At 37.4% G+C, this 144,179-nt stretch overlaps 1 protein-coding gene across 1 annotated transcript; it reads left to right on the top strand.

The window, feature by feature from the left end:
- Positions 1-2,621: 2,621 nt before the first annotated feature.
- Positions 2,622-51,865, top strand: LOC130679351 (GLIPR1-like protein 2). The gene is given in 8 exon segments (XM_057487953.1): positions 2,622-2,756; positions 2,801-3,106; positions 5,058-5,096; positions 5,098-5,304; positions 13,094-13,197; positions 41,837-41,922; positions 51,413-51,439; positions 51,522-51,865. Coding segments are annotated over 8 exon segments (1,248 nt in total).
- The last annotated feature ends 92,314 nt before the right edge of the window (positions 51,866-144,179 follow it).

Genomic DNA, 144,179 nt, shown 5'->3' on the forward strand with positions numbered 1-144,179 from the left:
TTTTTCATTAGATCCTCAGATGTTATTTATCTTATATATGAAAAGTTTTTACTACATTATCAACCTTTTACTATTTCTCTGATCCTCCACCCTCTGGCAACCACTTTTCTACATTGTTTCTATGAATCAAACTTTTTATTATTATTGTCTTCCTCTGACTTATTTCACTTAACATAATGCTCTAAAATTCTAACCAAGTTGTGGTAAATGGCACGATTTCCTTCTTTCTCATGGCTTATTAAAATTTCATTATATATACACCCCTCATATCTTCTTTATTGATTCATCCATTGATGGACACTAGATTGTTTCTATACCTAGGTTATAATGCTGCAGTGAACTTAGGAGTTAAGTATCTCTTTGGTATACTGTTTTCACTTCCTTTGGATATATACCCAGAAGTGGGCTTGCTGGATCATATGATGTCCTACTTTCAATTTTTTGTGGAGCCTCTATACTATTTTTCATAGTGGCTGCACCAGTTTACATTGCATTACAATAAGAATGTGCTTCATGCCATAGAAATGCACATTTAAAGATGGTTAAAATGGTAAAGCTTATGCTATGCAAATTTTACAACAATTAAAAATAATTTATTTGAGCTTTAAAACAAGATGGAACACAAATACTTGATAACAACAGTATGGACATGGGCAGGAGACATTTAGAATTTGTACTGTAAGATCTTTTTAATATTTGGAGGGAGGTAATAGATACTGATTAACTTTGGACTTTTATAAAGTATATGTATTAAAATATTAAGAATAACCAATAAAAAATAAAAATAAAATATGTAACTGCCAAACCTGTCAAGGAAAAGTTCTAAGTAAACTATACTATTGATAGATTATACGATTTAGTTTCTATTTTTGACCCAGTAAAATCCATGGGTAAAATGTCCACCAACTTTTAGAAAGAAAAGAAGAGTAACAGTTTAGGGTGGGGCTTTAAACTGTACCCAAAACATGATTCCTTTAAAAAATGTTCATATATTAAGATATATATTGTAATCATAAGCCTGGTCACACACCCATGTTCGCGAGTAGAGATGGGAAAGGGCACAAGAGACTGAAGAAAAGACCCGGAGATACCATGAGACATGAGGGTTTATTGGGACTTACGTACATGGAAGCCAGGAGCAGCCAGCTGGACAATGTTGTGCATGGCTGTCATGGACAAGGAGGGAACTGCTTACATGAGGTGAGGGACAAAGGCTATGCGCTTTGCTAGGAGGGATCATTCTTCTGTGACGGGTCCTCCAGGGAACAAAACTTTGGTCAGACAGGGGGGTCTACCTGCCAATAAGGTCTTCCCATTGATAAGGCTGCCTTGGATTTGGCCAGCCCCAGGCCATCATATACCTAGCACACCAGCCAACAGAAGGGGCCATGTGGACAGGTGGTTATTCTGGCTCAAAAGGTTACAAGCAGGCAAGCTTGTCCCCACACAAGTGTCTGCTATATTATTCTCTATACTTTCCTTTATGTTTGAAATACAATTTTTAGATATTAGAAGTACACAACTTATAAAGACTTACATTGTAAAGTATTGTGTGTTTATTATAATGAGAAAAACTAATCTTCAAATTTGGAAGAAACAGAATTAATTACAAAGGATGGAAAAATACATAGATAAAACTCTCAAATATCCTCAAATTCTGTGATTAAATTTAAAAGATAAAAATTGACCTGGAGAAAAGCTATCTTGAATAAATAGTACTAAGTGCTAACATATTTCTATAGGAAACTAAGGAGAGGATTTCTGACAATACAAAAAGCAAAGGAAAATGAATGAGAGAAAATATGTCCAAACAATAACATTAAATTAATATTAAAATGAAGTAAAATCATAATGTATTAGTTTAGTAAGTGAAAATTCCCAAGCCAGTGTCCATTGCAGTTAAAAATAGACATTTACACACTGCTACTATTTGATTAATTTGGCACAGACTTTTAGAATAGCAATTGCTATGCATCACATAAATAAGCGTATCCCTAATTTATTTATTTCACTTCTGGAATTTGTCCCATTAATCCACAAGGAAGAAAAGACTTTTGTCTAGGGAGACAGTCCTTGCAATATTATTTATAATGTAAAGTGGAAGCTCCTAGTTGCCTGATAAAAGGGCAGTTATTTACTCAATAAATCTTGCAGTCATTTTTAATGACAATCACAGAGACTCCCTAGCAACAAGGGAACAGTTGATGAAGTAAGCAAATATTGAAGAAAGCAATGGGAAAGAAGCAAGAACACATTGTAAGCAAAATTAATGTGACAACATTCAAGATGAAATTTAAAAATTTTGCAAAAACACACCTGACCTTTCACTTGCACCATCCTGGGACTGCCTCACTTGCCTCCCAAATCAAGCCCAAGGATCCTGTATTTGTTTAAATTGATATTCTTAATGATTTTTTGCATTGATATTTATATTTTAAGAGATGTGCATTAAAACCATCATTTTCTCGAACTGAAGCCCCCTTAAATTTTGCACCTCGGAGTGTCTCCACTCACCTGTCCCAACCCTGCGCGAAGTCTTGGAGGTATCTGTGTTTAAGAATGACAAGTGTTGTTACTTCTTGGGTGTACAAACTTTATGGGTATTTTTCAACCCTAACTAAATGTGTGGTTCCGCGCGATCCTTGCGCCTCAGTGCAGTGGCCCAGCCTTCTGAGGCGGAGCGGAGCGTCGTGACAACGGTTGTCGGAGTTCCCTCGGGGGATGACGTTGCCCCGCAGCTCATTGTGGAGGTTCACGTACTCGTTGATAAAGCTTATGTCCTCTTCGTGTGGCAAAAAAGTCGCGTTCAAACCGGAAACCAGTCGTAGCAGCCAGAGTTCACATTGCCACAGCTTCATATTGCCGTTTCGCGTCAGGGAGAACATTTGCGCGACCCTCTCCCGGGCGCGGCGCCTTGGTGCCTCCATGGTCCACCGCCCACAGACAGGCCAGTGCGCACGCGCTGGCCCGCCCAGGAGTCCTGCCAATCCACGCGGCGCAGCGCGCCCGCCGGGCCCCGCCTCCCCGGGAGCCTAGTGGGAAGCCTGAGTCGACAGCCGCGACCCGCGGAGCCGCTCTGCACAGGTGTCTAACCGAACATGCTGACGTTTAAAGAAACTTCTAAAATTTTCACCCAACTAATATAGCTAAGTATTTCCAAAGTTGATTTCGGATACCAAACGATGTGGCATCGCTTATTAATGAGGTATCTGTACAGTAAATGCCAAGTGCTGAATAATTAACGTGTCTGAGGAGCCTTTGCTTACTCAAGGGGAAATGATCGTTCTGTGATACTGATGAATATTGTTTTTTTCACCCTTACCTGTGGAGTTGGGAATGTAATGCAGGACGTGCCTTTTATTTTCCTCACAGACAAAAGAATAGACTCTCAGGTGAATTTCCTCCTGGTATACATTAACACAAAATTTACCATTCTAACCATTTTTTAGTGTAAAATTCAGTGACAGTGCATTTACAATGTTGGATAATCATCACCACCACCATTTTCAGAACTGGTACTATTTTAAATTCCTGGAAAACGTCAACTCATGTAAACCATAAAATCCTTAAGCAGATACTATCTCCATTTTACAGAAAACTGAGAAAAGAGAAGTCAAGTAAATTGTCTAAAGTTACTCATTCAGTAAGTGGGAGAGCTATTTTTAAAACCCAGGTGACTGACTGTGGAAGAACAGAAGGACACATGAAGGCATCTAGACTGGTTTGTGTAGAAAGAGGCTGAATTTGCTGAGAATGTTCTACAAATATTCAACCCTTTCGACCTGTGAATGAATCGGCCCACATCATATAATATACAAGAAATATTTTAAACGCATTGCATTCTAAATTACATCTTTTCACAAATTTTAAAGAGGCATGTATTACTTGAGGGTTATTTAATCATTGTTTAACATTTTGTAATATGTCAACTGTACTTCAGTACCAAAAGATGTGTTAGTTTTTTCAATAAGTTTTTATAGCTTGTGATTTTTTTGGGAACTTTAAAATCTTATATTCAGCTATACCTCACAGAAGTTTTAACTTTCTTAATTTTGAAAGTGATAAGTAATTTATCACTTGGTTTCTTGAAGGCATTTGAATTGTTAGAGGATATTGACAACCTTTCTTTACAGGCAGTGTGGAAAATAAAATGTCACTAAGTTATTTCACTAAATTTCTCCTGATGTACTTTTTGAATACTCATTTACTTCTCTATTGTGTCTAACAGAAATACTGCTTTTACTTCAAAAATAAGGGCAATTTTAGAAATAAACTTTAAGCCTCTTGCTTATCTCAGATTATTTTGGACTTCCATAAATTTTCAGTTTCTGTACACTGTGCTTGAAATTTTAAGGAAACAATACTCTGAATTTAATGAAAGCTAGGAAATTTTAAAATGTTTTTTATTTATATTCAAGGAGAATGATCATGGAATAAGGCTAAGATACTCATATGTGTCATTTTTGTCTTCTTTATAGTTTTGGGGAGATTATTGATTTTACTTTGTTAACTCTTTTCCCTTTTCTATCAGTTCTTGATCATTTTTATAATTCTTAGATTCAAATTATGATGAAGGTACATGAGAAGTGTTATAAGAGAAAACCAAAATGATTCTGCAACTATAATCCACATTCAAAAGTGGAACAATGGACTTTACTTCTTTAAAATGTAAATTGAACACAGCTGAGAAAGATGTTTGCTGGATAAATGTCAAAGGATTAAAATCACTGATGTGTCATTAAGGCATATTTAAGAATCGTTTAAAATTCCTAAGAAACAGCACCATTAGAGAAATGAATGAAGGAAATGAACAGGAAATTGACCAAAAAACAAAAACAAAAAGTCAAAAATAGTGTAGTGGAAATATTCATATTTTATCTATTATGTTCACATTTAGATAAAAATTTCCCTCACAGAAATTCCACAAACAAGACCCATACGCACAAAGTTAGAATTGTTTTCCTTACATCTAACTATGCGAACTTAAGGAAAATAATTTAGAGCACAAAAGAAACCTCATATTATTTTGTTTTCTTTGCTTTTTGCATTTTTTTCAGACTTGGGATGTAGCTTTGTCATGGACTGCTAGAGCATGGGGGTAAAAAATGTGTGTTTCAGCATAATATTCATTTAGAAGAACTAAAAATGGTCCATCCTAAATTTAATGGTATTGGTGAAAATATATGGGTCGGCCCAGAAAATGAATTTACTGCAAGTAGTGCTAACAGAAGTTGGTATGCAGAGAAGACAAAGTACCGTTTTGAAAATGTCAGTTGCTCTGATGACTGTTCTAATTATATATAGGTATTTAATTTTTATATTATTCAGTATACTCATTAATTGCTTTACTACTAAGTTTTTATTGATTATGTTCAATTATTTTAATTAACTAATTTATTTATTTTTGAAGAACATTATGTTTACTAGGCTATCCCCTACCCCAAGTCCCCCCCACAAACCCCATTACAGTCACTGTCCATCAGCATAGTAAGATGTTGTAGAATCACTACTTGTCTTCTCTGTGTTGCAAAGCCCTCCCTTTTCCCCCACCCCCCATATTATACATGCTAATCATAATACCTCCTTTCTTCTTCCCCACCATTATCCCTCCCTACCCTCCCATTCTCCCTGGTCTCTTTCCCTTTGGTAACTGTTAGTCCATTCTTGGGTTCTGTGATTCTGCTGCTGTTTTGTTCCTTCAGTTTTTCATTTGTTCTCATACTCCACAGATGAGTGAAATCATTTGGTATTTGTTTTTCTCTGCTTGGTTTATTTCATTGAGCATAATACCCTCTAGCTCCATCCATGTTGTTGCAAATGGTAGGTTGTGTTTTCTTCTTCTGGCTGAATAATATTCCATTGTATATATGTACCACATCTTCCTTATCCATTCATCTACTGATGGACACTTAGGTTGCTTCCATTTCTTGGCTATTGTAAATAGTGCTGTGATAAACATGGGGGTAAATCTGTCTTTTTCAAACTGGAGTGCTGCATCCTTAGGGTAAATTGCTAGAAGTGGAATTCCTGGGTCAAATGGTAAGTCTATTTTGAGCATTTTGAGGAACCTCCATATTGCTTTCCACAATGGTTGAACTAACTTACATTCCCACCAGCAGTGTAGGAGGTTTCGCCTTTCTCCACAACCTTGCCAACATTTGTTGTTGTTTGTCTTTTGAATGGTGGCCATCCTAACTGGTGTGAGGTGATATCTCATCGTGGTTTTAATTTGCATTTCTCTGATAACTAGTGATGTGGAGCATCTTTTCATGTGTCTGTTGGCCATCTGAATTTCTTCTTTGCAGAACTGTCTGTTCAGCTCCTCTGCCCATTTCTTAATTGTATTGTTTGATTTTTGTTTGTTGAGGCGTGTGAGCTCCTTATATATTTTGGACATCAAGCCTTTATCGGATCTGTCATTTACGAAAATATTCTCCCATGCTGTAGGGTATCTTTTTGTTCTATTGTTGGGGTCCTTTGCTGTACAGAAGCTTTTCAGCTTGATATAGTCCCACTTATTCATTTTTGCTTTTGTTTTCCTTGCCCTGGGAGATATATTCATGAAGTCACTAATGTTCACATCCAAGAGATTTTTGCCTATGTGTTTTTCTAAGAATTTTATGGTTTCATGACTTAAATTCAAGTCTTTGATCCATTTTGAATTTACTTTTGTGTATGGGGTTAGACAGTGATCCAGTTTCATTCTCTTACATGTAGCTGTCCAGTTCTGCCAGCAACATCTGTTGAAGAGACTGTCATTTCCCCATTGTATGTCCATGGCTAATTTATCAAATATTAATTGACCATATATGTTTGGGTTAATGTCTGGATTCTCTAATCTGTTCCACTGGTCTGTGGCTCTGTTCTTGTGCCAGTACCAAATTGTCTTGATTACTATGGCTTTGTAGTAGAGCTTGAAGTTGGGGAGTGAGATCCCCCCTACTTTATTCTTCTTTCTCAGGATTGCTTAGGCTATTCGGGGTCTTAGGTGTTTCCATATGAATTTTTGAACTATTTGTTCCAGTTCATTGAAGAATGTTGTTGGTAATTTGGTAGGGATTGCATGAAATCTGTATATTGCTTTGGGCAGGATGGCCATTTTGATGACAATAATTCTTCCTAGCCACGAGCATGGGATAAGTTTCCGTTTGTTAGTGTCCTCTTTAACTTCTCTTAAGAGTGTCTTATAGTTTTCAGGGTATAGGTCTTTCACTTCTTTGGTTAGATTTATTCCTAGGTATTTTATTCTTTTTGATGCAATTGTGAACGGAATTGTTTTCCTGATTTCTCTATTGGCTCATTGTTAGTGTATAGGAAAGAAACAGTTTTCTGTGTGTTAATTTTGTATCCTGCATCTTTGCTGTATTCCGATATCAGTTCTAGTAGTTTTGGAGTGGAGTCTTTAGGGTTTTTTATGTACAATATCATGTCCTCTGCAAATAGTGACAGTTTGACTTCTTCTTTACCAATCTGGACTCCATGTATTTCTTTGTTTTGTCTAATTGCCATGGCTAGGACCTCCAGTACTATGTTAAATAACAGTGGGGAGAGTGGGCATCCCTGTCTTGTTCCCGATCCCAGAGGAAAAGCTTTCAGCTTCCCCTGTTCAGTATGATGTTGGCTGTGGGTTTATTGTATATGGCCTTTATTATGTTGAGGTACTTGCTCTCTATACCCATTTTGCTGAGAGTTTTTATCATGAATGGATGTTGAATTTTGTCGAATGCTTTTTCAGCATCTATGGAGATGATCATGTGGTTTTTGTCTTTCTTTTTGTTGACGTGATGGATGATGTTGATGGATTTTTGAATGTTGTACCATCCTTGCATCCCTGGGATGAATCCCACTTGGTTGTGGTGCATGATCCTTTTGATACATTTTTGAATTCGGTTTGCTAATATTTTATCGAGTATTTTTGCATCTACGTTCATCAGGGATATTCGTCTGTAGTTTTCTTTTTTGGTGGTGTCTTTGCCTGGTTTTGGTATTAGGGTGATGTTGGCTTCATAGAATGAGTTTGGGAGTATTCCCTCCTCTTCTATTTTTTGGAAAACTTTAAGGAGAATGGGTATTATATCTTCTCTGTATGTCTGATAAAATTTCGAGGTAAATCTATCTGGCCCAGGGGTTTTTTTCTTGGGTTGTTTTTTTATTACTGCTTCAATTTCTTTGCTGGTAATTGGTTTGTTTAGATTTTGTGTTTCTTCCTTGGTCAGTCTTGGGAGGTTTTATTTTTCTAGGAAGTTGTCCATTTCTTCTAGGTTTTTCAGCTTCTTAGCATATAGGTTTTCATAGTATTCTCTAATAATTCTTTGTATTTCTGTTGGATCCGTCGTGATGTTTCCTTTCTCAGTTCTGATTCTGTTGATGTGTGTTGATTCTCTTTTTGTCTTAATAAGTCTAGCTAGAGGCTTATTTATTTTGTTTATTTTCTCAAAGAACCTGCTCTTGGTTTCATTGATTTTTTCTATTTTTTTATTCTTCTCAATTATGTTTATTTCTTCTCTGATCTTTATTATGTCCCTCCTTCTGCTGACTTTAGGCCTCATTTGTTCATTTTTTTCCAATTTTGCTAACTGTGATGTTAGACTGTTCATTTGGGTTTGTTCTTCCTTCTTTAAATATGCCTGGATTGCTATATACTTTCCTCTTAAGACTGCTTTCGCTGTGTCCCACAGAAGTTGGGGCTTTGTATTGTTGTTGTCATTTGTTTCCATATATTGCTGGATCTCCTTTTTAATTTTGTTATTGATCCATTGACTATTTAGGAGTATGTTGTTAAGCCTCCATGTGTTTGTGAGCCTTTTTGCTTTCTTGGTACAATTTATTTCTAGTTTTATACCTTTGTGATCTGAAAAGTTGGTTGGTAGGATTTCAGTCTTTTGGAATTTACTGAGGCTCTTTTTGTGGCCTAGTATGTGGTCTATTCTGGAGAATGTTCCATGTGCACTTGAGAAGAATGTGTATCCTGTTGCTTTTGGGTGTAGAGTTCTGTAGATGTCTATTAGGTCCATCTGTTCTAGTGTGTTGTTCAGTGCCTGTGTGTCCTTACTTATTTTCTGTCTGGTGAATCTGTCCTTTGGAGTGAATGGTGTGTTGAAGTCTCCTAAAATGAATGCGTTGAAGTCTATTTCCTCCTTTAGTTCTGTTAGTATTTTTTTCACATATGCTGGTGCTCCTGTATTGGGTGCATATATATTTATAATGGTTATATCCTCTTGTTGGACTGAGCCCTTTGTCATGTAATGTCCTTCTTTATGTCTTGTTACTTTCTTTGTTTTGAAGTCTTTTTTGTCTGATACTAGTACTGCAACTCCTGCTTTTTTCTCCATATTGTTTGCATGAAATATCTTTTTCCATCCCTTGACTTTTAGTCTGCGCATGTCTTTGGGTTTGAGGTGAATCTCTTGTAAGCAGCATATAGATGGGTCTTGTTTTTTTATCAATTCAGTGACTCTAAGTCTTTTGATTGGTGCATTCAGTCCATTTACATTTAGGGTGATTATCAATTGGTATGTACTTATTGCCATTTCAGGCTTTAGATTCGTGGTTACCAAAGGTTCCAGGTTACTTTCCTTACTATCTAAGAGTCTAACTTAACTCACTTAGTATGCTGTTACAAACACAATGTAAAGGTTCTTTTCTATTTCTCCTCCTTTTTCTTCCTCCTCCTTTCTTTGTATATTAGGTATCAGATTCTATACTTTTTTTTCTATCCCTTGATTGGCTTTGAGGATAGTCAATTTCATTTTGCATTTGCCATGCAATCAGCTGCTCCACCCTCCCTACCATGATTTTACTACCTCTGGTAACAGCTATCCAACCCTAGGAACACTTCCATCTATAGAAGTCCCTCCAAAATAGACTGCAGAGATGGTTTGTGGGAGGTAAACTCTCAGCTTTTGCTTATCTGAAAATTGTTTAACCCCCCCTTCAAATTTAAATGATAATCTCGCCGGATAAATTAATCTTGTTTCCAGGCCCTTCTACTTCATGGCATTAAATACATCATGCCACTCCCTTCTTGCCTGTAAGGTTTCTGCTGAGAAGTCTGTTGTTAGTCTGATGGGCTTTCCTTTTTATGTGATCTTATATATGCCTTTGGCTGCTTTTAGCAGTCTGTCCTTATCCTTGATCTTTCCCATTTTAATTACTATGTGTCTTGGTGTTGTCTTCCTTGGGTCCCTTTTGTAGGGGGATCTGTGGTTCTCCATGGCCTGAGAGACTATCTCCTTCCCCAGATTGGAGAAGTTTTCAGCAACTATGTCCTCAAAGACACTTTCTATCCCTTTTTCTCTCTCTTCTTCTTCTGGTATCCCAATAATGTGAATATTGTTCCACTTGGATTGGTCACACAGTTCTCTCAATATTCTTTCATTTTTAGAGATTCTTTTTTCTCTCTGTGCCTCAGCTTCTTTGTATTCCTCTTCTCTAATTTCTATTTCATTTATTGTCTCCTCCACCGTATCCAACCTGCTTTTAATACCCTCCATCGTGTTCTTTAACGATTGGATCTCTGACCTGAATTCATTCCTGAATTCTTGGATGTCTTTCTGTACCTCCATTAGAATGTTGATTATTTTTATTTTGAACTCCCTTTCAGGAAGTGTCATGAGGTCCATATCATTTAAATCTTTCTTGGGAGTTGTATGAACAATTTTACTCTAGACAAGTTTCCTTTGGCATTTCATGTTTGTATATGGCGCCCTCTAGTGTCCAGAAGCTGTAGTCTCTGGAGCTGCTGAGCCCCTGAAGCAATGTCAGGGGTTGCAGGGGTTGCAGGGGAGCGGTACTTGGGGTAGGAAAGAGCTGTTCCCCACCTCCTGGCTCCTGTGCCTGTCTCTACTGCCTGAGCCAGTGGGCCAGTTACACAGGTATAAGTTTTTGTCCCCAGAGCAGCCAGATATGGATCCCTGCTTTCCACAAGCATCCGGAATCCCAGTGTCCCCAGAACTCTGCCTGTATTAACTTTCCAACCCGGTAGTCACGCAAGTCTCATGAAAGCACCGTGAAATGTAGGTTTGTGCTCCCAGCGCAGATCTCTGGAGCTAGGTGTTCAGCAGTCCCAAGCCTTCCACTCCCTCCCTACTCCGTTTCTCTCCCTACCACTGGTGAGCTGGGGTTGGGGAGGGGCTCGGGTCCCGTGGAGCCTCAGCTCTGGTACGTTACCCCGTTCACTGAGGTCTGCTCTTTTCTCCAGGTGTGTGCAGTCTGACGCGTCCTCTTTCCTATTGCTCTCTCAGGATTAGTTGTGCCAATTAAATTTTCTAATTGTATCCAGTTTTAAGAGGAAGCCTCTGACTCTTCTCTCATGCCGCCATCTTTAATCCTGATTATGTTCAATTTTATAAATAAACTCAAGTGGTAAAATTATTTCTAATAGAATCAAAATTCAACTCAGTCCTAAATTTTCAAAATATCTATAATTCCATCTACTATGTAAACAGTACAATTATAACATTCCTTTAAATATAGTAAATCTAATCTCTGTACCCAAAGATGCTTTATTAAAAAAAGAAAGAAAGGTGCTTTATTAAAAACAATGCACACTGTAAAAGAAAGAAAATAGAACATGAAAGTTACTTTTAAGTTATTGACCATAAGCATAAATAAAGGACTTGATTATTTTTCACACAGATCAGTATATATACTACTATATAACTGACTAAAACATTTTAAATGGAATTAATAGTATTATTTCCCTCCTCCATGCCTAACAATCCACCCTTACACTTTATATTCCAAGAATACTGAACCTTGTGATTTCCTGTATATACATTTATTATTTCACATATCACATTGTTTTCTAATCTGTTTGCATATAATATTACACTGAGTGCAGGAAACTTGTCTTTCATCCATATATTCTCAACACGTGACATTATTTAAGTCTTCAATACATATTTGCATCAGAAATCAAGGAATTATTGAGTGAACTTCCAAGCTTTTAAAAAAGATTTTAATTTTTCAATCAGTAGGCCCTGATGCTATGTTTTATGTAAAATCTTGGAATTTTTTCTTGTTGAACTCATATATTTGTGTTCCATCAAATGAATCATGTTTCAATTTTTTTCATCAGTTCTTTCATCTTCCTGGAAGTTCTAGTGGTTTTCCATTGTCTACTCATATCAAAACCAGCAATACTCTCAGTAAACTAATTAAGTAGACTCCCTGACCTAGTCCTCTATTTTTTTAATCCTTAAACCTGGTATTCTAGATATTTGTGCTTCCTGTATTTGATCTGCTTAACTTCACTTCAACTGTCGCAGACATTCTTTTCTCTATTCTTTTAAAGCATCACTTGATTTCTTTAAGAGTCATACTTTTAAAACCACAAAGACTTGGGATAAAGAAAATAGGAAAACAAAAATGATTTTTCTCTCTTCCACAGAGGTTAATAAAACAAGTTTTTTTTTTTTGTCACTTGCAGGTATGAGAAATACTACAGCCATACTGTGAATTTCTGGAAGATAATTTTTCTCATATTTTCACTCCAATTCAAGATCTGTTTTTCCTTTTATTGAAACCTGCTCTTTAATTCATTTTTAAAACAAAAGGCCCTCACTCTTTCTTATTTATAATGGAATTTCCTTAACAATAAAAAATTACTGTAGCTTTCAGTTACTCTGTCCTCTTGTATCACCTTTCCTTCCCTTCTGTAATCTTACTGTCTTTCTTCTTCTCCATTCTACTCACAACTTCCATTCTTACAAAACCTTTTCTCTTCTTTTTTCCCTGTTTCTCTCTGCTGATAACCTAGAACTCTCAGATTCAACAAGAGGTTGAAAATTGATTCCAGCACGTGTGTCCTCTCTTGGCCTTAAAGCAATATTCTGAACCAGTGTTTCTCAAGCTCTTTCTCTGAAGAATACAGTATTGGTAGAACCTAATAAAGTGTTTCTCTAAATACAGTTTTAGAAATGCTTCCTTAAATCAATAATGATTCTCTACCTGTATCCAAATGAAGAATAGTTCATATTCCTTGAATTGTTTGGTTAAAAGTTCTATGCGAATATAACATATTATGGTTTATAAATGGCAGAGTAAATGTTTAGAATTAAATTTTATAATTTCTTTGAAAATTTTATTTTAGCTTGTTTAGGACAAATCTTACAAAATTCGTTGTGCTGTTACACCATGTCCAATAATTGGACATATTAAACATGCAGCAATTTTCATATGCAACTATACACCAGGATAAGTTACTTTAAATTTTAAAAAGGTATAATAATAAATTGGAAATTTTTCAAGGTTAACTTTTCCTAATTTTCAATATATTCTTCTAAATGTCTTGGTGAACTATAAAAGATGAATGTAAGGTATTAATTGAAGACTTTATTTTAAAATACTTTCAATTCCAAAATGAAATGTTATAATTTGGAATACTGATTTTATGTATAGACTAGCCAAGTATTAACTTCCCAAAGGAATTTTAGCTTTAGCGTTTTTTTCATAATATTTAGCCTAACTAGTATAGGATTTAAATTATTCAAAATGGTTTGTCCCATATTTTCAGCAAATGTCAAAAGAATATAGATGTGTGGAAATACATGTTGTAAGAACTGTTTCAAGAGTACATCAGTTTTGGAACCAGAAGGGCATTTTTAATGTACTATCCTTTGGAGGTTGCATTTTTAATTGGAGCTAAACTTGTACATATAAGGAACATTAATAACTTGGAGATGGAAGATGACTTAAGAAGTCTTCTAGTCAAGCTATCTATATGAAACTTGAATTCTGTCCACTTACCATGTGATCATTTACCCAGTACCTGAACACCTTCTTATGATGGGAAATAACAATCTTTCAAAATAGCCTCCATCTGTGGAGAGCTGTTGAAGTCTCAACTTTTCTTACAGATTAATATGATACTATAAGTAATATTACTAAAATATCCAACTAAGTGAGAAAATATTCTAATCAATATGTCGAGTAAACAGTAAAAACTGACTACATGCCAAGTTTGAGAAAGAATTTCTCCAAGAAAAATGCTTCTGGGACTAAACCAAAAAGAAAAAAGAGAAAAACCCCGCACTGATTACTGACTGTATTCCTTTAGGTAGGGAAGACAATAGAACTATAATATTCAAATTAGGCTCAGAAAGCCCATTCTTGATGGAAGCCTTACTGACTTTGAATATAAGCATGCAAACAGGTTTGGCATGTAGAGCAATTGCACAAGATTTTAGGCTTCCTTTAATTTTAGACTAGAAGCCTTGGGATGATACCTATTATATGGAGAAACTTTTGAAAGTTAACTACTGATTGGTATTGAAAATTCAAGCAGAAAAATGGGCACTGGCATGTGTGAAGGGGGAAGAGGTTCTTCTGGGGCACTTGTTTTCATTTATGATGCTTAGTATCTATGTATAAGTATCTATCTACTAATGGGACCAAAAAGAGGCTGACCATATTTATTTTACAATCTTAGAAAGGAGATAAACAATAAAGTTAAATAAATAATTTTAATAAGATAATGGACTATGCCATTAATAACAAGATAAGCCCATAGGGTATAACTAGTATGTAATATACAGAGGGTAGTTGCAAAAGGAGGTGGCATTTAAACTGAAAGCCAAACGATAAGAGGATGGCTAAAGGCTATTTCAGGTAGAAATAAGAGCATGTATAACAGCTCTGATCTGAGAATGAGTTTTAGCATGTTTGAGAAATGAATAACTGTGGTTAGAGGCTGTTAGCAGAATTCAGTTCAATATAATTAGAAGACTTAAGTACCCATTTTCTTGCTGGCTCTCGGCCAGGGTTGCTCTCAGCATCTAGAGGCTGCCCACTTTCCTTGACACGAGGCTTCTACCAACTTCAGGTCAGCAAAGGCTCATCTGATCCTTCTCACGCTTCAAATCTCTGACTTGTGCGACCAGGCAGAGAAAACTCTCTCTGCTTTTAATGTGTCCAACTGATTGCATCAGGTTCCCCTGGATAATTTCCCTATTTTAAACTGGTCTGTGCCACATATTATAACTTAATCATTGAAGTAAAGCCTGTCATACTCATTGTCCTGGAAATTATGCAAAGCATATACACCGGGGATGGGAGCTCCTGTGGTCCATCTTAGAATTCTGCTTTCCATAGCGTGGAAACTGTGAGGAAATGTCCAAGTCCGGATATATTATGAAGGTAGAGCTAATAATGCCAGTTGATGGATTTGACTCTTTAGGGGTAAGTGGAATATAATAATCTAGGACAAACCTGTATTTTTAATATGAACAACTGGCTGAATAATAATACCGTTAACTCAGATAGGGAAGAGTAGGAGATATGTTTTATATTTGGACATACTAGGTAGAAATATAAAAGTGGGAATTGTAAATGAATCATGAGAAAGAACAAGCTATTTGAAGGTCTGTGATAGGTTTCTAACTAGAGGGAACTGCTGGCATACAAGCCCTGAGGTAAAGATGAGTTACAGTCCTGAGTAAGATCACTTAATGAGGGAGTGGTTGAGGAGACTTAATTTAAGTACTAAGTCCTAGAGTACCACAGTGTTTGACTTTAGGCAAAGGGAGTAGCAAAGAAGAATGAAAAGAGGCAAAGGAAGGAAACCAAACAATGCTGGTAAGATTACTTGCAAATCAAGTGAAGAACATGAATCAAGATGCCCAGAATAGTTAACTGTACAGTGCTCCTGAGAAAAGGTAGGAAGGAGAGATGACAGTCCCATTTGAAAGGATGAGGGTATTTGATGACCTTAGTAACAGTAGTGAATGCAGGGGTATCCCGTGACTATAATGATAAGGTGAAGCTACTGGTTGTTAGGATTATTCTTCTTTTCCCTAACCTGTCCCTTAGGCTTCTTTGTCTTGAAATTTCTATCAACTGTTGTTTTCTATCAACTCTTTCAATGAAACATTGACAAGTCTACTTGTGAAGAATCTAGGTTGGAACATACATTAGTCAACTGAATCTAAGTTTTATTTGATATGTACTTGATATAGGCAGTGTTAGCTATCTTTCTTTAGTGTAGTTGGTAGAAAAATCAATCCACCACAGTATTATGAAATACAGAGTAGAAATGAAAATAGGAGAGTTAAACTGAAAATTAGAAAGAGTGCTGGGCTAAATGGTGGCCCCAAAAAGATATACCAAGGTCCTAATTTGCAGAACCTGTGAATATTAACTTACATGGCAAGAGTGAATATTAATATTGCCTTATATGGCAAAATACATGGTTAAGATAAGGATCTTGAGAGGAGGAGCTTACCCTGGATTACTCAGGTGGGCCCTAAATGCAGTCACATATATCCTCATAACAGAGAGGGAGAGGGAGATTCAGCACTAGGCACACAAAAAAATAGGAGGCAATGTGACCATGGAGGAAGACGTTGGAGTGATATATCCGCAAACCAAGGAACCTCTGGAGCCCACAGAAGCTGGGAAAGCCAAGGAGTTCGCCCTCTGAGCCTTCGGAGAGAGCACAGCGCTGTCAAGATCCTGATCTGGGACAACAGGCCTCCAGAACTGAGAGAATAAACTTCTGTTGTTTTAAACCACCCATTTTATGGTAATCTGTTGAAGTAGCCACAGGAAACTAACATGGGATTGAAAGATAATACATATTTGGCTATGAAGAAAATATGAAAAATGACAACCTTGAAAAATTTTCTTGGAACAGAAATCAAAATATGTAAGAAAAAAAAGGAAATTTTTGGAGCAGATACATCTACAAATAGATGTGCCTGAAACACAGAAGAATAAATGGAACAAAAGTAATCAAAGAAAAGAAAAAGTGTTCCTAATCTGTAGAGATACTCATATTAAGAATGACAGTTTATAATGTAATAGAAAAAGTGAACTGAAACAATATTTATATATACCATTTTCTTGTCATTATTTTTGAATTTCAAAGATAAGTACTCATACATTTCTAAGGAAAATAAAACAAAATAAAATAAAACATTAGTTTTGGATTTAGGTGTTGAAAAGGATATAATCAAACAGAATTTAAGCTTAAATGGTAGATAATTTTATTAACTGAGTTAGGAAAAGATGTACAGTGGAGGACAAACGATTTGCCTAGTTTGGACATGTTGCATCTGTAGGTGACTGCAGGACCTTTTACTTAATTAAATGCGTGTTTGTAATAGTTGCACCAGACACTGACTACATAATAGAATTCCACATTTTTTATATAACACCTACCCTGAACACACTTGTAGTCTGCTGGAAAAGAAGTATGTCAAAAAAAAGGCAACATTAACCAAATACACACACATATCTTTATTTTAAATAAAAAGAGTTGTGGTAAAAGCTGGTATGAAATCATAGAAGCAATTAGTCTGGATATACATTCAGAGGATATCAGTTTTGATGTATAAAAACTGTATATTAAAGAGGAAAAATAGGCCAATGTGGAAAGTAAGAGATCTAGGACTGAGGAAAATGAAAATGAATTGAATCTAAGACTGGAAGCTTAAAAGAGGTAAATGATAATGTCAAGAAGTATTTAGTAAGGAAAATTTTCTTTATTTAATAGCTAAGGAAATACTGAGTGACAGGTGGTACCATTTTCTTGAACAGACAGCTAGAATACATTTCCCAACATCCCTACAAGTTTGGTAGGGCCTGTGACTAAGCTTTGGCCAGTGGAACAGAAGCCACTTCCAGGCATGGTCTTTAAAAACTTTCTGTGTGGTCCTTCACACTCTTGGTCTTCCCTCATCTGCTGGCTGCAATACAGAGGATCTGATGGAGGATTCAGATGTCCTGGAGAGTGGAAGAGCTGCAAGAGGAAATGAGCCAGTGCTGCAGAATAACTGCATGGAGGAAAGCTCTTTTATCACTGCCAACACCCATACTGGACCATGGAATGGATTCTACTTATCATAGCATGGAAACTGGGAGGAAAGGTCAGTTCAGAATATAGTTTGAAGACGAAGCTAACAATACCTGCTTATAGATTTAGCTTTATGAGTGAATGGAATGAAATATACCTATGCTTTTAGTCTGAACAGCTCAATAAATGGTGATAGCATTCAATCAAATAAGGAAGACTTGCAGAGGAGCAGAGCTTGAGGGAAGATCAAGTGCTCTGTTTCAGTTACATTGGGTAGAGAAATAAATGTGGGAAATGTAAATGAATCATGAGAAGGAGCTAGTCAGATGAAGGTCTAGGATACGTTTCTAAGGAGTGGAACCTGCACGTATAAAAACCCTGGTGCAGAAATGAATCACAATTTTGAATAAGATGACCTTGTGAGAAAATAAGTATGGAAAAGGGAACAGAAGAGATTTAAGGACTAGGCACTACATCACTGCAATGTTTCAGCTTCAGGCAAAGGATCTAGCAAAGGAGTAAGAAGAGGGGCTAGTGAGGTAAGAGGGAAACCAGAACTGTGGTAGCAGATTTTTAAAATAACATTTTGACTTACTGTCTCATCAGTCTCTTTTTATTATATATGAAGTTGCTTTTTACATGTTTTTATGCATACTAATGTTTATGATTCAATGATATATTGTTATCATTTTAGACATTTTGAATAGTTTAAATACATAAAATGTAAACAATGCAAATAACTCATTTGAAGTGATGACAATAGAAGAACTATGACAAATTCACAAATGTGTGGTGACAACCATATGCATTCATTGCCTGGCCAACTGTGATTTTAAGATACCATGAGTGTTAAGACATATCTTGATTTCATAGATATTAAAATATGAAAAGATGTTTATCGGGCGGAGCCAACGTGGCGGCGTGAGTAGGACAGTGGGAATCTCCTCCCAAAAACATATATACTTTTGAAAATACAACAAACACAACTAGCCCTAAAAGAGAGACCAGAAGATGCAGGACAGTGGCCAGACTGCAGCTACACCAGCGAGAACCCAGCGACTGGTGAAAGGGGTAAGATACAAGCCCCGGCCCGGCGGGACCCGAGCGCCCCTCCCCCCAGCTCCCGGCGGGAGAACAATAGGCAGAGCGGGAGGGAGACGGAGCCCAGGACTGCCGAACACCCAGCCCCAGCCATCCGGGCCAGAGCGCAGACACAGTACATGCCCAGGGGGCCCTGGATACTGGGGAAACAGGGAGTAAGACCTCTGAGCGGGTGCTGAAGCTGATGCCCCTGTGACAAAGAAAAGCAGGGGCTTTTTGAAAGTCTTAAAGGGACAGGGACTTAACAGCTTGACGGAAACAACCCAGGTCACAGTACAGCAGCTGGAAATTACAGGGAAAACCGGGTGCACTAACCCCCTGGGCAACAGCTCTGAGACCCCTCACGGAGGCAAACAGTCAAGCAGCCCCCCGATCCATCACCCCACCGGGCGCTGCGAAAGCAGAGAAGCAGCCTGAGACAAATTCCGCCCACAGAAAGGGAAATTTCTCCCTTCCGGCCAGGCAAGACACAAAGACCCAGTCTACACGCAATTACCCAACAAAAGCCACTAGGGGTCGCAGTTGCCCCAGTTAAGAAAGGCCAGTAGTAAGTGAAAATTTTGGCCCTCCCAGCTGACAGTCAATAGCACCTGTCAACATGAAAAGGCAAAAAAATATGATCCAGACAAGACTAACCCAGACAGCTTCAGCATCTGCTACATCCTCCCCTGAGAAGGAATCTGGGGAGATAGATTTAGCCAGTCTACCTGAAAAAGAATTCAAAACAAAAGTCATAACCATGCTGATGGACTTGCAGAGAAATATGCAAGAACTAAGGAAGGAGAATTCAGAAATAAAACAAGCTCTGGAAGGACTTCAAAACAGAATGGACGAGATGCAAGAGACCATTAATGGACTAGAAAACAGAGAACAGGAACGCAGAGAAGCTGATGCAGAGAGAGATAAAAGGATCTCCAGGAATGAAAGAATTTTAAGAGAGCTGAGTGATCAATATAAAAGGAATAATATAAGAATCATAGGCATTCCAGAAGAAGTAGAGAGAGAAAAGGGGATAGAAAATGTCTTTGAAGAAATAATTGCTGAAAATTTCCCCAAACTAGGGGAAGAAATGGCCTCCCAGACCACAGAGGTACACAGAACTCCCATGACAAGGGATCCAAGGAGGGCAACACCAAGACACATAATAATTAAAATGGCAAAGATCAAAGACAAGGACAAAGTATTAAAGGCAGCCAGACAGAAAAAAAAGGTTACCTACAAAGGAAAACCCATCAGGCTATCATCAGACTTCTCAACAGAAACCCTACAGCCAGAAGAGAATGGCATGATATACTTAATGCAATGAAACAGAAGGGCCTCGAACCAAGACTACTGTATCCAGCACGAATATCATTTAAATACGAAGGAGGGATTAAACAATTCCCAGACAAGCAAAAGTTGAGGGAATTTGCCTCCCACAAACCACCTATACAGGGCATCCTACAGGGACTGCTCTAGATGGGAGCACTCCTAAAAAGAGCACACAACAAAACACCAAACATATGAAGAAGGGAGGAGGAGGAATAAGAAGGGAGAGAAATAAAGAATCATCAGATTGTGGTTATAATAGCTCAACAAGCGAGTTAAGTTAGACAGTAAGACAGTAAAGAAGCTAACCCTAAACCTTTGGTAACCACAAACTTAAAGCCTGCAATGGCAATAAATTCATACCTTTCAATAATCACCCTAAATGTAAATGGACTGAATGCACCAATCAAAAGACACAGAGTAATAGAATGGATAAAAAAGCAAGATCCATCCATATGCTGCTTACAAGAGACTCACCTCAAACCCAAAGACGCGCACAGACTTAAAGTCAAGGGATGGAAAAAGATATTTCAAGCAAACAACAGAGAGAAGAAAGCAGGTGTTGCAATTCTGGTACCAGACAAAACAGACTTCAAAATAAAGAAAGTAACAAAAGACAAAGAAGGACATTACATAATGATAAAGGGCTCAGTCCATCAAGAGGAATAACCATTATAAATATACATGCACCCAATACAGGAGCACCAACATACCTGAAACAAATATTAACAGAACTAAAGGAGGAAATAGAATGCAATGCATTCATTCTAGGAGACTTCAACACACCACTCACTCCAAAGGACAGATCCACCAGACAGAAAATAAGTAAGGACACAGAGGCACTGAACAACACACTAGAACAGATGGACCTAATAGACATCTACAGAACTCTACATCCAAAAGCAACAGGATACACGTTCTTCTCAAGTGCACATGGAACATTCTCCAGAATAGACCACATACTAGGACACAAAAAGAGCCTCAGAAAATTCCAAAAGATTGAAATCCTACCAACCAACTTTTCAGACCACAAAGGCATTAAACTAGAAATAAACTGTTCAAAGAAAGCAAAAAGGCTCACAAACACATGGAAGCTAAACAACACGCTCCTAAATAATCAATGGATCAATGACCAAATCAAAATGGAGATCCAGCAATATATGGAAACAAATGACAACAACAACACTAAGCCCCAACTTCTGTGGGACACAGCAAAAGCAGTCTTAAGAGGAAAGTATATAGCAATCCAAGCATATTTAAAAAAGGAAGAGCAATCCCAAATGAACGGTCTAATGTCACAACTATCAAAATTGGAAAAAGAAGAACAAATGAGGCCTAAGGTCAGCAGAAGGAGGGACATAATAAAGATCAGAGAAGAAATAAATAAAATTGAGAAGAATAAAACAATAGCAAAAATCAATGAAACCAAGAGCTGGTTCTTCGAGAAAATAAACAAAATAGATAAGCCTCTAGCCAGACTTATTAAGAGGAAAAGAGAGTCAACAAAAATCAACAGTATCAGAAATGAGAAAGGAAAAATCACAACAGATCCCGCAGAAATACAAAGAATTATTAGAGACTACTATGAAAACCTATATGCTAACAAGCTGGGAAACCTAGGAGAAATGGACAACTTCCTAGAAAAATACAACCTTCCAAGACTGACCCAAAAAGAAACAGAAAATCTAAACAGACCAATTACCAGCAATGAAATTGAAGCGGTAATCAAAAAACTACCAAAGAACAAAACCCCCGGGCCAGATGGATTTACCTCGGAATTTTATCAGACATACAGGGAAGACATAATACCCATTCTCCTTAAAGTTTTCCAAGAAATAGAAGAGGAGGGAATACTCCCAAACTCATTCTATGAAGCTAACATCACCCTAATACCAAAACCAGGCAAAGACACCACCAAAAAAGAAAACTACAGACCAATATCCCTGATGAACGTAGACGCAAAAATACTCAACAAAATTTTAGCAAACCGTATTCAAAAATACATCAAAACCATCGTACACCATGACCAAGTGGGATTCATCACAGGGATGCAAGGATGGCACAACATTCGAAAGTCCACCAATATCATCCACCACATCAACAAAAAGAAAGACAAAAACCACATGATCATCTCCATAGATGCTGAAAAAGCATTTGACAAAGTTCAACATCCATTCATGATAAAAACTCTCAGCAAAATGGGAATAGAGGGCAAGTACCTCAACATAATAAAGGCCATCTATGAAAAACCCACAGCCAACATTATATTGAATAGCGAGAAGCTGAAAGCATTTCCGCTGAGATCGGGAACTAGACAGGGATGCCCACTCTCCCCACTGTTATTTAACATTGTACTAGAGGTCCTAGCCACAGCAATCAGACAAAACAAAAAAATACAAGGAATCCAGATTGGCAAAGAAGAAGTCAAACTGTCACTATTTGCAGATGACATGATACTGTACATAAAAAACCCTAAAGACTCCACCCCAGAACTACTAGAACTGATATCGGAATACAGCAAAGTTGCAGGATACAAAATCAACACACAGAAATCTGTGGCTTTCCTATATACCAACAATGAACCAACAGAAAGAGAAATCAGGAAAACAACTCCATTCACAATTGCATCAAAAAAATAAAATACCTAGGAATAAACCTAACCAAAGAAGTGAAAGACTTATATTCTGAAAACTACAAGTCACTCTTAAAAGAAATTAAAGGGGACACTAACAGATGGAAACGCATCCCATGCTCATGGCTAGGAAGAATTAATATCGTCAAAATGGCCATCCTGCCCAAAGCAATATGCAGATTTGATGCAATCCCTATGAAACTACCAACAACATTCTTCAATGAACTGGAACAAATAATTCAAAAATTCATATGGAACCACCAAAGACCCCGAATAGCCAAAGCAATCCTGAGAAAGAAGAATAAAGTAGGGGGGATCTCACTCCCCAACTTCAAGCTCTATTATAAAGCCATAGTAATCAAGACAATTTGGTACTGGCACAAGAACAGAGCCACAGACCAATGGAACAGACTAGACAATCCAGACATTAACTCAGACATATATGGTCAATTAATATTTGATAAAGGAGCCATGGACATACAATGGCGAAATGACAGTCTCTTCAACAGATGGTGCTGGCAAAACTGGACAGCTACATGTAGGAGAATGAAACTGGACCATCGTCTAACCCCATATACAAAAGTAAACTCAAAATGGATCAAAGATCTGAATGTAAGTCATGAAACCATTAAACTCTTGGAAGAAAACATAGGCACAAACCTCTTAGACATAAACATGAGTGACCTCTTCTTGAACATATCTAACCGGGCAAGGAAAACAACAGCAAAAATGAACAAGTGGGACTATAATAAGCTGAAAAGCTTCTGTACAGCAAAAGACACCATCAATAGAACAAAAAGGAACCCTACAGTATGGGAGAATATCTTTGAAAATGACACATCCGATAAAGGCTTGACGTCCAGAATATATAAAGAGCTCACACGCCTCAACAAACAAAAAACAAATAACCCAATTAAAAAATGGGCAAAGGAACTGAACAGACGGTTCTCCAAAAAAGAAATACAGATGGCCAACAGAGACATGAAAAGATGCTCCACATCGCTAATTATCAGAGAAATGCAAATTAAAACTAAAATGAGGTATCACTTCACACCAGTAAGGATGGCTGCCATCCAAAAGACAAACAACAACAAATGTTGGCGAGGCTGTGGAGAAAGGGAAACCCTCCTACACTGCTGGTGGGAATGTAAACTTGTTCAACCATTGTGGAAAGCAGTATGGAGGTACATCAAAATGCTCAAAACAGACTTACCATTTGACCCAGGAATTGCACTCCTAGGAATTTACCCTAAGAATGCAGCATTCAAGTATGAGAAAGATCAGTGCACCCCTATGTTTATCGCAGCACTATTTACAATAGCCAAGAATTGGAAGCAACCTAAATGTCCATCGATAGATGAATGGATAAAGAAGAGGTGGTACATATACACAATGGAATACTACTCAGCCATAAGAAAAGGGCAAATCCACCCATTTGCAGCAACATGGATGGAGCTGGAGGGTATTTTGCTCAGTGAAACAAGCCAAGCAGAGAAAGAGAAATACCAAATGATTTCACTCATCTGTGGAATATAAGAACAAAGGAAAAACTGAAGGAACAAAACAGCAGCAGAATCACAGAACTCAAGAATGGACTAACAGGTACCAAAGGGAAAGGGACTGGGGAGGATGGGTGGGTAGGGAGGGATAAGGGGGGGAGAAGTAGGGGTGTATTAAGAATAGCATCCATAGCGGGGTGGGAGAAAGGGGAGAGCTGTACAACACAGAGAAGACAAGTAGTGATTCTACAACAGGTTGCTACGCTGATGGACAGTGACTGTAAAGGAGTATATAGGGGGGACCTGGTATAGGGGAGAGCCTAGTAAACAAAGTATTCGTCATGTAAGTGTAGATTAATGATTAAAAAAAAAAAATGCAGTTCCTATGTGGTGACCTCTAATGAGTTCTACACAATGATATAATGGACATATAAAAGTGTAGGCAAAGGGTCTGTTTGTGTTTATACAGAGGATCAAAGCCTAATTTGACTACCCCGAAAAAGAACTAAGATACGATATGAAAGAGAACTTCCAACATCAGCACTCTCGGGAAGACTCATGCCAGAAGATGATCATCAAAAAACCCCAACAAAGATCCACGCACTGCTACAGCTGTAGATGCACTCATCCCACCAGCTCCTGGACTTGCCATGGGAATGAAGGAGATATCTAAGCTGGCCTGTGCATACAGTAAAACAACAAATTTGACTGGATCTATACTGTTGGAACTCAACCAAGAATTAGGAGAAGTGCAAATTGTAGCGCTCCAAAATCTTACAACTACAGACTATTTACTGTTAAAAGAACATATGGGATGTGAACAGTGCCCAGGAATGGGTTGTTTTAATTTGTCTGATTTTTCTCAAACTATTCAAATTCAGTTAGATAATAACCATCATATCATTGATAAGTTTTCACAAATGCCTAGGGTGCCTAACTGGTTTTCTTGGTTTCACTGGAGATGGCTGGTAATTACAGGTATGCTTTGTTTATGTAACTATACTCCTATTATGTTAATGTGTGTGCGCAATTTAAGTAGTAGCTTAAAATCTATACATGCTGAAGTTACTCTACAAGAAGATATGTCAAAGAAATAATCAATCTTCCCATGTTTTCTTCCGCCTGCTACTTCTATAGCTTTTCTTCTTCCTTCCTAATTACAACGAATTCTTAAATAGAATTCGTGCCTCATATCAAAGTTACCGAGTATCATAACTCCTCCAAGTGGTAAAGATACCTCAAGACAAATGCTGGGCATAGAAGCCACAGGGCATAAATATGCAAAGAAATAAAAAGCTAACCATTTCAAACAATAAGGCTTCTCTCTCACTTACCAACTTAACATTTCCCTGTATGGCCCCGGAAGATGACTGGTTAGCCAGAGACGGGTAAGATTCCTCAAGGGAGGAACAACCTAGGACAGGCACAGTCGCAGGGGGGTCATCAGGTGAGAAATTGGGGATCAACAGAGGTGAGGCTTAGAACCTCACCCTCCCTGTTCTGAGAGAAATCTTCTGCATACGTGGATGTTTTATTGCCCTTGTCTAGCTTGGATTAACACATAGTCTACAGGCACACACCTGATCATCTACATTTGCTCTCTTACAACACTAAACTATGTTTTCTACCTTTATGTTGTATCTACCTACCACTTCAGCATTTTATTAAAAATAATAAAGAGAGAAATGTGGTATCCACATATAAATCAAGTATAAAAATCAAATGGGTATTCATATTTGAACTGACTGTTTATAGTTCATAATGCATGAGCAAAACCAAAAGTTTCTGTGATGACTGCCCTTGTACTGTTCACCATGTAACTTATTCACTATGTAAGAATTTGTTCCCCATGTAAGAACTTGTTCGTTATGCTTCAGAAGATTGGAGACTGACGAAAATTAGGCTTGGGGTGGATTAATGATTGTGCATTGAGCATTGACTCCCCTATACAGAATTTTATTGTTGTTAACAACCATTTGATCAATAAATATGAGAGATGCCCTAACAACAACAACCAAAAAAAAGTACACACTTCCAATTGTAAAATAAATAAGTAACCGGGATGTAATGTATAGCATAAGGAATATAGTCAAAATATTGTAACAACTTGGTATGGTGATAGCTGGTACCTAGAATTATCATGTATATAAATGTTGAATCACTGTGTTGTACACCTGAAACTAATGTAATGTAATACTGTGTGTCAACTACCCTTCAATAAAAAATAATTATCTAAAAAAAAAAAAAAAGAAAAGATGTTTATCATTGAGTTATGAAATGTAGTATATAACTGAAGGAAAGAAATGATTTAAAAACAATAGGTATCCTTACTATGTAAAATAAAGGAAAAACATGTTATATAAAATAATATTTTATTCAGTTAAGTATGACATTCTAATCTATTTTGTATTTAAAATATTGCAGTATATTTGATTTTATGACCTACTAATGGCTCATGATTTGCATTTTGAAAAATATTACCCATTTAGTATACTGTATGTAGATGTTTGGCAATGAAGAGAAATACAGTTGGAGTGTAGATTTGAGTGAAAGCTATATTTTATAATTTTTATAAGAAACATTAGACATTTCTTATTGCTACACATTAACAAGGAGCTAAAGAAAGCCATCAATAAAAAGAGAGTGATAGAATATATTAGAACATATGAGGGATGGGGGAAGAATTGAAAGAGCAAGTTCTGTTTGGAAAATGGTGCGAGGAGAGAATTATAAGAGAAATATAGAGAAATTCCTAACTGAATTTTTTCTATTCCTGCTTGGTGGAGCTCATGAGGGTTTAATATTGATATTTCAAAAGGAGAAAATTTTTGGATTTATTTATTTATTCTTTCTCATTACTTTGTTTTCTGTTTCATTCCTTTGAGATATTCAATCTTCCAATTATTTTTAGGGGGAAGGTCTGTTATATGGGGCTACCTTGGTTAAGATAAACAGCATTCTTTTACCTTTAATCCTACTTAATATTGAAAATATTAAAATTATGATTTTTGCTGGACCTCTGATTATGATTTTTTTCTGGATCTTATGACCATGCACAATATATAGCTTCTTTGTCATTGCTTTCTATTGATTAGGTCATTTTAATAAAATGTTTAATACTTGATACATATTCATGATAGAAAATTCAAAGGTACGAAGGAAAAAGTAATATTTCCATCCCTGTCTTATAGTTATCCTCTCCAATATTTTATCCTCAAAGACATACTCTGTTCATATACAAAAGTATCTCTATCTGCATGTATGTGTGTTTCCATAATTCAAACGGAGCACACTATACTTCCTGTGGTTTTCTTAAACTTTTTACTTAACTGTATGCACTGCAAGTCTTTCAATTTGGGTACATGAAAAGTTCCCAGATTCCTTTAAAGACTTTCATGGTGGCTTTTTTTTTTTTAAGATGTCCAAAAGTTTATTTAAACAGCGCTCTCCTTTTGACAGACATATAGGCTATTTTATTACTTTTATTACAAGCAGTAATTATCCAGGTGGACATGTAGTTTTCACATGATTTCATATCTGTAACACTATTTCATAGTCATGGAATTACTAGGTGAGAGAGCAAGTGTGCTTTTAACTTGGGTATGTATTACTGAATATCTGTTCAGCATGGTCACACCATTTTCTGTTATAAAATATTTCTTATATCAACATACGAGAGGGTCTGTTTTACAAGTCCCTTGATAACATAATATATTTTCAAACATTTTGCCATTTATTACTTATGAGTTCAGTATATTTTTAATTTTCATCTCCTATTTTATGATTTTAGGTATCTTTTGTAAGTTTCAGAAAAATTTGTGTTTCATTTTCTGGGACCTGACTGTTCCTATACATTCACTATTTTTCTCTAAAGTTATTAGACATTTCTTTTTAAATTGTAGGAGTGTTTTATATAGCAAAAAAATTAGCTCTTTCATATACTGTAATTACAGATACTTTCTCAGTTTGATGTTTAAATTTTGACTTTATTTATAATCAATTTATTTTTACCAAATAGAATTATTTTGTTTAACTGTAGGAAGAAATGTATCAACACTTTTTTCATGGGTTTTCAGGTTTTATGTCATATTTAGACAAGCCTTCAAAAATATTATCCCACATTCTCTTCTAGCAATTCTTAATTTTTTTTACCTTTTAAATATTTGATCCACTTCGCTTCTGGAAATTATGTAAGCTGGTATAAAAATTAGTTTCCTGCTTAAAATAACCATAAAGACTGGACTAAACATAAGATAACTTGTTTCAGGCATTAGTAAACAATCAGTGCAAGACTATAATCTTTACAAATAGAGAAGAACTCAGTGTGAACCCTACATTTGCCTTGGTTTTCTTTCTAAGAGCATTCTCCGAGCCATGGCCAGAGAAACAGAATCCAAGCAAAGAATGTGTATTTTCTGGGCAAAAGAAATATCTGTGCTTACTATGTGTAGGCGTATGGTATTTGGGACTAGCATCCCAAAGAGGAGCAGATCTACAAAGAAGAAACCCCAACAGTCTATGTAAAAATTCTCCATGGGTCCTTGGCCAACTCCTGAGCAGCACATCTCAAGGCAGTCTTCTGGAGGGGTTAGGTGGGAACATTTGCTTGGAGGCTGAAAAGTAGCACAGAGATTTCAGAAGTTACATGGTGCTGAGGACACAGAGTTGCAGTTCGGGCCCAGCCAAAATGAAGACATGTTGGTAAACAGCCTGGGGCATTACCAAACAGAGCATAATAATCCAGAAAATATATGTGCATTTTATTACATAAAAATTTAAAACTAATTTATGGCTGAAGAAATATAGATATAGCCAAAGAAAAAATAATATACTGGGAAAATATGTTTGTGGAATATATGGCAAGGTTAGTCTCCTTAATTTATAAAGAATTCATGCAAATCAGAAAGAAAAAGAGAAACAACTCAAGAGAATAATGTGCCGAAGATATGAAGAGGTCATTTACTGCAAAGAAAATAAAATGATCATTAATCATATGGAAAGGTATTTAATCTTACTGATAATTCAAGTAATTCAGGTAAAACAAATATAAATGACTACTTTCCACTCATCCATTTGAGAATATAGAAAAGCTTCACTGATACTTGTGAAAGGAAAATAAATTTATACAATTTTCTGGATTTGGCAATGTTAACATTTAAAATATACTTACCTGTTAATCTTATAATCTCCTGATTAGGATTTCATCTTATCAATAGCCTCACAAAAGCTGTTCAACAAATACACAGAAGGATACATACTGAAGTATGTTTTAATATTGTGAAATTGAAATTTTAAAAAATGACTCCAGGAGTAGGAGCCTGAGTGACTAATTTACTGTACATTCTTATGTAATCATTGAAAAGACTGGGTCTTCTCCATGTACCAATATGGAAAGGTCTCACTTGTTAGGTGAAAAAGTAAGATGCAGGAAAATAATAAGATTGGCTTGTTTTGTCATAGCAGCTAGCATTACCAGAAAATGTAGAGATTTAGTAAGATAGAAGTGGGAAATTTCAGTTTGGTGGGTAGCTCTACTTCTCTAGTCATTTCAGACCCAGGTTACTCCCAACTTGTTTATTTACCATTCCCTGAGAGCAAGGTCTTTATCTTCACGGTCAAATCCAAGTCACAGATACAAGGGAGTTCAAGTACATCGAAAGAGAAAAGAAACACATTGTCAGCATGACTAGCTCAATGCACCAGGTGGGAAGTGATGAACATCAGTACTGCTTCCATTCCATTGGATATCAAATTGATCATACGGTCATATCTGAGTTGCAAGAGAAGTTGGCAAATGTAGTGAGGCTAGCTGTTAGTGTACCAAGCTAAAATACTGTTATTCCAGTGTTTCAAGAGATATTTAAATTGAAAGCTAGCAGTCTCTATATATAAGTACTGAAAATTTCTGTGAAAAACTTTTTATTCTGGAAGGAATAAGAAGCTCTTAACAGAATTTATCTTTGGAAGACAGATGGAAAGTGGACGACAGAGACATTTTCCCTATAAGGTTGCCCTTTTCTGCTTCCTCCTTTCTACCAATACTTATAAATGTTACACATGTATTACTTTTGTTTGTTTGTTTATTTTTCTTCCACAAAGGATATCTGGATTGAGACTGGAGATGTAAGACATTTTTAGGAGGTATGAAAGAAAGGAAGTAGTCAAGGAAGATTCTCAGATTTATGATTCAGGCATGAAGGATATTGCCATTAACTGAAAGTTTGGGGAGGGAATATGATGAGTTTTACTTTGAACATAACGAATTTGAGTTGGCTGTGAAATACTCACTTTGAGATGCTTAGTAAGCAGGTAGTTATATGGGTCAGAAGCTCATGAGTGAGTCACAACATAGAACAAATATTTGGAGTGCCAGAATACATGTGGTAATTGAAACCATGGGAGTAGATGGGATTGCTTCATGAAACAGTATAGAGTGAGAAGAGAAGAGGACCTCTGGAACGTCATGCCAACATGTAAGGGCTGTTGTGGGAAGCTAAAGTGGGAGGCGGGACCTAAGAAAGGAGCCAGAGAAGGAGAAAAAAACAGAAGAGTATGCTATCATAGGAGGCATGGGTATTTTTAGAAGAAAGAAAGAATCCGAAATTTCAAATTCTAAGAAGCCAAGCACAATAAGGACTTATAAATATCAGATTTAAAGAGAAGTTAATTGATAAACATAGGAAGAGTTGTTTCTATGGAGTAGTGGAAACTGATTGGGATGAATTGACATTTTGCTGTTGTTTTTATTTTGTTTCTAAAATGGGAAAGATGTGAACATATTTAAATATTGACATGAATGATCTAATACAGAATAAAACTAATTCTTTATAAAGAATAAAAGCAGAGTATACAAGATACAAGTAAAGATGAAAGTTCCTTGAGAAGATGGAAGGATATTAAAGAGACTAGCCCTAGAAAAGGAGGAGTACAGATCTTCAGTTGTATTAGAAAGGAAGAAGAGAGTGAGCAGGTATATTTGTCATAGTGACAGGAAATTTCTCAAGTTACTGTCTAAAGGTTATATTATATTTCTCTGTGAAGTAGGACAGATCATGTCCTGAGTAAAAAGCGGGAGGCAGTGAAATGAAGCTGGAATTTTGAGGATTGGGAAGGCCTGAAATAGTTATTATGGAAAATGAGAGGAAGCTGACTGGGGACCCACAGAAAGATTTTTCTCCAGCAACATCTAGCAGTCCTAAAGCAGACAGTAAGATTCCTTTCTTTTTTCCAGCACTGGGGTTTTGTCAGGTGGATGTGAAGGAAAATAGTGCAGAAGAGGATGTCTGTTAGCTAAAAAATATGCAAAGCCATTGACCTAAACTGGACAGAGGAAACAGCAGAATGTGAAGGGAGAAAAGAGGAAAGTGAATAGACATGCAGTGCCAGTGAAATTAATGGACAAATGTGGCAGGAGTAAACAGTAGCAGCCTGGAGGGACAGGAGGCCACAGTCATTGAGTCGAGTTGTGATGCGTTCAGAGATGAAGCTGTTTTAGGGGATAACAAGATGCAGGTTGTGGCTACAAAGAGACAATTATGGAGTTTTGGGAAGTTTTGTGATGGTGAAGACATCCAGTAACAGAGAGTCCAAGTTATTGGATGAATCATCCATAAGCATATTATAATCATCTAGGTTCCATATTCTGGAACTATGACACAATTTTAACTGAAAAGGGAGATGGAGAGCCAGGTGACAAAGTGAATAAAGAGGCGTAATCAGAAGGAAATCATATCTTGGAAAGGATTAGAGAATGGCACAGCTAAGTAATGTTAAAGGAGCTTTATCTATGTTTAACTTGGGTTTCTAGTCCTTTAGGTGCAAGATGTGGAAGTGAAAGGAGATGTGACCAATTGAGTTTTACTGAAAGTGATATAAAGTAAGGCAGCTTTGCACAGACAGGGATACTTTGAGGCAATAAATAAATAAATAACAGGATCTATGCTTTCTTTGACCTTGAACAAGACCAGAAAGTAGTCTTGGATTTTTTTGAGAAAAACAAATATTAGATGTATTGGAAGAAAAGATAGGATCTCTAAAAGATAATGTTGCTTCCTGCTTATTGTATTTTATTTTTCTCTAGCTTATTGGGATAGATTCTTTAAGTCTTCTTGGCAAACGTATAGATGCCCAGATATGGACCGGAAGTCACTGTTGTGGTTTTCCTCAATGATATATGGAGATAGTGAATGTAAAGGAGGTTCTTGCAGGTGGTTTCAATTTTCTGGCTGTAGGAGACAGAAAATCAACATCTGTTTGATGTGCTCTGGTCTGTGTTCTATGAATATTATATAGACTATTGAGTTTGCACATGGAGAACTTTGAAGAGAAATCTGCGTACAAAATTGTAATGGTTTGATAGTGAATCAGAGAAGTTATATATGATATGCAAATAACTACAAACCTCTGGATGTCCCAGATGGACTAGAAAACTCCTCATTCAAGGATACCAGCCACCTTATTGGTTATCACCCAAAACTTAGAATATGATTCAGAAATTTGATATTCAGGTTTTTGAACATGTATTCCTTAGGTCTGGCCATTCTTCCAGATGGCCCAGTGTGGCCTAACCATGGACTTATATGCCTAATATTGGTTTTTATAACTTCCAACTACAAACTGAATAAATGAAGAATCCTATTTAAATTAGCAGAATTACTGACCTTGCCCTCAATCAACAATATATTTTCCCTATCTACCCTATCTTTTTTTTTTGTTTTTAAATAATTATTTTTTATTGAAGGGTAGTTGACCCACAGTATTACATTACATTAGTTTCAAGTGTACAACACAGTGGTAGAACATTTATATACATAATTCTAGGTTCCAGCTATCACCCTACCAAGCTGTTACAATATCTTGACTATATTCCTTATGCTATACATTACATCCCGGTTACTTATTTATTTTACCATTGGAAGTCTGTCCTTTTTTTTTTTTTTCTTTTTTTTGTGAGGGCATCTCTCATATTTATTGATCAAATGGTTGTTAACGACAATAAAATTCTGTATAGGGGAGTCAATGCTCAATGCACAATCATTAATCCACCCCAAGCCTAATTTTCGTCAGTCTCCAATCTTCTGAGGCATAACAAACAAGTTCTTACATGTAGAACAAATTCTTACATAATGAATAAGTTACATGGTGAACAGTACAAGGCCAGTCATCACAGAAACTTTCAGTTTTGCTCATGCATTATGAACTCTAAACAGTCAGTTCAAATATGAATACTCATTTGGTTTTTATACTTGATTTATATGTGGATACCACATTTCTCTCTTTATTATTATTATTTTTAATAAAATGCTGAAGTGGTAGGTAGATACAAGATAAAGGTAGAAAACATAGTTTAGTGTTGTAAGAGAGCAAATGTAGATGATCAGGTGTGTGCCTGTAGACTATGTGTTAATCCAAGCTAGACCAGGGCAATGAAACATCCACATATGCAGAAGATTTCTCTCAGAACAGGGGGGGTGAGGTTCTAAGCCTCACCTCTGTTGATCCCCAATTTCTCACCTGATGGCCCCCCTGCGACTGTGCCTGTCTTAGGTTGTTCCTCCCTTGAGGAATCTTACCCGTCTCTGGCTAACCAGTCATCTTCCGGGGCCATACAGGGAAATGTGAAGTTGGTAAGTGAGAGGGAAGCCTTATTGTTTGAAAAGGTTAGCTTTTTACTTCTTTGCATATTTATGCCCTGTGGCTTCTATGCCCAGCATTTGTCTTGAGGTATCTTTACCACTTGGAAGAATTATGATACTCGGTAAATTTGATACGAGGCACGAATTCTATTTAAGGGTTGTAATTAGGAAGGAAGAAGAAAAGCTATAGAAGTAGCAGGCGGAAGAAAACATGGGAAGATTGATTATTTCTTTGACATATCTTCTTGTAGAGTACTTCAGCATGAATAGGTTTTAAGCTACTACTTAAATTGTGCACACACATTAACATAATAGGAGTATAGTTACATAACCAAAGCATATCTGTAATTACCAGCCATCTCCAGTGAAACCAAGGAAACCAGTTAGACACCTTAGGCATTTGTGAAAACTTATCTATGATATGGTGGATATTGTCCAACTGAACTTGAACAGTCTGAGAGAAATCAGACAAATTAAAACAACCCATTCCTGGGGACTGTTCACATGCCTTATGTTCTTTTAACAGTAAATAGTCTGTAGTCGTAAGACTTTGGAGCGCTACAATTTGCACTTCTCCTAATTCTTGATTGAGTTCCAACGGTATAGATCCAGTCAAATTTGTTGTTTTACTGTATGCACAGGCCAGCTTAGATATCTCCTTCCTCATTCCCATGGCAAGTCCAGGAACTGATGGGATGAGTGCATCTACAGCTGTAGCAGTGCGTGGATCTTTGTTGGGGTTTATTGATGATCATCTTCTGGCATGAGTCTTCCAGAGAGTGCAGATGTTGGAAGTTCTTTTTCATATCGTATCTTAGTTCATTTTCGGGGTAGCCCAATTAGGCTTTGATCCTCTGTATAAACACAAACAGACCCTTTGCCTACACTTTTATATGCCCTTTATACCCTTGTGTAGAACTCGTTGGAGGTTACCACACAGGAACTGACCTTTTTTTTTTTTTTTTTTTTTTTTGCTTTGTTTTTGGTATCACTAATCTACACTTACATGACGAATATTATGTTTACTAGGCTCTCCCCTATACCATGTCTCCCTTATAAACCTCTTTACAGTCACTGTCCATCAGCATAGCAAAATGTTGTAGAATCACTACTTGCCTTCTCTGTGTTGTACAGCCCTCCCTTTTCTCCTACCCCCCCATACATGTTAATCTTAATACCCCCGTACTTCTCCGCCCGCCTTATCCCTCCCTACCCACCCATCCTCCCCAGTCCCTTTCCCTTTGGTACCTGTTAGTTCATTCTTGAGTTCTGTGATTCTGGTGCTGTTTTGTTCCTTCAGCTTTTCCTTTGTTCTTATATTCCACAGGTAAGTGAAATCATTTGGTATTTCTCTTTCTCCACTTGGCTTGTTTCACTGAGCATAATACCCTCCAGCTCCATCCATGTTGCTGCAAATGATTGGACTTGCCCTTTTCTTATGGCTGAGTAGTATTCCATTGTGTATATGTACCACCTCTTCTTTATCCATTCATCTATCGATGGACATTTAGGTTGCTTCCAATTCTTGGCTATTGTAAATAGTGCTGCAATAAACATAGGGGTGCATCTGTCTTTCTCAAACTTGATTGCTGCGTTCTTAGGGTAAATTCCTAGGAGTGGAATTCCTGGGTCAAATGGTAAGTCTGTTTTGAGCATTTTGATGTACCTCCATACTGCTTTCCACAATGGTTGAACTAACTTACATTCCCACCAGCAGTGTAGGAGGGTTCCCCTTTCTCCACAGCCTCGCCAACATTTGTTGTTGTTTGTCTTTTGGATGGCAGCCATCCTTACTGGTGTGAGGTGATACCTCATTGTAGTTTTAATTTGCATTTCTCTGATAATTAGCGATGTAGAGCATCTTTTCATGTGTCTGTTGGCCATCTGTATTTCTTTTTTGGAGAACTGTCTGTTCAGTTCCTCTGCCCATTTTTTAATTGGGTTATTTGTTTTTTGTTTGTTGAGGCGTGTGAGCTCCTTATATATTCTGGACGTCAAGCCTTTATCGGATGTGGCATTTTCAAATATATTCTCCCATACTGTAGGGATCCTTCTTGTTCTATTGATGGTGTCTTTTGCTGTACAGAAGCTTTTCAGCTTAATATAGTCCCACTTACTCATTTTTGCTGTTGTTTTCCTTGCCCGGGGAGATATGTTCAAGAAGAGGTCACTCATGTTTATGTCTAAGAGGTTTTTGCCTATGTTTTCTTCCAAGAGTTTAATGGTTTCATGGCTTACATTCAGGTCTTTGATCCATTTTGAGTTTACTTTTGTATATGGGGTTAGACAATGGTCCAGTTTCATTCTCCTACATGTAGCTGTCCAGTTTTGCCAGCACCACCTGTTGAAGAGACTGTCATTTTGCCATTGTATGTCCATGGCTCCTTTATCAAATATTAATTGACCATATATGTCTGGGTTAATGTCTGGATTCTCTAGTCTGTTCCATTGGTCTGTGGCTCTGCTCTTGTGCCACTACCAAATTGTCTTGATTACTATGGCTTTATAGTAGAGCTTGAAGTTGGGGAGTGAGATCCCCCCTACTTTATTCTTCTTTCTCAGTATTGCTTTGGCTATTCGGGGTCTTTGGTGTTTCCATATGAATTTTTGAACTATTTGTTCCAGTTCATTGAAGAATGTTGCTGGTAGTTTCATAGGGATTGCATCAAATCTGTATATTGCTTTGGGCAGGATGGCCATTTTGACGATATTAATTCTTCCTAGCCACGAGCATGGGATGAGTTTCCATCTGTTAGTGTCCCCTTTAATTTCTCTTAAGAGTGACTTGTAGTTTTCAGAGTATAAGTCTTTCACTTCTTTGGTTAGGTTTATTCCTAGGTATTTTATTTTTTTTGATGCAATTGTGAATGGAGTTGTTTTCCTGATTTCTCTTTCTGTTGGTTCATTGTTAGTATATTGGAAAGCCACAGATTTCTGTGTGTTGATTTTGTATCCTGCAACTTTGCTGTATTCCGATATCAGTTCTAGTAGTTTTTGGGTGGAGTCTTTAGGGTTTTTTATGTACAGTATCATGTCATCTGCAAATAGTGACAGTTTAACTTCTTCTTTACCAATCTGGATTCCTTGTATTTCTTTATTTTGTCTGATTGCTGTGGCTAGGACCTCCAGTACTATGTTAAATAACAGTGGAGAGAGTGGGCATCCCTTTCTAGTTCCCAATCTCAGAGGAAATGCTTTCAGCTTCTTGCTGTTCAATATAATGTTGGCTGTGGTTTTATCATAGATGGCCTTTATTATGTTGAGGTACTTGCCTTCTATTCCCATTTTGCTGAGAGTTTTTAACATGAATGGATGTTGAACTTTGTCAAATGCTTTTTCAGCATCTATGGAGATGATCATGTGGTTTTTGTCTTTCTTTTTGTTGATGTGGTGGATGATGTTGATGGACTTTCGAATGTTGTACCATCCTTGCATCCCTGGGATGAATCCCACTTGGTCATGGTATATGATCCTTTGGATGTATTGTTGAATTCGGTTTGCTAATTATTTTTTGAGTATTTTTGCATCTACGTTCATCAGGGATATTGGTCTGTAGTTTTCTTTTTTGGTGGGGTCTTTGCCTGGTTTTGGTATTAGGGTGATGTTAACTTCATAGAATGAGTTTGGGAGTATCCTCTCCTCCTCTATTTTTTGGAAAACTTTAAGGAGAATGGGTATTATGTCTTCCCTGTATGTCTGATAAAATTCCGAGGTAAATCCATCTGGCCCGGGGGTTTTGTTCTTTGGTAGTTTTTTGATTACTGCTTCAATTTCGTTGCTGGTAATTGGTCTGTTTAGATTTTCTGTTTCTTCCTGGGTCAATCTTGGAAGGTTATATTTTTCTAGGAAGTTGTCCATTTCTCCTAGGTTTCCCAGCTTGTTAGCATATAGGTTTTCATAGTATTCTCCAATAATTCTTTGCATTTCCGTGGGGTCCGTCGTGATTTTTCCTTTCTCGTTTCTGATACTGTTGATTTGTGTTGACTCTCTTTTCTTCTTAATAAGTCTGGCTAGAGGCTTATCTATTTTGTTTATTTTCTCGAAGAACCAGCTCTTGGTTTCATTGATTTTTGCTATTGTTTTATTCTTCTCAATTTTATTTATTTCTTCTCTGATCTTTATTATGTCCCTCCTTCTGCTGACCTTAGGCCTCATCTGTTCTTCTTTTTCCAATTTCGATAATTGTGACATTAGACCATTCATTTGGGATTGCTCTTCCTTTTTTAAATATGCTTGGATTGCTATATACTTTCCTCTTAAGACTGCTTTTGCTGTGTCCCACAGAAGTTGGGGCTTAGTGTTGTTGTTGTCATTTGTTTCCATATATTGCTGGATCTCCATTTTGATTTGGTCATTGATCCATTGATTATTTAGGAGCGTGTTGTTAAGCCTCCATGTGTTTGTGAGCCTCTTTGCTTTCTTTGTACAGTTTATTTCTAGTTTTATGCCTTTGTGGTCTGAAAAGTTGGTTGGTAGGATTTCAATCTTTTGGAATTTTCTGAGGCTCTTTTTGTGGCCTAGTATGTGGTCTATTCTGGAGAATGTTCCATGTGCACTTGAGAAGAATGTATATCCCGCTGCTTTTGGATGTAGAGTTCTATAGATGTCTATTAGGTCTATCTGCTCTACTGTGTTGTTCAGTGCTTCCGTGTCCTTACTTATTTTTTGCCCAGTGGATCTATCCTTTGGGGTGAGTGGTGTGTTGAAGTCTCCTAGAATGAATGCATTGCAGTCTACATCCCCCTTTAGTTCTGTTAGTATTTGTTTCACATATGCTGGTGCTCCTGTGTTGGGTGCATATATATTTAGAATGGTTTTATCCTCTTGTTTGACTGAGCCCTGTATCATTATGTAGTGTCCTTCTTTATCTCTTGTTACTTTCTTTGTTTTGAAGTCTATTTTGTCTGATATTAGTACTGCAACCCCTGCTTTCTTCTCACTGTTGTTTGCTTGAAATATGTTTTTCCATCCCTTGACTTTTAGTCTGTACATGTCTTTGGGTTTGAGGTGAGTTTCTTGTAAGCAGCATATAGATGGATCTTGCTTTTTTTCCATTCTGTTACTCTGTGTCTTTTGATTGGTGCATTCAACCCATTAACATTTAGGGTGACTATTGAAAGATATGTACTTATTGCCATTGCAGGCTTTAAATTCGTGGTTATGAAAGGTTCAAGGTTAGCCTCTTTAGTATCTTACTGCCTAACTTAGCTCGCTTATTGAGCTGTTATATACACTGTCTGGAGATTCTTTTCTTCTCTCCCTTCTTTTTCCTCCTCCTCGATTCTTCATATGTTGGGTGTTTTGTGCTGTGCTCTTTCTAGGAGTGCTCCCATCTAGAGCAGTCCCTGTAAGATGTTCTGTAGAGGTGGTTTGTGGAAAGCAAATTCCCTCAGCTTTTGTTTGTCTGGGAATTGTTTAATCCCACCATCATATTTGAATGATAGTCGTGCTGGATACAGTATCCTTGGTTCAAGGCCCTTCTGTTTCATTGTATTAAATATATCATGCCATTCTCTTCTGGCCTGTAGGGTTTCTGTTGAGAAATCTGACGTTAGCCTGATGGGTTTCCCTTTATAGGTGACTTTTTTCTCTCTAGCTGCCTTTAAAACTCTTTCCTTGTCCTTGATCTTTGCCATTTTAATTATTATGTGTCTTGGTTTTTCCCTTCTTGGATCCTTTCTGTTGGGGGTTCTGTGTATTTCTGTGGTCTGTTCGATTACTTCCTCCCCCAGTGTAGGGAAGTTTTCAGCAATTATTTTGTTCTAAGATACTTTCCATCTCTTTTCCTCTCTCTTCTTCTTCTGGGACCCCTATAATATGGATATTGTTCCTTTTGGATTGGTCACACAGTTCTCTTAATATTGTTTCATTCCTGGAGATCCTTTTGTCTCTCTCTATGTCAGCTTCTATGCGTTCCTGTTCTCTGATTTCAATTCCATCAATGGCCTCTTGCATCCTATCCATTCTGCTTATAAACCCTTCCAGAGTTTTTTTCATTTCTGCGATCTCCTTTCTGGCATCTGTGATCTCCTTCCGGACTTCATCCCATTTCTCTTGCGTATTTCTCTGCATCTCTGTCAGCATGTTTATGATTCTTATTTTGAATTCTTTTTCAGGAAGACTGGTTAGGTCTGTCTCCTTCTCTGGTGTTGTCTCTGTGATCTTTGTCTGCCTGTAGCTTTGCCTTTTCATGGTGATAGGAATAGTCTGCAGAACTGGGACGAGTGACGGCTGGAAGGACTTCCTTTCTTGTTGGTTTGTGGCCCTCCTCTCCTAGGAGAACAGCGACCTCTAGTGGCTTGTGTTGCGCAGCTGCGCGCAGACAGGGTTTCTGCTTCCTGCCCAGCTGCTATGGATTTAATCTCCGCTGTTGCTGTGGGCGTGGCCTGGCTCGGGCAGCTACTCCAAAATGGTGGAGTCGCGTTGGAGCAGGAGCTGCTGGGAGGCTATTTATCTCCGTAACGGGCCTCCCTGCCCCCTGCAGCCCAGGGGTTAGGGTGCCCAGAGATCCCGGATTCCCTACCTCTGGATTAAGTGACCCGCCCTGCCACTTTAAGACTTCCAAAAAGCACCTGCCAAAACAAAACAACGACCACCAAAAAAAAAAAAGAAAAAAAATTTTTAAATTAAAAAAAAAAAAAAAAGTTTTTAATTAAAAAAAAAAAAAGAAAAAGGTGGTCGTTCGTTTTTCTTTATTCTCCGGTGCCAGCCTCAGGCCTCTGCTCACCGGTCTTTCTGCCCTGTTTCCCTAGTATTGGGGTCCCTATCCCTTTAAGACTTCCAAAAAGTGCTCGCCAAAACAAAACAGCAGAAAAGCATAAAAAAAATGGTTGCGCCCTTTTCTTATGTCCTCTGTCGCCCAGCCTCCAGTGCCTGCTCACTGTTCTTGCTGCCCTGTTTTCCTAGTATCGAGCGCCCTGCACTCTGGCCCGGATGGCTGGGGCTGGGTGTTCGGCAGTCCTGGGCTCCGTCTCCCTCCCGCTCTGCCTGCTCTTCTCCCGCCGGGAGCTGGGGGGAGGGGCGCTCGGCTCCCGCGGGGCCGGGGCTTGTATCTTACCCCCTTCGCGAGGCGCTGGGTTCTCTCAGGTGCGGATGTGGTCTGGATATTGTCCTGTGTCCTCTGGTCTTTATTCTAGGAAGGGTTGTCTTTGTTATATTTTCATAGATATATGTTGTTTTGGGAGGAGATTTCCGCTGCTCTACTCACGCCGCCATCTTCCGCCCCTCTCCCCTACCCTATCTTTATTATCCTAAAACCTTTATATAGTTTTCTTGAATCATCTCTACTTTTGGTCCTTTTCTTACTTAGTTCTGGACAATTTGTGTAATAATTTGTCTCTTCTCCTCTCTGTTCTGTACAATGGATTAAACCAATTTTATAAAATCCCATTTAAATTTACTTGCTTGTTTATATATTTATGTATTCTTATTTAGAGCTCTAAGTAATCCATGTACCCGGGGCTTTGAAACAATAGGAATTTCAGGATTTTGCAAACTCTTCAGAAAATTAATATATCATTTCTACAGAACTGTTAATACATTTATGCCAACAGGAGAGCAATTAATAATAAAACATTCTATAACATCCATTTTAAAGGAAAATTTTGCTACAAACTAAAATGAAAGCAGCTTTAAAACTCACTCATATATAAAGTCCAATGTTTTGTTTCAAGGATATGGAATTAGTTTCAGAAGTGGCTTTTCTGGGAGGAAAATGGGGATGATTTCCTCTCAAATTTAAGTACTTCCTTGAACCCATTCTTTATTAAATCGCCTGTATAAATTAATGAAAAAATGGGCTACTGTATTACTTAAATAACAAACAAAATTTGAAACATTTTCTAAGTGTTTTCTGCATTTTTTGTACAGGGACTCTGTCCAGAAAGCCTTATAAGCCAGGAATATTTAGTACTCAATGTAGCAGATATGACAGATGCACAGATTTTCTATGCAGTAAGATAAAGAAAATAACTTAAACATGAAAAAATCCATAATGCATTGGATAAGAAAAATGAATTGTTAAACAATACTTTTTCATTGTCCTGTGAATATTGTTCCTTTGATCAGAATGGATTATTATATTATCAAAATAGTTTGAAAGAGTATCATCTTTACATTTTCTAGACCACACAGCCTTTTCTGCCCTCTAATACACCTATTCCTGCCCCTAGGGACATACCAGGATGTCTGAAAGAAGGACTGGGAGCTAGCAGTTATAACGTGAAAAAGCTTCACAGTTAAGCCCTGACATAGCAGCCTGTTTGAAAATGACTGCTCTAAAGGATAAAATATTCCATAATATTCATAAAGAGAAAAAAAGTAAGGAAGCAATGTTTAACAGCCTTTTCTTTTAGTTTTTCCCTACAATTACTCAAAAGATAAAAGTAGAAAATATGTTTGATTAAATTTTTCTTCTATTTTTTTCCCAACATAAGAGCATATAATCCAAAAGTATACCTAGCCCTGGAATTTATGTTGCTTAGAGGAATGTAGTAGAGGATAAATGTAGACAGTGAGTAAAGACCACATTATGTTTTTGTGTTGAAGAAACGAGTAGGCAGTTTCACCCTAATGCCAAAGGTGGGGTGAATCCACCCTAACATTTCTACCCTTGCTTCACTTGAATCAGGATGCAAAGTCTTGCTTTTCCTATTCCCATTTTCTTTCTCTTCCAGAGAAATTCAGTCCTAAAACCATTAAATAAGTCAGAACAAGGCAGTCATCCATACAGAGAGGAGCCACATGTTACATGTTAGATCCTAAGCAGGTTGACAAGGGACCCATACACTGTGCAGTGGACATAGGGAGATGGCCCAAGCAGGGTGAGCACAGTGTCCACATGGGGGTATGGCCTTGTGTGGAAGTTAGAGGCTTCATGGAGTAAGTTCAGTGTCCATGCTTGAGCTCAGGCTTAGAATGTCAGAGATCAGGATGAAGGGATGTCCATGCAGGGGTGGCTCAGTGTAAGGTGTCTCAGCCCATATTAGGTGAGGAGAGCATCAATATGTGGTGGGAAAGAGATGCCTGGCATAGAGTATCAGCATCTGAGCAGGTGAGGAAGGCATCCTTGGAGGGATGGTCTGGCACTGGTTGTTGGAGCCCAAGCTGAAGGAGGAGAGGATTCACATAGAGGGGTGGTTTGGCAAGAGGTAATAAAACTTAATCAGGAAAGGAGGCCTCCGCGTTTAGGGACAACCTCACTTGAGATGCTGGAGCCCAAACTAGATGAAGGCTTTAATGTGGAGTAGGTGGCCTGGCATGGGAAATATCAAAGTCCTAGTGGAGTAAGGAGAGATTCCGTACATTGGAGAAACCCAGAGCTGTGTTTCAGAGTCTGAGCAGGGTGGGAGGGGTTCAAGTGGAGGATCAACCTGTACGTTGCCCAATTAAATTTGAATTTCAGATAAATAAAAAATATTTTTAGTATATCTCAAATATTGCATGGTATATACACATCCAAAAAAAAAAAGATTTGTTGCTTTCTGAAATTTAATTTAACAAGGCAGCAGATATGTCTGTTTGCTAAATCTGGCAACTCAACCACCCTGGTATGTGGAAAGAAGAAAACAAGCAAGAATTTTGTCACAAATCGGAATTAGGGATATTAGGACTTAGGGATTTCAATAAACATAGATGTAAATATTTGATTATGTACGTGTATTTCCTAGTTCTGAGATGGCCTTGGAGCAGTGGTTCCCCTGTCCCCAAAGCAGTGAGCACAACTAGCACCCAGATCATGGTTTTTCCAAATTCTAGCCTTCACTTAAAGGAATCAGGGCTTATCAAACAAAGGCTGGAGTCCAGAGCTGGGGCAGGGGGAAATAGAAAACAAACCCAGAGCATATTTAATGCCAAGCAAGGAAGTACTCAAAGAGTTATGGGGCATGAAAAGAACACAGAAGCCACTTTAAAGGGCTGTCATTGGTCAAACCTGGGATAATTTGAGCACCAAAATAATAATAGTAATCAATATAAATTAATAAGTGAGTAAATTAAAAATTTGATGGGAACAGTGTATTTACATAATTCCAAAGTAACTCTTTATAAAAATGCTTAATTACTAAGTGGGAAAGAGTGACTTAATCATGGAGCATCCAGGAAGACACTACCCTAATAACAAGGTCAAAGTAAACATCATCAGCAATGGAAAAATCAAAACCAGAATCTTGCACCCCTGAGAGGAAGCAGTGAGAAGAGCATAACATTGCATCCGTGGTATTCTTACCAAATATGTATAACCTAGTCCAATCACAAAAGCTCATGAATGTCGTATAAAGAATGAAGAACTGCCCCAGTCTGAAGAAAATATACATGAAAACTAAATGTTATGTATGATTCTAAACATGATTCTTTTGCCCACAGAACACTATAAACACACCTGGGAAAAACTGAGTGAGGTCCTAAGAGTAGTTGGTAGGAATTGCAACGATGTTAATTTCCTGATTTTGATGGTTGTATTATTGTTATGTAGAAGAAAGTCCTTATTTGTAAGAAATACTGTTTACTCTGGGATGATGACTTATCAGATTGACAAATTGCATTGAAATTATTCAAAATAAAAGTTATTTGTACTGTACTGCAGCTTTTTTTGTAAGAGGGATTCTTTAAAATTTTTTTAAATGTCTTTAAAAAAATGCAAAATCTAAGGAAAGCAAATCAGTTTGAAGATTCCTGTTATAGTTAAGGGGTGAGATGAGGTTCATACTGGAGTATTTGTAAGAGAAATAGAGATGATGATGCAAATTTGATTAATATTTATGGAGCAAAATTAGCATGTCTTAGAGATCAATTTGACATAGTGGTGAGAAGAAAAGAGTCTAATATAAATATCAGGTTTGGGGTTTTGGGTGACTACGGGTACAATTTTTTGAGATAGAATTATATGAAGAGAAGAAGCTGTGGAAAATAGACAAAAGGTCCACTTTTGATCATAATTAACTTTAAACACCCATTTAACATCTGAGCAGATAAGACTAGTAAGCTTAAGGTACAGATCAGGGCTGTATTTCTGAGTCATTATAATATAGATAAGGCTAAAATTATATATATAAAATAATGAAGAACTCACCTAGGTACAATGCATAGGAAGAAAAGAATAGTATATCAAGAATGGAATCCTAGGAAAAATAAAAGGGAAATAAAGACAATGAAGAAACAGAGAGGGATAAGAAGAAGAAGCTGGCACCCTAGTGAACCCTTTCATTAAAGTATGCTCACTGAATTTGCAATATGATGATCATTAGTGACCTGAGAGAAGTTTCAGAGCAATGGTAGAGTAACAATCAGATTTTCACAGGTTGAAAGTGAATGGAAAGTCAAAATATCTTTCTGTCAAGAAGCTTGGTTGAGGAATTTCCAGTTTAAAATAGCATTCTACTGGCAGGTTCCAACAAAGCTTCTCCTAGTTTTCCATTAAAATGCTAATAAAAAATCTTCCACCTAGTATCAACAAATTGACATATCATCAATTATTTTTTAGTGGTAACTTTGTGCCAGTCATTGCACCATGCAGGGCAATATGATAGATATACTTCCTGCCCTCTTTGAACTTACAGTCTAGCTAAGAAGAAAACTATTATTTCAAAATTATACTTGTTTAAAGTTCTATGAATTTTAGTATTAATGTTTGGAGCTCTTGTAAGTGGCATTTTTTAAATTTTTTGTTTTTCATCTGTCAATTGGAATGTGGAAACCTTACCATCATTTGGATCCCTTTACAGTTTCCCATATATCCTATATATTTATCCTCTATGTTATATCTACATGCTTGGGAAATGTCACCAATGCTATACTTTTTTATTTCAACTCTCAAATATATTTTAAATAACACAACAGAAGATTAGTCTATTATATTTACAAATAATCTATTATATTTACCATTTAGTGGCTCTCCTTTCATTCCTGATATTGCAAGTTCTTCTACTATTATTTACCCTCTATATGAATTGCCTTAGGATTCCTCCAGTTGAAAATGTTTATATTCTTTATTTTTGAAGATTATTTTCCTTGGATATAGAATTATTTCTTAACAGTTCTTTCCTTTTAGCACTTCAAAAATATTGTGTCTCTTTCTTCTGGCTCTATAGTTTCTGATGAGAAATCCATAGTCATTTAACTCCTCAATAACATATAGGTAATGTTACTTTGCTCTGATTATTTCAAGATTTTACTTTTTTTGTCTTTGATTTTCAGCAGTTTGATTATAATGTGTCTGAACATAGATTTCATGAGTTTATTCTGTTTGATGTATACTCAGCTTCTTGAATCTGTAGGTTTGTATTTTTTCAAAACTTGAGGTGTGTGTTTTTCCAAACTTGAGAACTTTTCAGTCATTATTTCTTTATATATATATTTTAGTACCACATTCTCTTCTCCTTCTGGGACTCTAATGACATCAATGTTAGACTTTTTGTTACTGTCCTACATGTTTCCTAAGGGTCTCTTCATATTTTAAAAAAGTCTTTGTTCTCTCTACCTTTCAGGTTGGATCATTTCCATTTGCTCTCTTGTTTTTATGTTTGCAGACTTTTACCTTTGTCATCTGTCTTTTACTATTGAGCTCTTCCAGTGAGTTAGATTTTTTCCATCTTTAAATTTTTTTTAATTGAAGTGTAGTTGATATACAATATTATATTGGTTTCAAGTATACAACACAGTGATTCAACAGTTACATACATTATTAAATCTTCACCCAAACTAGTGCAGTTACTGTCAACATAGAAGATGTTACAGAGCTAGTGACTATATTCTCCATGTTGCCCTTCCATCCCCAGGACCAGCTTACATTATGATTGACATTTTTGTGCCTCTTTATCCTCCTCACCCTTTCCACTCCTTCCCCCCAACCCCTCCCCCATGTTAACAACCCTTACTTCTCAATGTCTATGAGTCTACTGCTATATCATTCATTTTGTTTTGTTTTGTTTTTAGATTCCACATGTAAGTGAAATCACATTATTATTTGTCTTTTTCCACCTGGCTTATTTCATTTAGCATAGTACCCTCTAGGTCCATCCATGTTGCCACAAATGACAGGATTCCTTCATTTTTAATGACTGAATAATATTCCATTGTGTATATGTACCACTTCTTCTTTATCCATTCATCTATTGATGGGCACTTTGGTTGCTTCCACAACTTGGCTATTGTAAATGTGGCAATAAACATTGGGGTGCATATATTTTTCAAATCAGAAATTTTGTTTCCTTCATGTAAATTGCTAGTAGTGGAGTTACTCAGTCATATGATATTTCTATTTTTAGTTTTTTGAGGAACCTCCATACTATTTTCCATAGTGGCTGCACCAATTTACATTCCCACCAACAGTGTAGGAGGGCTCCCTTTTCTCCACATCCTTGCCAACACTTGTTATTCTTGTCTTTTGGATAGTGGCCATTCTGACTGGCATGAGGTGACATCTCATTGTGGTTTTGATTTGTATTTCTCTTATGATTAGTGATGTGGAGCATCTTTTCATGTGCCTGTTGGCCGTCTGTATTTCTTCTTTGGAGAAGTGTCTGTTCAGGTCCTCTGTCCATTTTTCAATTGGTTTATTGTTTCTTTGGCAGTGAGGCATATGAGTTCTTTATATATTTTGGATGTTAACCCTTTATCAGACAAATCACTTATGAATATATTCTCCCACACTGTTAGGTTGATTTTGGTTTTTTTTGTGTTTTTTTTTTGTTGAGACCCTGAAGCAGACAACCCAGCCAAGCCATGCCTGGACTCCTCATCACAGAAACTGTGAGATAATATATGTGTGTTGCTTTAAGTTGTTAAGTTTGTGGTAATTTGCAAAACAGCATAGAAAAGGAAACAAAATACCACTGAAAAAGACGGACACATGATCTATATGAGAAACTCAAAAAAAGAAAACCAAACAAATGGCAAAAGAAAAATGCTCATCAGAATAATACTGCCATGGAACAGATAAAAAATGAGACCAGAAAAGCCATCTTTAAAAAAACGTAATAAAGCAACTTAAAATAACAGATCAAAGCAAAGAAACCGAGGTCAAGGAAGATGCGACAAGACAACAGAAGATAAAACCACTAGCAGAACATAGGAAAACCTTAATAGGAAAAAGTAAAACCATTACAAAGGAGAAGATCACATTGAAAATTGCACAAAGAATGAAAAAGGCTGGGAAAAACAGTAAAGGATATGTCATGACTGAAAAATACTAGCAAGGAATTTAAAAGATTAAGAAAAATTATAAATGAACATTGATAAATCAGGTTTAATGTACAAATACTTGGATGCCTCAAGATGCCAAAATAGTAGAACAGAAAATAAAGCTACAGATAGATATTTGAGGAAATAATAAAAAAAGCTTCAGAAGTACTTTCTTTAACAATTAAAGTGCATACTATGGAAAGTAAATTGGTGCAGTCACTATGGAAAACAGTTAGGAGGAACCACCTAAAACTAAAAATAGAGCTGTCCCAGGGTAGAACAATTTTGCTTCTGGAAATATATCTGAAGAAAACAAAAGCACTAGCTCAAAAAGACATTCATACTTCCATGTTCACTGCAGCATTATTTACAATAGCCAAGGTAGGGAAACCACTTAAGTGTCCATCAGTGGATGGCTGGAAAAAACAAAATGTGGTATATATGTGAAATGTAATACTATTCAACCATAAAAAAGAAATAAATATTGCCATTTGCAACATGGATGGGCCTTGAGGGAATTATGCTAATAAATGAAATAAGACAGAGAAAGAGAAATACCATTTGATCTCACTTGTATATGAAATCCCCCCCAAAAAAAATCAAGCTTGCAGATACAGAAAACAGATCAGTGGCTGCCAGAGTTGGGGGGTTTGGCAAAATGGATGAAAAGAATCAAAGGTACAAATTTCCACTGAGTTATAGTATAAATAATCCATAAGGATGTAATATATAGCATGAAGACTATAGTACCTACAGTATTGTGTGTGTGTGTGTGTGTGTGTGTGTGTGTGTACACACACACACATATATATATACTATGTTGTATATTTGAAAGTTATTAAGAGAGTAGATCTTAAAAATTTTCATCTCAAGAAAAATATTTGAAACTATGTGGTGACAGATGTTAACTAGACTTATTGTGCTGATCATTTCACACTATATACAAATGCTGAGTCATTACGTGTACACCTGAAATATAATGATATATATTAATTATACCTCAGCTTAAAAATAAGTAAAATAAAAACAACCTTGTAAAGAAAAAAATTTAAAAAGCGCATACTATGTGCCTGGAAAAAGCAACACAATATAGTCACCATTTGAACATTGCCTAGTAAGTTATAGGAAAAGAAATCCTTTAAATATCCAAACAAAAATGTGAAATAGCTCATTAGAGAGTTTAATGTTTCTGGGTTTAGTCAGGAAAACATTTACTCTAAGTATTCTGACAATTTAGTATTCAACATAGGAAATACAGCTTCCATGAATGCTGTAAACTGTAGGGCAGCATAGAACAGAAAATTTGCCATGAAAGGGCAGTTAACTATGCTCTAAAAGTCAGAGAAGACATTGAAGACCTCTTAACTTCAAACACCAACAGGTGTTTCATAAAACGTGGCTATCAAAAGATTGCCAGGAAATTGCTGCAATTTTCAAGAATCTTTGAGAAAGCTCCTACTAATCATCTCAGTGTTCAGCAGCTAAGCAGATGGTTTCCCATTCTACCAAGAAGCCACTGTGAATCTCACATTCGTTCAGGTCTCTGGCTAAGTCACGTTTGAGAATAGTGGTCTCCACTTCTCTTAAGTCTTCCAACTGTCACTTGCACTCCTGTCATTGGAAAACGCTAACCTGAAGCAGCTATGCAGAGAAAGGAATTCACAGAAAGGTAGGTAGTTCCCAGTTTCAGCTCTGCAATACAGAATCAGCTTTACACTGGTGTGATAGTAACTGCTGCTTGGCAATTGACAATCCTGCCTAGGGTGAAAATTCAGGCTGGCGTCAAACAATAACAGGCATTGCTCAGGGAAAGTGGAGGGATCCTAAATAGACCTTAATGCAAGAGGTGTCAACCAAGAACTTGTATACAGCCAAATCTATTATTCAAGTATAAGCAAATTGGCAAATATTGTGGAAACATGCAGTAACTTGTGGTGTATAGTTCTCATGAGCACTTCCTGAAAAAACTCCTAGAGGATGACTTTCGTGAAAAAGGAGAGAGGACTGGCAAAATAAAAAGCTGCACTGAAAGAAATATCCATAAGCCTTGAATCTTAACTGACTGATGAAGACTAAAACAAATCTGAATATATAATTACAAAAAATATAAATAAAAATAAATTGTGGCAATATACAAATGATGTAATTAGTGAAACTTGGGAGGAGAAGAGAGAGGTGGAAAAATGTGCTTAATTTTCTCATTTTTTTTGTACCCACAGGTCAAAATAAATTATTTAAGGCTGATAAACAAATCAATAGAGATGCAAGTAAATATAAATGTGTTTAAATATTTAATCAAATGCAAAAGTATAAGAAGAATATAATCAATGAAATTTAGTGATGAGAAATGAAGGAAAATGCCAAGAGGAAACATACTGACTGCATCATTGCTCATACTATCATCAATAGATGCACATACACAGAATGAAGTACAGAAAATATAAACTACATGGTAAAAGATTTTTTAAAAGGAGCCCTAAAGTAGAAATCATACATAAAATATGAAGTAATAAATAAGGCCAAGCTCAAAAGCCTAAATAGCCTCAAAGATCCAATAGTAGTTCAGTTCATGTCCAAGGTGCCTGAAAAGTGATTTCTAAGTTTTCCTCTAAAGGTAGTGTCATTGCAAAATAAAACCCCTGGTTGCCACTGTGTGAAAATTAATTTATCCTCCCACTCTCCTTCCTAGTGGAACCCAGGAATGATTATCTAATCTTGGAAAAGAAATTTATTCCCTGAAAAGTATTGTGATAACATTAGACTAGATAGAAAAAACAATTCCAGGCCATAAAGTTGATTTTGCCTTTCAGGAAATGAAGAGCAACTGAAAACTTCTGAAAATACTAATTGAATGAGGAAAGTGAGTAGATTCAGATCAATTTGGAATGATCTAGGGGGAGAAATAAGAGATGAAAATAAGGGATGTTATTGAATCCTAGAATATTGCAGCTGGAACAGTCTTTAGAGGGCAGAAGTGAAGTGAGTTATAGGTGACACAGTTATTCAGAGATAGAATTATACTAGAATCCACATGTCTTCACTCCTATACTTCCATGTTCTCTCAAGCCAACCAGGCTGACTTTTCCTAAAAAAGAATATCTTGTTCTTTATGACTGGCTACCGGTTGGAGGGGGGACATCAAAGATGACGGGATTATGCCTGAGAATTAGGAGAATGATGTCATTATTATTGGAAAAATTATCCTCATTTTTAGAGAAAGAAGAAATTTTATGTAATTCTTTATGGACTTTCTTTCTCTTTCTAGGTAATGCAGATCATGATGAAGCCATATGTATATATTGTTGCTTTTTATTTATTGAACGATTTAATTACATTGTGTGAAATCGAGCTTTCAGTTGCTTCCCTATTTACAGATTACCGATTTTGGTATCCAAGATGGGAAGTGCCCCGGCCAATTGTGTGTGATCCACTGTGCATATTTGTAATCTTACTGAGAATGATACGTTTTTCAATATGTACCATAATTGTATTGCTCATACAGTCTCAGTTTCCAAATACATTATTGGAACAACAGTTGGTATATGCCTCTGGGGTAGCTGAAGGGAAGCCAGAACATGAAGAGATAGAGGTAGAGCTGGAGGAAGACGTGGAAAAGGAGGAGGACATACTGGAGGAAGAGGAAGAGGAAGAGGAAGAGGCACAGTGAAGAGGAAGGGAGGAGGTTGAGGAAGAAGAGGCAGTACAAGATTTATCATAGGATAGAACAACAAAAAAAGGCAAAAAATGTAAAAAATAAAACACTGAGCTTTAAGAAGAAAGACTGGTCACACCACTGTTGCAATACCTTTTATTTCTTTCTCTTTCCCATACTTATTCAACACATTTAAGTTTAAAAAACAAAGACACAAATTAAAAACATGTATTTTATAGTAAGTATTGAAAGACAAGCTCTTGAAACACTAAGATCAAATAAAGATGTGATGATAAAAATACTGAAAAAGATTGACCAGTCTAATTAACCTTAAGGTTTCACTATGTCATCCTGATAAAGGAGGGAATTACCATTTTCTAAATATGTTTCTATCTCTGTGGTTTAAATATTTTTAAATTAGTTAATAAGTTTCTTGAGTATTAGGATCATACATGTGAGGTGGGCAAAACAATTCCAAATTCAGAACATTTAACAACTTTGGGTTTCGTTGTTTTTATCATTGCTATTATAGATGTTATTGGTAGTGGTGACAGTGATGGTGGTGATATTTTTCATATAATACCAAGGTATATCATTATTTATCTTTGCAATGTATGTGTTTAGAAAGGTGTAAGTGGTATTGCATATGCTCCTAGACAAATTTATCATTTTTACTTCATGTTCAATTTCATTAAAGCCTTGCTGTAATTCTTTACTAGGCTATATAATTTGTTGCTACCAAGGGCTAATAAATGTCAAGCATGCAATCAGTTGTGAATGAGCAATCTGGCTGCTCCCAAAAGTATGTGAAAAAATAAAATGTTTATTATATAATAGTTATTTACCTGTAGTTATTCAATATGTATAATGGAAGTTCATAAATTAGTAGTATAAATAACTGCTCCCCACTTCTAAGACTAATAAATGAACTACATAAAAATATCTATCATAGCCAAAATACACAAAATGGTATCAATGCTGTATTTGTTAATTCTATTATATGAAAAGCCTGTTCTTAAATGGGAAAACTATACAAAAAAACCCTGAACTATGTCTTGTTAGATTTTTTAGTTTCTGGGGTTTTGTTTGTTTGTTTCCATTTGCTTTGTTTTGTTATTTTCAAGATCTCTGCTTTTTAGATATATGTGTATTTTATTTCTATGAAATCTACCTCTTTTCTACCCAGCCTCCTGAAGAAAAGCTTTAGGTAGAGAAAAGGGCTGGTTCTCCACAGTTATTTTATTTATTACTATATTATATTTGTATACCATCTCATAGCTTCCAAAGTATGTTCACATAATTATTTAATGCTTAAAACCACCCTATGGTTGGTATCATGTCCAATATTAAAATTTTCAGAAAACTGACTTTGGATTTGTGAAGTGGTTTCACTAGGATAGAGGACAAATTAATTTTTGAGCATTCTGATGCACTTATAAGCATAAATTCTTCATGATACCTTGTACAATTACAACCCTGTGACTAATTCATTATGTATCTACATATCTAACTTCTATTTTTTTGCATCTACTCTTCAGCATATTCCCTAAGTAATTTCATGGAAGGTGATTGCTGTAGGCCAGTGGTTCTTAATTGGGGAACATTTTGTTACCTCCCTCTACACCCCCAGGACATTTGACAATATCCGAAAACAGGACTGCTGCAATCTTGACAGTGCTGCAGGCATCCAGTGGGAAGAGGCCAGGCATGCTGCTAAATACCCAGTAATGCACAAGATGTCCCACAGCAAAGACTTACCCCATCTAAGACGGCCAGAGGGCTGAGGTTGGGAAATTCTGCTGTAGGCTTATTTCCACCCAGGACATGTGGAAATTGTGGATACATTATTATATTTCCTTAAACTCTCATTTTTCTGAATATTGTTTTTCCATTGTCTTTCCTATCCTCCCTCCCTCACTTTCCATATCTACAGGTTGCCATGGGAATACTCACCTTATTATTGTGATTCTATCTTCCTAGCTTTGGGATGATCCACTAATCACAGCTGGGTATGATCATAGTCCTTGGTTTCTGGAATCTAGACAGACATTCAGGGCAGGTTGTCCTTGGGGGCTACAGTTTTCACATGTAAAGCTCTGAGGCTATTTAACAGCCTGCAGGGAAGGAAAGAAGGGAACACAATGGAAAGAGAAGCACTGAAAAACTGTTGTCCCTGATACCTAGTTTTATCACAACATTTCACATACCTTTATTTCCAGAATATACCCTCTTTCCATCCACTAAGGATGGAAAACCTTTTCCTCGGGTTATGTTGAGTTTGGATTCTGTAACTTACAGGACATTCTTACTTAGAAAGTTCATTCATAAGTTACAAAGTTATTTTCATTATTCTGAAATAGCATGAACAACAATGACACTAAACTGTATAGATGTCTTCAGAGCATGATGGTCCAAGGAACAGAGCATCTTCTTAAGTTCTATATCCCAAGTCTTTGTTCTTGGTATCATCTCCTTGTAAATCAGAGCCACATACCGTATGTACTTAAAATTCTTATTTTTATCTTTGTTATACAAATTATAAATCGACTCAGCCAGCATAAGGGATTATTAGCATGAATCCTGCAGATGCCAGAGAAAATTACTTTTATTCTGTTTCCATAGCACTCAGTTCAGGAATGTACTTTGGCCAGGGCATTCTGGCCTAGATAATGATCTGAAATTATGGCTGAGCATTTGGTTCATTCCTTAAAGTACTATGTATTCTAATCTTCATTGCAAAACTCTGAAACTGCTGAAATGCGTCTGGCCCTGATAAGGAAGTGTCTAGACTACATTATGTGCAGGAATGTTCTAGCAAATGACTGAACCAGAGGAAGACAGATATACTTTTAGTCTTTCATTCATTTATATTTTAGCCTCTGCAGCCACACATATGCTCGTGAAGTTTAGTACTAGGAACTTTGTGCCCTTTGGTCCTGGAGAATGTTGCTAACCTCTCTGCCATATATCCTGACGTTCTCTTGTATCTTTTTCACAAAAAACCTGTTTGATGTTCTCAAGTGTTTGTGACTTATCTGTCAGTCGTGAGTGTTGCAGCTGTGCAGAGTAACAGCCATTAGAAATGGCACACAGACTCCATATCCAATATGGATAAATCTCTGTGGGGAAAACTAGGATAACAAAGGGGATGGATATGACACAGTGATGTTGTGATGTTGTTTTTGTGATGTTAGTTTTCTGTTTGCATTGTCTTTAGCTGAGGGCTTGAGAAAGTATGAAAGAATGAGGACACTTAATACATATTGACAAAGCATTGGTGATCAATGGTGTCTTGAGTCCTCCATTTAAATGATCAAGGGTCAAGTATGGTATTCTTTGAAACTAGATAAAGGTGAAGATTGTTGGGTTTGCTACAGATTCTGTACTTTCTCCTAGTGATGAGCTACAGTGCTCTGTGGTAAAAGACATTACACAAAGGGAGGCTGAGGAAGAGCAGGAGTGAGGGCAGAATGTTCACAAGGAGCAATGTAAGCAATAGGGGAGGAGGAGCTAGAGTCACTTGGCGGGGGATAGGACCTGAAATTATACAGCATAGCTGCGAACTTGTCTGCATCACTCAATAGAAGGTTGCTTGGAACCCAGGTTGGTCAGCCGTGTGGGCTGGGGGAAGTACGGAGCACTGGATGATACCTTTTCCTTCCCTTCCCTAGCAGAAAATCAACATTTTTGTCCTGAAGAGGTAATTGCAAAAAGCACCTGCCCACTCAAGTTCAACTGGACTGAATAAATCTGGGAGGAGGAGGGGCTCACACTCGGCATGGGATCTGGGAACGTAACCTTGGGTAGGTGTAGACATGGATGTTTTTCTTTGATATTCTTTAATTAAACATTCACATCAGTTTTTGCTTCCTCGCATAATGGATCTTTACTTTTTTTCATTTACTTGCATGATGTATCAGTATTAAATAGTTAAAAATGTTTAACATTATTTACTGGGAAAATTACTATACTTCACTTTTTCCTACCTCCTCAGTCTCTGAACAGGGTTTGGAGTTGAAGAAAACTCCTCATGTTAATCCCATGGTGTTGGCATTATCCCTTCAACTTGCTGCCTACCTCCAGCTTGAAAAGCCCAGGCTAAGCCTGTCCTGCAAATACAAAATCATGCCATTACAACATTGCCAAGAGTCAAGCACAGATGATAAACTTTAAAATCTCTGTAGTCTGTGATGAATACGTAGATATCTATTATATAACTCTCTATACCTTTTTTATAAATTTGAAGAGTTTCATATTTATAAAACATAAACAGAATGAAAATTACAGCAGAATCTACAGTCGCACTCTACCTGTGAATCCATACTTTTCTCCTTACACTTCTGTAGTTTCCTGAACAGAATGAACTTTTCTGATTTCAAATATTATTCCATTCACACCATGAAATTTCTGCTTTTCACTTACTGCTTGTCTGAGTCCCACCCTTTCTGATGAGCTTAAATTTCATCTCCTACAGAAAACCATATGAAATATCCTTATTTCTCAATTAGCCGCTTCCTCTTCTAAACAGCTGAAGTATCTATGACCTGGCTCTTCTTGCATCTCAGTCTACCTGTTAATAGACTTATCTTTTTCCTGATGTCCTTTTTCTCCCCAGTTAGTTGATAAATGCCAGCACAGGTATGTAAAAACTCTTTGTTGGGAATTATAACTGAAGGTTATTAGAAAACTAGTTCCTTGAACCTTAGTCCGTATTAATTACTTCCATAAAAATGAGTGGGAGATGGTTCTCATTAGTTAATCTGACTTGCTGGGTGAATAATTGCATATTATCATGTGAACACATTTTGTAAAAAGAACATATTTCTCTATTTTCAGGTTCAAATTTCCATGTGGCTCATTCATTCATCCACTTAACAAATATTTTTGAGTACCTGTTATGACTGGTACTATTCTTGGCACTTTGGATGCAGCAATATGCAAAACAAATAATGTTGATGGTGGTGGTGGTGGTGGTGGTGATATTCATGATGAAAAAACCACATCTGGTCTGTGTGGGTATGATAATAAACAATTCCCAGCAGCCATTTCTTATCTGGGACATTCAGTGTGTATCTGGACATATTGAAGGGTTTCCTGTGGTAGAACTCCAAGCACTTAGCTGATCCGGTATACCAAGGTGGATATACTGAGGCTGCCGGTTAGTCATCAGGAACAAAAGTTGCCTCTTTAACCTCCCAAGCACAGTGATGGTGTAGGAACTCATCCCCTCAGGAGACTGGTTAAGGTTGATGAGGATGGATAATGTTGAATACAGGACATAGATATTTATCCTGGTAAAATTGTGCCAAGATCCTAAAGAGAGGCAGTCCATGAGAAAGAAAAAGCAAAATGTTAACAACCATACCAAGAGATAAAATAACAGAGTTAGAGCAAAACCAGCTGTTTTCATCTCTAGTAAAAAACTATCTTGGGTAAAACAGTTCCTTCCAATGTAGAGTTTGGACTTTAAAGTTATTTTAATAGTGTTTTCCTGTTTATAAATATAATTCATCCTTTTATAAATATTAGAAAATTACTAAAAGAGTAATGGGGTGGTTGATTTAGGTCAGATAAATTCCAGTTACAAATCAGTAAATGAATTGTCATTCTTAATTACTCCCAGAAACTTTCCCTATTTGGTGAAGGTTTATATTTTATTTTTGAGACTAAGCTGGTGTATGGTTGCTTTGTTTTAGTAATTTTGAGAAAAGTGCAAAACTGATTACATTTTCTAAAGGGCTGTATTTTTTTCTAATTGAAAATAGTTGAAAAACACAAAAAATGGTAAAATTAAAATTATCTATAATCCCACCATTGTTAATATGCTAATATTCTGATATATTTATATACAGATTATGTATATGCTATATGCATACTTTTCATGTGTATGTCAACATATATGTGAAGAATTATAACTGCCTGCATGGAAAATGCTTATGATGCAATGCCAAAAAAAGAGAGATGAAGATGCAAAATCCTTTATACAGTTTGATCTCATTAAAATTCTCCACAAGAGTGCCTTAATGACTGCATGAGAGTTCATCATTTGGGAGTGAACTGATAACCTTTTCAGAAAGAATGGAGCCATTCTCAATAAATTCAGAAATTGTAATACAAAATGTTGAAAGCTTGTCTACTTATCCTTTCTCCTCTTCATTGTAATCTCATTTCTTTTTTCTAGCATTTCTCAACATCAAGAGGACATAGGGAATCTGCTGCCTCTGCCTGCAGAGGTTTTAGAATTGGATCTAATAGTCAATATTCAGTGTATTAGCATCACAATTTTGAAAATAAAATTATAAAACGTAGAGAGTCACAAAGTTCCTACATACAGTTAGAGCTCCAAAAGTTAAAACGTCTCGCTTGTTTCTCCTCCAGTGTTTTATATGATAGTAAGACATACTTCACTTGGTGTTGGCATCTTAGAGTCTTGATTAAATTTCTCCTCTGTCCTCAACTCTGTGATTCCCCAAAGCCAGTGCATGGATCAAAGTGATTCAAAAAAAGGGACCTGGGAGAAGCTTTTTTAAAAAAAAAACACAAACAAGCCTCATTTCTGACTGATTCAGTAAGTCCAGAGTGGGGCCCCAAAAGTCTGTATTTTATAGTTTCCCAAATGGTTGTGATGAGAACAGGTTTAGGAACCACTGTCCTGAGAGCTATAGTGTAATCCAATTATTTTCTGACAGTCTGAAGGCAAGTGGTGAAGGTGGGTCTTGATTTATTGTGTGAAACGTAGATTCTCCAGAGAAACTCTCTGGGGACATTTAAAAAATCTATTTCAGCAATAGACAACTAAAACAATGACATTTCCAAGAAGACAGTGTATCACAATAACAAGGAATTTGACAGACCTGGATAAAAATCCTAACTTCAACATCTTGACCAAATTGTTTTCATTTCTCTTAGTCTCATATACTTTGCAGAGTTGCTTTAAGAATGGAGTTATTCTCTCGATCTCTGCCTCCTCTATAAGGCCTGGCTCATTCAGAGAAGCCTCTCAATAAATGATATTGTTATGATTAAAAAAAATTTTTTTTCACTTAAAAAATAATCTATTCCAAGATAGTTACTTCCCTGGAAGGTTTTGATTGTCCTTCTAAAGCCATGGCAGAGATTTGATGAACTTTGCAGGTCATTCCAACTGTCCAATTTTACAAAAATATATAGTTTTACAGATGCTGTAATGATCCTTGGAAAAGATTATCCATCCAAAGAGATGCATTTACTTCACACCCATTATTAAAGTAAGTGATCATGACAGGTTCATACCCCTGAGCACTTCTGGTCCTTGATAGAAAAGGATACATTTATCGTGGACACATAAAGACATTAAGGATTTTACTGTGGCTTTCATTTCTCCAAAAATTTATATTAAAGACAAAACTAGTATTTATTTGCTTTATCTTGTAGATAATTTTCTTTGTAAAGAATATACAACAATTTCCCCACTCTTAAACAATAAATGAATAGATGCTTCATTCTAATATGATCTTACATTCCTCTTTCAATTTCTTCATATTGTTTTTTTTTAAAAAAATCACATTAACCTAAGATTTAATGTATTTTACAATATACAAAGTACTCTGTCCCAAGTTTTCAGCCTTCATTAGACCCTACCAAGAGGAATTATTATTGGGTGGAAAGTTGATATTTTTGTCTGGATACTACTCCTATTGTCCAATTCGGGTGGTCATTATGAGTCCATCAGATACTTTGTCTGTTTCTTTCTTCTCGGGTGTGAATATGTGACCCCAGGTGGACCCATTATAACAGCTCATACATCTTGGAGCAGTGATTAGCTTGGGAGTGAGCATATGTCCAAAGAAAGACCAATAAGATGTTAGGTGACAGAATTCCTGCCCTTTTTTCCTTCTGTGCTTGTTAAACTAGAAGAATGTGACTCTGGGTCATTTGGAAGCAGTTTTTACCACCAAATAAGAGTTTATTTGCATAAGGTAGTGAAAATTTGGAGAGAAGCAGAGAAGAGGGATGTGAAAGAGACTTATGACATGCTGGATCTAATTGTGTTGACTTGTTAACTTCCAAAATGTGAAGTTCTCTGAACAATTTGAACTGAGTTTGGAAACTGAATTGAATTGCAAACATAAAAGTCCTGACTAATACAATTATTTTCTCCATCTTCCAAACACCTAAATTCAAGTCCAGAAAAGTTAAGTAAATTGACCTAGTTAGTAAGTAAACCGGGTTTGAACTCATGTCCTAATACTCTAAATCTTTTATTCCTTCTACAACATTCATTCTTTAGCATATACTGAAGATGCCTGATATTCAGGGGAAAGACATAATATAAGAAGAAGATAAAAATGTGACTAGCCGAGTTGCAGTACTAATATCAGACAAAATAGACTTCAAAACAAAGAAAGTAACAAGAGATAAAGAAGGACACTACATAATGATAAAGGGATCAGTCAAACAAGAGGATATAACCATTCTAAATATATATGCACCCAACACAGGAGCACCAGCATATGTGAAACAAATACTAACAGAACTAAAGGGGGATATAGACTGCAATGCATTCATTCTAGGAGACTTCAACACACCACTCACCCCAAAGGATAGATCCACTGGGCAGAAAATAAGTAAGGACATGGAAGCACTGAACAACACAGTAGAGCAGATAGACCTAATAGACATCTATAGAACTCTACATCCAAAAGCAGCGGGATATACATTCTTCTCAAGTGCACATGGAACATTCTCCAGAATAGACCACATACTCGGCCACAAAAAGAGCCTCAGAAAATTCCAAAAGATTGAAATCCTACCAACCAACTTTTCAGACCACAAAGGCATAAAACTAGAAATAAACTGTACAAAGAAAGCAAAGAGGCTCACAAACACATGGAGGCTTAACAACACGCTCCTAAATAATCAATGGATCAATGACCAAATCAAAATGGAGATCCAGCAATATATGGAAACAAATGACAACAACAACACTAAGCATCAACTTCTGTGGGACACAGCAAAAGCAGTCTTAAGAGGAAAGTATATAGCAATCCAAGCATATTTAAAAAAGGAAGAGCAATCCCAAATGAATGGTCTAATGTCACAATTATCGAAATTGGAAAAAGAAGAACAGATGAGGCCTAAGGTCAGCAGAAGGAGGGACATAATAAAGATCAGAGAAGAAATAAATAAAATTGAGAAGAATAAAACAATAGCAAAAATCAATGAAACCAAGAGCTGGTTCTTCGAGAAAATAAACAAAATAGATAAGCCTCTAGCCAGACTTATTAAGAAGAAAAGAGAGTCAACACAAATCAACAGTATCAGAAACGAGAAAGGAAAAATCACGACGGACCCCACGGAAATGCAAAGAATTATTGGAGAATACTATGAAAACCTATATGCTAACAAGCTGGGAAACCTAGGAGAAATGGACAACTTCCTAGAAAAATATAACCTTCCAAGATTGACCCAGGAAGAAACAGAAAATCTAAACAGACCAATTACCAGCAACGAAATTGAAGCGGTAATCAAAAAACTACCAAAGAACAAAACCCCCGGGCCAGATGGATTTACCTCGGAATTTTATCAGACATACAGGGAAGACATAATACCCATTCTCCTTAAAGTTTTCCAAAAAATAGAGGAGGAGGGGATACTCCCAAACTCATTCTATGAAGCTAACATCACCCTAATACCAAAACCAGGCAAAGACCCCACCAAAAAAGAAAACTACAGACCAATATCCCTGATGAACGTAGATGCAAAAATACTCAACAAAATATTAGAAAACCGAATTCAAAAATACATCAAAAGGATCATACACCATGACCAAGTGGGATTCATCCCAGGGATGCAAGGATGGTACAACATTCGAAAGTCCATCAACATCATCCACCACATCAACAAAAAGAAAGACAAAAACCACATGATCATCTCCATAGATGCTGAAAAAGCATTTGACAAAGTTCAACATCCATTCATGTTAAAAACTCTCAGCAAAATGGGAATAGAGGGCAAGTACCTCAACATAATAAAGGCCATCTATGAAAAACCCACAGCCAACATTATATTGAACAGCGAGAAGCTGAAAGCATTTCCTCTGAGATCGGGAACTAGACAGGGATGCCCACTCTCTCCACTGTTATTTAACATAGTACTGGAGGTCCTAGCCACGGCAATCAGACAAAATAAAGAAATACAAGGAATCCAGATTGGTAAAGAAGAAGTTAAACTGTCACTATTTGCAGATGACATGATACTGTACATAAAAAACCCTAAAGACTCCACCCCAAAACTACTAGAACTGATATCGGAATACAGCAAAGTTGCAGGATACAAAATCAACACACAGAAATCTGTGGCTTTCCTATATACTAACAACGAACCAACAGAAAGAGAAATCAGGAAAACAATTCCATTCACAATTGCATCCAAAAAAATAAAATACCTAGGAATAAACCTAACCAAATAAGTGAAAGACTTATACTCTGAAAACTACAAGTCACTCTTAAGAGAAATTAAAGGGGACACTAACAGATGGAAACTCATCCCATGCTCGTGGCTAGGAAGAATTAATATCGTTAAAATGGCCATCCTGCCCAAAGCAATATACAGATTTGATGCAATCCCTATGAAACTACCAGCAACATTCTTCAATGAACTGGAACAAATAATTCAAAAATTCATATGGAACCACCAAAGACCCCGAATAGCCAAAGCAATCCTGAGAAAGAAGAATAAAGTAGGGGGGATCTCACTCCCCAACTTCAAGCTCTATTATAAAGCCATAGTAATCAAGACAATTTGGTACTGGCACAAGAGCAGAGCCACAGACCAATGGAACAGACTAGAGAATCCAGATATTAACCCAGACATATATGGTCAATTAATATTTGATAAAGGAGCCATGGACATACAATGGCGAAATGACAGTCTCTTCAACAGGTGGTGCTGGCAAAACTGGACAGCTACATGTAGGAGAATGAAACTGGACCATTGTCTAACCCCATATACAAAAGTAAACTCAAAATGGATCAAAGACCTGAATGTAAGTCACGAAACCATTAAACTCTTGGAAGAAAACATAGGCAAAAACCTCTTAGACATAAACATGAGTAACCTCTTCTTGAACATATCTCACCGGGCAAGGAAAACAACAGCAAAAATGAGTAAGTGGGACTATATTAAGCTGAAAAGCTTCTGTAGAGCAAAAGACACCATCAATAGAACAAGAAGGATCCCTACAGTATGGGAGAATATATTTGAAAATGACACATCCGATAAAGGCTTGACGTCCAGAATATGTAAGGAGCTCACACGCCTCAACAAACAAAAAACAAATAACCCAATTAAAAAATGGGCAGAGGAACTGAACAGACAGTTCTCCAAAAAAGAAATACAGATGGCCAACAGACACATGAAAAGATGCTCCACATCGCTAATTATCAGAGAAATGCAAATTAAAACTACAATGAGGTATCACCTCACACCAGTAAGGATGGCTGCCATCCAAAAGACAAACAACAACAAATATTGGCGAGGCTGTGGAGAAAGGGGAACCCTCCTACACTGCTGGTGGGAATGTAAGTTAGTTCAACCATTGTGGAAAGCAGTATGGAGGTATATCAAAATGCTCAAAACAGACTTAACATTTGACCCAGGAATTCCACTCCTAGGAATTTACCCTAAGAACGCAGCAATCAAGTTTGAGAAAGACAGATGCACCCCTATGTTTATCGCAGCACTATTTACAATAGCCAAGAATTGGAAGCAACCTAAATGTCCATCAATAGATGAATGGATAAAGAAGATGTGGTACATATACACAATGGAATACTACTCAGCCATAAGAAAAGGGCAAATCCAATCATTTGCAGCAACATGGATGGAGCTGGAGGGTATTATGCTCAGTGAAACAAGCCAAGCGGAGAAAGAGAAATACCAAATGATTTCACTTATCTGTGGAATATAAGAACAAAGGAAAAACTGAAGGAACAAAACAGCACCAGAATCACAGAACTCAACAATGGACTAACAGGTACCAAAGGGAAAGGGACTGGGGAGGATGGGTGGGTAGGGAGGGAGAAGGGGGGGAGAAGTAGGGGGGTATTAAGATTAACATACATGGGGGGGTAGGAGAAAAGGGAGGGCTGTACAACACAGAGAAGGCAAGTAGTGATTCTACAACATTTTGCTATGCTGATGGACAGTGACTGTAAAGGGGTTTATAGGGGAGACCTGGTATAGGGGAGAGCCTAGTAAACATAATATTCGTCATGTAAGTGTAGATTAGTGATACCAAAAACAAAGCAAAAAAAAAAAAAAAAAAAAAAGGGCAGTTCCTGTGTGGTAACCTCCAACGAGTTCTACACAAGGGTATAAAGGGCATATAAAAGTGTAGGCAAAGGGTCTGTTTGTGTTTATACAGAGGATCAAAGCCTAATTGGGCTACCCCGAAAATGAACTAAGATACGATATGAAAAAGAACTTCCAACATCTGCACTCTCTGGAAGACTCATGCCAGAAGATGATCATCAAAAAACCCCAACAAAGATCCACGCACTGCTACAGCAGTAGATGCACTCATCCCACCAGTTCCTGGACTTGCCATGGGAATGAAGAAGGAGATATCTAAGCTGGCCTGTGCATACAGTAAAACAACAAATTTGACTGGATCTATACTGTTGGAACTCAACCAAGAATTTGGAGAAGTGCAAATTGTAGCGCTCCAAACTCTTACAACTACAGACTATTTACTGTTAAAAGAACATATGGCATGTGAACAGTCCCCAGGAATGGGTTGTTTTAATTTGTCTGATTTCTCTCAGACTGTTCAAGTTCAGTTGGACAATATCCACCATATCATAGATAAGTTTTCACAAATGCCTAAGGTGCCTTAATGGTTTTCTTGGTTTCACTGGAGATGGCTGGTAATTACAGATATGCTTTGGTTATGTAACTATACTCCTATTATGTTAATGTGTGTGCGCAATTTAAGTAGTAGCTTAAAACCTATATACGCTGAAGTTACTCTACAAGAAGATATGTCAAAGAAATAATCAATCTTCCCATGTTTTCTTCCGCCTGCTACTTCTATAGCTTTTCTTCTTCCTTCCTAATTACAACCCTTAAATAGAATTCGTGCCTCATATCAAAGTTACCGAGTATCATAACTCCTCCAAGTGGTAAAGATACCTCAAGACAAATACTGGGCATAGAAGCCACAGGGCATAAATCTGCAAAGAAGTATAAAGCTAACCTTTTCAAACAATAAGGCTTCTCTCTCACTTACCAACTTTACATTTCCCTGTATGGCCCCGGAAGATGACTGGTTAGCCAGAGACGGGTAAGATTCCTCAAGGGAGGAACAACCTAAGACAGGCACAGTCGCAGGGGGATCATCAGGTGAGAAATTGGGGATCAACAGAGGTGAGGCCTAAAACCTCAGCCCCCCTGTTTTGAGAGAAATCTTCTGCATACGTGGATGTTTTATTGCCCTTGTCTAGCTTGGATTAACACATAGTCTACAGGCACACACCTGATCATCTACATTTGCTCTCTTACAACACTAAACTATGTTTTCTACCTTTATCTTGTATCTACCTACCACTTCAGCATTTTATTAAAAATAATAATAATAAAGAGAGAAATGTGGTATCCACATATAAATCAAGTATAAAAACCAAATGAGTATTCATATTTGAACTGACTGTTTAGAGTTCATAATGCATGAGCAAAACCGAAAGTTTCTGTGATGACTGCCCTTGTACTGTTCACCATGTAACATTCATTATGTAAGAATTTGTTCTACATGTAAGAACTTGTTTGTTATGCCTCAGACGATTGGAGACTGACAAAAATTAGGCTTGGGGTGGATTAATGATTGTGCATTGAGCATTGACTCCCCTATACAGAATTTTATTGTCGTTAACAACCATTTGATCAATAAATATGAGAGATGCCCTCACAAAAAAAAAAAAAAAAAAAAAAAAAAAGATCAGACTTCCAATGGTAAAATAAATAAGTAACCGGGATGTAATGTATAGCATAAGGAATATAGTCAAGATATTGTAACAGCTTGGTAGGGTGATAGCTGGACCTAGAATTATGTATATAAATATTCTACCACTGTGTTGTACACTTGAAACTAATGTAATGTAATACTGTGCATCAACTACCCTTCAATAAAAAATAATTATTTAAAAAAAAAAAAAAATGTGACTAGCCGAGAAGGATATCAATCAAAATACGGAGTTAGTGGAACTGCTTTTGATCCAAATTTACAGAGGTCTTTGAAAAATTCAAAGAGTCTAAAATGTCAAATACAAAGGAAATCTACTGTAAAAGTACTGAAAAAATTAGAATTTATACTTTATATTATACAAAGATAAGAACATTTCCTTCATGAGTCCTTCAACATTTTTAATGACTTTTGTTAAATCATGGGAAATGGTAAATTACAGACATGAACTCACCATAATGTGGAAATCTACCATAACATCTGCTCTGAAGGCTGGCAGAGATAATCTGTTTCAATTTAAAATCTTAGAACTAGCAAGACCTTACAATCTAACCTCAAAATGGCATGTTAGATTAAACAACCAGAACCTGTGATTATGGTATTACCCAATCAGATAAAGTAAAATTTACTCTAGCATCTACTGACAGATCAAAAGTTGTCTCTTCATCGTCCCATTGTACCTGAAAGTGTACACCATTAGTAGAGTCCTAATCTACTCCTGTCCTTCTTTGACAAAATGCTGTCCTGCAAGAAAGAATCTGAAGAGTACGACATTGAAAATTTGTATATTTAAGAAAGTACTAAAGGAAATAAAAGTGAAGGTAGGAGAAAAGCAAACTGCTAAACATAATCTTTGGATTTTATTTTCCTCTTTTGGTAGATCTTAAAATTTTTTTAAAGATGCAACAATTAATTGTAAAATTCACAGTAACATTTATATAAACCATATGGCATAGTAGTAAAACGACTACTTGGGAACCCACCACTGATCTTAAGACTGGAACTTGATCAGTCTTTGTAGCAGTGACTCTTACCATCCAAGTGCATGCCTCCCTCCTCAAAGATTACCATTCTCCTGAACTCATTCCCTTACATTGTAAAAAAGTCATTTCGTTTTTTAAATTGTTTCCCTAACAAAATATTGTTTGGTATTTCTTGAGTTTGAGTGTTGTACTATTTGTATTATAAGCAGTCTACTGTGGTTTGCTTATTTCACATTATGTGTCGAAAGTGGGTTCATGTGTTTACAAGGAACTATAGTTTTTTCATTTTTTATCCTGCATAATATATTCCATTGTGTGACTCTTCTAAAATTCATTTAGTCATTCTGCTCTTCCTGGAAATTTGGTGTTTCTCTATTTTTTTGAGTATATGGATGATAATGTCATAAATATTCTTACTCGTTTCTCATTGTATACACATGCAAGAATTTCTCTAGGATGCATACCTGCAAGAGGAATTGCTTGGTCTTTGTGTATAGAATATTCAACTTATATGAAGGTGCCAAATTCTTCCCCAAAGTTATTAAATTGATTTACATTTCTACCGGCAGTGAATGAATATTCATTGATTCAAATCTTTACCAATATTTGGCATTGTCACATCTGTATTTTAATACATTAGTGATTAAAATCATATCTCATTGTGGTCTTAGTTTGCATTTCTGTGATTGCATATGAAGTTGAACATCTTTTCATGTGTGTGAAAAAAAAAAAGCCCAGATTGAAATACAACAAAGAAAACTTAGATCAGACAACTTGTGCTTTATCCATGAAATATCTGTTTATGCCTTTTCCCCATTTTTTTTTTCTTGAGTAATCTTTTTTTCTTACTTCTTGTAGGTGTTTTAAAAACAAATTCTGGCTTCTATTCTTTTACTAATTCTGTGTGGTACAAATATCTTCTTCAAGTTTATGACATTTCCTTTTTGTTTTCTTCCTGATACTTTTAAGATTAGATATTTTAAATTTGGTTTGATCAAATTTATTAATATTTTCTTTGCAATTCATGCTTTTCTTGTCCTTTTTAAAGAAAACCTCATTGAATATAATCTTTTATATTTTCTTCTAAACATTTCAAAGTTTTATTTGTTGTATTTCAATCTGGGCTTGTTTTTTCTTTTTCCTTTTTCCCCTGTGGTGAGTCAGTACTCTGAGCACAAGTTGTCTGATCAACCTGCAGAAACAATTATTCATTGTCTGACTAGACCACATAGCCAGCAGCTTGTGAAAAGCCCCTGGGATGAGCCTCTGCAGTGTGAGCTCTCATGAGAATGGTCTGCTTCTGCTGTGCTTGCTAATGTATCCTTGGCACCTACATCAGAACTGGGCACATGATAGGCATGTGTATACAGTGTGTGTGTGTGTGTGTGTGTGTGTGTGTGTGAGATATACAGGAACTAAAACAATTCAGACAATATAAAGTTGAAAAACTACTTTCTCTAGGTATAATCATTGTTAATAATTACTTACCTTTCTAGATCTTTTTCAGTATTTCTATGTACTAACATATATAAATATGCTTAATAAACATATTACATATATATACACACACACACATATGGGATATATATATTAGGACCCTGAATATATATGTATATATACACAAACACATGTTAAGTTTTATATATGTGTATTCGTGTGTGTGTATTTAATATAAATGGGATCTTATTCTGTTATAGTTCTCTTCCTCTTCTTTCCTCCACGTAATGTGAGAGGTAGATCATTCCCTGTCAATATTTCTACAGAATTCTATTTAACAGTTGCGTGTCATTCTGTAGTATGAACACAGTATGAACATCTCATAATGTTAAGGTAATTATTGGAAATTTTTGTTCTTACAAGTGATGTTGCCCTGTGCAATTCTGAACAATGAATCCTGGTGCACGTATATGTCATGCCATAGGTCACAGTCATAGAAATGGAGTTGTTATGTCAAAAATACATGTGTGCTTAAAATTTTTGATAAATGTTCCAAATGTATTATGAATACAAAGGCCTTGCCTTACCAATTAAAGTTAATAAGAAATATAGAAATTGGTACATCTGCTCATTTTAAGAGGGTGTTTGACATGATTCCAAATTATAAAGCCAACTGCATTTTCTGCTTTCCAATAAACTGTTTGAACACCTCATAGATACTGTTTTCAGGTGCTGGCCTGAAAAACTAGCAAAGAGAAGCACAGCTGGGCTTTTTTTTTTCCCCCTATGTAGAATTCTAACTAGGAGGGAGGGTCTGGAGCAGTTCCTCTATGGATTCAACTGGCTCACAGAGGACACCTTGGTGTCAATATCTGATGTACACCTATCTTCATAGTAGTACATGAAAAATGTTTTTTCATGAACAGAAATTAATACATATTCATTATAGAAAATATTAAAAATGCAGGAAAGTGTTAAGAACACTATATGTTTATGACCCATAGGTAATGAACATTAGCATGTTGGTGTATATCTTATCAGTTATACAGTTTTTTTAAAAATTGGGACTACACTACAATACTGTTGTGTAATCTGTTTTATCCCTCCACCTTTCTTTTGTATCATCATAGTGCCACTTAAATGTTTGATTTAGAGAAAGCATAAGCATTTAAGGCTTTCAACTGATGCTGCGAATTTACAGATAGATCTCTGATGCTTCAAACTCTATGCTCTTAATATACAAGTAATATTAACAGATTGCATTCAACTTAAGTTTATATGACCCAAAGCAGAGAAATCCAATCTGTATGTTTATATTTTTGCCACCGATTAGAATAGCTAAACCTGACCAAGTACCTTCTATATACTAAATGCTTTGCCAAGCTCTTGACAAACTGATTATTTTTACTTGTCACAACTAACTTGTTGTGTGATACATGTAGTATCAACATTTTGCAGAAGAAAAAGCTGAGATTCAGAGCACCTAAACAATTTGTTCAGAGGCACATAGTCAGCAAATGATGGTGTTTGAATTGGAACCTATGTCTGTCTGCTTGTAAAATGACTGCTTTTCTACCCTTCCTTGCTGTTTTGGTCACACAGTTGTCATGCATGATTTCTGTACTCAAAAAGTTGCTGCTTTATATGCACTTTATATGCACTTCATAATTTCTAAGAGAAATTAGGAAACAGTTCTTCTAACTATATAACCTTTTAAGCACATGTTGTTTATTATGTTTTCATTAACAGAGAATGAGCCCTTTGTGTGGAATGGGCAGGGAACTTCTGTGACAACTGAAACTAGAGTGCCATCTGTTGGTCCTAGAGTTCTAGGCATTTAATACAGGAAAAATACAAAGTTTATCATCACTATTGCTTCCTTAACAAAGAAAATATTCCTAGCAGCAATCTTGGATCAAACGTGAAAGGAAGTAGGAGCCAATGGTACTATCTCTGATTTTTTCAAAAATAGCTTATTGAGGTGAAGTTCACATAAAATGAAATTAACTATTTTAAAGTGAAATAATTCAGTGGTATTTTGTACATTTTCAATGCTGTGCAACAACTGCCTCTATCTAGTTCTGAAACATCTCCATCACTCCTAAGTAAAACTTACTACTCATGAGGCAGTTTTTCCCTGTCATACCCTCCCCCTCAGCCCTTAGAGACCAGCAACCTGCATTCTGTCTCTAGGTTTACCTATTGTAGATATTACATTAAAATGCAATCGTAGAGTGTATGGCATTTTATGTTTGACTTTTGTGTAGCACAAAGTTTTGGAAGTTTATCCATGCGGTAGCATGTAGAAGTACATTCCTTTTTTATAACTGAAGAATATTCCATTCTATGTATACACCACAGTGTGTTTATCAGTTGATGAACATTTGGACTGTTCCCACCTTTTGGCATTTGTGAATTGTATTGTTGTGAACATGACTGTACATGTACTTGTTTGAGTATCTGTTTTCAATTCTTTTGGGTAAATGCCTAGGAATGGAATTGCATTGTGGGTGAGAAACAGCTAAAGCTGTTTTTGACACAAAATTATGCCAACAGAAGAAAAAAATCATCAATGGATCTAACAATGTGCATTTTCCTATGTTTGTTTTTCAGAGAACTTCTCTACCACAGTGATTAATTTAAAAAGTGTCAGAATTACCTGAGGCATTACTTTAAAATGCAACCTTTGCTCCATTGCCAGCCCCCATGTGATTTAGCTGGTTTGGGTGTGGGAGGAATCTGTTTCAATAAATTCTCTGTGACCTACTGTGAGGGTCCCTGGGACCACACTTTGAGAACCACTGGTTCACCACTCACTAGCCACATGGCTTGGGCAAACAGTTAACTTAAATAAGCCTCAGGTAACTTATCTTTACTCTGAGGACACTACAACCTAACACACAGATTTGTCTTGTGGATTAAATTAGAAAACAGTCCCATGCACAGTACCAACAAAATGTCAAGTGCTCAATAAATGCCACTCTTCTCCTTTGTTCTTATCATGCTTGCTGATTCAATTCACCTGGCATTTCAGAAGAACTGTGTGCACTTCCACAACAAAAACAGTTTCTGAGTAACTAGAGGGGAGTTGAATGAAATGTTGATCTAAGTGGTTGCTTAGCATATTGAAAATGTTGTACATATTCTCTTTAGTGGCTCTCTGAAATGATATGCATGGAATTTAGTCCCTCACCCCAAAAAAACATAACTATGTGTTCCACCTCAGGAGGGGTTCCCCATCACTCTGAAGGTGATTTCAGAGGCTCATAGGAAATGTTTGACAGAAACTATTTTAAAAGCACAAATATTTTTTATCTTTTACATATCAACCTTCCAGATCCCTGTTTTTAAAAATGCAATGTTCATGCAAGGGAAATGCAAAATTGTATCCAAGATGTTTTTAACTTTTAAATATTCTTGTGAATTCTTGCTGCATTACAAGACCTGTGTGCCCAAGAGAAATCATACTGTCACAGCTTTCCAAATAAGGTCTGAATCCCAGTTTGAGAAGAATTTAGTTGTAAATAATTGAGGAAAATGACTCAAATGGCTTAGCTTGACTCAGTGAGCTACTTATTTCCCAAATAGAATTAAGTTCAGGGCTTCATAAAAACATATATCTCTGTGTGTGTGGTTCTCTATGTATATATTTGTGTCTTAAAGATCAGTGCCTTTGCAAGTGGCAAATGAGACAAGCTAAACCATTAGTTTAGAGAGAAAGGAAGAATTATATACAAGAGGCTGTAAAGGACATAGAATAAGTAAATGGAGTGCAATGTATGTATGTAAAGAACATAGAATAAGTAAATGTAGTCCAAGAGACAAGTGACTTCCCCCAGAGACACAGCCTTGGCATATGCTTGAAGACTTATGTTCTACCTTGAACACCAGTCACTTATGTAATGCACATTTAGTTAATGCCAGCCACTATATTCTAATTTCTTCTTAAGTCAGGACAGCACCTTGTCAAATAGATATTATCTCCAGTTTAAGATGAGAAGACTGGGGCTTAGCGAGATTAACTAACATGCCTAAATTTCACAATTCTTTGGTGGGAAGCTGCCATTTCATCAAGGTCACTTTGAGTCTTAGCCAATATGTTCTCCTTTTTTTAATCCTCGGGAGAAGAGAACAGGTCATTAGTTTTCCTTCTGATCTGGAAAAAGAATATTCTTGTGGTTATCATCTCTGTTCCTCAATGAAAATTTTGTTCAAGAGAATCCTAGAGGTGGAGCAAGTAGTAGAAGTCACGTGATTCGATTCTCTGATGCAGTTCAACTCTTCTTAGTAAGCAGGGCTGCCCTTGCCTTTAATAAGGCCAGATTTGGGGAGTTTACTTTATAAGGAAACCCATAAAATATTTGCAGCTACAATTGTAAGGAAATATAATGCTTTGAATGACCAGTTTTGTCTAGTATAGACTCAAAATGTTTTGTTGTTGTTTCATTCATTAAACTGTTCCTTACTTTGATCATTCATTCAAATATATTAATTCAGCCAGTCTTTGTCTTGAATAAATACAAAGCTGTAAAGCTTTGAATTTATAATTCTAAATAGCCATGAATGTGTTATCATTTCTGGAAGCCCCACTGGGGATAGCTTATATGAAATTTGAAGGTGATTAGAACTCTTTGCCTTTTTATAACAACTGTTACTTAGTTGGGTCTCTTCTATTCTTCAACCTCAGTTAAACTTTCCTCTTGAGATGAAGCATTGAATTTTCAGTTTTGACCCTTCTGATTTCAGTCTCAAGGATTCTTCACTTTGCCAAGGATCCAGCCTCTAGGAGATACCATCAAGTTCAGTGGTTAAATGTACGACATCGGGAGAGACCTAAGTAGCCCACTTAAAAATGGAAATGAAGTCCAACTCTCATGACATCATTTTTGATAAATTTGTATTACCTTCAGCTATCTAATGTATCATATTTGGAATATCCACAAAGCTTATTTTGGGCATAATCTTTTAGAATTGTCCTTGGACTAAATGACTGCCCAGGACAATGCTTACCATTTCTTTTCCTCTTCCCTGTGCTGCTCCATGATCCTCAATCATCATTAGCAGCACTAATGCAGTCACTCATAAAGTGTCAGTCTCTTAGAGACTACTTCCTCTGGGCCCCAAAGCTGGTCACATGTTGAAGAGCTCAGGGCTGTTTTATTATCTTATTAGTCCTCTCAATAGAGTTTATTCTTTTATAGTTTCAAGAAGTTAAGTATGATTAAGCCTTGTTTTATGGGAGTTAAGCGAATCTGTTTAATCTCTGTCATTTGCAAGTAAGAGGACCTCTCTTTTAGTTAGGAAAGTATTCCCAACAAAGTTCATTTGCACTATGAAGATAAAGTCTTGGGAGATCCAGTCTGAATCTTCCTCACACAAAACATTTCTCATGGTCAGTATACAGATACTTGTTAAATTTCGAGAGTAAAATTGATTGGAGAAACTCCATCAAAGTCCAAATGAGAATTCATTCTACCAGTGCACGTTTAAGGTCTTATGTTTTCCTATGGTGAGTTACTCATTTTGAAGGGACTGATCCATTTTCCAGAAGGGGATGTTTCACTACCTTTTATTTCTTGGTTGCATCAATTCTTGCTCCTTTGACAGTGTAGTTAGTCGCTTACTCCACTCTTCATTCATTCATTTATTCATTCACTCACTCCCTCACTTAAGATATTTCTTGATCAACAACTATGCCAGGTGCTACTCTATGCGCTGTGAAGGCAAAGTTGAATAAGAAAGAGGAGGTGTGGGCTTCAGGGAATTTACAGACAGACACGTAAGTGAACAAGAACATTAGACACTGTGGTAGGTGTTGTTTGCAAGGCACAGAGTGCATTGATAAAGATGAACTGGGATGAGGGTGGGCTGTTTTAGATGGAGTGGGCAGAGAAGAGCTCTCTGAGGAAATGAAATTTGGGCTGAATTCTAAAGAGTAAAACCAGAAACTCAGTGAAAACTCAACCATTTCCATCAAAAGTTGGCTTTGTGAACTCTAAGTCTTTGCTAATGAAGGTCACCATGTAAGAAATGTTTCACTGGCAGCAAGAGCTGGCAGGCCAAGCCCAGTGCAGTGCCAACCAACATGCCAAGATCATTAAAATGACGCCATTTTTCAAGGAGGAGGCTATTACAAGAAACAAACTTTCCAACATGCTAGTTCAAGTGCCAGACTCTCAGAACTGGGAGTAACCTGCTCATTGAGGCATTGAAGGCATGTAATGAGTCATAACAAAAAAAAATAATTAAGTCCCATTTGGGTGGTACAATGGCTCCCCAATCCTTAGGGGAGTATCTGCAGCCTAACTATTGCATGTGCATTAGTTTTAATGAATAAATTAGGCCAAATAACCATCAGCTGTCAATTAAATGCATTCCTTTTCTTTCAAAGTATCTACCTATTTGGCTGAAGCTACAGCTTTACTTCTATTTATTTGTGTACATGATGTCCTAAAGACCATTAGAGCCTTATTTCATGTCTTCTGGGCTCACTCTGTTCTATGCTCATGTGGATCCACAGTAAGACACAAACACTCATGCCTTATGAAGAAGAGCACTTGATGAAAAATGTATGCTAGTACCTATAGAACTTCAAAGTATCTACCTGCATTTTCTCAAAGAGACGACTTATATTAGTGTTTTGATGCAAAGGTAAGCCTATTGGGTGCTCTCATCTAAGGTTTATGAACCTGTAGGAAATGTAGGCCTCAGGTTCTTGAAGGAGAGAATTTGTGGTGAGTGGTGACTAGCTCAGATACCTGGGGATATCCTAAGTGCAGGGCAAGTTTTCTAGCCACATTCATGGCTCTTTTCATGGAGTATGTTCTGTAATATTCTGTCTCTCTTGCTCCCTTCACTTTGCAATCTTAAATCTTGCCATTAAAATATAAATTTTAAATATATTTTGATAATATAAATTTCAAGGCTTTCCACTTGTATGTATCTAATAATGCTTGAAAGTTCTTATAAAAATCTTACCACATTACTCCCCTGATTAAAACCTGTGGTTCTTTATTGCCTTTGAGGCAAAATCCCAAGCTGATCAGAATGGCAGAGTAAGTCCAGTGCAGTCTGGTTTCTGTTTATGTGTTCAGCCACAACTAAGTCCACTCTCCTTTCTCCAGAAAAAAGTCCGATTACTGATTACCAGGTACTCTGTGAATAGCTTTACATGCATTTTCTCAATTAGTCTTCACAGCAGTTTCCCAAATCGTCACGCTGTTTCACACCGCTGTGTGTTTGACCTGGTGTTCCCTCCACCTGAAATTGCCTTCGTGCTTTGCCTGGAAAATTGCTTCTCATCCTTCAGATCTCAACTGAAGAATCTCCTCCTCTGCGAAGCCCTCCTTACTTTTCCAGAAAGAGCTAATGGCTTCCTCAGTTCTGCTCCGGTTATAACTCCCACACAGCATCTATCACTATGCATAGTTTTATCCCATTATCATGCCTTTCTCCTCCACCAGGCTGTGAATTAATTAAGGGTGATGACTAGAACTTGAATCATTTTTGGTCAAGCCTAGGACAGTCCCTCACATGTACTAAAGGCTCATTAGATGATTGCTGGATAACATTAAATTGAATTAAAGGTAACAGTTTTGTATTTATCAGTATTTATCAGTTAACCTCTGTACTGAGTTAAATGGTAGTCCCTTCAAAAATATGTCCATGTCCTAATCCCTAGATCCTTTGATTATTACCTTTTGTGACAAGAGTTAATATTACGTTGTATGGATTTTGAGAGGAGGAGCTTATCCTGGAATGCCTTGGAGGACCCTAAATGTAATCACATATATCCTGATAAACGGAGGAAGTCAGAGAAGAGGAGGAGGCTATGTGACCACAGGGCAGATATCAGAGCAATACAGCCTCAAGGTAAGTGCCCCTGGCACCATTAGGAGATGGAAGGAGCAAGGAACAGATTCTCCTCTAGACCCTCGAAGGGAATGTGCCCTGTGGACACCTTAATTTTGGATTTCTGGTCTCCAGAACTGTGAAAGAATAAATGTCTACTTTTTCAAGCCATGCAGTTTGTGATAATTTGCCACAGTAGTGCTAGGAAACTAGTATAACATCTTGTGACAAAATTTCTCAAAACACATTACTGTAAAATTGAAAATAGCTCTATGACTGTAGTAGTATAGGGAACACTGAAAAGTTATACAAAATTTTTCCTGCAAGTTTTTTCAAGTCCTTTCCTGGGCTAAGGTATATCATGAATTTCAAAGATATCTATATCTTTATAGGTATGTCTTTTTATAGATATTAATGTTTGCAGAACAGAGTTTTGAGTCTTATAAGACTTAAGGCTCTTCAGTAAAGCAATAAAGAGAGGGTATTTGGAAGAGCTGCGGAGAGCATTGATCTTGCAATATGTACACAGGAAACTGTCATGGGTAGAATAAAATGCTTTTGCAAATATGCAGTGTTTGCTTGGCACAGTTTCTCTTGGGTTTAGCTTTGCAAAATCTTCCTCAGGTTTTGTTTTCCTGGTTGCCACGGAGCCAAATCACTTGTAAAGGCAAGCTGGGGCTGGGCCTCAGGGAAACAACTGAGGAATTAAGTAGCTATGCTTGGTCTCCAGGTGGACAGAAGGGAACCCCAACTCAACTTGTGATTTGGAACATTATCGTTTGTTTTTGAGGTGCTTCCTCCTCCCTTTGCTATTATTCTTTCTGCTTCAATCTCTTGGAATATGTCTTTCCCAATATAAATCAGAGTCCAGTGTCTCATGATGCAGCTTGGTTTGGTTTGGTTGTATAAGAAAGTTAAGAGTTAACTGCACTTGTTTAGGCAAACCTGTCATCATTTATGCCAGAGGCAGGGGCAGGGAGAAATCAGGAAGCCAAAGGATTAGGCATCATATGGAATAAATTTGGCTGATAAATAGGGTCTGGGGTGGGGAGTGAGGAAGATGGTTAAAATGTGAGAAAATGAGAGAGAAGTGAATAGATTTGCAGGATTTGGTTTAATGGGGTTTAATAAGTTTTGCAAACTTGAGAGGATCTACAGGGGACACGTTATATGACCCAACTTCCAGGAAAGTTCAGGTGCAAAGGGAAAACTATTTTTGGTAATTAGGCAACTGCAGAAGAACAAGGCTGAAGATGGTGAGAAGAAACATCTAGAAAATTCCAGAAATATTCCCCCTAATAACTTAACTGGAAGAATTTGTCATTAGTCAGTGGCTACATTAGCCTGTGGCTTACTTTTCTTTTCAAAACTCAGATGATGTTGTTTCAAACCCCTCTTAAATATCTCAAGATTGTTTGCCTTACATTAGTGCCACTTAAATAGTTCTTAGTTATTTCTGGGTATGCCGAATGGGTACCTCTCATATGCCCACAATAAATTGGCTAACTGCTGTCACCTTGTTTGCCTCTTCTGAGCTGGCTCCCACCTGTCCACATCCTCTACCCATGAAGCTGAGTGGAGATGGCTTTTTAAAACTTGATATACTTTGATGTGTTGAAATGTTCCTGTTGAAAGATGTTTCCAAGCACATCAACACATCCAAATAGGCCCTGCGGGTAAGATAAGTAAGGCCAGGAAAAGAGAGAATGAGGAAGAAATGAAGTTATTATATATATATGTGCTGTGCCTCAGATGTTCAACCAGCCCTAAATAACTTTTGCAATAATTTATTGCATTCACAATGTTGCACACATATTAATTCAAATTCTCCCTCTCCAAAGGGAAAACTTGGAGAGTTTTTTCTTTCTTTTCTCCCCTTTCTTTCTTCCTTTCTTTCCTTTTTTCCCTCTTTTTCCTTCCTTTACTTGTTTCTTTCTTTAATTGTTTTTTAACACAAAAAATATTTATTGAATATTTACTGTGTGACAGACACTATGCAAAGCACAAAGAAAATAGTGGTTAACAAAACAGACACAGTCTTGTCTGTTATAGAGCCCAGAGTCTAGAGTGGCATAGAGAACACTGCAAACAAAGCAGCATAAAGTAATTCTGTGGTACTCTTTATTAATTATGGTAAGAACACAACATGAGATCTAGCATCTTAACATAAAGCATACAATACAACATCATTGATTATGGGCATGGTGTTGTGCAGCAGAGCTCTAGAATTTACTCATCTTATACAACTGAAACTTTATTCTCATTGAATAACAACTCCCCATATCGCCTGCCTCCTGCATCCTGGCAGCCATTCTACTCTCCGTTTCTATGAGTTTGACTATTTTAGGTATCTAATAGAGTAGAATACTGCAGTATTTATTCTGTGACTGGCTTATTTCATGTAGAATAATGTCTTCCAAGTTTATCTATGATGTCACATATGGCAATGTTGGGAAGGAATTCCTTTTGGAGAGGCAGGGAAGTCAGAGTGAAAAGGAAAGAAGAAATTCATTGAAGAGAGAGTAGTAGCGAATGGTAGCTGCCTTGCAGACAGAAAAGAGCAAGGAAAATAGAGGGTGGAGAGGGAAGCTCATTGAACTGCCGCTCGGCATATGGCAAATCCCTTGCCAACTCCTAAAGCCAGGGTCACCTGACATCCAATGTGTACTTGAATCTGCATGGTGTGGGATCTAAGCCCCTACCACCCCAGGATTTGGGGGAGCCTCAGAGCACTGGATAGAGTGAGATAATATTCTGAGAACTTCCCAAAGGCAAAGAAAGGAGATTTTTCAGGCAGGATACTAAGGAGCAAAATCATATAGCTGCAGTCCTGTATGGGTCACCCAGACAATAGGAACTTGCAAGCCCAAATAAGAGCTCTCAGTATCTCCTCCCTACTTATCTGGAGTAGACCAGAGACAGAGTGAAGACTTCTGTTTAAATCTGGAGAATAGAAAGTTAAATAGCAAGGTGACAAAGAATCTTATCACTGAAAGAGTGCAAAGACAAAATGTAATAAGCTGAGCAGTAAGAAGTTTTTATTTAATGCAAAAGGTGCACACACTCAAAGAAAGGGGAGTGCAGGCAACCTCATGCTTAAAGGTTTAGGGTCTGAGGTCTTATAGGGCTTTTGAGGTAGGGGTCAGCATAAGGCATGATGTATATAGGTAATTCATAATTCCTTTGAAGTTTTATCTTAAGAATAGGGTTATTCTTGCATTTCTCTGATGTTTCCTCATGATTAGGTTGAGGCTATGCATCTGGGGAAGGTGACAACTGAGGTGCTGAACCCTGCTCAGGGCATCACACCAGGAAGCACATGATGCTCATCTGTTTAATCACTGATTGTGTTAACCTTGACTTAAGTTGGTTAGGATGGCATCTGCTGGGTTTCTTCTATGTAAAGTTCTATTCTACAAGGTAATAAATAATGTAAACAAAACGTTTTGGCAGAATAAAAAAAAAAGAATAGGGTTATTCGGGTGACTGTGTTAATCCAGATCTCTGCATTCTTTATCTACACAAGTTCATTTATACTTTGGAGGTCTAGCTCCTGCTGTGGTTACAAGTTTACTTAATTGATTAAGGGGCTGGAAGAAGAAGAATAACAGCATATAGATCAAGTTAAAGAATAAGCGGGTCCTTTTTTGTAAGCTAAGTAGATTTTACAATGGCATGACCCTTGTCCCATTTCCCTGCCCTACCTCACGGCATAGGTCAGAGAGGTCCTTGACTGGCAGTCTTTGGCCTTGGAGGCCTGATCTAATTGGTACAATGAAGACATGGGCTGTGCTGTGATGTTTTTTTTTTTTATCTGGGAATTTATTTTTCATCTAGTGAATATCTGGTCATTCCAAGTCATTCCTGGCCTTTGAAACGTCAACTAATTAACTAATTAACTCTGTTAAGAGCCCTTTCTGGCTCTCTGTTTTTTTCTGGTTGACTCTGAGTCCCTTTTAGTGGGCTTTACTGGCTTTATTCTCTCTCCATCCCACTCATGTCAGTCTGTCAGCCTAACAGCAGGACTTCCTATTTATTTAAAGACTGAATGATATTTTATTGTGTGCATGTACCATTTTTTCTTTATTCATTGATCTGTCAGTGGACATTTAGGTTTTTACCAAATCTTAGCTGTTTGTGGGTGAGACTGAAATGAATACAAAAGTGTAGATATCTCTTTGAGATCCTGAATTCAATTCTTGTATACCTACAAGGGGGATTGCTGTGTAAAATGGTAGTTCTCTTTTTAATATTTTAAGGAACCTCCATACTATTTTTTCATAGCGGCTGCAGCATTTTACATTCCAACCAAGAGTGTACAAAGGTTCTCTTTATATCCTTGCCAACACTTGCTATCTTTTGTTTTTTGGTAATAACCATCTTAACAGATGTAAGATGATATCTCATTGTGATTTTGATTTGCATTTCCCTCTTAATTAGTGATGTTGATCGTCATTTTATATACCTGCTGGCCATTTGTAAGTCTTCTTTGGAGAAATGTTTATTCAGACCTTTGCCTATTTTTCAACTGTACTCTTAGGAGTACATAACAAGATGGACATACATCATTTGGAATTGTATATAGTGTTGCCAGACTGAGAAAATAAAAATACAGGACATCCAGTTAAATTTGAATTTCAGATAAACAATGAATCTCAAGTATGCCTCATACAGTATCTGAAATTCAAATTTAACTGGGTTTCTATATTTTTTCTGAAAATCCTATGTGTGGGGTGAAGGAGGGTATAGTTAAGGAAGGCTACTTTTAGGAAGTGATATCCAAATTTAGACTTAAAGGGTTACTGGCATTATCCAGGTTCTGAGGTGTGGGGAAGAAAATAGAGAACTGGAGTATGCCAGACAGACAGAAGGAATCATATGTGTATTGAAGTGGAAAGAATCTGGTAATTGTAGTCATTGTGGGCGTAAAATAAGGAATAGAGGGAAAAATGACATTTGATGATACAAACAAGAGAGGAGAAGCCAGAAGTATGAGGGATTAGTAGGCTAGGCTCAGAATGTTGGATGTTAATCCCACTGGGGGTGGAGATTAGAAATCTGGGCTCCTATCCTGGGGCTACAATGAGCCATCTGCTGGTTTTCGGCAAGTCAATTCACTTCTGTGGATTAAATTTACTCAAGGGCCAAGTAAATGTTTAATTCTGAGAAATGAGACAATGGAATACAGATAATGGAATACTGGAGAGCCCACCCAGAAAGGAAACTCAAGGTCATCTAATATAAAACCCTAAAGATACAGATGAAACTGACACCTGGGCAAGACTTTGGCTAAAAACATGAAAAGTGCAAAGAACTTTGAAGTCAGACAGTCTTAGATTTCAAGTCTGGCTTTTTCATTCACTTGCTCTGTGGCTTTGGGTAGCAAGTCACCCTCTATATCTCTCATGTGTAGGATGAGATTAACAACATTTTCCATCCTAAATTTTCATTAATATTAAGGGTAAAATCAATAAGACACTTACCACAGAGCTTGTGCAAAGTAGTTTTATATACCTGACATAGGTTGGCTGTCTGATAGTAATTTTAAAGAATTCTGGAAACTTTTGGTGGAAGACTAGAAGGTGAAGGAGAAAAGAAGCAAATTATTGCCCTTGACACACAGGATGTACATAACAGTTTTTGCCTATGGCTATGCCCACTTTTGGAAATAGTTGATCTGTCAGTTCTGGAGGCTCAGGGAAGATAGGGATTCAAACAAAAGATGTCTGAGACTCTAGGCTGTGAAGTCTCAAAAACTCAAGAGACACAGGAGGTGAAAGAAAGACTAGGAGCTTTAAAGTTTCCCTCATTCTTCAGGTAACATTTTGAGGGGGTCTTTTAAGGGGGGCCAGAGATAATTTGATTCAAATACATTCAATTGCTTAATTAAGCGAACATTAATGAATACCTTCATGTAGCTATTAAGCAGCTTACAATCTATGTAGAGGATGACAGAAACAAATAAATTGCATAGATTCATGTTTATTGATTGTACCAAGGGAATAGCATCATTCCCAAGGAGAATGGAATTATTAGTAGGAATTTTGTAACCAGTTAGAGAAAAGATGGCTCTGGAGACACCTTGAAGCATCCCCCATGTTCCCCCACCAATGGCACCATCTTCTTTAATTGCTCCTGTCCAAGGTATGCAGCTAGTTAGGACTGGGGAGCTGATTTGTGATCTTATTTCTCAGTTCCCTCAAATGCAGAGAGCAAATGGTAGGTACTTGCTGTGGTAGGTTAGTATTTGATAAATGTTGGTCGAACTTAATTGTTTACCTAATGGCTCAATGCCAGGCAGATGTCAAAATATTTAGTAGAATCTTTCATATGTTGAAAATTAAATGCAAGTACATGCTCACTGAGTTGTTAGTTTTTCAGCAGAGATGGATGTGTGTGAATCCATCCATAGCTGAGTCTAGTCCATGCTTTTGCAAAGCAACTGGCCATATTAGGAGAGAAGTTAGTGGCTGAGAATAGACAAGCTAATCCTTTAACAAAGGTGATGCCTGTGACTCTAATTCTCCAATGTAGATTGAAAAATAGAACCCCAAATGAGCAGATCAGAATCATTTACCATTTGGGGTCCAGTGAAATGCCTCGTTTAAATGACCACAGTTTAGTGTCTCTAGACAGTTTGTTTTTGTGTGTGTTCTTCTTTTGGAAGAAAGGAGTAAAGTTAACAAAACTATTTGGTAAAAAGGATTAAGTTAAAAAAGTTTAACCTCTCACACCTTCAACAGTTATGGCTTTGGGTAAAGGAAACTGGTTACTCAGGATGTCCCTGAGGCACCATTCTTCCTAACACCAAAGAAAGGTTCAACTGCCTTCAGGAAGGCTGTTTTTCCTCACAGGAAGGGGAGTAGCATGTTTTAGAATTACTGCCATCTAAGGGGTTTACATGAGAATGTCTGAGCCTCCTACTTAGAATATTCAACTGACTTCTATTCCTCCAGGCTCAGGAGTTTGGGAGCTAGGTGCTCTGGGGCAGGTGAGGAAAACCCCGCCTTTTAGGAGGGTCTGCCTAAGGGAAGAGTGAGGAGCAGTTGTGATAAAATGCTGACATAGCTTCAAGGGTGCATCACTTAAAGACACACACTGGTTTTATTTTTTTCTCATTTAACCACTCAGTTTGTGTTATTACTCCCTTGTGGGGCTTTTTCTTTTTTTAATCTATTTTGGCAGTTTCTATGTGTGAGACCTACAGAGATGCCTTCTTCACTGACCAGTTTAAAAAGTGAAATGTGCTCACACAGGGTTTCTCTGCTTTATAACAAGTTTGCTTAACTATAAGAGCCACTTACTTAATGAAAAGTCCATGGCCCACTGTTAGGATCATTATCAGCATCCCCAAAGAGATGATTTTTTAATAAACTGGATGCCACATTTTTAAATCCAGTTTCCTTTTTGAATTTGAGTTTATTGGAAAATGAATTCACAATGGATATAATAATTGCTAGTAGTACACACCACATCTTCTAGGTAATTGAGAAGTTTGAAAGTTAGTGTTGGAATGGAAAAATGCATAATTTTCTATTATAGGTATTAAAGAAAATGTCTATTATTATTCATTCTCTTAGTGTACAAGTGTATAATTGTTTTGGAAAGTTGAAGTTTAGACTGTAGGTATTTTAAGTATTATTTATATACTTGTCTCCCCCCAAATAGATGAGGTTTGAAGGCAATGATTTTTTCTAATTCATTTGAGATTGATAATATCTAACAGTATCTGGACAGAATAACCAGGAAGGCTTTGGATTACTGGAGATGGTACTATACACATGGTATTTTTCAGGGAAGGTATTACTTTCAACCCCCTGGACACATTTGGGTTATAGACCCAGTGATGTGTGTGTGAGGGTGGAGGACAGAGGTTGTCTATGGGCCAGATATGCTAAGTGTCCTACAAATGTTGGGGGACAGTCTTGTTCAACTTTCTCATCTGTTCAGGTGAATAGTTTCTAATGTACTGTGGCTCTCCAATGCTGAGGATTCTATTCTGGCCCAACAAAAACTTTAGAAATCATTGTTCCTGCCTGTGGGATTGAAAATAGTTTCAGTTATATTGGAAGGCTTCTTTTTTCAATATTTGTGAAAGTTCTTAAGCGGTGAGTGCTCTTTGATCCAGTCATTCCATACGTAGAATTTATCCTTGAAAAATAACAAATAGCATTGTAATGGATAAAATATGCATAATTTTTCTTGACAATAAGTAAGGTGATGAACCTGTCCCAATTTGCTGAGGAATTTCCCTTTTATGGTGCCATAATTTTCTAAGTGCTGGGGAAGTCCTGACCAACCTGCTGTTATCATCCTGCAGAAGAAACTTCCCTTTTGCTGAGTGACTGTTATGAGATGCTGCTAGGAAATATGGGAAATACGGTCATCAAATTGCCTTCCCAGGCATTTAGGTTTATTTAACTTTCAGACTTGCTTTTCAGAATGGGCAATATGAGTTAGGGGCAGAGATGGATTCCTGGGGGAATTACAGGCAAGTAGGAGAGGCTCAATGAGGGAAGAATTTAAAGAAAAGAGTAGACCAGAAGCTTGCTGCCAAGGAAGAAAATTGAAGAACTTAACTCAAAGAAGGATGTTTATAAAGGTTTTTGCTGTACAGTGCACTTGGTATAAAGTTCCTCTTTCTCCTATTTCAGCTGATATTTTAAATTTGATTGGTGGGTTAAACAGAAGATTAGATGCAGGAAAAGAGAGAATGAGTCAAAGGGAAAATAGAGCTCTGTCCCTCCCACCACCAAAAAAACACAAAAAGCAAAAAACATTAAATGCAGTATAGGGGGACAAACAGAGAAAAAAAAGGGATACACAAGACACATAAATGACCTTATATTTGTATTCAGAACTTAATAAAGAAAAAAAGCCCTTTATAAGACAGAAAAGAAGTCAAAATAACAGAAGTATAAGTAAAAATATGAATAGGCAGATCATAAGAAGGAAACATGGATGACAAGTAAGCATGAATAAAATCCAGCTTCATCAGGAAAATAAAATATAAATTAAAGCCATACTGAGATACCATTTTTATATTGAGAAACCATTTTATATACAGTAAATTGCTTGTGTGTATGTATATGTGTGTTATTTTGTGCTTTACAATATCAAGCCTTGGTAAGGATGCAGATCAGTGGGAATATAACTGGTTCAGTGATTAACAGTAATATCACGTAGTTAATATGACCCAGCAAATCCTCCTGTAGGTATATTCCAAGGATACTCTCTTGCACGTTGCATAAGGACATAGTCATAATTGCATTGCAACATGTTTTTTAACAGTGGGAGAACTTGCATGACATGGCTCCTTTCTCTTTTTCTGTGAATGTGCTTCTATGCAAAAAGTACACATTATGCTCTCCTTCATTCCACTAGTTTTATAGTGCTGCCTTATTGGTGTCCTAGGTGACCACTGCCTCAGACTTATGTTCTGAGATTCAGACTTGAAGCCCATTTGTCCAAAGATATAAGCCATATTCTCCAGTTCAGTTTAACCAGTAAAAAGTTGATGTTTTGATCTCCATCTACCACCCTCCTTTATCTCATTTCTTGAATGGATCAGTTAGATGTATGCTATTTATTGGGATCCTTCAATTGCAACATTGAGAAAGGAGTAAGAATATAATTTGGAGAAGGAAAGAACATATAAATGCAGAGACTCTTAGGTGACCAGAATGGATGGATCTACACTTTGGGGATATTATACTAGGATATGGCCCTGGGGGATTTTTACCTTAGTGGGTTTCTTCAGCTTAAAGTAGCTTTGTACACACATGAAACTTTTTAGACAGATGAAACTACACAAGAGTCCTTACACAAACATCATCTAGCAAAATGAACTGCTCAGCAGGCTGTAAGTTTCAGCAAAGGCACAGGCCAAGAAAACATCTTAAACAAATGGTGGGGACTTAAAAATGCAGATTCCCCATACCTGCACCAGGTACCAGAGGTAAAGCTGAGACAGTTTACATCTAAAGCCATTCTTGAACAGAAGAGTATTTGCAGATTTTAAGCTACAAAGTAGAACTGAAATTTATATAAATTACAAAACACTAGCTGAAGTTCCAGGTTTAAACTTTTAGAACTACACCTAGTAGGTAGCCCTAGATCTCTGTTTCAAATTCTATTTTGCTTCCAAGACTATACAGAACTTTAGAGGAACTAACTTTTGTATCTTGGACTTACAGGGCCTATTATAGGCAAAAATAAAACCCAGTGGTATGATCATGCCAGCTTTTTCAGTATCAACTCATGAGAGCTGATTGTTAAATTTTCAGTAATTTTAGAAGGTGGTTTTTATCACATTGGTAGCTTGAAATTGGTCATGGTGGGAGCATTTGCACTATGAAATCAGTAAACCCCACACATAAGGGTTCTTCCCCACTCATACCCCATGCCAATTGTTAAAGTTTTTCTATCACATGCTTTCATCACTTTGGACATGAAAATCACATGAGTTTGGACCTGAATTGGGAGCCAATCTGTGGTAGATGTAACTATTTTATTTATTACTTTGGTATTATTAATGTGTAAATACATGAGCAACATTGTGGTTACTAGACTCCCCCCATCATCAAGTCACCCCCACATACCCCATTACAGTCACTGTCCATCAGCGAAGTAAGATGATATAGAGTCACTACTCATCTTCGCTACCCCCACATTATGTGTACTAATTGTAATGCCCCTTAGTCCCCTTATCCCTCCCTTTCCACCCACACCCAGTCAGTCCCTTTCCCTTTGGCAACTGTTAGTCCATTCTTGTGTTCTGTAAGTCTGTTGTTGTTTAGTTCTATCAGTTTTTGCTTTGTTCTTATGCTCCACAGATGAGTGAAATCATTTGGAACTTGTCTTTCTCTGCCTGGCTTATTTCACTGAGTATAATACCCTCTAGCTCCATCCATGTTACTGCAAATGACAGGATTTGTTTTCTTCTTATGGCTGAATAATATTCCATTGTGTCTATGAACCACATCTTCTTTATCCATTCATCTACTGATGGACACTTAGACTGCTTCTTTTTCTTGGCTATTGTAAATAGTGCTGTGATAAACATAGGAATGCATATTATGTCTTTTTGAAACTGGGAAACTGCATTCTTAGGGTAAATTCCTAGGAGTGGAATTCCTGGGTCAAATGGTATTTCTATTTTGAGCTTTTTGAGGAACCTCCATTCTGCTTTCCACAATGGTTGAACCAATTTACATTCCCACCAGCACTGTAGGAGGGTTCCCCTTTATCCACATCCTTGCCAGCATTTGTTGTTCCAAGACTTTTCTATGTTGCCCATCCTAACTGGAGTGAGGTGATATCTCACTGTGGTTTTAATTTGCATTTCCCTGATAATTAGTGATATGGAGCATCTTTTCATGTGCCTATTGGCCATGTGAATTTCTTCTTGGAGAAGTGTCTCTTTATATCCTCTACCATTTTTTAATAGGGTTATTTTCTTATTGGGTGTTGAGGCATGTGAGTTCCTTATGTATTTTGGATGTTTTGCTGTACAGATGCTTTTTAGTTTGATATAGTTCCATTTGTACATTTTTTTATTTTGTTTCCCTTGCCTTATTGTTTTCTCAGAAGCATTGGCTGGGGCCCAAGAAGAAAGGCAAAATCTGAGAGAGTAAATTGGAATTGTTGCCCCAGGGAAGGCTGGGGGTTAGGACACTAAGAAGCCACTTCTAAATGTTGTATAAGAAAAGCAATTTGCTGTGTTCTTGTCATTTAGATGGAGGTATTTAAGACATTTTCTTGGGAAATTTAAAGTTCAGACCCCCATAAAGATTGAAACAGCTCCCCAAGAGTTATGGCACAAAAATGTGGACGGATTTCAGAGGATAAAAAGAAGAAGAACAGCATCTACTGAAAGAATTAATGGGAGAGTTTCAAGGTGCCAGTTTCTGTGTGTGGGTACATAGGAATTGCTTGTTCTAAGAGGGAACATGTCTGAGAAATTAGGGAAGTAAAACTCTTAAGAAAGGCACAACAAAGGTAAATATTAAAGGAGCAATAGGCAGTACAATAACAGGTCAAGTTCAGCCCTGGTTAAAGATCAGGCTAAAGGAGATATCTTCTAACTGAGATTATTCAATCAAGAGAGCTGAAAGTGGACAAGTTTGAGCAGTGTATGACTGTGGCAGGTTCAGAACACACACTGATTTCATATCTCTTATTAAGAAACACGAAACAAAACCTGAAGAAAACTGAATGTTTGGGTCAGAAATTAAATTGTAAATTTAAGAAAACATGATGTTCAGGGCTAGCAAAATCACAGCCTTTCATGAGGTTGAGAAGGAAAGGGAGTAATTTAAGAAGTAGGATAAACTGTTTTTAAACCTGATAGAATCTTCCACAAAAATGTAGAGGAAAAGTAGAGTGAACTAAAGCATTAATGAATTATCTCACTATTGCTATACACCAAACACATACACACACAGTAGAAAGAAATGCTATCCATGGTTAGGACATGAAAAACCAAGGGAATAGTCACTCCCTTGGGGAGCATGTGAGTACTGGACCTTGCTATGTAATAGACTTCAGAATAAGCACCTCAGCTTCATTCTTCACGAATCTGAGAAAGAAAAACACTGTATAATCTCACATGCAGAATCTAGATTTTGAATACATCAAGGCAGAGAGTACAATGGTGGTTACCAGGGATGGGGAGTAGGGGAAAGGAAGATACATTGGTCCACGAGTACAAAGTTGCAGTTACATGTGATGAATAATCTTAGAGATCCAACATATGGCATGTTGACTTAATGAATAATGTTGCTTTGAATATAGAAATTTTCTAAGAATATATTTCAGGAGCTCTCACCCCAAAAAAGGTAACTCTGAGAAGATGTTGTTAGTTTGGCTGTAGTCATTATTTTGCTATGTACATGCATATCAAAGCATCACGTTAAATTCATATAGTTTTTATTTTATAAGTAAATAAATAAAAAACCTGTTGAGGGCAGAGTTGTTGGATGAATAAATTCAAAGAGCTGGGGAAATTTTCTCTAAGAGGCCAATACCGCAAGCTTATGCAATTCTATTGCAAGCAGCAATGGAAAAAACCATGAGGGTGCTGGAATGAATGCGTCTGCTCACAGGAGTGAGTTTATCTCTCCTTACGCAGGGATTAAAGCAGCACTAGGATACCAGAAACACAGAGCTCAAAGGGGAAATGAAAGTTAAAAGGCATGGATGTTCTGGATGAGAGAGGAAAGCATTATGAATTAGACTTTTAGTCTGCTACCACTGAAATTTTTAAGCCTTGCAAGAAGGGCACAGTCTCTCAGATGCCATGGTTTGAGAGAGAAGACCATATGCATGAATGGGTTTTCTATAACAAGCTCCCCACCCCTGCGTACTCAGAAACAGCAAATGCATAGACATAAACCCCAGATTAACCACTTTTTTGGAGATGTTTCCTGTCTGAATTTTAATTCATAATTTGTACACACTGAACATCTGGCATAGATTTATTACAATTCTGATGAGGTTGAAACCAAGTTTTTCTCTGCTTTCCTTAGCTCAGATATCATTGAGGCTTTGCTAGGATCTTTGACATCACTAACAAAGAAGTTTCGGGAAGTTAATTTTGCCTGGGGAAAACTACTCAAGGAGTAATTTTTTTTCTATCTTATAGGTGTGGTACTGATGCTGGGATAATACTATGTACCATATTAATCCTTTGGAACATTTAATAAGTGAAGAGCATCATTGAAATTATCCAAATGTTTAGATCTTGAAGTAAATTAATTCTTGTGAGATCAGCCCAGGACACAACTATCGAAACTCTTTGGGTTCTCCTTAGCCACTGAGAACCAACGAGCTGAAATACAGAATAAGATATCAAAGAGGATGGATTTTAGACTCTTCGTTTCTCATTTATTTCAACTGACAATCACAATGGAAAAACAATTTGATTCTTGACTTTGATATAATTGACCTTGAACATTCAAAAAGATTGATCTTTTAATTTTAATATCTCATGAGCCATACTGACTAATAATGCTGGACAAAATTTGTGATGGGAAATCGAATGAAGAATGAATTTCAGCTTGGGAATGGAGTGGTCTTGGAGTTAATGTAACTAATTTACTGCTCTGACGTGGTCAGAGCCTTTTGGGAGGACTTCTTCCCCTTGACTTTTGAAGCTGCTGTCTTCCCTAGTAGTGGTTCCAAGAATAACCCAGGAGGAGTACTGGTTGATATTAAGAGAGAAGCTTTGTATAGGCACCAACAGAACTACCCTAATAGAATGAAACTTTCTTCCCTTTGGATTATACATTTAATGGTTAGACCTAGAAGGTGAAGAGAAAAACTGAAAAGTGTTAAAAGGAACATATTTTCTACTCTAGGTGCTTCATTTCTACCCATCCTCACTCATTACCCTGCTGTGAGGATGAAATACTTGACTGATAATTAGGGTTATGGGACTGGATGGGCATGTCTCTTTGGAGCTGGCTTTGCTCCCAATTGACCTCAGTCATAGCATTATCTTGGTGATGAAGGTCTCCTATGGGTGAAGTGTGGGCTGGTCCATACTGACTGTGCATGGTTAACTGTGCGTGAATAAGTCAGTCAAATTCTTGGATTCAGGATTATGAAATCTAGTTCCCTGCCACATAAGCTGCATTCCCTGCTATCTGATTGATATATTATAATGGTAACATTTTGGCTCTTCATCTGCCAATTCCATTCTTATTTTAGAGGGGAAATAATCCACATTCCTGATGTTTCCTTTCATGTGGGATGGCCTACATTTGTATAATTTTCTGACCTCTCTACATCCCCCTCACTTACATCTTGGAGAAGGGAAACAACTTATTATTGATAGTTTTGGTAAAAGAAAGTGGACATGCCTTCATCTTTTTGTCCACTTTGGAATAAGTCAGCCGATTGTTCTTGGCCATATCATGAACTCAGTGGTAAAGGCTCCAGTCCTACAGAAAAAGCCTGCAGCTGTCCAGCCTTAAGTTACATCATATGCTTCCATATTAAATGAGAATATTCAACTCTGCTATAGAGAACTAGAAAAACAAATGGGATGTAGGAGAAGCTCATAGGATGTGTTTAAGTATAACAACTTAGTAACCTATAAGATATGGTAAACCTGGGTAGAGTAAATAGAGCAGATGAGTATTTTTTTGAGAGAAAGGAAAGAAGCACCAAGAGGATACAAATAGTCATGATTCATTAAATACACACAAGACACTGAAGCACCTAATATCGGTGATATCTATGAAGCAGCACTCAGGAGTCATGACCATTTAAATTGGCCATCGACTGATAATAAACATTCTGGTGTGCTCTCCCTAGGAAAAGCAGATAAAATGCATACTTGCTCATCAGCTTAAATGCCTCAGGGTCTCTTGAATGGAGCAAGGCTTATGTTAGCTCAACCCCATCTTCTTTCTGTGAGCCCCTTGTCTCAAAACTCAAGTCTTATCCCCACAACCACATCACCAGAGAAAGCTGACACGGCAGAAAGAGAGACAGGTGTCACGTTATGTGGCCCTGCCATCCTACTTGCGTTCTATCAGAACTGAACTGACACACCCATCTCTTTGTCCTTGCTTCTCATTATGTGCTTTCTATTATTTAAGAAGCCATGCAATTGGACTATCTTCATTCAGTTAGTGAATCTTTCTGCTCCATGGCCTCTGGATAGCTTTCCTGGTGGTGTACTTGGAGAGCACCACTGTGCTGATGTAATTTTCCACATGATAAAAGTGATTCTCAATTAGTTCAATACTCTGTTAGAGAAGATTGGTGTTATTTACCAGATTTTTATACCTCAACAGCCATCAGTAAATGAATGAAGGGTGATTTACACTTGTAATGGGATCTATACAATTATTAAAATGACTAAAGTGTATTTATGTGTAACAATAAGGATAAATCTCATGGGTAACATCAAATGCAAAAAAATTAATTACAAAATGATACATTCAATAAGATCAACTTATATAAATGTTAAAAACATACAAGTGACTGGGACTTAGGATCCCAATTACTCTTCTTTCTTCCAATGAAAGAACACTCCCTCACCCAAGATTCAGCAGAATATATGAGTACATAGCCATTTTCCAGCCTCCCTTAAAAGTAGGTACAGCCATGAGCCAAATTGTGCCCAATGTGATGTGAGCAGAATTTTGTGTGCAACTTCATTGTTATAGCCATAAATGTGTAACTTTTTCCTCTCTTTTTTCCTTCTGATGATTGGAATACAGAAATACCATCTTCCAATATGAGGACACCTAAGGAGATAATGCATCAAGAGCTGAAATAGGTCCTGGATAACCTCATGGATAAGGTAATCTGACCTGGATTGCTAGACTCTGGACTCAAGCCATGGTATTTTTAAGCTATTGTATTCTGAGGTTTCTTTGTTATAGCAGCTTTTATCCTGATTAACATAACACAAAATCATAAATTTAGTTTTATGTATTCATGTAATAAAATATACAATATTTGTGAAGGAGAGAGGAGAAAGGATGGAAGGGTGCTAAGGAGGTGATTTATAATTAGTAAGATGAGTCCACAAAGTCACAGGAAACCTGACTCAGTATTTCTGTTTTGCTCACTCACAGTATGTCACTCCCTTCCTCAAAGTCTCAAGATGTTTGCTGGAACCCAACCATGACATTCTTATTCCATGTAGAAATTAATGGAAATGGGGAAAGGAAAAAAGCAACTCATGCCATATGAAGAAGCTCACTTAATGAGATTTTACATGAATCTCATCCCAAAACTTCTGCTTCTCTCTCCCTGCAGTATTGCCCCCTCTGTTTTATGCTCCATGCTGTAGTCAAAACAATGTGTTTTATGCATCAATAACTTCCCATGCCCTGGGATTTAGTTCAGACCTTAAATCTGCATGTGATTCCTTTGTGATCCAGCTTTTATCCTCTCTAGCTCTAGCTCTTGTTTTCACCAGCCTTCAGGTGATGCTTCAGACAAATCAAATGCTTTTAGTTCCTGAAAAATGCTCTGCTCTCTTTTTCCTCTGACCTGGCAACTATATCTCCATCTGTTTGGAACACTTTTTCTTCACTTAGCTAATTCCTATTTTTGCTTTAAAACTATCTACTTTATGCCCCTTGGGCTCTGTAAAGTATTCCTGACCTTGAGTCTGGACTAGGTAGACAGTGAATAAACTTTGAAGACGCTCTATGTACTTATCTATAATATATAACACATGTCAATGACTTCAAACTCCTTATTTAATTATCTATTTCTAATAGATGTTAACTCCTTAAAGGCAGAGATTTTCTTGTACTCTAGTGCCTGGCATAAGTGTTGCTTAATAGATAAGGTAGCTATATAATTTGCCTTTCAAACTCGGGTGCTGTTACTCATTTCATTGAAACAACAGATGTAAGATGGACAACATGGACATATGATCTTCCTATCAATAGATGTTTGCCTAATATATACATACTATTGGATTGCTATGTATACATTATCAAAGTATATACACTGATTTAAAATTCTTCTAGACACACTCATTACCTCCTTACTGTTCCAAGTTTCTAAAGCACAGTTAAATTTAGTTTAAAATCATGGAACTTGTCAGTGCACCATTACTCCTAGATGCACAAAATCAGGCAGGAGGGCCAACATGCAGTCACAGCCTGAGGAATGCAAGGCTCTGTTGCCTGGGATCTTGAGATGCTTAGGTATGTGGTTGGAGGGACGGGGAGCTTAGTCCTGGTACAGCATTCCAAGTTTCCATCTACCTGTTCAACAATAACACCACTGGAAAAGCTTCAATGCACACATATGGACAAAATAAATACATAACACCCACTCCTTTTCAGAAGGCTCAAAACCAGCTAGAAAATAAGATAAATTTCTACCAAAATTCTTTAGGAAGGCTAAGATATAATGTCCCAAGTTTTTGACCATACTAGTTACAGCTTGTCCTTGCACAAAGAACCAAATTCTTCTGAACTACACCAAAGGAATGAGCTAATTATTTCACACTGAATATTCACAGCCAAAGAAAATTTGACCTAAGAGGCACTACATATTAGAAAGAGATCTGGATCGGGCACTAAATAGACAGGAAACCTTGAGTAATTAATTCACTTCTTATTTCATGGCCTCATTTTTCCTTCATGATAAACTCACACCAAATGCTTGTATTTGATTCTATGAATTCAAGGGATGAAAAATTAAGTAGTAAGTACACCTTCGCACCACTAGTCGTCCTTCTTGTGCAGAAAATGAGGATGCTGGATTGAAACACTTTTAGTTGGTCATTTATCAAAAATAGAAGACACTGTGCCTTCGAAATGCATGGTATTTGTTTTGCTATTATCAACATCTTCTAGAGGTCTTTCGTATACAGATTCAGAGCTCTGTGTTATAAACAAGGTGATTTTTAGGATAAGCTAGTGATGGGGTTGCAGCGTATTCAGCTATTAACTGTCTGTCCTCACAGGAGAGCTTCCATCTGAATGGCTATGGGGTCCTGGATGGGAGTCTACTGTTCTAAAAAGAGGAGGTTGAAAAATGCTTGTGAGTGCATATGTCCCACTTTCTGGCCATAAGCACAAGGAAAAACCTCAAGGAGAAAGGGCTAGAATCCTACTTTTATGTGTACTTCCCTGGAGGGGCAGGGGATCAGCCTCACATTTATGTGGCTACAAATCTCAACACCTAAAAATGGCTTCTGGAACAAATAAATTACATTTCTAATGAGGGGCTGAATCTAGGTGTCAGAGAGTAGGGATCCCTCAACTCCCAGCAGCAAAAATAACTCTTTCCTTCTGAAGTTATTTCAAACCAAAAACAAAATTTGCACAAAAGCACAATTTAAATGTACTACATGTATGCTTGGATTACAAGAAAGGATTGGATGAAAATGTGTTTTCTCCAGAGTTTATGGCTGAAATATTGAAAGTTTTTGGAGGCTAATTATTACCACTTTATGTTTTGGACCTTCCAAGACAAAATAGGGTCAAATTAACAGATTGCTCTTTTTATGTCCCATTAGTTTACATGTAAGGATATGAAAAAGGGTTTTTTTGGTAATACCATATTACTATAGATATGATAATATAATTATTAATATGTACCATACTATTACATAGTATATATAAATAGTGTGTAATCTACTATATGCTATATTATGTATATAACATGTATTACATTAAATCACTATAGGTAGTAATTTTTATAGTATTAATATCTAGCATTTGTTGGGATTACTCTGTGCCAAGCACCATGCTACAGGTTTTACCTGAATTGATTTATTTAATGCTCATGTGAGTCTGTGAGGTACAGTGATCATTCCCCTATTGCCTATGAGGAAACCAAGGACTAGAGAAGAGCCCAAGATCCAGTAGCTAGCATGTAGCACACCCAGTACTCATATCCATCCTCAACTCCAACTATTGCACTCAATTGCTAAAGACCAAAGGTTTACCAATAGCCATGAGGGTGAAAGAATAATTAAGAGAATGAATTAACATTATTTCTGCTTAGCTTTGTTATTTACCAGGTATGTCTTGTATTGATTAGAAGTTCTAGCCTAAAAATCTTATTTGCTGATATTGGGATTCTTGTTAAAAAATATCACTTCTGAAAGTAGGGTTAAGTTTTGGAATTCAAAGCAACTCTATTTTCTGGAGGATGCACTTAAGGCAATTTTTACTCATGTGAGCTACCAATTATTCTTGGTAGGTGAGAGGCACATAGGTTGATAGGTCATCCTCCCCTGGTGGCAGCAGGGACGAGGAGTCTGGTTTTATGGTCTAATCATTCAGAGGTCTTGGGTAGGTGGTAAGAGAGGAGAGAGAATCAGTTTTGTAAATAGCCTTTTTTGTTGTTGTTGTTTGGTTGGTCTATTTGTGAACTCGAAGATATTTAACAAAATATTTCAGTCCTCTTGGAAAGGAAAACACATTGGGATCTGGGCAAGCGTGTTTCTGTGTTCAGTTATTTTTTTATCCATGGCTGAGGTTGTAAAATAAGCTTTCTGTGTGTCTATGTGACTACAATTGAGAATTTCTTTCTTTTAACAGATTGTATTTGCAGAAAAATGGCGACATCCAACATGTTCTTATTACAATATAACTCTGACACTCCTCTTATTGAGAGAAAGGGTCCACGTTCTGTCCTTAAATTTGAGCAGATCTTGCATTATGGTGTGATATATGGGATTTCTGAAGCTAGGCAGTAAGAGGTGATACAGCTTGTTCTTAATGCTTGGGACCCACCACTATGTTGCGATGTGCCCAAGCCACTCCTGCAGAAAGACCCACATAAGAGGAACCGCGGCCCCAGCCCTCAGCGCCCACTGAACTGACAGCCAGCGACCAACACCCACTTGCCAGCACGTGAGACCAGTTGGAAGGGGGTCCCCCAACCCCTGCCGAGCACCCAAACTGACTCTGCATGGAGCCCACCCTGGTTCTGCCCAGACGGTGGGTTTGTGATCCAAGTAACTGACCGTTGTCTCTGCTCTGTTTTGCAGTGGGTTGTCAAGTAGCAATAGATAACTGAAACCCTCTCATCATATGAATGTGATGTATGTCCAAAGGATAACAATGCATTAAATTATAAAGTCTCAAAATAGAACAGCTCTCTTCTCACTGGTGAATAAAGATTCGTTATGTTTACATAAATCCAATATTCCCCAAGTTCCCATATTTTTGTATTTTCATATCTTAAATAGCAGTCCAAGGTCATGTAAATAAGGTGAATATTAGATCAAAATAAGCTGGTTTAATCATTTACTTCTAAGAAAAAGTGGTCTTTTCCTGATTCATCAATGTGGAGTAGAATACAGCATATATTTTATTTTATTTAACATTTGCATTTTTAATTGAAGAAATTAATTAATCTGAACTCATCAACATTCTAATAATGTTTTATCAATCAGATAAGCCAACATTACTTCCTATTACTACTTTCACATAACATTTAAAATTAAGAAAAAGTAATATCACATGTCAATTAATTGAATTATATTTCTGACAAATGTTTTTATATAAATAGCATTTATGCTCTGTGGTGTGTCAGCTTAAACGAAATTTCCAAAATCGATAATAAATTTTTTTTAATTCTCAAAGTGCTATAATATCAAGTACTTAGTATTAGTAGATAATCTTGGATAAAAATTTCTAGAAAAGGTAGAATACTAAAATATTAGTCACCAAACATTTTAATACATATAATATTTTGCCTCATTTTTATTTTTATGTGTTATGGAGTATCCTTATCATTGGATTATGTTAATGGATTTTTGCCACTTTAACAATGTGTAAAACGAATTGGCGCAGCTATAGGGAATGGTATTATCTTAACAGAAATGTTTACTCCTCTCCATTCATGAGGTTTATTAATTTGCTATAATGTTTGTTTATGAAACATAAGTATCAGTTACCTATCTCCCAGTTCTCTCCATGGAAAAGTAGTTCATTTGGCTGAAAATTATAATTAATATGGCCAATGGCAGAGAGAAACCTCTCTTCCTCCTGTGTCCCCCTTTACTCTCACACTGCTCCCACACTTGCAGCATTGTGACACAAGGCGTGTGGATGTTTTCTTTCCCACACCAAGTAATTCTCTGAGACATCAGCTGGGTGTCCTATAGTTCAGTTCAATTCTGATATTAATAGGAATTAGGAAAGGCCCCACAGGTTTAGGTGCTCAGTCCCACAAGACTGCAGTCCCTGTTGCAAGTGCTGGGTATGAAGATTACCCACAACTTCTGTCTTGGCTACAAGTCAGAGGCTCCTATGACCTCCTCGTTCTTGGAGTTAATCATTTGCTAGAATGTCTCACAGAACTCAGGGAAACACTTACATTTATCAGTGTATTATATAATAACGGACATGATAAAGGATGGCAGGTGAGCACCAGATGATGAGATACATAGGGTGAGGTCTGGAGGGGGTCCTGAGTACAGGAGTTTCTTACTCCATGGAGTTGGGGTGCATCACCCTCCTGTATATGGATGTGTTCACCACCAACTTGAAAGTTCCCTGAACCCCATACTTTGGGGATTTTTTATGGAGGCTTTATCACATAGCCATGATGGATCATTAACTCAATTTCTAGCCCACTAGAGAATGGAGTGGGGCTGAAAGTTCCAAGCTGCTAACTACGGCTTTGGTCTTTCTGGTGACAGCTCTCTCCAGGAGCCCACCTAGAGTTTCCTCATTAGAATAGAAGACACTTCTTTCGCCCAGGAAGTCCCAAGAGATTTAAGAGCTCAGTGTCAGGAATCAGTGTCAAAGACCAAATATTTCAACAAAAGATGCTTCTAATGCTTTTATCATTTAGGAAACTACAAAGGTTTTAGGAGCTCAAGGCCAGGAACCTGTGGCAGAGACCAATGAAAGTATTTTCTGTTATTTCGCAGCTGTTGAGATATGTTAGGAACAATAATGACAAGGGGGTATGACTGTATCAATGTAATAGATGTGCTGTGGTTTATCAAGGGTAAAAGAGTGTAGTGGTGACCCACAGTAAAGTGTCAGGTTACTCAGTATATGAAAAAGGATAATAAGACAAAATTTGTATGGATATAGAAAGTTGTAAAAGGCTTGAAGAAAGTCAAGTTTACATCCTTGGCTTATAATTTCTGAAAATAATGAATCTGAAAATAAGAAATAAAATATCTTAAATTTTGCAAAATTTACTCAATTTAAAGGGTTTATTTAAAAGATGATTTATAAAGAAGGAGCCTGTGAATCCTTTACTGCCAAATATTATTTTCATACAACACCAGAATATGGTTTACTCTCTTTGAAAGTGATGTGTCTTGGTATATTCTACTCTTCACAGATATTATAAAAGTTTATCTTTTACCTCTTATGCAATCTTCTCAGCACATATTCTGTATCTCACTGTTATTAAAACAAAAACAAAAACAAAGTTTCTTATTTAAAAGAGCTAGCATTCCTTACAATTGTGTATTTAAATTACATTATTGTTATTCTGATGTTTCATGATTTATTCTTTTTAGGTATTCATGATCCTGTCTTAATCAAGTGATCAAGTCTATTTTTGATCACTCCTTTGTTTTTGATCACACCCTAAATTCAGGGGGAGAAAATTCAATACAGCTTTTGTACCTGAAACTGTTATTGAGATTACCCATGGAGTATAAGAGCAATCACAAATGTGTGCTCTTTACCTTATGAAAACAAGGATGCCAGAAATGATTAGGTTAGTTTAGTATGCTCAGTATTTCTTAAAAAGCTCAACACTACAGTAAAAGCTCTAATTGTCTTAGCAGGACAATTACTGTAGTTGTCTGAGGAAGGAAGAATTGTTACTATGAAAGAGAAGCACAACTTCCTTAGGTCTCTTTCTGTCAGGCCAGGAATGTCAACAGATTATGGGGACCTTGAAAAGACAGTAATTCATCAGCATTGATATGTAATGCAGGTGAAACTCATAAACTTCTGTCTTGGTTTTATAGCCTCTAGATCAAAGAGCAAATGACACAGAGACTTTTCAAAGTACAATCCTAGATTCCATATACACTTTTCCACATGAAAGATAATTCTCTGGCATTAGCAATTTCTTAACACCATATGGCTCTATATATTCAAGGAAGGTAACATCTTGTGTTTCATCTATGTAAATGAAGTGGCCAGAACACAGTAAGACCATCACCATGTGTGTGTGTGTGTGTGTGTATGTGTTTAAGTGTATGTTGAACTCATGAGTAATTATGAATAATCTTTGGAGATAATTTATGATTATAAAGGTGTCTTTTAGGAAAAATTATCCTAAATTTGGATATAAGATAAATAGAGTCAGCATGTCTTTGCAGTGTTACATAGGAACATTGTTCAGTGGGCCTACCTAAGAATTATTTACAATTTAAGAGGATGTACCTTTGTTTGACTTGCTATTCACTTTGATTCTCAAAGGTCCAGATTTTGTGATTTTCATGTTCACTTACTGTAACTCTGGGGGGAAAATGTTCCCAGCCAGGGGCAAATAACCTTTGAAGCCAAAATCAGTCAAAGGGAGAAATAAAATGGAAAAAATCTGTTTATTGCTTACAAGCAGTTGTCCACTTCTGCCTGCCTGTGTCTCACAAGAACTGGCTGAAAAAAGGGACCCCACCCAACCTTTCTGGTACAGATATGCCCCCACTCCCTCCACCCCTTGGAAACACCTCTTGATATGGAGATGCACTAAGGCCAGGTGAGTTTCTGGAAATACTGCAGTTTTACCCACACCAGCCCTCTTCCACCTTAGGGTTCTGCTTCTTGGAATGGCCTCCCTCTGGAACTTTATATGATGGTTTCTCCACATTCTTCAGTGTTAGTTCTCCACTTTCTTAAATGTCACCTCTTCAGAGAGGCTTTCTTGCCCACCAAGTTTGAATTAGATCCTTCATACATACAAACAGGCAAAGTAAAACAAAATCTGCCATGATCTGATTTAAGGGTGTGGAAAATGGGTTGTGCTGTAAATGTCTCCTATTCTTTACTGTAGGATTGCCTGAAAGTCTACCATTCAGAGTCTTTTTAAGGATACCTTTGTCCTCTTTTAAAATGCATGAATTCCTAGAAGGATTAAGACAAAGATGGTGGGGGGGGGAAGCCTGGTGGCTGGGGACAGGAATCAGGCTTGCAGATAGGCTTTGTGTAGCCTAAACAAGTGTTTAAATATTTGAATTATTGCCAACATTTAACAATAAAGAAGTTTTCAAATAAATACCTCTTTCTGTTGAAAACAGGCTGTCTCCCTCAGTGCTAATCTTGTGGAAAGGCAGCACCCTCTAGGGGGCTCCAGTTCCTGCCTAATACACAGCACTCTTGGAATTACCGGCCTGCACTTTGCAACCCTTCATTTTAGGCTACTATAATCTCATATAATAATGGATCTTCTGAAAGAATGCTGTGCCCAACAACTTAGTAGGATCTGCATCTCTTTAATGCCCTCTAAGCATCCTACTTGCCTCTGTCCAAGCAACCCCCACCCCCCCACCCTGCCCTGCCATCCCCCTTACAGAGCTCACCATTCAGTACTCTGATGGGCCAAGAGAGGAAGGAGATTCTTTGGCAGCATCCCACACAACTGGGGAAACTGGATGCTCACTTGTATGCTCATACTTTCCCCTGCAGGAAGTCTCATAAACTGAGATCCCCTCTGGCCCTTAATTGTGCCACCTTGGGGGAAGGATAGTCCAGGTAAAGTCAAACTGTCCCTTCTATTCTCTGACGTATCCAATCTTGTATTTGTTTGCCCCAGTGGCATGTTGGAATATCTCTGCTGGGAACCTGGATTACCACAAAGGTTCTTTTATCCATGAACAATCGTGTTCTAAGACAGTGTTTTCAGGCATTCTTGGGCCATGGGCAAGAGAGGCTGGAGCCAGTTCACAGTCCACTGCAGTGTCCACAGCCAGAATCAAGGCCTAAATGTCTATTATCAGAAGCACAGGTCGGTGACTGTGTGAAAAATTGCAATATTTCCAGAATCTCTTGCCTGGCTTTAGTCCATCTCCATATCAATAGGTGATTATAAAGTAGGTGGAGAGTGAGCACACACCTGAAATGTAGAGGTATTTTTGGGGTCCTTTTGCAGCTGGGTTGCTAGACACAGGCAAGCAGAAGTAGATGACTGCTTGTAGGCAATAAATGGGTTTCTCCTACTTTATTTCCCCCTTTAACTGATTTTGGCTTCACAGGTTGTCTGTCTGGGGATGGGAACATATTTTCCCCATGGAGTTATAGTGACACTCCCCCCTGGCATATGATGCTCTATCCCATAGCACCCACAAAGGCACTTCTGTCCATAGATGGATGCCAGATTTTTGTTATGACAAGGGTGGACATGAATGAAGGACATCTTATTCAGCCATGGTACTAACATCACTTTAAATACATCCACTCTTTGTCTTGTTGACCCATCAGGTTTTAGTGGTGGTTTTCTTGAATTCCCTGGATTGTATGCTACCCTCTTCCCTAGAGCCCTGCTACTCAAGTGAGATTAGAGGACCAGTAGCATGGCATCACCTGGGAATTGTTAGAAATTGAACATTTCAGGCATCTTCCAGACTCCCTGAATCAGAATATGAATCTAAACAAGATCCCTGGGTGATTCATATGCCCACTAGAGTTTGCAGAGCATCGTGATGTGACTTCAGACATTGTCAACTAGGTCTCCTTCTGCTGCAGCCATCCTGCCTTCCCACTGGGTCAATTCGAGACAATCAGAAATCTTGAGACATTTTCTTGCACTTTTGGTATCATTCCCATCTTGGGGCCTGTGATTGTCTTATTCTTCCTTAGATTTTACTTGGCTGTTACAGTTATTTGGATGACACTACAATGGAGTGAAAATGCAGGTATAGATGTGCCTGTGCTGGAGAAAGTATCTAATTGAGGATTATATTTTCACCAAGGTTGTAGGTTTTTGAATTGAACATTAAAATATAAGGATGATTTTTAAAAGTCAGAGTTTGGGACCAGAGATGGAAGAAAGAAATCCCTTATAATAATGTATAGTAATAAGGGATGCCAATGAAATTAGGCATTTCTTAGTAACAACTCATGTATTAAAGCTTCACATAAATTTCTCTCATTTAATACCCACAAAAATCCTATAAATTAGGCTTATTATCCCTTTCTTATAAATGAGGAAACAAAGGTGAAAAGAGGTAATTAACTTGCCCAGGGCCACAAAGCAAGTAAATTAGAGCAGGCCTTTGGTCTCAGGCAGTCTTTATAGCACACCCACACCCTTAGCCACATCACTGCATGTGGAAACAGGGTGAGATGATGATTCTTGGTATGGTAAAAAGAAACTCAATTCACTGCACCCTAAGAGTTCAGAATAGTTAAAAAAAAAAGGTATGTAAGAAGAAAAATAATGGAAAGAAGGGGAAGTTAAAGAATTTCTACATGAAGAAGGGACTAGAGTGGAAATCTGGTGAAGGAGTTGCTAAGGGTCTTATGAGCATTCTGTCTTTACTTAGTGTATTAAATTTGATGTAGCGTGGTGGCAGTGGTGGGGACAGGTAAGGGCCAATGAATAGACATGGGTAGGGCCCCTGCAAAGCTAGCTCTTGTCATTGTCAAATCTGGAGAGTTTAGCTAGGACGAGAGCATGCCTGGCCTCAAATGCTGAGCTAGCTGAAATTAACATGACTTATCTGGGATTGGTGCACAGAAGAATTTGGGGAGACAGGGATAATGAAGTGTTGGTCATGAGGGGTAGGGAGGGGTGTAGGGGAGTTAGTGTAGTAGACTAAGAGATGGTAAGACCTCAGCAGAGCAGGGCCACCAGTTTACAACAGAAGATATGGTAGAAAGTTGTACTTCATGACTGCCATGGACATGAAAGTTGATTCTAAGATTGTGAAACTCAGTGACAAGAAGTTTGACAGAATGACTAGCAGAAATGGAAGAACATGAGACAATGCCTATTTGGACAGAGTAGAGATTTAGCCTCTCTTTAAACACTTGTAAGGACACAGATCTCTTTAGTTTGCTAGGAAGCCTGTTCTACCATGGGATAAAGTAATTGTAGATAAGAAAACTAAAATTCATATTAGTGAAAAAACTTGTCTGAAATCTAAAACCAACCTTAGAATACTGAGGTCACACTATTCCATAAATACTTCTTTGTGTATAATTAGAAGAAATTACATACTTTTAATTATAAAAAGTGAATTAAGTAGTTATAACAATATGCGATAATTGATAGCAAATCTTGAATAAAAGATAAAAATTAGATGAGAGAAATAAATACTCCAGGAGGAAAAAGTAGTGTGATGGAGAATACACAGTGCATTTGGGGGATTGTAAGTAGTTAGCTCAGACCAGATAGAATATATGTAGCAGGGAATGGGGCAGATCCTGCACAGCCTAGTGAGCCAGGGGGACTCTCTAGATTTCATGATTACCATGGTAGCCTAAGGTAGACAACACTAGTGCTCACCAATTTCTGGTTCTCCTCTCCTTCCTGGCACCTGTAAGACTATACTTCCCGGAAGTATGAGTGCTTTAAGCTGGAGGTTAGGTTTTGGAGTAATCAGCATATAGGTGGTAAGTGGATGTATTCATCCATTCAGTAAGTATTTGAGTGCCTACTATGTGATGAACAATCTAGGCACTGGGGATTCAGCTGGGAAAAATGAACTAAAAATCTCAGTCCTCATAAAGTGTACATTCAACTGGGAATGGCTCAGATAACTCAGAGGGAAGATGGGGGGTGAGGGAAGATGGGGGGTGAGAAAAGATAAGTGCTTAGAACAGAAACAAGAATAGCATCTACACTTACAGAAAAGCTGAAAGATTAAAGTCCAAATGCTTTAGTCTGATATATAAGATCTTTCATATCGTGACCTTTGTCTCTATCTCCAGCATTACCGCCTGAAGTTTCCATGATACCAACTTTACTCAAAAAGACATGGAGAAAGATTAATGGCATAAGAATAACAGCAAGGAAAATCTAAGAGCATGAACACCAGAGGGGAATGATTCTTGAAAAAAAAAAGCATAGACAATTATATTAAATACTACAGAGAGAACAAGTAAGAGAGGGACACTGAAAACTATCTGCTTAGTTGGGAATAGTGGTCAGAGTCATTGCTAAGAGCAATTTGAGGGTCTGGGTTATTCTTGGAGTGTCTAGGCCCAAATGGGCTTCAATAGGATAAATGTTATATGCTTCTTGCATGATAAAATATTATAAACAGTGTCTTAGTTAACCTATTACTGTGTAACAACTTAGATCAAAACTTAGTGGGATACTTAAACAATAAGTATTTATTATCTCACAGTTTGTGAAGATCAGGAATCCAGGAGCAGCTTAGCTGGATGGTTTGGCTCAGGTTCTCTTAGGAAGTTCCATCAAGATGTCAACCATTGCTGTAGATTCTGAAAGCTTGACTGAAGCTTGAGGTTCTGTTCCAAGCTTACTCATGTGACTACTGGCAAAGGGATCCAGTTCCTCACTGGGCATTACTTGGACGATCATTGCCAGGAGGCCTCCTTAGGAGTTAGCTATCACAAGGGCATGGAAGTGCAAAGAGTCTTACTTATTTGGGGGTGGTAAAGTAAGAGGTGATAACTTACCATGTTGCTTTTCTAAAAAATCTCTGTTGTAAAAGCTATTAAAAATAACAGGTTTTGGTGAGGCATCAGGGCACTAATCCCCAAGGGATAGAAAGGTGAAAAGATGAGTATTCCTCGACAAAATGCTGTATTACCTAACACCCCAACAAGAGCTACAACTTCAAGTTTCTGTGATTTGGCTTTTAGGTTCTCTTTGTGACACTTGCCTTAGATTATCCCATCAAACATCCTGGTGTGAAGGGCTGTAATGATATATTTTATCTATATTTGATAGATTGTAAATTATAAATTATATATTCTTTGTATTATCTCTGCCTTTAATATTATTTCCTATATTATTACATGTGCCTCATCACATCTTACCACATTTTTTTTTTTACCTTCTCATCCAGTATTTTCAAAAGAGAGGTAAAAAATAAACACCCGGTTAGCACAATGGCCACGAAGAATAGAACTGGCAAAGCTATGGTTTTGGGACAGCTAACTCTACAGTATTAGCATATTAAATGTTCTGCAAATTGCTGCAGTAAGCAAAGTGACCTTAATTTGTTTGGCTACAGAATCTTTTTCTCATATAATACTTTAACATCCAGCTGAATTAGTGTTCCTTGGCAAACTCTTCAGAAGAACAGATGACGACGACCTAGTCCTTCGTCTCCATTCCTTCCCTCTTGTGGTTCTCACCGTGTGCCTGGAAACCACCCCAGTAACCTTCCCGTCGGGTCATCCGCTTTTATCCCTCTCGTCCGATCCAGCTTTACAGGATCAACATGGCTGTCCTCCTCAAACAAAACCTGGTCATAACTCCTTTTTAAAACCATCCCACTCAGAATCAAGTGCAAACTCTTTAGTCTGTTCTGAAAGATCCTTCTGTTGCATCACCATCTTAAAGCTGCACGTCTTCGGACACCCCCTCCGCAGAGGCTGCGTGGAATTCCCAGAGGCCGTCACACATACTTTTCTTTCACCCTGCCGTGTCTTTTCCCTGAAAAGTCTTTCTCTCTTTTCTTTACTTGGATTGTTAGCCTTTAGCCTTGGGTTCTTCTTAAAAAAACTCTCTGAAATCTTTTTGCCTGGTCTTGTCAGACAGATTTTTATTCCTCCATAAACTTCATGTTCAAATCTTCCAATCTAGTTTTTTAATTTTAATTGTACCAGATTGAAACTCTCCAGCAAACCCAGTACACATGCCAGCCTGGTTCAAAACACACGGCTGGGAAGGCACCAGTTCTCCTGGATAAATCAGAGAGTCCGCAGCCGGCTTTTGGCGAGACTGAGCAGTCTGGTCACAACTCTTCCAGGGTGAAGAACTGGGAGTTTGTGTGTCCTTTAAACCTTGGCAGTTGGTCAGCTCCTAAACAAGTTTAAGTACACTCACCACACCACCCAGTGACACTTCCCACCTATGTTTATTTACGTGGGCCAATGAAGTGGCCGTATGTCACTCTTGCTTGTCCCACATCATTTACACTTTTTTCTGCTCCCAGTGCTCTGCCTTTTCCTTTGGGGACTCCCTCTCCTTTACTCTGCCTCTGTGGACAGGAGGAGCTGACTCCATCCTCACCTTCAAGAATAGCTTTATGACCCACAACTACTCAATCAGCATATTTTTGCTCTCTGACCACAGTAATTGGCTAAAGCAATGTGAAGCAAGCTCAACTAACGAAATTCAATTTCTCAATTTTTGCTGGAACTATTGAGGAAGAGACATCCTTTTCCCTCAGGATTTGTTAAGTTGGTCAAGTGCATGTCTGTAACAACAGGGAGCTCGCACATGGAGAGTATGCTTGAACTGGAAGACATGAGGAATGAAGGGGTGGGGAAAGAGACCTGTTCAGATGTCATTTGCACACCTGCCCCCAACCTCATTTGGGATTTTCGATTGTGTAAGCTAATTAATTCCTTTTTTTGTTCCTTAATCTAGTTTAAATATGGTTTCTATTTCTTGGCTTTTAAAAAGTCTTGATAAGTTATTTGGTTGGACATCCGATTTCCGAGTAATTTTAATAGCACTTTTCTTAATTTTTGTTCAACTATAGCTTCTGGCATATTATACCGGGTACTCCTCCCTCATCTTTCATTGTAGAAGAACTGAGCCTCCATCATAAAACAAGTGTGTGATTTCCCAAAGTTAAAAGACTGGTGGTACTAGGAAAACCATCCAGTTCTTGTTTTTCCTGGAATTAAACAAATTGATTGATTAAACATTTTATTTAGAAAAACAAGTGAGAATAGTCAGGAAAGCCCTGGGGAAGAAAAAGGGAGGGTAGCATCCTTAGCAGATATTAAAACTTACCATGAAGTCTCTATAATTAAAGCTGTGTTATATTGGCACATGGAAAAACAGACTGGCTAATGGAATAGAAAATCCAGAAATAAATCCAAATGAATTCCCAAGTTTAGTTTATGAGAAAGATGATGTACTAGTTTCCTACTTCTGCTGCAACAAATTACCACAAACTTACTGACTTAGAACAACACAAATTTAGTACTCTTTCAGTTCTGTAGGTCAGAAATATGAAATGGTTCTTAGTGGGCTGAAGTCACGGTGTTTGTATGGATGGATTCTCTCTATAGGCTTTCAGAAAGAATCCATCTCTTTGTTTTCTGTAGCACTAAAAGGCCTCCTGCATCTCATGGTTTGTACATTACAGCTCATTGCTTCTTTCTGCATCTACAAAGCCAGCAGTGTAGCATCTTCAAATATTTCTCTAACTCTGTCTTCCTTTTTTTTTTTTTTGACAGGGCATCTCTCATATTTATTGATCATATGGTTGTTAACAACAATAAAATTCTGTATAGGGGACTCAATGCACAATCATTAATCAACCCCAAGCCTCATTCTCAACAGTCTCCAATCTTCTGAAGCATAATGAACAAGTTTTTACATGGTGAACAAGTTCTTACATAGTGAATAAGTTCTTACATGGTGCAAGGGCAGTCATCACAGAGACTTTCGGTTTTGATCACGCATCTGACTTCCTTTTTTGTCTCCCTTTTCCACTTTAAAGGACACTGTGATTCTACTAAGCTCACCTGGATAAGAGTAATATCCTTATTTTAAGGTCAATTTATTAGCAAATTTAATTCCATCTGCTACTTAATTTTTCAGGTATACATATTTACAGGGTCCAGGGATTAGGATATGGATATCTTTGTGGGGGAGGTCATTATTCTACTATGACACATGGCATTTCAAAAGATTGGAAAAGATGAATTTGGAAAATAAATGTCACAACAAATAACTTGTGGAAAAAGATAAAATTGGATTCATTCCTCATACCATAAACTATGAAAAATTCCACAGGTTTGAGAGATTAAAATGTAAAATTATGAAGCCATACAAGCACTAGAGGAAACATGGGTGAATTTCTATTTGTATGCTTGCATATATTATGTCATATATATATATTAAATTTTTGCAAGACACAAGAAAAATGACAATTTGAGGAAAATATTTTCAATTTATCTCATTAACATTCCTAATATTTAAATAACTAGGGAAGAAAAATTCCAATGAGTCTAGAAAAATGAGCCAGAAAATGAGTAGTTAAAAAAAAAAGAAATACAAGTGGTCTTAAAAATATGGAATGATGACCAACTTGCTCATTTGAGAAATGCAAATTAAAATTCACCAAGATAAAATTTCTCACCTATTTGATGAGCAAAAATCCAAAAGTTTGGCAACATGCTCTGCTGGCATGGCTGTGGGAAAACAGGTACTCTCATGCACTGCCAACGTGATTGCAAAATTGTATGTCTATGACAGGGAGTTTGCGAACACCTGGAAATGCACTCACTCTTTGGCCCAGTAATTCTACTTCTAGGAGTCAATCCCAAAGTTACACCAGCACAAATTTTTAAAAGTATCTGCTCAAGAATATTTATTGGAGGAGTTTATATCCTATCAGAATACTGGAACTACCCTAAGTGTAAATCAATAGGGGAATGGTTGTGCAGACTAGAGCATAGCCATCCAAGGTGGTATGATGCAACTATAAAAAAGAATGGAGAAACTCTCCATGTACTGCTATGGATATGTTCAGAATATATTTTGAAGTTAAAAAAGCATGGTGGAGAAATGTGTATAGTATACTACACTTATCTAAGTATGGTATGCTACATAAAATTAAAACAAGGCAAAAAAATCACAAAAAAATGGTTACTGTTAGGGAGAAGGGAAGAATAAAAGTAAAGAGTACAGAAAAAAGGGTAAAGACAGGAAAGAAAGCTAGACTTCTTTAAATATACAGTTAACCTTAAAAGTAAAACTGTCAGCTGTTTCACCAGCAAAAGTGGGTTTATCTGTGAACAGCAGAGAACTGCAATTTGTGACAAGCAAGCTATGGCAAAACCAAAGATATGTCCAGGGAACACAGGAGGGGAACTGCTCTTTTATAGAAGAAAGGGGGACGTTGGCAGGACTGTTCTAAGCACAAAGTCCACTGGAGGAAACTAGGATTCCTACGTGCTGTGGCTTCTCCTTGGCTGAGTAGTGACAGTCTCTCATCGGCTGGGCTATTATCAAAGGAGACAGAAGCTCTTCCTTCCTCCTGCTGGGTGGTTAAGTAGCCAAAACAGTATGAGCTCGAAGGTATCCTCTCTTCCGTAGGTGGGGTCTGTAACTGCAGAGGAGTGGAGGGGGTGAGAGCTCCCCCTGCAGACCTCTAGATGCCATGTCAATGTCCCTGTATTAATTTTCACAATATCTTATTGGTAAATTTAATTTTAGAACCACATAAATAGTTTACATAATTAAAAATTTTATTTCAATTAAAAATACTGTATACACTAGAGAACAATGTTTATTCAGTTTGTGACAAAGCCACACAGTGAAGTACTACATTCCACATGTCTTCAACACCTAGTAATTTTAGTGTATGTACCTAATAGTATATGTTTTAAGGACAAAAAACAATACAAAATTAAGAGAAAACATCCTTTTACAATATGTTTTGGACACTGAAGGAACTCCATGAAGATTTATTCTCCAATTGAGGATCTCATGGTGATAATGTTAATGTATTAATAAGAATGGTAATGATAATAACACAACTAATATCTTGAGTCCACCTCATGTACAGGAAACTCCGTATTATTTATTTTCCCACTGATGCTTAATGCAGGTACTTTATTATTTCCATTTTACATATGAGGAAACAGAGACTTAGAGAAGTTGTATAAATTGCTCATGACCCCACAGCCAATATTAAGCTAGAGGCTGTGTCTGAGAACAAGATACCATACCCAGAGCTGTTACCTTCCTCATGAACTTAGTTTACCATAAATCTAAAGGAAGAGATTACTTTTTGGTTACATGTCCTCTGACACCATAAATACCATTAATCAAGAGGCTTCATAGCGTTAAGAATGGATAACATAAATAGGAAATACAATGAAATCTGTGTCCCTTTTATAGCTGAGAGATCCATGCCACTGCCTTTAGACTGGAGTTCTGTTTTAAATGGATTGCCATTTCAGGATTGCTTCAGGGACCAATGGTAGTGTAGAGGAATGTTTTAGTCTAATAATATTAACCTGAATATAAAAAATGGCTATCTAGGGACATAATGTACTTTTGCTGTAGAGCGTAAGAGAGGAAAAAATTAAAAACTAGAGCAGAAAGGTAGAAAGGTGAAGAGGAAAATAGGTTATGGAAATGAGAAGCCGGCTGGGAAATAAGCTTAATGAATAATTAGTGAAGGAGGAGGGTACACAGAAGGCTGGGCTCACTTTGCAAACTGTGCATTGCATGGAAGTTGGAAGGACACCATGTACTGAGCAAAATTTAGTTTTGTTTATTCATATTCTTAATGACAACAATTCAAAACACTGCTAATGTGTCATAGAAGCCTGGGTAGCTACTGCACAGATGAGGTGATGACATTTATCTTAAAACTGCTCAGCATGTATCCTCTGTGTTTTGGCATTCAGTTAGGGCTCCTTGAGGATTGTTTGGGGGATGCTGGTGAACCTCACACTCTGCTCTATGCAAAGCGAAGCAGAATTTGGAACAGTTGTACCAAGATCCTATCATAAACTGATTTACTTTTGTTACAAAATGAGAATAAATTGCGACCTTTGAGCTCCAAGGGCCATTCTTGAATCTATGAGCCAGCTAGCCTCAGAAGGATAACTGGCAAATGGATTTTTAGGTTGTGTTTCAAAATACCTAGATGTAATTTGGTCACTGTTTTTGTTTTAGTTTGTTTTATAAGATTGAATATTAAATCTCATACACAGTGCATAAACGTAGGATAATAACAAAGTAATGATGACAGTATTTTGAGCGCAAAAAGTACTGGCTCAGGTGAACTTCAAGATGTGAATAAGAATGGCCAAGGGTTGGCTGGGACTATGGATTTAAAGTTCAAGCAACCTTAATTTAAATCTTCCTTTGTCACACGGCTCACCTATATCTGTCATACATTCCAGCATTTTCTTATATCTTTTGTTAACTGTATGACTCTGCTTAAAAACTCACAGTAAGATCAGATAATTAGATTTCGTTTACCCCTATCTACTCCTTGAGCAGTAATTCTAAATTCATTAAAGGCTGATGTGCTCACTAGTACAAAGGGACTTGATTTATTCCTGAATTCTTAAAAAACAACAACAACAAAAAACCCTGACAACATTCTGCAATGCTTTGGTTAGTTGTGGATTAGATGCTGGTTTTTGTAACTGGTTTTCAAAACTACTAATCCCAGAAAATAAAACGCACTGAATTTGTCAGGTGCTTTATAAATGTAGTTTGGCATTTGATCAGACATGTACCCCATTCTCAGAACACATAAAGTTATTTTCATTTTGGCTCTGAATTAAGCCTTGATAAGCTTGACTGGCTTTTCTCAGAATAATAGGGCCCCACCCTGAAGTCCTGCAGCCCCATGTAGTATAGGATTTCCTCTCTGCAAGGTCAAAAAGTCATTGCATTTGCTATTGTGGCGACTTATTATATTAAGACCTCTCCACCCTGTAAACAAGACAATCTGAAACGCATTGACGTAAATTAAAAACAAAAGTAACCCCATATAAATAGGAGAAATAATAATTGGTCAGTTTCTTAAAGGAATCCCTGTTTATTTGTGAACTTGAACTTGAATTTTATAGACTTTACTTTTGTTGTTTCCAAGTTTATTTAGACATTTAATGTATAAACGTTTTCCTGGCTTTCATCAACTGTTGTCCTGATCACCATATTTTTTTCCTTCCTCTCTGTGTTATAAGTAATATAAATATTTAACAATTTACATTTTAACTTGAGCTATCTAATATGCTAGCCATTAGCTATACGTGGCTGCTCAATACTTGCTTGAAATGTGGCTAGTACAAACTGAGATTATTGTAAATGTAAAATACACACTGAATTTCAGACACAGTACAACAAAAAAGAATATAAAATATCTCAACATTTTTATATTGATTACATACTAAAAATGATAACATTTGGGATGCATTGACATAAATAAAACATATCATAAAATTAAACTTCAATTGTTTCTTTTTACTTTTAAAATGTGACTACTAGATTTTAAATTAAATATGTGGCTCACATTTTATTTCTATTGGAAAAAACTTTTATAAATGATACAGATCATTATTAATGATATGTCATATCTGAAGTAGAGAGTTAACAAATGAAGGAAAGCTTATGTAACCATCCAGAGGAAAACTTACAGCACTGACAGGTGTAAGAACGCTGTAAGAATCCAACTATCTTTTCCCCTAAGAAACTGATGCACTCATTGGTAATCTAGCTGCATTCCTAGTGTCAAATACTTTCCCTTCAGGGTGACCAGAGTGACTGCTTTCTTAAGGGCCCAGATAAAATCTTATCCCATATTTGGGGTACTTACCATCCTTCCTCCATCTAGGGCATTCTGGCTCATTTCTTGTTTGTTCCCTAACACATTGTGCCTTTCATTTAGTGTGGCTTTCATTACTGTTACTGGTGTCTTTATAAATGGGTACCAGTTTGAAGGTAGGAGGCTAAGACCCAGTCATCTTCATATGCACCATAGTGCCTGGTACACAGTAGGTTTTCAATAAATGATTGAGAAAGAGAAGAAGGGAGGGTGTGAAGGAAATAAAATCACTTGAGCACTTCCTGCCTCTGACTGGTGGCAATTCAGAGGTGGGGGCTTGGGTGAGTGGTGTGATGGATGAAAGAGAGGCAGTGGGGACACCTCCAGATCCCTATTTCGTTCCAGTATGCTCATGTCCTTTACCCAGGCTGGTGTTTCCAACTCCCCACAACCTAATCCTTGCTTAAATGAGCACATATTTCAAAAAAAATTTATTATCATTAAATCCTTCTCCTCACAGTTGGTTTTCTAGATAACAGTTCCAGGTGAAATTTTTTTAGGTGCACACTGAAAAATTTAGCCACATGAAACATATTTATCCATCATTTTGAGGATACAAGTGGGTTTTCATTGTTTTGTATGCTTGTCTGGTTTTGACCTCGGTACCAGCATACATTCTTTCCTGGGGCACTTGCGACATGTATTAAACTTGACTCTCATTAGGCCCTGATGAAATCCCAAGAAATTTCAAGGGATTGTTATAATAAGGGCCACCTTTTCTTACTAAAATGTAATCAAACTAGAAATCAATAAAAAAACAACTAGAATTCTCCCAAATATTTGAACGTAAAGAAACTCTCTTTAAATTAGATGTGGAATAAAAATGAAAATGGAAATTAGAAAATATTTAGAACTGAATGGTTATGAACATATTATATATCAAACCTTGTAGAAAGAACATAGTTACAGCAGTACTTAGGGAATGTGTTATAACCTGAATTTCTTTTATTAGGAAAAGAAGAGAAAGGATGCAAAATAATAAACTAAACAACTCTTTCGGTTTTTCTTTGGCAACACATAACTCTGAATCTTGGTATTTTACAATGATTAAAACCTACTTTGTTCTTACCATTACAGATAGCTGGGAGCCAGAGACTCCTCAGCCACATTGTTGCTCTGGCCTGTGGCTCTGTTGCTGGTGTCTTCTCATTCCAACACCCAGAAGGAAGAACCCTTGGTGGGGACCAGTCTGTTCTTGTTTTTATAGCTGAGGTGAAGAACCAGAGAGGTGGTACAAACTCATTTGTACCTCAAAGCTTCTATTCAGAGTTGGCACATTGTCTAAGCAAGTTCATCTCCAAGCCCCAAGTCAATGAGTTGTATTAAAACAAAAATACTTCTCTCTGCTTTCTTGATCGAGAATACTCAGTGTCCTTCCTTCTGCACTCAAAATAGATCACCCCACCTTTACGGAAGAAATCAGTCTCAGTACAAACCTTAAAACCTAGGGTCTCATGATAGTCTCTCCATCGGGTATCAGAGATCTATCAAATAAAGCGCATTTCCCTCAAATACATAATCATGGGACAGTGAATGATAACTGCAACAAACACACCCATTGGAAGAAGATAAGAAGTCTTACTTGATCAGGACTTTATTTTGCACAGTGCATTGCTGTCCTAGGTGCTGGGATCATCTCCCTTCAGAGCCTTCACTTCTATTATACTCCTCAGCTGTATCTCATAAGGGCATTGGACAATATCTATCCTTGGGGCTGAGCACCTTTCTAAGCCTGTACCCTCCATATAGAAAACTGAGGGCCCTCAAGTTGTTCTACGCCTTAATAGTCAATCTTTTTAAATCCGGGCTATTGGAACTTTCAACAAAAATTCTCCAAAAAATACAGGTTTTTTTTTTAAGTTATTTGATTTCAATCAGCAGCATGTGCAAATAGCCACACCCTTGCTCTTTTGAGATGTACTTTTCTTTCTAGACCTATATATAATTTGAACTATCAAGCAAAAAGGATACTGTGGGCATCTCTTTTTTTACTAATCCATTTTATTCAACATACATGATTTTCTAGGAGTCACCTTAAGCCATCCAGAGTTTTAAACAAAGGTTATGAATGGCAATGCACTTCATTTGGGCATATACTTTTATCTGAGACTTAATGATGCCTTTTTTGCACAAAGCATTTCCATTTATCTTCACTAATTAGAAACAGTTCGGTTTTCTAATTCCACAATCCCTGTAATTCCTGGTTGCTCTCATTTCTTTTTCTTCCCTGTTTGCAAGGAAGCCCAATTCTTTTCTGATTTCACCTGGCAATTCCAGGGAAAAAAAATAACCAAGTCACACCAGTAACAGTCTGTTCAGAAACCTCTTCTCTCAAAGTCACCATTCTTTAAATTATCTGCTTTGAAAGGTATTTCAGGTGACGGTCTGCTAAATATTTCACCACCACATACTGTGCATCCAAAAACAGCTTCTTTATAACTTTTCTCTTGGCTCCAAGATCCATGCACAGATTTTCAGTTTTTTGTTACAGAGCACCTCACTTTAAGATATCAATATCTGCTTTAGTTTTCTTTGCTATAGTAACAAATGAACTCAAAAGCTTTGTGCTTATACCAACAAAAATTCATTTTTTGTTAATGTTACACAGAATCTTGGGTCAGCTATAGTTCAGCTACATGCTTTAAATAGGCTGGACTACACTCTGCTGTCTTCCTTTTCTGTGACTAAAAGTCCAGTCCTGTGCCAGCAACTCAAAATGCCTCTTAAAGTGTCTACTCCAAATTGAAAGTAAAAACGGAGATCCTGTCTTTTCTGCTCACATTCCATTTTCCAAAGCAAGTTACAGAGTTTAGACCAAAACTGATGGGCAAACAAATACAATACTTTTATACAGAAAGGTGCCATGATTGATTGAAAATAATAACAAAATGTACCACATGACCCCATTTAATTGATTTGAAAGAAATCACAGAATAAGCCACCCCCCCCCATAAAAATGGAAAGAAACAGTTAAAAGAAAAAAGGAAAGAAAAAAATATAATAGAAAAGACAGATAAAAAAATTATTAACAAAATCAATCCAAAAATCTTAAAAAAATAAAACCCAACTAACAAAACCTGGGAAACCCCTGGCAGGTTAGGTCAAATAAAGTGAAAGAAAACAAAAAATGAAAAGGGTGCTATGATCAGAGCTGTAGCAAAGCTAAGAAGAAAATAAGAGAATCATATGAACAGTTTGATTGGAAAAGTTAGATATATAGACAAATTTGTAGAAAAATGTTGCTAATCACAGCTATTTGTACAGAATGTAAATACCGGAAGGGTATCATAAAGACGTTGAATCAATAATTAAAACTTTCTGTAAGTTAAACCACCAGATCCAGACAATATTATGGCTAAGTTTATCAAACATTCAAAGAACAAATGAGAGTAGCCAAAACTCTCATATAGAAAAAGATCAAAGATCAATGATTGAACTTACATTATTAATTCTCAAAACTGATAAAGCCTTAATAATGAAGATGGTGTGTATTGATACAGAGACTGACAAATGGACTGTTAGAACAGAAAAGATGTCTAGAAATACACCACACTGACAATATGAAAAATTGATTCACAATAAGGATAGCATTGAGATTCCTGGGGAAAGGATACATATACATTTTTTATTGAGTTGTTGAGCTGAGGATTTAAATGTGAAAGTCAGAACAACAAAATACTTAGAAGACCACATAAGATGCTCTATGTCTTAAGAAATATATATTAAATAAGATATTAAAATTTCCCTAGTAAATTATAAAATTTACTATATTATAATTAAAAGTTATACTCATTAAAACCCATTTCATAAGAGAAATGAAAAACAACAGATTTGAAAATGTACTTGCATAAAACAAAATGCAAAATGAATGTACACCAAAAATATAAATAACTCACTCCTCCTCCCTCCTCAAAAAACAATCCAGAAGAAAAGAAACATGGACAAAAGACTTTACAGAAAAGGAATCATGAACTTAAAGAATAAGTAACTTATTTAAAAATTAACATTTTCTAGTAGGGTGAAGATGTACATACCCTTTGATACAGCAGTTCACTCTTTGGTATGATTTTTAAAGAAATCCTTGTATGTATTTATTAGGAGATATGTTTATAAATTTTAAAAAAAACCAAAAACCTCAAAAGCAAAGAAACTCTAAGCCCAGAAATTAACCAAATGCTCATTATTTGTAGAAGTTATAAACAAATTCTCATATCTTTATGTAAAAAAGTTACATATATTTGAGAAAAATTCATAGATTATAGTTAAATAAAATACTGTGTTGAATTCAGGGACATCATATTTAGTGAAAAAGCTGATTTAAGGAAGACAACCTATGTGGTAAAACTATCAAGAAAATCAGGTAAGTGGTCAAACAAAATTCAGCATCATGCTCCCTCTGAACAGGGAGAAAAATAGGTCAGATGAAAAGCAAGTGTGAGATAGCAATGGTGAAAGTAAGGTATAGCTCTTTTCATTAAATGAGAGGTAGGTAAATGGAAATTGTTTCCATTTTTATGTGTATATAAATATTTCGACTTGGTATTCCATTACAAAACAGCAATAAAGAACACATGGTACAGAAGGACTAGCTGCACCTCACAGACACCAGCTATGTGACTTAATGAGATGATTAATGTCCCTTTCAGGCCCGTGAGGACCCAAGACACAGCATGCGGACAAGAGCTGCACCCTGACACTAGGGACATAATGAGCTTCTCCTTCCCCAAGATGCTATCTGAGGGAAGGAGTCAGGGAAGACCCTCCTTTGGGGAAGGCAGACAGCCCTAAGCAAGAATATGAGATTTGAATTGACAAATATTTTCACAAAGAAAATGATTTTAAACTGAAAGAGATTGACTTCCCTTTAGTTGACCAATTTCCTTCCCTCTCACCATTATTGGTGAGAATGGGGACTCCAGAAGTAATTTACAATAAATTGTATTTTGGGGACATCTAAGACATTGGGTGCACTGGGTGTCAGTCGCATGAGAAGTACTAGAGGGGTGAGCGCAAGGTATCGCAGCACTTTAGGAAACTGTCCCCAACCCAGACTCGGGAAAGAGGTGGTCAGGGGAGCCTTCCTGAGATAGCTGACAAAACGAGACCAAAGACAGGTGAACGTTTTATTCAGGGAAGTTTTCCAGCCAGAAGCAGCCGCACATAGAAGGACGACCCTCTTCTCATTTCCACCTACCCAGGGGTAAGTGATAGACTTACATGGTATCCTATTTCTGTATGAATTAGACAAATAAACCTTTACTGAAGGCATATTCTGGCCCAAGAGAGCTCTGGGCACCTATCCGCCAGTTTCACACAGCCCTCATTCTCATACCTAAGCTTCCCTTTCTCTCAGCTCTGATCGCTACGTACAACGGCGTTTTCCTTACTTGCCTTCCCTTGTAGACTCAGAGCTCCTTGAGTGCTTCTCACACTTTGCCCATAATGTCCCGCTGGAGCGTGGCACAAAGAAAAGTGTTCAAAAACTGTACAATGAATGTTGAAAGAATAACGAGGACAGAATGATTAAGGGGAAAAGGTGCATTGGCGAGCTAAATATATCCAAAAGAGATCCAAGAAGGTGCAAGAAACCAGTTCAAAAGCAAACTCAAAAGAAGATACCTTTTAATTCTAACAACGTCCTTTCAGTCTCCATTGACCTCTTGCTATTTAATGCGTCAGAGTGGTACTGTCATTTATGTTTCAAATGTTATTTCAGTGCTTTCAAATGTTATTGGTTTATTTGTTCTGGGAATCCAAGACAGGCTTATACAAAGCATAATCAATACTAGATTGAAGTTTGATTATGAGATCTGATTCTACAAAGATGATCCAAAAAGGTGGTGAATTTTCTACATAGCATAGCATATTTTAATTGTATTAAATTATACTGTTAAATTAATGATTCCTAAACTGAATTCAAATCATTGCTACTACATTAAGCAGTTCCTATTTTTCCAGGTAACACAACCCTTATAAATGAAAGTCACACAGAATGAAATTTTGCATTATATTCTAAGCTTGTAAAACATGTTATACCTCCTTCAGGGGTTTGGAGCAGGTACTATAAATGAGAGCTTATTATCGGACTCTTGCTTTGAATGGGCCTTGGGTTTTCCTTTTAAGTGGAAACCTGTGTTACAGGACAAAGGGCTTTATCTCTTGTGACAGGAAAGCTAAAAATAACTGTTCTTTATGAGTCATACAAACACATTCCAAAAAGGGCTTTCTTCTATTCGACATCTGTAACAGCTCTTCCTGTCCTTTCCTGCCACCTCTGCCCAGGTAGAGATGACAGGCAAGGAATATGGGCAGCTGTTATTTTTACTCTATTGAATTCAATAAAGGAACAAAAAATAATTCACAAGAACAAATAATATTTCAGTTTACTGTGTTCAGGGACAGCATGTAGCCAAGAGGGACTTTTGGGGACAAGAACTCTTTCTCCAGCTTGTAGTTAGTGCCACTTTCCCATCACTGGAGAGAATCCCAGCTCTCCAGCGGAGTGTACTCTGGCATCAGTCATGGCATGGATCGTTTGAAGTGTTGCCCTGGCTGGTGTTCAGTCTCACCTGGGAAGCTCTCTAATACCATTGTTACTCTTCACAAATGAGCCTAAATTGTATTATTTTAGAAAAGTATATGCAATATGAAGACGCTGTTTCCATATATTTAAAAATCGGAAAGGAGCATTATTTCTTTTTTAACAAAATCTTAGAATCCATTAAAAATTGACAAGACTACCACTCAACTTTTTCCTGACTTGGAGTCGAGGCAAAGGGTAATGCTTTTTTTGATAGAATTTTTGGCATAATTCTCCTGCCCCTCAGTGGGGAAGGGAGGAGACTAGGTCTGCTGGGGTGTTAGGTACTCAGCTTAAACAGAGAACCATGGAGTTGTGGGGGACGGATGTCTGATTTCACACTTACTGCAAGCCTCTGTCTTGGCTCATTTTTGACTTTCTGCACTACATGCAGAGTGGATGCAACATGGTATGGCTGTGCAGTTCAGTAGGATGATTTTTCTTCCCCTCCCTCCTTGCTAAAATCTAGAATGTAAAAAGAACAGAGGTGGTGTGCATGTATGTATGTGGATTATAAATAAAAAGCAATATAGTAGAAGGAACCAGCTTTGAGCTTTTTCACCTTAGAAAAACACAGATTTTTCACACCACAAGTTTTCTCTATGAAATGGCAACTCTGCAGTATCATAAGAGCTCTTCCATAGAGTAGTCAATAATATTTGTTGAATGAATGAACGCCCTTCTACAAAGAGAAGCAAGTATTGGCATATCTCTAGCTGGATGTCTATGGTCCTTAGTGGCTTGTCCTTAGAGTGACACAAATAAAACCCAGTCTGGTTGGGATGTTAAGAATTTCTTCTACCAATCCAGCATGTTAGTGAATTTCAGCATTTCCTGAACCAAATAAGTAATAGCAGCTGCTTAATGAATCCTCAAATTAGAGATTTAAAAATTTTTCTTCCTTTATATCCCAGCATGGTGGAGCTAATGGAGGGCAAAATTTATAAAAGTAATTAAAAGGGTGCCAGCTTCTAGAAGAAAGAGGAGGGGTTCTAACTAGCAAAGACTTGAAGGACCAGCAGCTGCAGACGCCAATTTGAAGAGATAACAAGTTTTCTCACCCTTAAGCCGTGGGCCTATTGTTTGGCAGCGACCCTTTCATGAATGAAAACCCTCTTAGGCCCCGAAAATGTGCCAAACACAGGAAGGGCCTGCCCTGGCAGTTATATTGGTTGCCATGATTTCCTAACTGGTTCCAGTTCTTTTTGTTGTGCTCCTAGGCTGCAAAGAAACAGAAGGAATGGGAATATGCCCGCAGGGCTTTTGATAGTGTGCACAGAGTTTTTTCTCTGAATTTATTTCTGTTGCCATCCACATCAAAATAACCTTTTTTTTATATTCGGTTTGAGTGCCTTCAGTTACCAGAAAAAATTCAGATAGATTGTTTCACATCTCTCATTTTTCTTCCCCTCACCCATCTGCCCCATGTTTCTCCTCTAAATTCATAGTCTCTTTGAATCCTTTGTTCTTTTCACTTATCCATGAGACTGCCTCCTTCCCCCCTCATCCGATGTCCAACAGAGGGAATAAAAATATTTTTTGGTCAATTACAGGATTCTGAAATTATCTTTAGGCACAGTTTAGCTAGTCAGGACCACCCTCCAAGTATCTCTCAATTTCTAGAACTATGAAACTTGAAAAGTCCATTGAAAAGTGAGTTTTTTTCATTATTCTTTTCACCCCATGGGTTGCCACTATAAACCTGGGAAAATGTTACTTTTGAAGAAAATAATCAGTCCTGAAAGATGATTTTTTAAGTCATATAAAGTAATTTTAAAACCAGAAGCATGTTGTTCTCTATTGTCATAGGAGGTATTGTTTGGAAATTCTTACTGATATAAACCATCTAGTCTGCTCAATTAGGTACTTTGTTAACCATCTACTTGTTTCCTTCTATAACAGCTAGAAGAGATGACATGTCAAATGTAAACAATTTTCTAGGCCCCAGGGAAGACTTCTGAAGGAATATTTTCTTCCTGTGGCTTTTTGTGACCACTACCATTTTAGGCTGACCTTTACATCAATCTGTGCAGCCACGCAGTCCCTCAAAGAGGCCTGGATGCAGAACATACCCCTCTATCACCATCAACAAAATATTTTCATCACCATGTGACAGCTATGTACTGTGCATCCACAGCTCTACTGCGGCCCCCAGAATAATATACAAAAAAAGGTCTTACCTTCAATGACTAGCAATGCTAAGGCCTGATAAACATTTATACCAGTTTCAGTTGCAAGTGACAGAAAAATTCAGGGTAGCCTATACCAGAAATTAGTTTGTGGGTGAATAAATGAAAAGTATCTGGGCAGGGCTGATAGCTGTCTTGGCTGGATTTAGAGGCTCAAAGTGTCAAGTCTATTGAATTAGTTCTGCTCCCCTCTGTGGGTTGATTCCTTCCCAGACTGACACGATGGCAAGATGGTTCCAGAAGCTCTTCATATCACATCCTCTTAAATGGACAGGAGACAACATCTCTTGATGATAATTCCTACAAACATCCAGAAACCCCTTTGTAGGGACACAACTTCATCAAGTCCCTTATGTAAACTGAACAAGGACACTGAAGCAGTGGGATTGTGCTGACCGGTGAAGTTAGGAAGGAAATCAGTACTCCTGTTAGGCCTGGGACAAATACCCAGAAAGAGAATTCAGTGAGCTGATTGGCTAGGCCTGAGTCATATGCCCAAGAAATAGGAATTTGGTGGTTTAAGTAACCAGGCCTGGGTAATATTCCCAGAAAGGGAATTTAGTGCTTTGATGGGCTAGACGTGAGTCACAAGTTTCACATCTGACATCAAGGGTAGTGGCCAACTTCCTGGACTGAGCATTGGGGAAAATTCATAGTACTTATCAGAAGAGAGAGAAAGGAAAAAAAAATGTACACTAAAGTGTTACACTGGGTATTTAAAAGGCCTATTTGAGTACTGCTATGTTCTGGACATAGTGCTAAGCATGTGTGGGCTTCACCTCATTTAATATGTTTCTCTCATCAATTTTATGAGACAGTTACAACTATGATCTACATTTTATAATTAAGAAGTCAAAATATCAATAATTAAGTAACCTGCCTCAAGTCACACAGTTACAAGGAAGAGGAGCCAGGGTTTGAGCTGTGACGTTTGGCTCTGGAGCCAGCACTCTGAGGCACCCTGATCCCCGTCTGAACAAGCCAGGGCCAACCACCAGGGCAGCTGATTCCTGCTGGGTACTTACTGTGCAAAGGACTTCATGTGGATTCTGAGCAAAGTGCTACACACATGCAGAGCAGTTTTTCTTTCTAGAAAGCGGACACAGGAGTTGAGAGCTTCCCAGCAGTGAAGTAAGGCCAGGGAAACCCTTTGCAGTGAAGGTGGTGGTCATCCTCCTGGAGAGCCTTTTTTCGGTGGCAGAGGGTGTAAGAACGTAGGCTGAGAAGGACTAAGAGAGGCAGCAGTTGATAATGCAAAAGAAAATGGAATTGTTTATACAGCAGTCTCAGGAGGGGTGAGAGGAAATGGGATTCTGAGCTCTGAGGGATGTCTTAGCTTTGGATAAGAGGGACACCTATTCTAAGATAAAGGGGCTGAAAGGAAGGCAGGGCAAAGGGGAATGATAGCTCTTTGTGGAGGAAAATACATCTCTTCACATTTGTGTTAAGGCTACCCAACCCCTTACAGGAAATAAATGGAACACACCTTTACTTCTGCTCCTCTTCCACCTTCCTTAAGGCCAAGAGTTTTTTGGCAGCACCGAGCCACTAGCATTTGGGCTAGTTTTACACAGCACTGTAAAGGCATTTATAGTGTTTCGCTATGGAATTCTTGTCGAATTTGCTTGCTTGATCATTTACTAACTTAGATTAGGTATGTGAAAGGTGCTTTTTCTCTGTCATTCTAGTGTTTTTATGGTGAATGTCCACAAAAGGACAAGTTACACAATTTATACAGAATAACATATGACTTTTTATTCACAGAATTTGAGTACATAAATTAACTTAAAGAGGAAAATGGCACAAAAGGGGTTAGAAAAAGCTAACTTATGAGCTACAGTTGGCAGTGGAGATAAATTGGCATCTTGAAGTGATAGACCCATTACTTTGTAATTAATTGACATAGATCTTTTTAAAAATTAGTTAACAAGTGCAACTGGGTAAAGATTGATGCACAAGAAGCCTTCAGTACTCCCATCAGAAATCAAGGTCAAGCAAGTGATTATGGCTATTCCACCTTTCAACTGCCTGCTCAGCATTACTTCAAGCAGCCAATTATTGCTGAGATGCTCCTGAGTTACTTTCTCTAGGTTCTGTTGCATCTTCCAATAAATCCATAGATAACTGTACTTTGTAAATATTGGCTTTTCCTAAATATAGCTCTATTGTTCTGCAGACATTAAAAAAATACATACCATATTGGGTGATTAATACATGCCAGGCCCCATGATGAGCCACTTGTATACTCTATTTCAGTTTTCCTCCCAGGATCCCTACAAAGTGTTCAAAGAGGTAGCAGAGTGTAATGGTGAAAAGCAAGACTCAAAAGCCTGACCCTCTAGATTTAGATCCTTGCTCTTCTATCAGCTGCTGTGTGGCATTGGACAAATTACTGAACCTCTCTGGTCTCAGTTTCCTCATCTGTAAAATGGGGATAAGAGCTCCTTCCTTGTAAGTGTATACAGATTAAATTAGTTAATCTGCATAAAGTGTTTAGAATAAAATAGATCTGCCACATAGTGTTATCATTACTGTTTCCCATCACTCATTGTCAATAATGATAGTAAATATACTTTTGAGCACTTACCTCTTCTAAGTATTTTATGTATTAACTGACTTAATCCCAAGATGGATTATTTAGTATTAACTAAATAAAGAAGACATGATGTAAATCAAAATGAATCCCCATTTCACAGGTCAGGGAACTGAGGCACACAACTTGTCCCCTAGTCCCAAACTGCTTGAAGAATAACCAGATTTACTTGCGGAAGCTCTAGCTTCAGACCTCATGCTTCTAACTGCTCTGTGTGGCTGTCACATTCTTCCAACATAGCCTGTGCTCCAGACATACTAAATGGAATGCAGCCTCCAAGAGGAGCACTCACTTTCATGACTGTCATTATGTGATCTTTTGGTCTGGACCGCTCTGCTTTCCTTGCTTGCTTGTTAAACATCTATTCAATAAAAACAGCAAAACCACTTCTTCTGAGGAGCCTTCTTTAATGTTCTTATAATGAGCTTTTGTGCATCTTCCCCTGTGGCACTGCAGAATCCTATGCTTGTCTCTTTCATAATATTTTTATAATACGTCAATCTGTTAATCCAATAATGACTAAATATTTATAACTTCATCAGTGACCTATCACTGAGTCTCTTTCCTAAAGGAGCTTACATCCTAGCAGAGGATGACAATTTCAAAACCTGGGGGAAAATTAAAACTTAAGATAATTTCAGATGTTAAAATTGACTTTTGGAGAAGTTAACAGTTAGTGGAGACAGGGACTGGGTGTGCTGCTTCAGGTAGGCTGGTTAGAGATGAGATTTATGTAACAGAAAGCCACCAGTCACATAAACATAAGCAGGGAGAGCATTGCAAACAGAAGAACCAACAAATCTTCTCCTGGGATCAAGGTTGCTGCATTTGAAGGACAAAAAGAAATAGCATACAACTAAGCATAACATCAGTGTCCATCCATCTTCCTACCTAAACTGTAAATTCTTTAGGATTAGGGTTAGGTCCCACTCATCTTTGAACCCATAATACTTTTCATATTTTTTGGACAATGGTCTTTTTTGACTAAGTGGCTGAATAAATCATTGCCACAAGTGAACTGTTATCCAAGATATCTTATTTTCTCTTCTCTTTTCCTCTTGCCTTCCATACTTGTTACTCTTCTAAAATGATTTCTGCAATTCTTTATTTCCTCTAGTCCCCTCTCCAAACTTCTGTTTTCTTTTGGTTTTACCTTCCCCCATGACGGTTTCATCTATACCTTAATTTCCTTTGTTGCCCAGGGTAATTCCACCCTAGACCACAGAGCTCTGGCAGTAGGTATGGTCTTTGGATAGGGGATAAAGCGGTTCATGTATTTTTACCTTCCTGTACTCCAAGCACTCTTTCATAGACCCTCAAGAATTCCTTACATTTTGGGGTCAACAGAAAAGCTGAAAACATAACCCTGATCTGAGGTTCCTTTTTGGCAAATGAATGCAAGCTAGTTTTCTTCTAAGTCATTGTTCTGGAAGCTGATCTTAGAAGAGGAGAGAAAAAGGTAAGCCACCTTGGTGTTTCTCTTCTCACTAGAAAGAAATTTTGATTGCTCTTAGAGATTGAGGTTAAAGAAATTTACAAAGGCAAAAACAATGACCAGTTTTAATAGTTAACCATAAAGGATTCCTAGAGTTCCTTTTCTTCCATCTGGAAGCAGAAAAAGAGCAACTCCTATACCTTGCTTTGTCTGGCACAACAGCTTTCTTCTGCTCCCCAGGAGTTCACACTGCTGTTCAGGAAGAAAAGATAAACAGGTGTGAACTCAAATCTCCCCAGGGGGCCTTAAATCACCTCTGTGGTTGCTAATGGGCTGAACCCACAAATATTAAATATATAAATGTTTTTCAGCTCCTCTCCCATTTTTTTTTTCTTGTCTTTTGGGGGGTGACTTCTATCTGTGAAGAAATTGGTGTAAATTTTGAAAATATAAAAGATCACAACATCATACTTAACAGTGAGAAGCTGAAAGCTTTTCCCCTAAGATCAGGAAGAAGACAAGCATGCCCACTCTCTCCACTTTTATTCAAAATAGTTCTGGAGGTCCTAGCCATGGCAATCAGACAAAACAAAGAGAATAAAAGGCATCCAGATAAGAAAGAAGTCAAACTGTCACTATTTGCAGATGACATGATATTCTACATGAAAAACCCTAAAGAATACACTCCAAAACTACTAGAACTAATATCTGAATTCAGCTAAGTTGAAGGATACAAAATTAATACACAGAAATCTGTTGCATTCCTTTACACTAATGATGAACTAGCAGAAAGAGAAATCAGGAAAACAATTCCATTCACAATAGCATCCAAAAGAATAAAACGCCTAGGAATAAACCTAACCAAGGAAGTGAAAGACCTATACCCTGAAAACTACAAGGCACTCTTAAGAGAAATTAAAGAGGACACTAACAAATGGAAATTCATCCCATGCTCTTGGGTAGGAAGAATTAATATTGTCAAAATGGCCATCCTGCCTAAAGCAATCTACAGATTCAATGCAATACCTACCAAAATACCAACAACATTCTTCAACGAACTGGAACAAATAGTTCTAAAATTCATATGTAATGACAAAAGATCCCACATAGCCAAAGCAATCCTGAGAAGGAAGAATAAAGCAGGGGGGATCTCACTTTCCAACTTTAAGCTCTACTACAAAGCCACAGTAATCAAGACAATTTGGTACTGGCACAAGAACAGATCCACAGACCAATGGAACAGAATAGAGACTCCAGACATTAACCCAAACATATATGGTCAAATAACATGCAATAAAGGAGCTGTGGATATACAATGGGGAAATGAAAGCCTCTTCAACAGCTTGTGTTGGCAAAACTGGGCAGCTACATGTATGTAAGAGAATGAAACTGGATCATTGTCTAACCCCATACACAAAAGTAAACTCAAAATGGATCAAAGATCTGAATATAACACATGAAACCATAAAACTCTTAGAAAAAAACCTCATGAAACCATAAAAAATCTCTTAGAATAAAACATAGGCAAAAATCTCTTGGACATAAACATGAGCAACTTCTTCATGAACATATCTCCCTAGGCAAGGGAAACAAAAGTAAAAATGAACAAGTGGGACTGTATCAAACTAAAAAGCTTCTGTACAGCAAAGAACACCATCAGTAGAACAAAAAGACATCCTCAGTATGGAAGAATATACTTGTAAATGACATATCCAATAAACAGTTGACATACAAAATATATAAAGAGCTCACACACCTCAACAAACAAAAAGCAAATAATCCAATTAAAAAAATGGGCAGAGGAGCTGAACAGACACGTCTCCAAAGAAGAAATTCAGATGGCCAATAGGCACATGAAAAGATGCTCCACATCACTAATCATCAGAGAAATGCAAATTAATACCACAATGAGATATCACCTCACACCAGTAAGGATGGCCACCATCCAAAAAGACAAATAACAACAAATGTTGGCCAAGTTGTGGAGAAAGGGGAACCCTCCTACACTGCTGATGGGAATGTAAATTAGTTCAACCATTGTGAAAAGCAGTATGGAGGTTCCTCAAAAAACTAAAATAGAAATACCATTTGACTCAGGAATTCCACTCCTAGGAATGTACCCTAAGAATGCAGTTTCCCAGTTTCAAAAAGACATATGCACCCCTATGTTTATCGCAGCACTATTTACAATAGCCAAGAAATGGAAGAAACCCAAGTGTTCATTAGTAGATGAATGTATAAAGAAGATGTGGTACATATACACAATGGAATATTATTTAGCCATAAGAAGAAAACAAATTCTACCATTTGCAACAACATGGATTGAGCTAGAGGCTGTTATGCTCAGTACAATAAGCCAGGTGGAGAAAGACAAGTATCAAATGATTTCACCCATCTGTGCAGTATAAGAACAAAGAAAAAACTGAAGGAACAAAACAGCAGCAGACTCACAAAATCCAAGAATGGACTAACAATTACCAAAGGGAAAGGGACTGGGGAGGATGGGTGGGAAGGGAGGGATAAGGGGGGAAAAGGGGCACTACAATTAGCAAAAATAATGTAGGAGGGGTGGGCATGGGGAAGGCAGTGTAACACAGAAGACAAGTAGTGATTCTATAGCATCTTACTACACTGATGGACAGTGACTCTAATAGGGTATGTGGTGGGGACTTGATAATGAGGGGAGTCTAGTAACCATAATGTTGCTCATGTAACTGTACATTAATGATACCAAAATAACAGAAGATAAGATCAGTTTCTTGTTTGTGATAGTTCATGTGATACCAACTAAAATGGCCTGATTCCCTTTTCCTTTCACCCAGGTACTGTGGGGATTTCTGTAGGGCCACTCTTCATTCCACAGCTACAAACATAATGCAGCCTAATGAACTTTTCTTGCAAAAGAGAAAAAAAAAATGGTGTTTTTTTAAAAGCTATTTTTTAGTGTTTACTTTAGCTACTAGTTGAAAATGTCAAGAATACCTTTGATTATTCTAAGATGTTATAAAAAGGATTTTAGTGTACAAATCTCTTAACTTGTAGGACATTTTCCAGGAATCCAAAGATGGAGAGACAATAATGTAGACTCTACTCTTGGGTCCCGGCTGCAGATGCCTGCAGTGACACAGCAGTGCTACTTTCGGAGAGTTACTTTATGTCTCTGCAGCTCAGTTCTCTCATATTTAAATGAGAATAATATTCCTGTATTATAGGGTTTGGAGAAGGAGTAAATGAGATAATGCATATAAAGCACTGAGCCTAATGCCAAATAAAATATAAACACTTAGTAGAAGTGTGGTGATTTGGCCACTGGAATAAAGAAGTAGAGATGAGAAGAGGTAGGCTATGAATCAGAGTACATGCATCCAAGGAGGCTCAGCTACTTATTCTCAGCTGGGATGCTCTTGCCTGAGTTACTGGCCTCTGTTCCTATCATAGCTGTTCAGGTAGATGCATGAGTGGTCCCAAGAGATTCCCAAGAGGCACAGAAATTTTAAGTTGGAGAGATTAGGCATGGGTCCTTTTATTTGCCAATGTCACCACAAAGGGGAATAAAAAATAAAACACTCAGAATTTCAAGATCATCCAGAGGGACATTAAGTGAAAATACAAAAGAAACCATCAAATACAATCAAATTGAAGAAGTGCCTATTGTGTATTTAGCAATGTGTTGGGTTCTCTTGGGACACCAGAGGTGGGGGATGAGGGGTGGAAGGAGACCTAATCACTCCCCTCAAAATTACAATATGGGAGTAATAATTTTTAAAAGTTAGTCCTTTGTCTGATATAGAGCATTGAGTTTTGGGGAGAAAGAGTGCACCTAATTGTTATGTACTGTAGGGCTCCTGGTGTGATATGTTATACAACAGGCACAGTGCTCACTAGCGTTCGCTTTATGGTCAGAGAGAATGTGGAGGAAAAAGTAAGTGGAATAATATATAGACAATGGGATCATTACAGCAGAACAGGAAAGAGCATGGACTCTGCAGACAGCATGCCTGAATCTGAGTCCAGACTCCCTGCTTACTAGCTGTCTAACTTTGTACAATTCACCTTAACCTTTCCATGTGCTTTAATTTTTTTCCTTTCTCAAGTGTGAACAGGAATAATCCTTCCCCACAGAGCTGTCAGCATTAAATGAGAAAAGGTCCATAGGCACCTGCTCAAGTGCTTAGTGAATGGTAGATTTTAGGACTATTTGCAAAAAGTACTTTGTTTCATTGGATCTTTCTTTGTAGAAATTTCTTTCTTTCTCACCTGTTAGCAGGTTTGAATAAAATCAGCTTTGTCCTCAACAAATCACTCAACGTTGCCCATTGAGACACTAGTTAAAAGCTAAGACTGCTATAGTCGGATGTTTTCCAATGGAAATCAATTTGGTTTTTCTTTTGGAAGTAGAAGTGGATGAGTATTGTAAAAATTTGACTGGTTTTCAGAAGAGCCTCAAGACTGATGTCCTCAGTTCACATAATGTGCAGCCATCAGAAGACTGGAGGTGAGCAGCTGTGATGTCTACTAGTTAGAGCAGGTAACCAGCCATCATAAACTGAGAGACCACTTCTGCCTCCTCCACAGGCTGGCTGGGCAAGTTGCCTCTCTTCACTGAACCTGCTTCTTCCAACAACAAAATGAGAATTATAGGATTTCTCTACCCACACAGTGATGTTGGGGAGCATAGTTAATTGATGTTTGCTGTTTGCTGAGAGATAAAAGGCACTGTGGAAATATAAAGCATATTAAAGTAGAACAAAGTGAAATATTAATGTGACTAAGGATGCAATGGTACAAGTAGATTGGGCAACAGAACCTGGAAGATAATAAAGTTGGCATAACATTTATTCATATTGATTATAGGGTTTTGAAGAACTCACTCAAAAGATCTCTTTTGATATAAAATAGTTAATTTCTGAATATTCTGACATTGCCCATCTTTTCCATATGAATGCTGACCTTCCAAATGGAAGGTGCTTAGCTCCGTGAAGTTTAAGTCTTTCCTACAGTCTTCCATTAATTAATGTGACCTTTCTAATACTGACCCGGGTGTTGAGAGTGTTATTCTAATGCTACCTACTTTATGACATCTGTCCCAGGTCAAAGGTCAGAGACTATCTACCAGGGAAATTTAGCTAGATAAAAATTTTTAAATAAAATTTTAAAAGTCAATATTTTTCATCCCCCAATTCAATTCAGAAACCAGTTTGACTTTTATTTTGCTTGTGGCAATAAAAGCTGACTGGCTCAAAGTGACTTCTTTTTTTCTTTTTGGTTCCTATTCCTAAGCCATCTGGTTTGACAGCCGTAAAAGCTAAAATACTTTCCTTTGCAGACTTTAGAAATGCCCACTAGAGGCAAATAAGCATTTGGCAGAACCAGTAAATAGAAAGTATAAAAAGGATATTTCCTGCTTGTTCTTTTAAAGGTGGTATGTGGAGGAGTCAGGGCAAGGGGTGGGAATACCTGCCTATTTACTTGGCAGGTTTATAGAGCCATTTCAGGTTTCAAAGTTCACAGGAATGTGATCTCATTTCCATTCTACGGCAAATAATGTAATAGCCCATTGTTACTCAACTGTGCATGTCATTGAACTGTGCATGTCGTTAGACGTTGCAGACATTATCTTTCACACTAAAATACAGTTGTCAGTACTGACTTTGTATTCTTGCAGGATCTAAGCCTGTCCATCTTTCTTATCACCATCACCAATGTCCTTTATTGATTACAGATGTCCTAAAGGATAAGACTTTGAGAGACCATGGACTAAGATCTGAGAAACAAACACGAAACACCCCACCCACTCAAAAATGTAGCTTTGGTTGACTTGAGGCATGGGTGTCTTGCTCTTTAGTTTATACATTGTTGTATTTTGTACATTATGCATTGACCATGTCTCAGTAATCTTTTGCATAAATAGTTTAGGATTATACAGATTAATCAAACAGGAGATATCTGAGCTTTTGCTTCCTTGGATTTTGCACAGAAAAATTGGGGGCTGGAAAAATGATAGCTACTTAGCCTTTCATCAAGATTACTCTGGGTGAATGTCAAGAGAAGACACTGGAGAGACCCAGGGGAAAACTTAATATCAGAAAGGAAGGGTTTCTGGTTTGCCATTTCCCTTGAACAGTGTACAATATATGGAATTTGTTTTTTAAATCTGCTCCAGTACAAGTGCCTGCCAAATTCATGTACAAGATCTTAAGTTTGCCATTAGGAGTCCAGTTATTTTCAATTTTTTTAAACAATAAGCTATAAATAACCCAAACAATGACAGGATTGTGTTGGTTTCCTCCTGATGTACCCTGGCTGAGAGCCTTGGTCAGAATCCTGGGGTGGAAAGCAGAAATTCTGTCTGAGCTACAAGGCGATCCATTGCTTTTCCAGCCACAGCGACAGCTTCCAGGAAGCAGGCCTCCTTGCCAGGCACTTGCTGTGGGGTTTTTGAGTTATTTGTTGTGTGACAGGGCTCCTGGCTTTCAGCATGGCGAGCGTGGTTCCCAGACCACAACGGCTTAAAATAAATGTATATCTATCTCCCTTTTCATATTTATGTACAACCAAACTATTCCTTTCCCTCCCTGCCCTGCTCCTGGTCTGGGACACAAGGGAGAGCAACAGTTAAATTCTGCTTATTAGGAGCTGCTCTCGGTCTGGCTCGCTTCCCCAGGGAAGGGCTTGCGTAATGGATGATGCAGAATCAAACTCATATGTTCATTGTGATTCATCTTGGTGCTTTCACAAATGGCAGACCCTCAGAAGTTAACATTGCATTTAAGCACTGCCACAGAACGAGAAGATTGCCTCTAGGTATACTGTATGGCTCCTGTTTTTTCTTTTTTTTTCCTTTTATTAAGGTATGATTGATATACACTCTTATGAAGGTTTCACATGAAAAAACAATGTGGCTACTACATTTACCCATATTATCAAGTCCCCACCCATAACCCAATGCAGTCACTGTCCATCAGTGTAGTAAGATGCCACAGATTCACTATGTGCCTTCTCTATGCTACACTGTTCTCTCCGTGATCCCCCCACACCATGTGTACTAAACATAATACTCCTCAAACCCTTCTCCCGACCTCCCCACCCGACCTCCCACACCCCTCCCCTTTGGTAACCACTAGTTCCTTCTTGGAGTCTCTGAGTCTGTTGCTATTTTGTTCCTTCAGTTTTGCTTCATTGTTATACTCCACAAATGAGGGAAATCATTTGGCATTTGTCTTTCTCCACTTGGTTTATTTCACTGAGCATAATGTCCTCCAGCTCCATCCATGTTGTTGCAAATGGTAGAATTTGTTTCTTTCTTATGGCTGGATAGTATTCCATTGTGTATATGTACCACATCTTCTTTATCCATTCATCTACTGATGGACACTTAGGTTGCTTCCATATCTTGGCTATTGTAAAAAGTGCTGCGATAAACATAGGGGTGCATATGTTTTCTTGAATCTGAGAAGTTGTATTCTTTGGGTAAATTCCAAGGAGTGGGATTTCCTGGTCAAATGGTATTTCTATTTTCAGTTGTTTGAGGAACCTCCATATTGCTTTCCACAATGGTTGAACTAACTTACATTCCTACCAGCAGTGTAGGAGGGTTCCCCTTTCTCCGCATCCTCACCAGAATTTGCTGTTCTTAGTCTTTTCAATGCTGGCCATCCTTACTGTTATGAGGTGATATCTCATTGTGGTTATAATTTGCATTTCCCTGATGATTAGCGATGATGAGCATCTTTTCATGTGTCTGTTGGCCATCTGAATTTCTTCTTTAGAGAACTGTCTCTTCATATCCTCTTCCCATTTTTTAATTGGGTTATTTGCTTTTTGGGTATTGAGGCATGTAACTTCTTTGTATATTTTGGATGTTAACCCCTTGTCGGATATGTCATTTACAAATATATTCTCCCATACTGTGGGATGCCTTTTTGTTCTGTTGATGGTGTCCTTTGTCGTACAGAAACTTTTTAGTTTGATGTAGTCCCATGAGTTCATTTTTGCTTTTCTTTCCCTTGCTCGAGAAGATGCTTTCAGGAAGAAGTTGCTCGTTTTTATATTCAGGAGATGTTTGCCTATGCTGTCTTCTAAGAGTTTTATGGTTTCATGACTTACATTCAAGTCTTTGATCCATTTCGAGTTTACTTTTGTGTATGGAGTTTAACAATAATCCAGTTTCATTCCCTTGCATGTAGCTTTCCAGCTTTGCCAACACCACCTGTTGAAGAGGCTGTCATTTCCCCATTGTATGTCCATGGCTCCTTTATCATATATTAATTGACCATATATGGTTGGGTTTATATCAGGGCTCTCTAGTCTGTTCCATTGGTCTATGGGTCTGTTCTTGTACCAGTACCGAATTGTCTTGATTACTGTGGCTTTGTAGTAAAGCTTGAAGTTGGGGAAAGTAATGCCCCCAGCTTTAGTCTTCCTTCTCAGAATTGCTTTGGCTATTCGAGGTCTTTTGTGGTTTCATATGAATTTTAGAATAATTTTCTCTAGTTCATTGAAGAATGCTGTTGGTATTTTGATAGGAATTGCATTGAATCTATAGATTGCTTTAGGCAGGATGGCCATTTTGACAATATTAATTCTTCCTATCCATGAACACGGGATATGTTTCCCATTATTGGTATCTTCTTTAATTTCTCTTAAGTGTGTCTTGCAGTTGTCAGGGTATAGGTCTTTCACTTCCTTGGTTAGGTTTATTCCTAGGTATTTTATTCTTTTGGATGAAATTGTGAATGGAATTGTTTTCCTGATTTCTCTCTATGTTAGTTCATTGTTAGTGTATAGGAATGCAACAGATTTCTGTGTATTAATTTTGTTTCCTGCAACTTTGCTGAATTCAGATATTAGGCCTAGTAGTTTTGGAGTGTATTCCTTAGGGTTTTTTCTGTATAATATTATGTCATCTGCAAACAGGGACAGTTTAACTTCTTCCTTGCCAATCTGGATGCCTTATATTTCTTTGTGTTGTCTGATTGCTGTGGCTAGGACCTCCGGTACTGAATAGAAGTGGGGAAAGTGGGCATCCTCGTCTTGTTCCCAATCTTAAAGGAAAAGCTTTCAGCTCCTCACCTTTAAGTATGATGCTGGCTTTGGGTCTGTCATATATGGCCTTTATTATGTTGAGGTACTTGACCTCTATACCCATTTTGTTGAGAGTTTTTATCATTAATGGGGTTGAACTTTGCCAAATGCTTTTTCAGCATCTATGAGATGATCATGTGGTTTTTGTCCTTCTTTTTCTTGATGTGGTGGATGATGTTGATGGATTTTTGAATGTTGTACCATCCTTGCATCCCTGGAATAAATCCTACTTCATCATGATGGATGAATTTTTTATGTATTTTTGAATTCAGTTTGCTAATATTTTGTTGAATATTTTTGCATCTATGTTCATCAGGGATATTGGTCTGTAGTTTTCTGTTTTTGTGGTGTCTTTGCCTGGTTTTGGTATTAGAGTAATGCTGGCCTCATGGAAGGAGTTTGAAAGTATTCCTTCCTCTTCTACTCTTAGGAAAACTTTAAGGAGGATGGGTATCAGGTCTTCACTAAATGCTTGATAAAATTCAGTGGTGAAGCCATATGGTCCAGGGATTTTGTTCTTAGGTAGTTTTTTGATTACCAGTTCTATTTCATTGCTGGTAATTGGTCTGTTCAGATTTTCTGTTTCTTCCTTTGTCAGCCTTGGAAGGTTGTATTTTTCTAGAAAGTTGTCAATTTCTTCTAGGTTATCCAGTTTGTTAGCATATAATTTTTCATAGTATTCTCTAATAATTCTTTGTATTTCTATGGTGTCTGTAGTGATTTTTCCTTTCTCATTTCTGATTCTGTTTATGTGTGTAGAATCTCTTTTTTTCTTGAAGGGTGTGGCTAGGAGTTTATCTATTTTGTTTATTTTCTCAAAGCAACAGCTCTTGCTTTCATTGATTCTTTCTATTGTTTTATTCTTCTTGATTTTATTTATTTATGCTCTAATCTTTATTATGTCCCTCCTTCTACTGACTTTGGGCCTCATTTGTTCTTCTTTTACTAGGTTCATTAATTATGAGTTTAGACTGCTTATATGGGATTGTTCTTCTTTCTTGAGGTTGGCCTGTATTGCAATATACTTTCCTCTTAGCACAGCCTTGGCTGTGTCCCACAGATTTTTGTGGTGTTGAATTATTGTTGTCATTTGTTGCCATATATTGCTTGATCTCTGTTTTTATTTGGAAATTTATCCATTGGTTATTTAGGAGCATGCTGTGAAGCCTGAAAGTGTTTGTGGGATTTTTCATTTTCTTTGCATAATTTATTTCTAGTTTCATAGCTTTGTGGTCTGAGAAACTGGTTGGTACAATTTCAATCTTTTTGAATTTACTGAGGCTCATTTTGTGGCCTAGTATATGATCTATTCTTGAAAATGCTCCATATGCACTTGAGAAGAATGTGCATTCTGCTCTGTTTGGGTGCAGAGTTCTGTAGATGTCTGTTAGGTCCATCTGTTCTAATGTGTTGTTCAGTACCTCTGTGTCCTTACTTATTTTTCTGTCTGGTTGATCTGCCCTTCAGAGTGAGTGGAGTGTTGAAGTCTCCTAGAATGAATGCATTGCATTCTATTTCCCCTTTTAATTCTGTTAGTATTTGTTTCACATATGTAGGTGCTCCTGTGTTGGGAGCATTGATATTTATAATGGCTATATCTTCTTGTTAGATTGACCCTTTTATCATTATGTAATGTCCTTCTTTGTCTGTTGTGACTTTCTTTGTTTTTGAAGTCTATTTTGTCTGATACAAGTACTGCAACTCCTGCTTTTTTCTCTCTATTATTTGCATGAAATATCTTTTTCCATCCCTTCACTTTAAGTCTGTGTATGCCTTTGGGTTTAAAGTGAGTCTCTTGTAGGCAGCATATAGATGGGTCTTGTTTTTTTATCCATTCAGTGACTCCATGTCTTTTGATTGATGCATTCAGTCCATTTACATTTAGGGTGATTATCGATAGGTATGTACTTATTGCCATCACAGACTTTAGATTCGTGGTTACCAACAGTTCAAAGTTAACTTCCTTACTCTCTTAGAGTATAACTTAACTTACTTAATATGCTATTACAAACAGAATCCAAAGGTTCTTTTCTTTTTCTCTTCCTTTTTCTTCCTCCTCCATTCTTTATGTATTAGGTATCATATTCTGTACTCTGTGTCTGTCTCTTGAATGACTTTGGGAATAGTTAATTTAATTGTGCATTTGCTTAGTAATTAGCTGTTCTACTTTCTTTACTGTGGTGTTATTTCCTCTGGTGACAGATATGAAATCTTAGGAACACTTCCATCTATAGCAGTCCCTCTAAAATAGACTGTAGAGATGGTTTGTAGGAGGTAAATTCTCTCTGCTTTTGCTTATCTGGAAGTTGTTTAATCCCTCCTTCAAATTTAAATGATAATCTTGCCAGATAAAGTAATCTTGGTTCCAGGCCCTTCTGCTTCATGGCATTAAATACATCATGCCACTCCCTTCTGGCCTGTAAGGTTTCTGCTGAGAAGTCTGATGATAGCCTGATGGGCTTTCCTTTGTATGTGATCTTATTTCTCTCTCTGGCTGCTTTTAATAGTCTGTCCTTATCCTTGATCTTTGCCATTTTGAAATAACTCTATGTCTTGTTCTTGTCTTCCTTGGGTTCCTTATGTTGGGAGATCTGTGGATCTCCATGGCCTGAGAGACTATATCCTTCCCAGATTGGGGAAGTTTTCAGCAATTACTTCCTCAAAGACATTTTCTATCCCTTTCTGTCTCTCTTCCTCTTCTGGTATCCCTATAATGTGAATGTTTTTCCATTTGGATTGATCACACAGTTCTCTCAGTATTCTTTCATTTTTGGAGATCCTTTTTTCTCTCTGTGCCTCAGCTTCTTTGTATTCCTCTTTGCTGGTTTCTATTTCATTTATCATCTCCTCCACAGTATCCAGTCTGCTTTTAATGCCCTCCATCGTGTTCTTCAATGATTGGATCTTTGACCGGAATTCATTCTTGAGTTCTTGAATATCTTTCCATACTTCCATGAGCACGTTAATGATTTTTATTTTGAACTCCCTTTCAGGAAGAGTCACGAGGTGCATGTCATTTAAATCTTTCTCAGAAGTTGTATTAATAATTTTACTCTGGACTAGGTTCCTTTTGCATTTCATATTTGTATATGGTGCCCTCTAGTGTCCAGAAGCTCTACTCTCCGGAGCTGCTCAGCCTCTGTAGCAATGTCAGGGGTCGTAGGGGAGTGGTATTGGTGCCTAGGGGGAGGAAAGAGATGTTTCCTGCTTCCCGGTCGCTATGCCTGTCTCCACTGTCTGAACCAGTGGGCTGAGCACACATATATAAGCTTTTGTCCCAGAGCAGCCAGATATGGATCCCTGCTTTCCAAAAGGAGCTGGAATCTCAGTCTCTCCAGGAATTCTGCCTATCTTAGCTTTCCAACCCCATAATGAGAAGCAGCTAAATAGACATGAGTATCATGAAAGCACCATTAAATGTATGTTTGTGCTCCTGAGCAGATCTCCAGAGTTAGGTATTCAGCAGTCCCAGGTTTCCACTCCCTTCCCACTCAGTTTCTCTTCCTCCCACCAGTGAGCTGGGGTTGGGGAAGGGCTTGGGTCCCACTGGGCCACAGCTTTGTTACGTTACCCTGTTCTGTGAGGTCTTCTCTTTTCTCCAGGTGTATGCAGTCTGGTGCAGTCCTCTTTCCTGTTGCTTTCTCAGGGTTAGTTGTATTAATTCTATTTTCATGTTATATGCTGTTTTAGGAGGAAGCTTCTATTTCACCTCTCATGCTGGCATCTATAATCATGGCTCTTTTTTTATCCATGTTCCTAAAGTGTGAGCCTTAATGGTTCATTAATTAGAAACTTTTATCTGAACCAGGTGGCCCATCGTTAATTGGTGCATGTTTCAGGTAGCCAACTTATGGCAATGCTGTTTCACTTTGATTCCTGAGGTGAAGACTGCATGATGTGGACCCTGATTGTCTTCTTTCCCTTACTACTCAGCCGACACCTTCACCTGGCCATGTCAGTAATGGTAGATTTGCATGCTCTCTGCATAAAGGGATATCTTAAATGACCTCAAGAGATTCTGGGAGGAAAAAAGAACTATATCATGAGCCCAAAAATGATTATACCTGCTTCTGTTTGCCTTGCAGAAAGTAGGTACACAGTAAATATTTGATCTTTGTTTAGTTTTATTATTTTGTTATCAGATTGGAAAGTGGTAAAGAGTAGGGGGAATATAATTTGGGAAAGTTAATATTTATTTTCCAATTTTGGAAAGAAAAATAAATTCTTTTGACATCAATTCAACAATTCAGGCAAGGTAGATGTCTTTGTCCAAACAGAGCTTCAAATGTTCTGTTTAATTTGGTTCAAAGCATTAATTGACATCTATCACCAGCCATTCTAAGATCTGTGCTGTGTGATGGAAACAGAAAGGTGAACCCTTGAGGATCCCATAGTCTTTTTTTTTTTTTGGTGTCATTAATATACAATTACATGAGCAACATTGTGGTTACTAAATTCCCCCATTATCAAGTCCCTACCACATACCCATTACAGTCACTGTCCATCAGTGTAGCAAGATGCTATAGAATCACTACTTGTCTTCTCTATTCTATACTGCCTACCCATGCCCCATTATGTTATGTGTGCTAATCATAATGCCCCTTATTCCCCTCCCCCCCCACCACTGCAGTACCTTTTCCTTTGGTAACTGTTAGTCCATTCTTGGGTTCTGTGAGTCTGCTGCTGTTTTGTTCCATCAGTTTTTGCTTTGTTCTTATGCTGGACAGATAAGTTAAATCATTTGGTATTGTCTTTCTCTGCCTGGCTTATTTCACTAAGCATAATACCCTCTTCCTCCATCCATGTTGTTGCAAATGGTAGGATTTATTTTCTTCTTATGGCTGAATAATACTCCATTGTGTATATGTACCACATCTTCTTTATCCATTCATCTACTGATGGACACTTAGGTTGCTTCCATTTCTGGGTTATTGTAAATAGTGCTGCAATAAAAATTGGAGTCCATATGTCTTTTTGAAACTGGGAAACTGCATTCTTAGGGTAAATTTCTAGGAGTGGAATTCCTGGGTCAACTGGTATTTCTGTTTTTAATTTTTTGAGGAATCTTCCTACTCCTTTCCACAATGGTTGAACTAATTTACATTCTCAACAGCAGTGTAGGAGGGCTCCCCTTTCTCTGCATACTCGCCAGCATTTGTTATTCCTTTCTATGTTGCCCATCCTAACTGGTGTGAGGTGATATCTCACTGTGGTTTTAATTTGCATTTCCCTAATAATTAGTGATGTAAAGCATCTTTTCATATGCCTGTTGGCCATCTGAATTTCTTCTTTGGAGAATTGTCTGTTCATATCCTCTGCCCACTTTTTAATAGGGTTATTTGTGTTTTGGATGTGGAGGCATGTGAGTTTTTTATATATTGTGGATGTTAAACCCTTGTCAGATATGTCACTTACAAATATATTCTCCCATACTGTAGGATGCTTTTTTGTTCTGATGATAGAAACCTTTGCTGTACAGAAGCTTTTTAGTATGATGTACTCCCATTTGTTCATTTTTTATTTTGTTTCCCTTGTCCAAGGAAATGGGTTCAGGAAAAAGTTGCTAATGTTTATATTCAAGAGATTTTTACCTTTGTTTTCTTCTAAGAGGTTTATGGTTTCATGACTTACATTGAGGTCTTTGATCCATTTTGAGTTTACTTTTGTGTATGGGAGTAGACAATGACCCAGTTTTATTCTCTTCCATGTAGCTGTCCAGTTTTGCCAACACCATTGTTGAAGAGGCTGTCATTTCTCCATTGCATACCCATGGCTCCTTTATTGTATATTAATTGAACATATATGCTTAGGTTTATATATGGGCTCTCTAGTTTGTTCCATGGGCCTATGGGTCTGTTTTTGTGCTAGTACCAAATTGTCTTGATTACTGTGGCTTTGTAGTAGAGGTTAAAGTCAGGGAGCATGATTCCTCCAATTCATTCTTCCTTCCCAGGATTGCTTTGGCTATCGGGGTCTTTTGTGGTTTCGTATGAATTTTAGAATGATTTGCTCTAGTTCGTTGAAGAATGTTGTTGGTATTTTGATAGGGATTGCATTGAATCTGTAGATTGCTTTAGGCAGGATGGCCATTTGACAATATAATTTCTTCCTACCCATGAGCATGGGATATGTTTCCATTTATTGGAATCTTCTTTAATTTCTCTCATGAGTGTCTTGTAGTTCTCAGAGTATAGGTCTTTCACTTCCTTGGTTAGGTTTACTCATAGATATTTTATTCTTTTTAATGCAATTGTGAATGGAATTGTTTTTCTGATTTCTCTTTCTGCTAGCTCATCGTTAGAGTATAGGACTGCAACATATTTCTGTGCATTAATTTTGTTTTCTGCAACATTGCTGAATTCAGATATTAGACCTAGTAGTTTTGGAGTGGATTGTTTAGAGTTTTTTATGTACAATATCATGTCATCTGCAAACACGGACAGTTTAACTTCTTCCTTGCCAATCTGGATGCCTTTTATTTTTTGTATTGTCTGATTGCCATGGCTAGGACCTCCAGAACTATGCTGAATAAAAGTGGGGAGAGTGGGCATTCTTGTCTTGTTCCCAATCTTCAAGGAAAGGCTTTCAGCTTCTTGCTGTTAAGTATAATATTGGCTGTGGGTTTGTCATATATGACCTTTATTATGTTGAGGTACTTGCCCTCTATACCCATTTTGTTGAGAGTTTTTATCATGAATAGATGTTGAATTTTGCCAAATGCTTTTCAGCATCTATGGAGATGTTCGTGTTGTTTTTGTCTTTCTTTTTTGTTGATGTGGTAGTTGATATTGATGGATTTTCTAATATTGTACCATCTTTGCATCCCTGGAATAAATCCTACTTGATCATGATGGATGATCTTTTTGATGTATTTTTGAATTCAATTTGCTAATATTTTGTTGAATATTTTTGCATCTATGTTCATCAGGGATATTGGTCTGTAGTTTTCTTTTTTTTTTTTTGTGGTGTCTTTGCCTGGTTTTGGTATTAGAGTGATGCTGGCCTCACAGAATGAGTTTGGAAGTATTCCTTCTTCTACTCTTTGGAAAACTTTAAGGAGGATGTGTACTAGGTTTTCACAAAATGTATGATAAAATTCAGCAGTGAAATGGTCTGACCCAGGTGTTTTGTTCTTAGGTAGTTTTTTGATTACCAATTCAATTTCCTTGCTGGTAATTGGTCTGTTCATACTTTCTGTTTCTTCCTGGGTCAGCCTAGGAAGGTTGTATTTTTTAGAAAGTTGTCAATTTCTTCTAGGTTATCCAGTTTGTTAGCATGTAATTTTTCATATTATTCTCTAATAATTTTTTGTATTTTTGTGGTGTCTATAGTAATTTTTCTTTTCTCATCTCTGGTTCTTTTTATGTCTGCAGACTCTCTTTTTTTCTTGACAAGTCTGGCTAGGGGTTTAAGTGTTTTGTTTATTTTCTAGAAGATCCATCTCCTGGTTTCATAGGTTCTTTCTGTCATTTTATTCTTCTCAATTTTGTTTATTTATGCTCTTATCTTTATTCTGTCCTCCTTCTACTGACTTGGTCTCATTTGTTATTTTTTTCTCATTCATCAATTTTGAGTTTAGACTGTTCATATGGGATTGTTCTTCTTTCCTGAGATAGGCCTGTATTGCAATATACTTTCCTCATAGCACTGCCTTGGCTGCATCCCACAGATTTTGCAGTGTTGTATTATTGTTGTCATTTGTTTCCATGTATTGCTTGATCTCAGTTTTTATTTGTTCATTTATCCATTGGTTATTTAGGAGCATTTTGTGAAGCTTCCATGTGTTTTTGTCTTTTTAGTTTTCTTTGTGTAATTCATTTCTAGTTTCATACCTTTGTGATCTGAGAAGCTGGTTGGTACTATTTCAATCTTTCTGAATTTACTGAGGCTCTTTTTGTGGCCTAATATATGATCTATTCTGGAAAATGTTTCATGTGCACTTGAGAAGAATGTGTATTCTGCTGCTTTGGGTGTAGAGTTCTGTAGATGTCTGTTAGGTCCATCTGTTCTAATGTGTTGTTCAGTGCCTCCGTGTCCTTACTAATTTTCTGTCTGGTTGATCTGTCCTTTGGAGTGAGTGGTGTGTTGAAGTCTCCTAAAATGAATGCATTGCATTTTATTTCCTCCTTTAATTCTGATAGTATGTGTTTCACATATGTAGGTTATCCTGTGTTGGGTGCATATATATTTATAATAGTTATGTCCTCTTGTTAAACTGACCCCTGTATCATTATGTAATGTCCTTCTTTGTCCCTTGTTACTTTCTTTTTTCTCAAGTCTATTTTGTCTGTTACAAGTACAGCAACTCCTGCATTTTCCTCCCTATTAGTTACATCAAATATATTTTTCCATCCTTTTACTTTCAGTCTGTGTATGTCTTTGGGTTTGAAGTGAGTTTCTTGTAGACAGCATATAGAAGGGTCCTCTTTTTTTAATCTATTCAGTGACTCTATGTATTTTGATTGGTGAATTCAGACCATTTACATTTAGGGTGATGATTTTCAACAGGTATGTACTTATTGCCATTTGTGGTTACCAAAGGTTCAAGGGTATTTCTCTTACTCTGTAACAGTCTAATTTAATTCACTTAGTATGCTATTACAAACAGAATCTAAAGGTTCTTTTCTTTTTCCTCCTTTTTCTTCCTCCTCCATTCTTTATAAGGTATCATGTTCTGTGCTCTTTGTCTATCCCTTGTTTGACTTTGCCAGTAGTTGATTTGATTTTACATTTGCTTAGTAATTAACTGTTCATCTTTTCTGTGGTTTTATTTTCCCTGGTGACAGCTATTTAGCCTTACAAATACTTCCATCTATAGCAGTCTCTCCAAAATGCACTGTTGAGGTGGTTTGTGGAAGGTAAATTCTCTCAGTTTTGCTTATCGGAAAATTGTTTAATCCCTCCTTCAAATTTAAATGATAGCTTTGCCTGGTAGAGAATTCTTGGTTCAGTTTCATTTGGCCCTTTTTCTGGGGTTTGTGAGGTTTTGGTCTGAACCAGGTTCCTTTGATATTTCATATTTCTATGTGGCACCCTCTAGTGCCCAGAAGCTCTAGTCTCTGGAGCTGCTCAGTCCCTGGAGTGAGGTTTGGGGTCACAGGGGAGTAGTGCTGGTGCCTGGGGGGGAAGAAAGAGCTGTTTCCTGCTTCCCAGCTGCAGTGCCTGTCTCCTCTGTTAGAGCCAGTGAGCCAAGCACACAGGTGTAAGCTTCTGGGCTTTGTGTCTCTAACTGTCATAGGCGGGGCTTCCGTCTGGCCAGCCTGATGCCAGCTCAGTGACTGTCAGTTTACAA

The sequence above is a fragment of the Manis pentadactyla genome, chromosome 10 (genome assembly GCF_030020395.1).
Source record: "Manis pentadactyla isolate mManPen7 chromosome 10, mManPen7.hap1, whole genome shotgun sequence".
Classification (NCBI taxonomy): Eukaryota; Metazoa; Chordata; class Mammalia; order Pholidota; family Manidae; genus Manis; species Manis pentadactyla.